Source organism: Oncorhynchus nerka, linkage group LG13 (assembly GCF_034236695.1).
Source record: "Oncorhynchus nerka isolate Pitt River linkage group LG13, Oner_Uvic_2.0, whole genome shotgun sequence".
Taxonomy (NCBI): domain Eukaryota; kingdom Metazoa; phylum Chordata; class Actinopteri; order Salmoniformes; family Salmonidae; genus Oncorhynchus; species Oncorhynchus nerka.
The window spans coordinates 99558097-99692988 of NC_088408.1; the positions used below are offsets into that span (position 1 = coordinate 99558097).

At 45.0% G+C, this 134892-nt stretch overlaps 3 protein-coding genes across 5 annotated transcripts; 1 reads left to right on the top strand and 2 right to left on the bottom strand.

Moving 5' to 3' along the window:
* Positions 1 to 7583: 7583 nt before the first annotated feature.
* Positions 7584 to 8882, top strand: LOC135574818 (uncharacterized). Its single transcript, XM_065027021.1, has one exon. The coding sequence runs from the start codon at positions 7584 to 7586 to the stop codon at positions 8880 to 8882; it is 1299 nt and encodes a 432-aa protein (XP_064883093.1).
* Positions 8883 to 52641: 43759 nt separating this feature from the next.
* ndufs4 (NADH:ubiquinone oxidoreductase subunit S4) lies at positions 52642 to 98326 on the bottom strand. The gene is made up of 5 exons (XM_029647241.2): positions 98199 to 98326; positions 88860 to 88938; positions 53434 to 53606; positions 53142 to 53215; positions 52642 to 52850 (listed from the first exon to the last, which is right to left on the bottom strand). Exons 1-5 carry the CDS (start codon positions 98279 to 98281, stop codon positions 52747 to 52749), a joined length of 513 nt encoding a protein of 170 aa, XP_029503101.1. The 5' UTR covers positions 98282 to 98326; the 3' UTR covers positions 52642 to 52746.
* Positions 98327 to 106489: 8163 nt separating this feature from the next.
* On the bottom strand, positions 106490 to 120308 carry fsta (follistatin a). 3 transcript variants are annotated; one of them, XM_029647243.2, is made up of 6 exons: positions 120098 to 120308; positions 118674 to 118865; positions 117937 to 118155; positions 117351 to 117575; positions 111384 to 111614; positions 106490 to 107673 (listed from the first exon to the last, which is right to left on the bottom strand). In XM_029647243.2, exons 1-6 carry the CDS (start codon positions 120189 to 120191, stop codon positions 107582 to 107584), a joined length of 1053 nt encoding a protein of 350 aa, XP_029503103.1. In that variant the 5' UTR covers positions 120192 to 120308; the 3' UTR covers positions 106490 to 107581. The 3 variants fall into 3 exon arrangements, with proteins under 3 accessions (XP_029503103.1, XP_029503102.1, XP_064882978.1); XM_029647242.2 differs by having other exon boundaries at positions 118656 to 118865; XM_065026906.1 differs by lacking the exon at positions 106490 to 107673 and having other exon boundaries at positions 111130 to 111614.
* Between the last annotated feature and the right edge of the window lie 14584 nt (positions 120309 to 134892).

Genomic DNA, 134892 nt, shown 5'->3' on the forward strand with positions numbered 1-134892 from the left:
AACCAGGAGGAACAGCGTTGATCAGAACCCTGATTGTGTGATCCTGGTCTATGAGCGTTGATCCCTGATTGTGTGATGCTGGTCTATGTCCTAACCAGGAGGAACAGCGTTGATCAGAACCCTGATTGTGTGATGCTGGTCTATGTCCTAACCAGGAGGAACAGCGTTGATCAGGACCCTGATTGTGTGATCTGGTCTATGTCCTAACCAGGAGGAACAGCGTTGATCAGAACCCTGATTGTGTGATGCTGGTCTATGTCCTAACCAGGAGGAACAGCGTTGACCAGAACCCTGATTGTGTGATGTTGGTCTATGTCCTAACCAGGAGGAACAGCGTTGATCAGAACCCTGATTGTGTGATCCTGGTCTATGTCCTAGCGTTGATCAGAACCCTGATTGTGTGATGTTGGTCTATGTCCTAACTAGGAGGAACAGCGTTGATCAGAACCCTGATTGTGTGATGCTGGTCTATGTCCTAACCAGGAGGAACAGCGTTGATCAGGACCCTGATTGTGTGATCTGGTCTATGTCCTAACTAGGAGGAACAGCGTTGATCAGAACCCTGATTGTGTGATGCTGGTCTATGTCCTAACCAGGAGGAACAGCGTTGATCAGAACCCTGATTGTGTGATGTTGGTCTATGTCCTAACCAGGAGGAACAGCGTTGACCAGAACCCTGCTTGTGTGATGCTGGTCTATGTCCTAACCAGGAGGAACAGCGTTGACCAGAACCCTGATTGTGTGATGCTGGTCTATGTCCTAACCAGGAGGAACAGCGTTGACCAGGACCCTGATTGTGTGATGCTGGCCTATGTCCTAACCAGGAGGAACAGCTTTGACTAGAACCCTGATTGTGTGATGCTGGTCTATGTCCTAACCAGGAGGAACAGCATTGACCAGAACCCTGATTGTGTGATGCTGGTCTATGTCCTAACCAGGAGGAACAGCGTTGATCAGAACCCTGATTGTGTGATGTTGGTCTATGTCCTAACCAGGAGGAGATCAGAACAGCGTTGAGCGTTGATCAGAACCCTGATTGTGTGATGCTGGTCTATGTCCTAACCAGGAGGAACAGCGTTGATCAGAACCCTGATTGTGTGATGCTGGTCTATGTCCTAACCAGGAGGAACAGCATTGATCAGGACCCTGATTGTGTGATCTGGTCTATGTCCTAACCAGGAGGAACAGCGTTGACCGGAACCCTGATTGTGTGATGCTGGTCTATGTCCTAACCAGGAGGAACAGCGTTGACCAGAACCCTGATTGTGTGATGCTGGTCTATGTCCTAACCAGGAGGAACAGCGTTGACCAGAACCCTGATTGTGTGATGCTGGTCTATGTCCTAACCAGGAGGAACAGCGTTGACCAGAACCCTGATTGTGTGATGCTGGTCTATGTCCTAACCAGGAGGAACAGCGTTGACCAGGACCCTGATTGTGTGATGCTGGCCTATGTCCTAACCAGGAGGAACAGCTTTGACTAGAACCCTGATTGTGTGATGCTGGTCTATGTCCTAACCAGGAGGAACAGCATTGACCAGAACCCTGATTGTGTGATGCTGGTCTATGTCCTAACCAGGAGGAACAGCGTTGATCAGAACCCTGATTGTGTGATGCTGGTCTATGTCCTAACCAGGAGGAACAGCGTTGACCAGAACCCTGCTTGTGTGATGCTGGTCTATGTCCTAACCAGGAGGGACAGCGTTGACTAGAACCCTGATTGTGTGATGCTGGTCTATGTCCTAACCAGGAGGAAAAGCATTGACCAGAACCCTGATTGTGTGATGCTGGTCTATGTCCTAACCAGGAGGAACAGCGTTGACCAGAACCCTGATTGTGTGATGCTGGTCTATGTCCTAACCAGGAGGAACAGCGTTGACCAGAACCCTGATTGTGTGATGCTGGTCTATGTCCTAACCAGGAGGAACAGCGTTGACCAGAACCCTGATTGTGTGATGCTGGTCTATGACCTAACCAGGAGGAACAGCGTTGACCAGAAACCTGATTGTGTGATCTGGTCTATGTCCTAACCAGGAGGAACAGCGTTGACCGGAACCCTGATTGTGTGATACTGGTCTATGTCCTAACCAGGAGGAACAGCGTTGGCCAGAACCCTGATTGTGTGATGCTGGTCTATGTCCTAACCAGGAGGAACAGCGTTGATCAGGACATCTCATTTGATTGAAATAGATACACTTTGATATCTCAGCTGTTTGTTTTAGCAAATACAGAAGTGATAAGGAGAGCGGACGGCTTCTCCAATCTCTTTTGCATAACTTTTACTTATACAGGTTTGTCTCACTGAGATAAACAAATCTTCTGGAAGAGAGACCTGTTCAAAATAGCAGCAGTGGGCAGGAAGTGAGGAAATCTTTGTTGTGGCTGTTGTGGATGTTTTGAAGGTTGTGGCTAGATGGTATACAGCTACAGACAGGAGTGACTTTTCATAGCAGGTTAGGACAGCATTTTAGGTAACCCTAACCTTAACCTTTTACTACAATGGGCTAAATCAGGGTCACACAGTGTTTCTTGGTAGTCTTAAAACAAATCAACTTTGAAACAAAAGTAAACACCTCACACACTTGGTAATGGGCTTAAAAATGGGTTATGGGCTTGTACCATGTCAGATATAGAGTGGACATGTAGTACATGTTGAGTTAGCATCCCAATTTGACACTTTATATACTTCACAGAAGATTGAAATATAAAAACCGTTTGACATAGGATCACAGGATTTTCGGCAGCTCTTTTGAAATAATGTAAAAAACAATTATGAAATTATGAAAAATATTAACATTCCACCCATGAGGCCACTAGAGGGTGATTTGACCATTTGACTGAAGGAAAGGGGGAGTAACCCAATTCTCCTGAACACTGTCCTAACCTTAGCCTCATTAACCCACATTCTTCTAACCTGCTGCGTAAATTCTCCTAACCTGCTGAGTAAATTCTCCTAACCTGCTGCGTAAATTCTCCTAACCTGCTGAGTAAATTTTCCTAACCTGCTGAGTAAGTTCTCCTAACCTGCTGAGTAAATTCTCCTAACCTGCTGAGTAAATTCTCCTAACCTGCTGAGTAAATTCTCCTAACCTGCTGAGTAAATTCTCCTAACCTGCTGAGTAAGTTCTCCTAACCTGCTGCGTAAATTCTCCTAACCTGCTGAGTAAGTTCTCCTAACCTGCTGAGTAAATTCTCCTAACCTGCTGAGTAAGTTCTCCTAACCTGCTGCGTAAATTCTCCTAACCTGCTGAGTAAGTTCTCCTAACCTGCTGAGTAAATTCTCCTAACCTGCTGAGTAAATTCTCCTAACCTGCTGAGTAAATTCTCCTAACCTGCTGAGTAAATTCTCCTAACTGTATACCATCCATAGCTGTATACCATCTAGTCAAAACCATGTTTGAATGGCCATGCTTTAAATAACACGTTATGTCCACAACATGGTCACAACTAAACTATAAGTTATCAGAGAATACAAGTTTCTTTTGTTGTTGCTGTTTGGCTTGTTATTTGAATCTATATCAACAACATCTGTGGTAATATTGTTCTATTCATGTCTCATCAAGGAACATTTCCCTCAGTAGATTGAGGAGAATGAGGCTGAAGCGGTAGCTATTAGGTACAGTGGGGCAAAAAAGTATTTAGTCAGCCACCAATTGTGCAGGTTCTCCCACTTAAAAAGACGGGAGAGGCCTGTAATTTTCACCATAGGTACACTTCAACTATGACAGACAAAATGAGGGGAAAAAATCCAGAAAATCACATTGTAGGATTTTAAATGAATATATTTGCAAATTATGGTGGAAAATAAGGATTTGGTCACCTACAAACAAGCAATATTTCTGGCTCTCACAGACCTGTAACTGGTAGTGGGGAGAACTTGCACAATTGGTGGCTGACTATATACTTTTTTCCCCCAACTGTAGGTATTGTCGACAGACACATCCATTTCTCTCCGATATACTGTATTTCACTGTGGAACCTTTTGTCACAATGAAAGGTGATTTATTGCATCCATGTCAGGTAATTGCCTCAATAGTAAGAGGCAGCAACAACAAAAAAACGGTCTGGTTTAGGGGGCAGATAAGGGAGCTAGCTAGCAGATTCCAGTTTCATTACGTTACAAAACACACGCGTTAAGGTTCAAAACATCCACATCAACTAATAATACAAGTTCTCGTGTCTTCAGAAGGTCCAAGCATTGCGCCTCTCCCCCCCCCCCTCCTCCTCCTCCTCCTACTCCTCCTCACCCCCCAAACACACACACACACACACACACACGCACACACACACACACACACACACACACACACACACACACACACACACACACACACACACACACACACACACACACACACACAGACATATGATACTGATAATCAAATGTTACCAACAGCCAAGCCCACGCCAACAGCCAAGCCCACGCCAAGCCCACGCCAACAGCCAAGCCCACGCCAACAATCCGCATTACTAGTTTTCCCAGAGATCAGACTGACATATTTCCTTGGGGAAGCCTGTGTTGTGGCTTTGCGGCTGCTAAGCTTATTTTTTTTTAGGCAGGACATAAGCTGTTTGAGTTGACTTTGGTTTAATGCCCCCCCCCCCATTCTGTCTTCCAGATAAAGAAATACTTCGAGCTGGAGCCTTTAGCCAAGGGGAAGCGTTGGATCCTGGAGGGCAGTACGACAAACAGCATGGTGGCCGTGAAGGAGAACTTTATCAGGCTAATCAGACTACTGGAGGACACGGACACAGGGCTACCTGCAAGGATATGATGCTAATGCTACATTAGAAACAGGGCTACCCGCAAGGGTATGATGCTAATGCTACATTAGACACAGGGCTACCCACAAGGATATGATGCTAATGCTACATTAGACACAGGGCTACCCGCAAGGATATGATGCTAATGCTACATTAGAAACAGGGCTACCCGCAAGGATATGATGCTAATGCTACATTAGCATCTTATAGCAAAGGATATCATAGCTTACAATTCTAGGGAGAGAGAACGTTTTTGTACTGTTACCCGTAATGTTCCACTTAATGTTTGAATGTCCAGTTTTCCGTTAGTTAAGGGAACATTCTATGTTAGCAAAGAAAAAACTTTTTAGCATGGTGTTAAAAGTTAGGAGAATATTCCCTTAATGTCAAGCAGAACTTATCTAGAACGTGGTTACAACGTTCTTAGAATATAGAACATTAATGTAGGGCGTTGCAAGAAGAGTGGTCTATGGGGGGGCTGCCCCCCCATCAGGGTCGAGAAGAGTGGTCTATGGGGAGGCTGCCCCCACATCAGGGTCGAGGAGAGGGGTAGGACGTTATAGGACGTTGCAAGAACATTCCCGTGTACAGTTTTCTGAGGGTTAGGAGAACATTCATGCAACGTTCCCCATGAAACTTGTCTAGAACATTTACAATCTTAAGTTCTGAGAACATGGTAATCATGTTGTTGCTAAACAACCAACCCATCTGTAAGTTGTTGCTAAACAACCAACCCATCTGTAGGTTGTTGCTAAACAACCAACCCATCTGTAGGTTGTTGCTAAACAACCAACCCATCTGTAGGTTGTTGCTAAACAACCAACCCATCTGTAGGTTGTTGCTAAACAACCAACCCATCTGTAGGTTGTTGCTAAACAACCAACCCATCTGTAGGTTGTTGCTAAACAACCAACCCATCTGTAGGTTGTTGCTAAACAACCAACCCATCTGTAGGTTGTTGCTAAACAACCAACCCATCTGTAAGTTGTTGCTAAACAACCAACCCATCTGTAGGTTGTTGCTAAACAACCAACCCATCTGTAAACAACCAAGGGTTGTTGCTAAACAACCAACCCATCTGTAGGTTGTTGCTAAACAACCAACCCATCTGTAGGTTGTTGCTAAACAACCAACCCATCTGTAGGTTGTTGCTAAACAACCAACCCATCTGTAGGTTGTTGCTAAACAACCAACCCATCTGTAGGTTGTTGCTAAACAACCAACCCATCTGTAGGTTGTTGCTAAACAACCAACCCATCTGTAAACAACCAACCCATCTGGTTGTTGCTAAACAACCAACCCATCTGTAGGTTGTTGCTAAACAACCAACCCATCTGTAGGTTGTTGCTAAACAACCAACCCATCTGTAAGTTGTTGCTAAACAACCAACCCATCTGTAGGTTGTTGCTAAACAACCAACCCATCTGTAGGTTGTTGCTAAACAACCAACCCATCTGTAGGTTGTTGCTAAACAACCAACCCATCTGTAGGTTGTTGCTAAACAACCAACCCATCTGTAGGTTGTTGCTAAACAACCAACCCATCTGTAGGTTGGTCTACTTGACATTAAGGGAATGGTCTCTTGGAAACATTCATTGCGCATCACGGGAAAATTCCTATGAAAATGTTAGTTTATGAACTGGATGAGACTCTAAAGGGAACATTCTTCTAAAGTTGTGGGAACATTTGTTGTTAGCTGGCATGGCGATAATGATACTAATATTGATGCTAATGTTAGCATGTTGAGTCAAAGGATGGTATGACGTTAATGCTAATGTTAGCTTGTTGAGTCGAAAGATAATATGATGTTAATGCTAACGTTAGCATGTTGAGTCAAAAGATGGTATGATGTTAATACTAACACTAGCATGTTGAGTCAAAGGATGGTATGATGTTAATGCTAACGTTAGCGTGTTGATTCAAAGGATGGTATGACGTTAATGCTAACGTTAGCATGTTGAGTCGAAGGATGGTATGACGTTAATGTTAGCATGTGAGTGAAAGGACAACCACAGCAAGACCTGCCAGTGTTCACAGTCACACATTAACATGGTGAAACGTCTTTGCGTTCATGTAGTTGATTTTGGAGTTGTGTTTTGTTCTCACAGACTCTTGTCTCGCCCAGTTTTGGAAGCGGGATTAAGTAAATGGAAGCAGCGCAGCACAGAACAGAAAATTCATCTGTAAGCGTTCAACAGAACAGCTACACAACACATCCTCCTTTCCAAAACAAACTCAGTTCCATTCAACCCACCAACTGATGTTGTTTGTTTTGTTCGTAATGAAGGAAACTCCTTCAACTTTCTCAGTAATGGAAGCTGTTTGTTTACCACTAATGTGTGCCATGTCAATGAAACCCCCGCGGCGCCATTCACAGCGTACGGCATTCCTCAAGTCGTCATCATGAACACACTGCAGTGACTGCAGCTCATCTGTAAATATGTTTAACATTTGGGATAATTGCTTCACCGTATGTCCACCTGAGCAGCACATATGCCTGAAATTAGCCAGAAAAGTGCCAGTTGTCAAGTGGCCTAGTTGTTCAGTACTGATAACTAACAATGTTCTGGGACTCAAGGAAATGAGGTCTGAAGCCTTCTGTTGTGTGTTAACATACTGTAGTTACAGAGAAGTGGGTAGTTAAAAACACAGCAAGACAGGTAGGCAGGCAGACAACATCCCCCTTTGAGTCTTAATGTCCCTAGGAAGGTCCCATACTAGTCTCTAGGTCTATAATGGGATATTCTTATGCAGAATAATCTGTATGGCAAGACAGAAGTACTATAGAACATGGGATGAAGGGGTTAGGGGTCGTGTGGGATGGGGTGGAATGCTAATATCAATCGCCGTCGGCAACAGCTGCGTCTGACACGGATTTGTCCTGCCTGCCAACCTAATGCCTTCCAACTGTCTGTCTGTGAAGACCCCCTGTCTAACACCCTAGGACCCCCCAACACATCTCGAACCCCCCAACACACCCCCAACACATCTCGAACCCCCCAACACACCCCCACCACATCCTGGACCCCCAACACACCCCCACCACATCCTGGACCCTCCAACACCCCCACCACATCCTGGACCCTCCAACACCCCCACCACATCCTGGACCCCCACCACATCCCGGGCCCCCAACACACCCCCACCACATCCCGGACCCCCAACACACCCTCACCACATCCTGGACCCCCAACACACCCCCACAACATCCTGGACCCCCAACACACCCCCCACCACATCCTGGACCCCACCACATCCCCACCACATCCCGGACCCCCAACACACCCCCACCGCATCCCAGACCCCCAACACACCCCCACCGCATTCCGGACCCCCAACACACCCCCACCGCATTCCGGACTCCCCAACACACCCCCACCGCATTCGGACCCCCAACACACCCCCACCGCATCCTGGACCCCTAACACACCCCCACCACATCCTGGACCCCTAACACATACCCACCACATCCTGGACCCCCACCACACCCCCACCACATCCCGGACCCCCAACACACCCCCACCCCATCCCGGACCCCCAACACACCCCCACCACATCCCGGACCCCCAACACACCCCACCACATCCCGGACCCCCAACACACCCCCACCACATCCCGGACCCCCAACACACCCCCACCACATCCCGGACCCCCAACACACCCCCACCACATCCTGGAGCCCCAACACACCCCATCACATCCTGGACCCCTAACACACCCCCACCACATCCCGGACCCCCAACACACCCCCACCACATCCCGGACCCCCAACACACCCCGACCACATCCTGGACCCCCAACACACCCCCACCACATCCTGGACCCCTAACACACCCCCACCACATCCTGGACCCCCAACACACCCTCACCACATCCTGGACCCCTAACACATCCCCACCACATCCTGGACCCCCAACACATCCCCACCACATCCTGGACCCCCAACACACCCCCACCACATCCTGGACCCCTAACACACCCCCACCACATCCTGGACCCCCAACACACCCCCACCACATCCCGGACCCCCAACACACCCCCACCACATCCCGGACCCCCAACACACCCCGACCACATCCTGGACCCCCAACACACCCCCACCACATCCTGGACCCCTAACACACCCCCACCACATCCTGGACCCCTAACACACCCTCACCACATCCTGGACCCCTAACACACCCCCACCACATCCTGGACCCCCAACACACCCTCACCACATCCTGGACCCCTAACACATCCCCACCACATCCTGGACCCCCAACACATCCCCACCACATCCTGGACCCCCAACACATCCCCACCACATCCTGGACCCCCAACACACCCCCACCACATCCTGGACCCCTAACACATCCCCACCACATCCTGGACCCCCAACACACCCCCACCACATCCTGGACCCCTAACACATCCCCACCACATCCTGGATCCCCAACACAACCCCGGAACCCCGGAACCCCGGAACCGCAACACACCCCCGGACTCCCAACACATTCTGTAAATGTCACGTTTTATAAACATTTGACAGAGATTCCTAGGGATGTTGCTCTGAAATGGCTGTAATATTATAAACACAGTGGTGTAAAGTACTTAAATATAAAAAATATAAAAATACTCTAAAGTACTCCTTAAGTAGTGTTTTTTGTTGGTATCTTTACTTTACTATTTATATTTTGGAAAACTTTTACTTCACTACATTCCTAAAGAAAAGTATGTACTTTTCAACTCTAGACATTTTCCTTGACACCCAAAAGTAACAGTTCCATTTCGAATGCTGAGCAGGACTGGAAAATGGTCCCATTCACATCAAATGGTCATCCCTACTGCTGATCTGGCAAAGTCACTCAACACAAATGCTTCATCTGTAAAGTATGTCAGAGTGTGCCCCTGGCTATCTGAAAATCGTGCCATCTGCTTTGCTTATTAATTATATATTTACATAGATATTTTACCTTTATTTAACTACGCAAGTCAGTTAAAGAACAAATTATTATTTACAATGACAGCCTAGGAACAGTGGGTTAACTGCCTTGTTCAGGGGTAGAACAACATATTTTTATCTTGTTAACTCAGGGATTCGATCTAGCAACCTTTCGGTTACAAGTCCAACGCTCTAACCACTAGGCTACGTGCCAGCCCATATATTCCTTAATATAAGGAATTTGAAATTATTTATTATTTTACTTTTGATACTTAAATATATTTTAACAATTACATTTACATTCAATACTTAAGTATATTTAAAACCAAATACTTTTAGACTTTTACTCAAGTAGTATTTTACTGGGTGACTTTAACTTTTACTTGAGTCATTTTCTTTTAAGGTATCTTTACTTTTACTCAAGTATGACAATTGGATACTTGTTCCACCACTGCAACACCAGACTCCCCATTTGCACTCTACCCAAGCCCCCTACCCATCCCATCCCAGAACCACAGTCCACTGCCAGCTCCACTCCCTATTCCAGTACTTTCTAGCTGTGGTATTTACAAGATCCCCCACCCCCTCTTCCCAGATGCAAATTTGGATCATTGTGGCACGGTCTTCATTTTTCATGCCTCGAAAGGAAACAGGAGGCCAGTTAGACAAATTTTGGGATGAAAGTATTTTTGTGTCCCACAGATTAGGTTACTTGGAAACAGTCATCCTTCTGTTTTTGTAGGCTAAGCATTAGCCAATCTATTGTATTAAAAGCACCTCTTTGTCGCACCATTCACTACTACATTGTGTGGAAATAAATATTGATCAGTCATATTTGTCTCTGTCTGCAAATCGTCGCGCTCCTATTAAGTTAGGGTACATTATTCAAAACAATAGCTCAAGGGGAGGTGCAAGTACCTGTTTTTTTGGCTTCGTGCTGTTCACTGACAGATTTGCTGCATGTTCCCGACTGTAGGTTAATGGGCTACATCCACAGATCATAGAAAGCGAATCTCATTTTAGTTCTGTGAGAGATACTGGTCTCACACGGCCACTCGTTGGTTCTGTTGGGTCTCACACGACCAGGCCAGGCGTTGGTCTCACATGACCAGGCCAGGCGTTGGTCTCACACGGCCACTCGTTGGGTCTCACAGGACCACTCGTTGGGTCTCACACGGCCACTCGTTGGGTCTCACACGGCCACTCGTTGGTTCTGTTGGGTCTCACACGACCAGGCCATGCGTTGGGTCTCACACGGCCACTCGTTGGGTCTCACACGGCCACTCGTTGGGTCTCACACGACCACTCGTTGGGTCTCACACGGCCACTCGTTGGGTCTCACACGACCAGGCCAGGCGTTGGTCTCACACGGCCACTCGTTGGTTCTGTTGGGTCTCACACGACCAGGCCAGGCGTTGGTCTCACACGGCCAGGCCAGGCGTTGGTCTCACACGACCAGGCCAGGCGTTGGTCTCACACGACCAGGCCAGGCGTTGGTCCCACACGACCAGGCCAGGCGTTGGTCTCACACGGCCAGGCCAGGCGTTGGTCTCACACGGCCAGGCCAGGCGTTGGTCTCACACGGCCAGGCCAGGCGTTGGTCTCACACGACCAGGCCAGGCGTTGGTCTCACACGACCAGGCCAGGCGTTGGTCTCACACGACCAGGCCAGGCGTTGGTCTCACACGGCCAGGCCAGGCGTTGGTCTCACACGACCAGGCCAGGCGTTGGTCTCACACGACCAGGCCAGGCGTTGGTCTCACACGACCAGGCCAGGCGTTGGTCTCACACGACCAGGCCAGGCGTTGGTCTCACACGACCAGGCCAGGCGTTGGTCTCAAACATAGGTTACAATGTTGCACAAACCATAAGTCCGGGTCGGCCCAACCCGAATCAACTCTTAGAATATCAGGCCTGGGCTGAAAATCAACTTTTTCACATTCATTTTTTTGGGGGGGTGGGGGCAGGAGAACTAACGAAGAGCCAACTCAAATTAACTTTGATTTATTTTCTTAAAATGCTTACACTGCAAAAGGTTTGATTGATTTTTCATGACAGGAGTGGTACCAGATCTGGCCAAATAGGTTCCGGAAAGAAACAGTCCAAAACAGAGAGGTGACTCCTCCTCCTCCACCTACTCTCTGTGTGGGGGCAGCCTCCCCATAGACCCCTCTCCTCGACCCTGATGTGGGGGCAGCCTCCCCATAGACCCCTCTCCTCGACCCTGATGGGGGGGCAGCCTCCCCATAGACCCCTCTCCTCGACCCTGATGGGGGGCAGCCTCCCCATAGACTACTCTCCTCGACCCTGATGGGAAGGGGGGGGCAGCCTCCCCATAGACCCCTCTCCTCGACCCTGATGGGGGGCAGCCTCCCCATAGACCCCTCTCCTCGACCCTAAAGGGGGGGCAGCCTCCCCTTAGATCCCTCTCCTCGACCCTGATGGGGGGGCAGCCTCCCCATAGAACCCTCTCCTCGACCCTGATGGGTTGGCACCCTCCCCATAGACCCCTCTCCTCGACCCTGATGGGGGGGGGGGCAGCCTCCCCATAGACCACTCTTCTCGACCCTGATGGGGGGGCAGCCTCCCCATAGACCACTCTCCTCGACCCTGATAGGGGTGCAGCCTCCCCATAGACCCCTCTCCCCGACCCTGATAGGGGGCAGCCTCCCCATAGACCCCTCTCCTCGACCCTGATGGGGGGGGGGCAGCCTCCCCATAGACCCCTCTCCTAGACCCTGATGGGGGGGCAGCCTCCCCATAGACCACTCTCCTAGACCCTGATGGGGGGGCAGCCTCCCCATAGACCACTCTCCTAGACCCTGATGGGGGGGGGGGCAGCCTCCCCATAGACCCCTCTCCTAGACCCTGATGGGGGGGCAGCCTCCCCATAGACCACTCTCCTAGACCCTGATGGGGGGGGGGGGGGCAGCCTCCCCATAGACCCCTCTCCTAGACCCTGATGGGGGGGCAGCCTCCCTATAGACCACTCTCCTAGACCCTGATGGGGGGGCAGCCTCCCCATAGACCTCTCTCCTCGACCCTGATGTTCCCGGAGGACATGCTCTCGGCGGGATTAAAGATAAACAGTGACGCACCACAAACACATCGGCAGGCCACCATATGACACCTCTCAGTTTCGACTGTTCTCTTGTTGTCCCTGAGACGGGGTGAAACCAGGAAACCAAGAGGAGAATTGGGGATAATGGGGAGGAGTTTCCTCTCTATGCATGTCAACACCCACCACCACCTTCCAACACAAACACACACACCCTTTTGTAAAACAAACACACACACACACACATACACACACACACACACACACAAACACCCCTTTTGGAAAACAAACACAACATAAACAGACCAGATAATTAGAGCTCAATTTCAGCCAAATGATTGGCCAAGCATTTCTCCACATGGCTAAGCTAAATAACACATTTAGATTGATGCCTTTGATGCTCCATTTCAGGATAATGCCAGATGGGTTCGTCCATTTTTTGCCCAGATGGGTCGGTCAATTTTTTACTTGGAATTTTTATGCAAAATTATCATTATCTGACTAATAATGGAGGCCGAAAGGAATAAAATGGGCTGTTGTGGGACTTTGGGTTGGTGTATTAGAAATGCCAGATTCTGGTCCCAGTCCACCCCTGTACTTAATATTCTATCTATCCATCCCTAGGTCCATCCCTAGCTCCACCCCTGTACTTAATATTCTATCTATCCATCCATAGCTCCATCCCTAGGTCCATCCCTAGCTCCACCCCTGTACTTAATATTCTATCTATCCATCCCTAGGTCCATCCCTAGCTCCACCCCTGTACTTAATATTCTATCTATCCATCCATAGCTCCATCCCTAGGTCCATCCCTAGCTCCACCCCTGTACTTAATATTCTATCTATCCATCCATAGCTCCATCCCTAGGTCCATCCCTAGCTCCACCCCTGTACTTAATATTCTATCTATCCATCCATAGCTCCATCCCTAGGTCCATCCCTAGCTCCACCCCTGTCCACCCCTTAATATTCTATCTATCCATCCATAGCTCCATCCCTAGGTCCATCCCTAGCTCCACCCCTGTACTTAATATTCTATCTATCCATCCCTAGATCCATCCCTAGGTCCATCCCTAGCTCCACCCCTGTACTTAATATTCTATCTATCCATCCCTAGCTCCACCCCTGTACTTAATATTCTATCTATCCATCCCTAGGTCCATCCCTAGGTCCATCCCTAGCTCCACCCCTGTACTTAATATTCTATCTATCCATCCATAGCTCCATCCCTAGGTCCATCCCTAGCTCCACCCCTGTACTTAATATTCTATCTATCCATCCATAGCTCCATCCCTAGGTCCATCCCTAGCTCCACCCCTGTACTTAATATTCTATCTATCCATCCCTAGATCCATCCCTAGGTCCATCCCTAGCTCCACCCCTGTACTTAATATTCTATCTATCCATCCCTAGATCCATCCCTAGCTCCACCCCTGTACTTAATATTCTATCTATCCATCCCTAGGTCCATCCCTAGGTCCATCCCTAGCTCCACCCCTGTACTTAATATTCTATCTATCCATCCCTAGATCCATCCCTAGGTCCATCCCTAGCTCCACCCCTGTACTTAATATTCTATCTATCCATCCATAGCTCCATCCCTAGGTCCACCCCTGTACTTAATATTCTATCTATCCATCCCTAGGTCCATCCCTAGGTCCATCCCTAGCCCCACCCCTGCTCCTAATATGGTATCTATCCATCCCTAGCTCCACCCCAAGCCCCACCCCTGTTCTTAATATTGTATCTATCCATCCCTAGCTCCACCCCTAGCTCCACCCCTGTTCTTAATATTGTATCTATCCATGCCTAGGTCCATCTAATATGGTATCTATCCATCTATCCATCCCTAGCTCCACCCCTGCTCCTAATATGGTATCTCTCCACACCTAGCTCCACCCCTAGCTCCACCCCTGTTCTTAATATTGTAAATCAAATCAAATCAAATTTTATTTGTCACATACACATGGTTAGCAGATGTTAATGCGAGTGTAGCGAAATGCTTGTGCTTCTAGTTCCGACAATGCAGTGATAACCAACAAGTAATCTAACTAACAATTCCAAAACTACCATCTTATACACAGTGTAAGGGGATAAAGAATATGTACATAAGGATATATGAATGAGTGATGGTACAGAGCAGCATACAGTAGATGGTATCAAGTACAGTATATACATATGAGATGAGTATGTAGACAAAGTAAACAAAGTGGCATAGTTAAAGTGGCTAGTGATACATGTATTACATAAGGATGCAGTCGATGATGTAGAGTACAGTATATACGTATGCATATGAGATGAATAATGTAGGGTAAGTAACATTATATAAGGTAGCATTGTTTAAAGTGGCTAGTGATATATTTACATCATTTCCCATCAATTCCCATTATTAAAGTGGCTGGAGTTGGGTCAGTGTCAATGACAGTGTGTTGGCAGCAGCCACTCAATGTTAGTGGTGGCTGTTTAACAGTCTGATGGCCTTGAGATAGAAGCTGTTTTTCAGTCTCTCGGTCCCAGCTTTGATGCACCTGTACTGACCTCGCCTTCTGGATGATAGCGGGGTGAACAGGCAGTGGTTCGGGTGGTTGATGTCCTTGATGATCTTTATGGCCTTCCTGTAACATCGGGTGGTGTAGGTGTCCTGGTAGGTAGTTTGCCCCCGGTGATGCGTTGTGCAGACCTCACTACCCTCTGGAGAGCCTTACGGTTGAGGGCGGAGCAGTTGCCGTACCAGGCGGTGATACAGCCCACCAGGATGCTCTCGATTGTGCATCTGTAGAAGTTTGTGAGTGCTTTTGGTGACAAGCCAAATTTCTTCAACCTCCTGATGTTGAAGAGGCGCTGCTGCGCCTTCTTCACGAAGCTGTCAGTGTGAGTGGACCAATTCAGTTTGTCTGTGATGTGTATGCCGAGGAACTTAAAACTTGCTACCCTCTCCACTACTGTTCCATCGATGTGGATAGGGGGGTGTTCCCTCTGCTGTTTCCTGAAGTCCACAATCATCTCCTTAGTTTTGTTGACGTTGAGTGTGAGGTTATTTTCCTGACACCACACTCCGAGGGCCCTCACCTCCTCCCTGTAGGCCGTCTCGTCGTTGTTGGTAATCAAGCCTACCACTGTTGTGTCGTCCGCAAACTTGATGATTGAGTTGGAGGCGTGCGTGGCCACGCAGTCGTGGGTGAACAGGGAGTACAGGAGAGGGCTCAGAACGCACCCTTGTGGGGCCCCCGTGTTGAGGATCAGCGGGGAGGAGATGTTGGTGCCTACCCTCACCACCTGGGGGCGGCCCGTCAGGAAGTCCAGTACCCAGTTGCACAGGGCGGGGTCGAGACCCAGGGTCTCGAGCTTGATGACGAGCTTGGAGGGTACTATGGTGTTGAATGCCGAGCTGTAGTCGATGAACAGCATTCTGACATAGGTATTCCTCTTGTCCAGGTGGGTTAGGGCAGTGTGCAGTGTGGTTGAGATTGCATCGTCTGTGGACCTATTTGGGCGGTAAGCAAATTGGAGTGGGTCTAGGGTGTCAGGTAGGGTGGAGGTGATATGGTCCTTGACTAGTCTCTCAAAGCACTTCATGATGACGGAAGTGAGTGTTACGGGGCGGTAGTCGTTTAGCTCAGTTACCTTCGCTTTCTTGGGAACAGGAACAATGGTGGCCCTCTTGAAGCATGTGGGAACAGCAGACTGGTATAGGGATTGATTGAATATGTCCGTAAACACTATCCACTATGTATCTTTGTATCTATCCATCCCTAGGTCCATCCCTAGCTCCACCCCTTTCTTAATGTTGTATCTATCCATGCCTAGGTCCATCTGATATGGTATCTATCCATCTCTCCATCCCTAGCTCCACCCCTGCTCCTAATATTGTATCTATCCATCCCTAGCTCCACCCCGGCTCCTAATATGGTATATATTCATCCTTAGCTCCACCCCTGCTCCTAATATGGTATCTCTCCATCCCTAGCTCCACCCCTGCTCCTAATATGGTATCTCTCCATCCCTAGCTCCACCCCTGCTCCTAATATTGTATCTCTCCATCCCTAGCTCCACCCCTGCTCCTAATATTGTATATATTCATCCTAGCTCCACCCCTGCTCCTAATATTGTATCTATCCATCCCTAGCTCCACCCCTGCTCCTAATATGGTATCTCTCCATCCCTAGCTCCACCCCTGCTCCTAATATGGTATCTCTCCATCCCTAGCTCCACCCCTGCTCCCAATATGGTATCTCTCCATCCCTAGCTCCACCCCTGCTCCTAATATGGTATCTCTCCATCCCTAGCTCCAGCTAATATGGTATCCTCCATCCCTAGCTCCACCCCTGCTCCTAATATTGTATCTCACCATCCCTAGCTCCACCCCTGCTCCTAAAATGGTATCTCTCCATCCCTAGCTCCACCCCTGCTCCTAATATGGTATCTCTCCATCCCTAGCTCCACCCCTGCTCCTAATATGGTATCTCTCCATCCCTAGCTCCACCCCTGCTCCCAATATGGTATCTCTCCATCCCTAGCTCCACCTCTGCTCCTAATATTGTATCTATCCATCCCTAGCTCCACCCCTGCTCCTAATATGGTATCTCTCCATCCCTAGCTCCACCCCGGCTCCTAATATGGTATCTCTCCATCCCTAGCTCCACCCCTGTTTCGGGAAGACTCTGGGGCGAGACATATTATAGACATGTTTAGAGAATACCTAAATAGAAGATCAGTGATAGATGAGAAATGAGATCTAATGACGCATTTATTTACAGTACGGTTCCCAGCTCTGTTAACTGACACACACACACACACACACACACACACACACACACACACACACACACACACACACACACACACACACACACACACACACACACACACACACACACACACACACAAAATAGAGAGATTCCATGAGCCTTGCATAAGTATCTTTCGAGGGGAGTTGTGATCGAGGTGTGAAGATAGAGCAGCACATTCTTGATTCTTCATCTTAATGAATTAGACCCTGCCAAACGATAAGGGCTAGAATTGCTTTGATGCGATGCGCCAAATGATCTTGCTAATGATTGTGTGTGTGTGTGTGTGTGTGTGTGTGTTCTTTGAGTTCTTATCTTAGTGTTTAAAACTGATTTACTTGATAAATTATACATGCAGCCATAAAGCCTTTTATAACAGCTAAATAACACATAACATTTGTTATGGTTATAGCATCTGGTATGTACTGTAGAATCTTATGTATCATGGTCATAACATTTGTTAAGGTTATAGCATCTGGTATGTACTGTAGAATCTTATGTATCATGGTCATAACATTTGTTAAGGTTATAGCATCTGGTATGTACTGTAGAATCTTATGTAGCATGGTCATAACATTTGACATACACTGTCATCCAGACTGTAATTAGCAGTCGTTACTAACAGTTGACATATGACAACAGGATGACCGTGTCTCATAACTATTTTTAAAACTACTTATGACAGATGTTTTAAGTGTTATATAGCTGTTATAAAGGCTTTATGAATACATTCATATGGACACCTAGAGTAAAGTGTTACCAGAAAATTATAGATAGACATTTTTTTTTTATTTTTTTCTGTGTGAATCATTTTTAGCTCTTTGACTGTATAATAAACATGATGGTTATTTTCCCTCCTTTGTTCCTGGACTGGGAAATCACCCCTTTAAAACATCTCAACTCTTTTGAGGATGAAAAGTTTATACAAAGTCCATGTCCGTCAACATGTCACTGACGCCTTCATCCCCCCCCCAACCTAGATTCCTGTTGTTGTTGTCTCATGTTTTGATTGAATGCCCTCTCTGTCTGTTGGTCTATTAGATTCCAGGAGACTGTCGCTCAGGGGCTTACTGTTTTGCTCTCTCTTGCCCCCCCCCCCCCCTGCAAGCTCTCTGTCTGTGATGTTGTTTCTCTTCGTCACCAACAACACCACAGTGTTGACTGACCGAGAACCTCCTCCTAAGTGGTCAACACATCAAAAACATTAAGAAGACCAACTCTCTGTTTCAACCAAACATCACTGACTCTTTTTGTTGTCCGAGGGACAGTGGGGGGGCGAGGGAGGTGTGGGGTGTGTGTGTGTGGGGGGGGGGGTGTAAGGGTTTATCTCTCGAAAATCTCCTCTCCCTATCGCCTTCCACTGCTCTATCCCACAACAACGACAACAGAACATGTCAATCAAAATGATGGCAACGCATTCTTTAAGAAGGTCAGTTAGGTTTGAATTCAAAATGGCCGGTGGTCACTTCTGCACCACTTTAATTTTACTCAAAATGTTTTTGGGGTAAAAAAATTTAAATAATGTTTTGAGCCTCTAGTTTCTAGAAACCAAAAAACAAGAAGGTTTTATTGATAATTTCCCAGCTCTTAACTCACAAATATATATTTTTATTTTATTTCCAGGAAGTACCCTGTCACCCTTGGTTGTACACAGAGAGTGAACATGAATAATGTGCATGTACTTCTCTCATGGCTCAAAGTGGAGGAGAGACTGACTTCATCACTACTTGTGAAATGTTGACAAGCTGAATATACCAAGCTGTGTTTAAACTAACTACTTGCACACAGCTCAGACACCCATGCATACCCCACAAGACATCTCTTCACAGTCTCCAAGTCCAGAACAGACTATGAGAGGGACACAGTACTACATAAAGCCATGACTACATGGAACTCTATTCCACAGTACTACATAGAGCCATGACTACATGGAACTCTATTCCACAGTACTACATAGAGCCATGACTACATGGAACTCTATTCCACAATACTACATAGAGCCATGACTACATGGAACTCTATTCCACAGTACTACATAGAGCCATGACTACATGGAACTCTATTCCACAGTACTACATAGAGCCGTGACTACATGGAACTCTATTCCACAGTACTACATAGAGCCATGACTCCATGGAACTCTATTCCACAGTACTACATAGAGCCATGACTACATGGAACTCTATTCCACAGTACTACATAGAGCCATGACTACATGGAACTCTATTCCACAGTACTACATAGAGCCATGACTACACAGAACTCTATTCCACAGTACTACATAGAGCCATGACTACACGGAACTCTATTCCACAGTACTACATAGAGCCATGACTACATGGAACTCTATTCCACAGTACTACATAGAGCCATGACTACATGGAACTCTATTCCACAGTACTACATAGAGCCATGACTACATGGAACTCTATTCCACAGTACTAAGAGCCATGACTACATGGAACTCTATTCCACAGTACTACATAGAGCCATGACTACATGGAACTCTATTCCACAGTACTACATAGAGCCATGACTACATGGAACTCTATTCCACAGTACTACATAGAGCCGTGACTACATGGAACTCTATTCCACAGTACTACCTAGAGCCGTGACTACATGGAACTCTATTCCACAGTACTACATAGAGCCGTGACTACATGGAACTCTATTCCACAGTACTACATAGAGCCATGACTACATGGAACTCTATTCCACAGTACTACATAGAGCCATGACTACATGGAACTCTATTCCACAGTACTACATAGAGCCATGACTACATGGAACTCTATTCCACAGTACTACATAGAGCCATGACTACACGGAACTCTATTCCACAGTACTACATAGAGCCATGACTACACGGAACTCTATTCCACAGTACTACATAGAGCCATGACTACACGGAACTCTATTCCACAGTACTACATAGAGCCATGACTACACGGAACTCTATTCCACAGTACTACATAGAGCCATGACTACACGGAACTCTATTCCACAGTACTACATAGAGCCATGACTACACGGAACTCTATTCCACAGTACTACATAGAGCCATGACTACATGGAACTCTATTCCACAGTACTACATAGAGCTATGACTACATGGAACTCTATTCCACAGTACTACATAGAGCCATGACTACATGGAACTCTATTCCACAGTACTACATAGAGCCATGACTACATGGAACTCTATTCCACAGTACTACATTGAGCCATGACTACATGGAACTCTATTCCACAGTACTACATAGAGCCATGACTACACGGAACTCTATTCCACAGTACTACATAGAGCCATGACTACATGGAACTCTATTCCACAGTACTACATAGAGCCATGACTACATGGAACTCTATTCCACAGTACTACATAGAGCCATGACTACATGGAACTCTATTCCACAGTACTACATAGAGCCATGACTACATGGAACTCTATTCCACAGTACTACATAGAGCCATGACTACATGGAACTCTATTCCACAGTACTACATAGAGCTATGACTACATGGAACTCTATTCCACATCAGGTAACTGATGCAAGCTGTAAAATCGTATTTATATAACAGATAAAAATGCATCTTTATGGAACAGTGGGGACTGTGAAGGGACACAAACATTGGCACAGACACACGCACATGAGAAGACATGCACTCTACACACACATACATATGGATGTTGTATTGTAGATATGTGGTAGAAGACTAGTGGCCTGAGGGAACACACTTAATGTATTGTAGATATGTGGTAGAAGACTAGTGGCCTGAGGGAACACACTTAATGTATTGTAGATATGTGGTAGAAGACTAGTGGCCTGAGGGAACACACTGTATTGGAGATATGTGGTAGAAGACTAGTGGCCTGAGGGAACACACTGTATTGGAGATATGTGGTAGAAGACTAGTGGCCTGAGGGAACACACTGTATTGTAGATATGTGGTGGAAGACTAGTGGCCTGAGGGAACACACTGTATTGTAGATATGTGGTGGAAGACTAGTGGCCTAATGTATTGTAGATATGTGGTAGAAGACTAGTGGCCTGAGGGAACACACTTAATGTATTGTAGATATGTGGTAGAAGACTAGTGGCCTGAGGGAACACACTGTATTGGAGATATGTGGTAGAAGACTAGTGGCCTGAGGGAACACACTGTATTGTAGATATGTGGTAGAAGACTTAAGAAAATTAGTTTCAAAAAATGAGTTAAGAAAATATTTACCAAATAGACTAAAGTAAAAAAAGAATAAAAAGTAGCACAATCAAATAACAATAATGAGGCTATATACAGGGGCAACCGGTACCGAGTCAGTGTGTGTGGGGGTGCAGGTTAGTTGAGGAAATTTGTAAATGTAGGTAGGGGTGAAGTGACTATGCATAGATAATAAACAACGAGTAGCAGCAGTGTAAAAACAAATGGAGGGGGGGGGGGTGTCAATGTAAATATTTCCGGTGGCCATTTGATTAATTGTTCAGCAGTCTTATGGCTTGGGGGTAGAAGCTGTTAAGGAGCCTTTTGGCAGGAAGCTTGGCCCCAGTGATGTACTGTCTCGTGCGCGTTACCTTCTGATATGGTCATTATGGCCAAACAGTTGTATTTTTGTTTCATCAGACCAGAGGACATTTCTCAAAAAGTATGATCTTTGTCCCCATGTGCAGTTGCAAACCGTAGTCTGGCTTTTTTATGGCAGTTTTGGAGAAGTGGCTTCTTCCTTGATGAGCGGCCTTTCAGGTTATGTCGATATAGGACTCGTTTAACTATGGATATACTTTTGTACCCGTTTCCTCCAGTATCTTCACAAGGTCCTTTGCTGTTGTTCTGGATTGATTTGCACTTTTCACACCAAAGTACGCTCATCTCTAGGAGACAGAACGCCTCTCCTTCCTGAGCGGTATGACGGCTACGTGGTCCCATGGTGTTTATACTTGCGTACTATTGTTTGTACAGATGAACGTGGTACCTTCAGGCGTTTGGAAATTGCCCCCAAGGATGTACCGGATTTGTGGAGGTCTACAATGTTTTTTTCTGAGGTCTTGGCTGCTTTCTTTTGATTTTCCCATGATGTCAAGCAAAGAGGCACTGAGTTTGAAGGTAGACCTTGAAATACATCCACAGGCACACCTTCAATTGACTCGAATTGTGTCAATTAGCCTATCGGAAGCTTCTAAAGCCATGACATAATTTTCTGGAATTTTCCAAGCTGTTTAAAGGCACAGTCAACTTAGTGTATGTTAACTTCTGACCCACTGGAATTGGAATATGGTGAATTATGTGAAATAATCTGTCTGTGAAGAATTCTTGAAAAAATTACTTGTCATGCACAAAGTAGATGTCCTAACCGACTTGCCAAAACTGTAGTTTGTTAACAATAAATTTGTGGAGTGGATGAAAGTGATCTATGGAGTGGTGGTATATTCTATGCGACAACCATGGGTACGCCTGACGTATCCATTATGATCACAACCAGAGGCTTTCTGTCGATTGACTCTCCAGCAGATGAACTGGCGACCACAGAGAGAGACAACGAGACATACACTCTTAAATATATAAACATAAATATGTAAATTGTCATTTATTTTCGAATGAGCGGTCGTTCATGTAAAGTATTAGCATTTTCTATGAGTGTCCCGCTCGAGCAGTCCCCACCCCTTTCCTTTGTCTACCAAGCCATCATATCGGATCTAGGAACTAGGAACTTTTTCTTTGCATCAAGTAATACTCAATGGGGCCATGTATCGTGAGATTTTGAGTGAAAACCTCCTTCTATCAGCAAGGGCATTGAAGATGAAACGTGGCTGGGTCTTTCAGCATGACAATGATCCCAAACACACTGCCCGGTCAACGAAGGAGTGGCTTCGTAGGAAGCATTTCAAGGTCCTGGACTGGCCTAGCCAGTCTCCAGATCTCAACCCCATAGAAAATCTTTGGAGGGAGTTGAAAGTCCGTGTTGCCCAGCAACAGCCTCAAAACATCACTGCTCTAGAGGAGATCTGCATGGAGGAATGGGACCAAATACCAGCAACAGTGTGTAAAAACCTTGTGAAGACTTACAGAGAAGGTTTGACCTCTGTCATTGCCAACAATATATATAACAGAGAGAAAACTTTTGTTATTGACCAAATACTTATTTTTCACCATAATTTGCAAATAAATCCATTAAAAATCCTACAATGTGATTTTCTGGATTTTTTTTCTCATTTTGTCTGTCATAGTTGAAGTGTACCTATGATAAAAATTACAGGCCTCTCTCATCTTTTTAAGTGGGAGAACTTGCACAATTGGTGGCTGACTAAATACTTTTTTGCCCCACTGTATATTTGGGAATTGAAACTCTTATGAACAAAATTCTTTCCGTGGTTCCCCCGACTTCCTAGTTAAAGTCACATGATTAGTTGAATCATATAAATACATTACACATAGAGAATTGATTTGATAAGATACAGGTCTTCACATTTAATGATAGTTAAACGACATGACAATCGCTACCTCAGCATTCTGTAGCGATAGGCCATCTCATCTGGTTTGCGCTTAGTGGGACTATAATTTGTTTTTCAACAGGACAATGACCCAACACACCTCCAGGCTGTTCAAGGGCTATTTGACCAAGAATGAGAGTGATGGAGTGCAGCTTCAGATGACATTGGCCTCCACAATCACCCAACCTCAACCCAATTGAGATGGTTGGGATGAGTTGGGCTACAGAGTGAAGGAAAAGCAGCCAACAAGTGTTTGACTGAAGGACCTTACATATGTGTTTGTGTGAGAGGAGGTCGTAATATATATACATTTTTTTAAATCACATTAAAACACTATTACTGCACACCAGTGGCAGTCAGTGCAATTTAAGATGGAGGAAAATTATATTTATTTATTTATATTAGAGCATGTTGGATAATTGTCATTCATATTCCATTACCCAGTTCAATGTAACATCTATAGGTTTAGACTACTACATGATACTAGAATATTCCCTACACCCATCATGAGGTTACTACAACCTAGCCTATGAATGAAAGTTCGACAACGTAGGTGCACACAGGTCGAGAGACAAAATTGACACACTCTTGCCTGCATCCATGTATAGCTAGCTGTTTCACATCCGTTACACATGGACAGACAGTGACATTCAATACTACACACTCTTGCCTGCATCTATGTGTAGGATTTAATCATTAGTACAACAGTTGCAAAAAAGAGTTTCTATTGGACAAATGTAAGTCTTTTAATCCACGTTTTGATCCGTTTGCTACCGTGCCATCTAGGCCGGCGGCCTTGCGAGGGTTAAAACGTTTCAAATGTCTTACGCACGTCGGCCACGGTGAAGTAGAGCCAAAAGTCCTTGGTAGCGACGGTGGCATGGTGTTATCCTCATAGCGGGCCGCGTCGGTGGCACGGTGTTATCCTCAAAGGGGGCAAAAAACGTGTTTAGCTTGTCTGGCAGCAAGACCTCGGTGTCCGAGACGGTTTTCCGATTGTTCGGGGGCATCCGGAAAAAAAGCTTGTATGGAGAAGACAATTTGAGCGCTACCATCAGTCCTGTGTCATGCCAACAGTAAAGCATCCTGAGACCATTCATGTGTGGGGTTGCTTCTCAGCCAAGGGAGTGGGCTCACTCACAATTTTACCTAAGAACACAGCCATGAATAAAGAATGATACCAACACATCCTCCAGTTTGGTGACGAACAATGCCTTTTCCAGCATGATGGAGCACCTTTCCATAAGGCAAAAGTGATAATTAAGTGGCTCGGGGAACAAAACATCGAACTTTTGGGTCCATGGCTAGGAAACTCCCCAGACCTTAATCCCATTGAGAACTTGTGGTCAATCCTCAAGAGGCGGTGGACAAACAAAAACCCACAAATTCTGACAAACTCCAAGCATTGATTATGCAAGAATGGGCTGCCATCAGTCAGGATGTGGCCCAGAAGTTAATTGACAGCATGCCAGGGCGGATTGCAGAGGTCTTGAAAAAGAAGGGTCAACACTACAAATATTGACTCTTTGCATCAACTTCATGTAATTGTCAATAAAAGCCTTTGACACTTATGAAATGCTTATAATTATACTTCACTATTCCATAGTAACATCTGACAAAAAATATCTAAAGACATTGAAGCAGCAAACTTTGTGGAAATTAATATTTGTGTCATTCTCAAAACCTTTGGCCACGACTGTACACGGCCATATTATTCTTCATGAAGCTACCCAAATCAAATCAAATCAAATCAATACCCGGGAACATATCCCAGTCCACATGATCAAAACAATCTTGAAGCGTGGATTCCGATTGGTCAGACCAATGTTGAATAGTCCTTTAGCACGGGTGGTTCCTGTTTTGAGTTTATGCCTATAGGAAGGGAGGAGCAAAATAGAGTCATGATCAGATTAGACCAGTGACACAAAATCACATTTGAATCCATTTTGAAATCAGCCTGTCTCCTCCTTTAACCAGTCTCCTCCTTTAACCAGTCCCCTCCTTTAACCAGTCTCCTCCTTTAACCAGTCTCCTCCTTTAACCAGTCTCCTTTAACCAGTCTCCTCCTTTAACCAGTCTCCTCCTTTAACCAGTCTCCTCCTTTAACCAGTCCCCTCCTTTAACCAGTCCCCTCCTTTAACCAGTCTCCTCCTTTAACCAGTCTCCTTTAACCAGTCTCCTCCTTTAACCAGTCTCCTCCTTTAACCAGTCTCCTCCTTTAACCAGTCCCCTCCTTTAACCAGTCTCCTCCTTTAACCAGTCTCCTCCTTTAACCAGTCTCCTTTAACCAGTCTCCTCCTTTAACCAGTCTCCTTTAACCAGTCTCCTCCTTTAACCAGTCCCCTCCTTTAACCAGTCCCCTCCTTTAACCAGTCTCCTTTAACCAGTCTCCTCCTTTAACCAGTCCCCTCCTTTAACCAGTCTCCTCCTTTAACCAGTCCCCTCCTTTAACCGGTCTCCTCCTTTAACCAGTCTCCTCCTTTAACCGGTCTCCTTTAACCAGTCTCCTCCTTTAACCAGTCTCCTTTAACCAGTCTCCTCCTTTAACCAGTCCCCTCCTTTAACCAGTCCCCTCCTTTAACTAGTCTCCTTTAACCAGTCTCCTCCTTTAACCAGTCTCCTCCTTTAACCAGTCCCCTCCTTTAACCAGTCTCCTCCTTTAACCGGTCTCCTTTAACCAGTCTCCCCCTTTAACCAGTCTCCTTTAACCAGTCTCCTCCTTTAACCAGTCTCCCCCTTTAACCAGTCTCCTTTAACCAGTCCCCTCCTTTAACCAGTCTCCTCCTTTAACCAGTCTCCTCCTTTAACCAGTCCCTTCCTTTAACCAGTCTCCTCCTTTAACCAGTCTCCTCCTTTAACCAGTCTCCTCCTTTAACCAGTCTCCTCCTTTAACCAGTCCCTTCCTTTAACCAGTCTCCTCCTTTAACCAGTCTCCTCCTTTAACCAGTCTCCTCCTTTAACCAGTCTCCTCCTTTAACCAGTCTCCTCCTTTAACCAGTCTCCTCCTTTAACCAGTCCCTCCTTTAACCAGTCCCCTCCTTTAACCAGTCCCCTCCTTTAACCAGTCTCCTCCTTTAACCAGTCCCCTCCTTTAACCAGTCCCCTCCTTTAACCAGTCTCCTCCTTTAACCAGTCTCCTTTAACCAGTCTCCTCCTTTAACCAGTCCCCTCCTTTAACCAGTCTCCTCCTTTAACCAGTCTCCTCATTTAACCAGTCCCCTCCTTTAAACAGTCTCCTTTAACCAGTCTCCTCCTTTAACCAGTCTCCTTTAACCAGTCTCCTCCTTTAACCAGTCCCCTCCTTTAACCAGTCCCCTCCTTTAACCAGTCCCCTCCTTTAAGCAGTCTCCTCCTTTAACCAGTCTCCTCCTTTAACCAGTCCCCTCCTTTAACCAGTCTCCTCCTTTAACCAGTCTCCTCCTTTAACCAGTCCCCTCCTTTAACCAGTCTCCTCCTTTAACCAGTCTCCTTTAACCAGTCTCCTCCTTTAACCAGTCTCCTTTAACCAGTCTCCTCCTTTAACCAGTCCCCTCCTTTAACCAGTCCCCTCCTTTAACCAGTCTCCTCCTTTAACCAGTCTCCTTTAACCAGTCTCCTCTTTTAACCAGTAATAAGACCAGTTGTGATACAAATGAAACAATGAGATTGGTGATGCCTTTATTTTAATAACAATTCTATCTTTCTCTCCGTCTCTCCAACCATAGGTAATTAATTAATTGTTTATGTGGCTGTAAATCTTTAAAATGTGCCATTAAATCTCCCTGTAAACCAGAGTAGTGTGTTGTGTTTGATGTTGCTGTGCCGGCGTGAGGCCAGAGACTCTGTAGGTGGATTAGTTCATTGAATCCAAACAGTTTACAGCGAAAAGCAACTTTGATGACGACACTATGTGGGGCAGCTTGCAGCGCTCAGAACGCAAACGTTTCGTGTGAAAAGAGAATGAGAGAAATAAGCAACTGGTTCACAGTCACCTTCTAGTAAACAAATGGGAGAGACATTTTCAGTTCAGCCATGGAACAGGGGTTTGGTTTAGAGGAAGGATGTCTGGGCCATATTTGGGCAACAGCAGGAAACGGTTATAGCTGAATATAAAAATTCTGAATCATGAGAGCGAAATCTGTCCATTTATTTTCTACCTCGACTAGAACAATGACAATTCACACCATGGTGCCATGTGACACTGAATAAAAATACACCAATGATAAATACTCAAATTAAATACAGGGTAACATTTGACATTCCACTACCTCTTATTTATTTAACCTTTATTTAACCAGGCAAGTCAGTTAAGAACAAATTCTTATTTTCAATGACGGGTTATACTGCCTGTTCAGGGGCAGAACGACAGATTTGTACCTTGTCAGCTTGGGGATTTGAACTTGCAACCTTCCGGTTACTAGTCCAACACTCTGACCACTAGGCTATCCTGCCGCCCCATGACAGCCTACCCCGACCGAACCCTAACGACGCTGGGCCAATTGTGCACCGCCCTATGGGACTCCAAATCACGGGCCGGTTGTCATACAGCCTGGAATCGAACCAGGGTCTGTAGTGACACCTCTGCACTGAGATGCAGTGCAACACCCGCGAGCTACTAGGCAACTAGTACTGCAATTACTCATTGTTTTGAAATGGCTGTTCAACTAGTTTTTAGGAATGAAGCCTCATTTACACCTGGTGCTAACATGCATTCTTGGTCCTGATCTTGTCCACATATTGACTATGCCCATATTTGGGTTTCTTATCCCTCCATTGCGTCTGTATTGTGACCAGTTTCCTGGCCCCTCTCTGTATGCTCATTATTTCATAGATTGTCTTCCAAAAATAATATGTATTTATTTTAGGACATATATTGATGTCAGAAGTCAATGGTGCCAGCTGTCAATGATTTTAGAAAGCAGGATAATGATGATTGAAATGGTTTTACGGTCTACACTTAAATCCAGATATAAATCCAGACATAATGTGCCCACCACCTAGTTTATAGGTCCTGGATGGAAAGAAGCTTGGCCCCAATGAAGTACTGGGCCATTCACATTACCCTCTGTAGCGCCTTACGGTCAGCGCCTATGTCTGAGCTGTAGTCAATGAACAGCATTCTCACATAGGTGTTCCTTTTGTCCAGGTGGGAAAGGGCAGTGCGGAGTGCAATTGAGATTGCGTCATCTGTGGATCTGCTGGGGTGGTTTGCGAATTAGAGTGGGTCTAGGGTTTCCGGGATGATGGTGTTGATGTGAGACATGACCAGCCTTTCAAAGCACTTCATGGTTACCAACGTAAGTGCTATGGGGCGGTAATCATTTAGGGAGATTACCTTCGCTTCCTTTGGCACAGGGACTATGGTGGTCTGCTTGAAACATGTAGCTATTGCAGATTTGGTCAGGGAGAAATTGAAAATTGCACTTGCCAGTTGGTCCGTGCATGCTCGGAGTACACATCCTGGTAATCCGTCTGGCCCCACGGCTTTGTAAATGTTGACTTGTTTTAAGGTCTAGCTTACATCGGACATCGAGAGTGTTATCACACAGTTGTCCAGAACAGCTGGTGCTCTCGTGCATGCTTCAGTGTTGCTTGCCTCGAAGCAAGCATAAAAGGCATTTAGCTCGTCTGGTAGGCTTGCGTCACTGGGATCTCGGTATCCCTTTGTAGTCCGTAATAGTTTTCAAGCCCTGCCACATCCGACGAGCATCAGAGCAGAGGTGTAGCCACAGCTTTCTTTCTCCCCTTGCTTTCTTCCTTCTCTCGTAGTTTTGTCTTCCAGGAACAAACAAAAAAGGTTTGAAGTACTGGAGCTGCGGTTGAGGGCAATGTATTCCAGGGTTCTTGCAAAAGTAGGGGACTGTTGTTATGTATAGGAGGACTTGCGTTTTTCCGCTGTATGGTAGCAGGGTGGAATAATTTGTTTGTGGTAGCAAGGGGGAGGTAACCACTCATGCGTTGGGGAAAGTGGAAGAAGCTTTTCAATCAATCCCTTTCATGCTGTGGACAGCCTTTTATGCTGTGGACACCCTTTCCTGCTGTGGACACACTTTCCTGCTGTGGACACCCTTTCCTGCTGTGGACACCCTTTCCTGCTGTGGACACCCTTTCCTGCTGTGCACTCAGGTCATTTGTGACTGTGTGAAATATTAAAGTGGCTGGGTGACCCTAGTTGTTCCTCAGATAGCAGATCTAGGGCGTTCCAGTCACTCCTTCGGACGCCTTTCCTTCCAGTTCTCTGCTGCCAATGACTGGAACTGGGTATTTGGGCACCAGAGTTTAGCCTGTGGTTAGGGTCTAGAATGGGCTGTTCTGCTGGCTTTCCTGGGGGAGTGGCCAGCTCTTTCATGGGTTTTTCTGTGTCGCATCTCACCTCTCTCAACTCCTCCATCAGCTTTTCTCTCATCTTCCTTTAGTGCTCTAATTTTCTCTTTCAGCCTTCTCTCTTCCTCCATCTAGTGCTATCATCTTCTCCTGCCACTGGGGCCTCCTCCTTTCATTCTTCCTCTTTGTCCCATTGGTGTTGTCTCACCAAAGTCCAGACACGTCTCTCTCCCCCTGCAGTTCTCTCAATCTAGTTGAGAGGGTGTTGTGCTGGACTATTGTCTAGTTCTAGTTGAGGGGGTGTTGTTGTGCTGGACTGTTGTCTAGTTCTAGTTGAGGTGGTGTTGTGCTGGACTGTTGTCTAGTTCTAGTTGAGGGGGTGTTGTTGTGCTGGACTGTTGTCTAGTTCTCGTTGAGTGGGTGTTGTTGTGCTGGACTGTTGTCTAGCTCTAGTTTGGGGGGGATGTTGACGTGCTGGACTGTTGTCTGTGTCTGTGCTGACTGGAGAGTGTTGACCTGCTGTTCCTACTCCACCTGCCTTACCTCCAGCTGGGTGAATTTATCCCTCATTTCAATGAGAGAGTAGTGCTCTGTGTTGGGGAAGGGGAGTCGTCACCAAGAGAGAGCTTCTCCTGCGGTGCTCTGTCTTCGATTTAGTAAAAGTCCTGTTGGAAGTTACGCTGCACCACCACTGTTCTGAATTGACAGAGGCGGTCTCAGTCTCAGGGTCCTCGTAAGGAAGCCATGGGGCAGAGGGTCTCAGTCTCAGGGTCCTCGTAAGGAAGCCATGGGGCAGAGGCTCTCAGTCTCAGGGTCCATGGGAAGCCATGGGGCGGAGGGTCTCAGTCTCAGGGTCCTCGTAAGGAAGCCATGGGGCGGAGGGTCTCAGTCTCAGGGTCCTCGTAAGGAAGCCATGGGGCGGAGGGTCTCAGTCTCAGGGTCCTCGTAAGGAAGCCATGGGGCGGAGGGTCTCAGGTTCAGGGTCCCATGGGGCAGAGGGTCTCAGTCTCAGGGTCCTCGTAAGGAAGCCATGGGGCGGAGGGTCTCAGTCTCAGGGTCCTCGTAAGGAAGCCATGGGGCAGAGGGTCTCAGTCTCAGGGTCCTCGTAAGGAAGCCATGGGGCAGAGGGTCTCAGTCTCAGGGTCCTCATAAGGAAGCCATGGGGCAGAGGGTCTCAGTCTCAGGGTCCTCTTAAGGAAGCCATGGGGCAGAGGGTCTCAGTCTCAGGGTCCTCGTAAGGAAGCCATGGGGCAGAGGGTCTCAGTCTCAGGGTCCTCGTAAGGAAGCCATGGGGCAGAGGGTCTCAGTCTCAGGGTCCTCGTAAGGAAGCCATGGGGCAGAGGGTCTCAGTCTCAGGGTCCTCGTAAGGAAGCCATGGGGCAGGGGCAGGGAGGGTCTCAGTCTCAGGGTCCTCAGGAAATGGGGCAGAGGGTCCATCTCAGGGGTAAGGGATGGGGGCTCTCAGTCTCAGGGTCAGTCTCAGGGTCCTAAGGAAGCCATGGGGCAGAGGGAGTCTCTCAGTCTCAGGGTCCAGGGTCGTAAAGGAAGCCATGGGGCAGAGGGTCTCAGTCTCAGGGTCTCAGTCTCAGGGTCCTCATAAGGAAGCCATGGGGCGGCGGGGTCTCAGTCTCAGGGTCCTCGTAGGGAAGCCATGGGGCAGAGGGTCTCAGTCAGTCTCAGGGTCCTCGTAAAGGAAGCCATGGGGCGGAGGGTCTCAGTCTCAGGGTCCTCGGGGAAGCCATGGGGCAGAGGGTCTCAGTCTCAGGGTCCTCGTAAGGAAGCCATGGGGCAGAGGGTCTCAGTCTCAGGGGAAGCCATGGGGCAGAGGGTCTCAGTCTCAGGGTCCTCGTAAGGAAGCCATGGGGCGGAGGGTCTCAGTCTCAGGGTCCTCGTAAGGAAGCCATGGGGCGGAGGGTCTCAGTCTCAGGGTCCTCGTAAGGAAGCCATGGGGCAGAGGGTCTCAGTCTCAGGGTCCTCGTAAGGAAGCCATGGGGCAGAGGGTCTCAGAGACATTCTGCATTTAGGTGGTAGAGGTTGTGATTCTCTGTTCCCATTATTGGGTTCAAGGGCTTTCACACCTCTCACTTCACACACTTAAAAGGTGGAGCTGGGAAGTCTGTCCTGTCCTAACAAGCTTTTTAGCTCTGTCGCCCTCATTTACAATTTAGTCTTCATGAAGTAAAATATCTTGACATTATTGCCTTTTACATGTTGGCTTTAAACATAGTTTCAGATTGAATATTACTCAGTTTCAGGTTGGATGGTATTTTGGTGGCAAGAATCTTTCTGGATAATTTTGTCCAAAACCCAGGTTGTAGTTTTGGAGTTTTGCTTTGGAGTGAAGGTTATGTTGTAGAGCAGGCCTGGGCAAATATTTTCACATTAGAATATGTTTTTGCCATCGCAGGCCAGAATCATATTACAGGATCATACATCATGTGTATGATTGTGTTGACAGATTTATCTACTGCAAATAATGTCCAGATATGCTACTTATTTTACGATGTCCTCAACACACTGTGTTCGTCTTGACAGGGAAACATTTTCAAACTCTTTTTTTGTCAGGGCAAAGTGTCTCTGAGTCAAATAAACATTCTTTAACGAAATCGCCCTCAGCGAATGGCTTGCTATGTTTAGCAATTTTGTGGGACAGTTCATAGCTAGCTCTCGCAATTCCGTTGTTTGCTGAATGCAGTTTGGTGAAAAGTCTTTTCTGCTTTTGTAACTGAGAAAGCAACTCTTTCAATGCACTTGTCCTCTGCCCAGAGGACATTTCCTGTATTTCTCTGCATGCTTCGTCTGGAAGCGTCGGGACAAGTTGTAGTCTTTCAAGACAGCGATGCTCTCTTTTCACACTAAGCACACAGCTTTCCCTGATACCAATAATAATAATAATCAATAAAGAAATATTTCAATGTCTTGCTGCAACATCCTACATTCCTTGCCTGTTGTAGAGGTTAGTATCCTTTATAGGTCTTTGTGAAAAAGTCTTAGTTTATCTAACTCTAAATCTATCATTTTGCAGAAAAGTTCAGGAAAAGTTAATGACCTCTCTGATCTCTCTTCTCCTCTCCCTCTGCTCCTCCTCCTCTGTTTATCTCCTCCTCCTCCTCAGGCTCTCTCCTCCTCTGTCTCTCTTCTCCTCTCCCGCTGCTCCTCCTCCTCTGTTTATCTCCTCCTCCTCCTCAGTCTCTCTCCTCCTCTGTCTCTCTCCTCCTCTGTCTCTCTCCTCCTCTGTTTATCTCCTCCTCCTCCTCAGTCTCTCTCCTCCTCTGTCTCTCTCCTCCTCTGTCTCTCTCCTCCTCTGTCTCTCTCCTCCTCTGTTTATCTCCTCCTCCTCCTCAGTCTCTCTCCTCCTCTGTCTCTCTCCTCTCTGTCTCTCTCTCCTCCTCCTGTCTCTCTCCTCCTCTGTCTCTCTCCTCCTCTGTCTCTCTCCTCCTCTGTCTCTCTCCTCCTCTGTTCATCTCTCCTCCTCCTCTGTCTCTCTCCTCCTCTGTCTCTCTCCTCCTCTGTTTATCTCCTCCTCCTCTGTTCATCTCCTCCTCCTCCTCTGTCTCTCTCCTCCTCTGTCTCTCTCCTCCTCTGTTTATCTCCTCCTCCTCCTCAGTCTCTCTCCTCCTCTGTCTCTCTCCTCCTCTGTCTCTCTCCTCCTCTGTCTCTCTCCTCCTCTGTCTCTCTCCTCCTCTGTTTATCTCCTCCTCCTCCTCAGTCTCTCTCCTCCTCTGTCTCTCTCCTCCTCTGTCTCTCTCCTCCTCTGTCTCTCTCCTCCTCTGTTTATCTCCTCCTCCTCCTCAGTCTCTCTCCTCCTCTGTCTCTCTCCTCCTCTGTCTCTCTCCTCCTCTGTCTCTCTCCTCCTCTGTTTATCTCCTCCTCCTCCTCAGTCTCTCTCCTCCTCTGTCTCTCTCCTCCTCTGTCTCTCTGGTTGATGTCTATACAGTGGTGGACAGACAGACAACCAGCCCAGCCGGCCTCTCCCAGTGTGGCTGTTTCACATACACAAGATTAAGTAGCAAAAGTGACATCCAAAACCAAATCGGGCCACCCAGGAGAGGCAGGGCCAGTGGAAGACCTGTCAGAGCCCCCCCCCCCTCCCCATTAATCTTCAAGCCTCTCCGTCCCTGCCAACTCACATCTCCTTCAAATGGGACAACCAGGCAGAGAGAAGCAAAGTTACTTTCTCTCCCTCTCCGTTTTTCTCCTTTCACAATCCGTCCCACCTATCGATGAACTCTTAGGGGGACAATTCATCGTCACGGCGACGCCCCTTGTGTGCCGAGACCAGAGCTTTAAAGAAACAACGTGATAGTTTTCTGTGTCTGTTCCGTGGCTCTGTTGGTTTAGTTTAGGGATGTGACAAATGTTTTAAAAAATCTTAATGATTTAACTGAAATTGTTTTTACAGTTTAAACCAGGGTTTCCCCAAACTCGGTCCTCGGGACACGTTTTGGTTTTTGCCCTAGCACTATGCAGTGAAATCATCAAGCTTCGATCATTTACCGCTTGCTATAGACCACCTTCTGCCCCCAGCTGTGCCCTGGACACCATATGTGAACTGACTGCCCCCCAATCTATCTTCAGAGCTCGTGCTGTTAGATGACCTAAACTGGGACATTCTTAGCACCCCAGCCATCCTTCAATCTAAGCTTGATGCCCTCAATCTCACACAAATTATCAATGAACCTACCAGGTACAACCCCAAATCAGTAAACACGGGATCTCAGCGATCACTGTCTCATTGTCTGCGTCCGTAATGGGTCTGCGGTCAAACGCTCCCAAAAACACTTTAGTGAGCATTTCTAATCGACCTGGCCCGGGTATCCTGGAAGGATATTTACTTCATCCCGTCACTATATGAATAATATTATGCTGCTGTTCATTTGAGGTTAACCCGGGGTGACATAATATAATATTATGTTTATTTAAGAACGAACACTTCTTAACAAGTCTGTCTACCATCAAGTGGCCGTGTGTTGGTGTGTTGTCACCCCTATAATAATAATATACTATACTACTGCCTGGTCATTCTTTAAAAGTAACTTACTCACCATTTTAGATAAGCATGCCCCATTCAAAAAATTTAGAACCAGGAACAGATACAGCCCTTGGTTCACTCCAGACCTGACTGCCCTCGACCAGCACAAAAACATCCTGTGGCGGACTGCAATAGCATCGAATAGCCCCCGCGATATGCAACTTTTCAGGGAAGTTAAGAACCAATATACAGTCATTTAGGAAAGCAAAGGCTAGCTTTTTCAAACAGAAATTTGCATCCTGTAGCACAAACTCCAAAAATCTCTGGGACACTAAAGTTCATGGAGAATAAGAGCACCTCCTCCCAGCTGCCCACTGCACTGAGGCTAGGAAACACTGTCACCACTGATAAATCTGCGATAATTGAGAATTTCAATAAGCATTTTCAATAAGGCTGGTCATGCTTTCCACCTGGCTACCCTAACCCCGGTCCACAGCCCTGCACCCCCCACAGCAACTTGCCCAAGCCTTCCCATTTCTCCTTCACCAAATTCCAGCAGATAGCTGATGTTCTGAAAGAGCTGCAAAATCTGGACCCTTACAAATCGGCCGGGCTAGACAATCTGGACCCTCTCTTTCTAAAATTATCTGCAGAAATTGTTGCAAGCCCTATTACTAGCCTGTTCAACCTCTCTTTCCTATCGTCTGAGATCCCCAAAGATCTCCCACTGTCATCCCCCTCTTCAAAGGGGGAGACACTCTAGACCCAAACTGCTACAGACCTATATCTATTCTACCCTGCCTTTCTAAGGTCTTTGAAAGCCAAGTTAACAAACAGATCACCAAACATTTCGAATCCCACCGTACCTTCTCCGCTATGCAACCTGGTTTCCGAGCTGGTCACGGGTGCACCTCCGCCACACTCAAGGTCCTAAATAATATCATAACCGCCATCGATAAGAGACATTACTGTGCAACTGTATTCATCAACCTGGCCAAGGCTTTCGACTATGTCAATCACCACATTCTTATCGGCAGACTCAACAGCATTGGTTTCTCAAATGACTGCCTCGCCTGGTTCACTAACTACTTTTCAGATAGAGTTCAGTGAGTCAAATCGGAGGGCCTGTTGTCCGGTCCTCTGGCGGTCTCTATGGGGGTGCCACAGGGTTCAACCTCAAGCAGATTATTTTCTCTGTATACATCAATGTCGCGCTTGCTGCTGGTGATTCTCTGATCCACCTCTACGCAGACGACACCATTCTGTATACTTCTGGCCCTTCTTTGGACACTGTGTTAACTAACCTCCAGACCAGCTTCAATGCCATTCAACACTCCTTCCGTGGCCTCCAACTGCTCTTAAACGCAAATAAAACTAAATGCATGCTCTTCAACTGATCACTGGCCACACCTGCCCGCCCGTCCAGCATTATTACTCTGGACTGTTCTGACTTAGAATATGTGGACTCCAAACTCAAAATATGTGGACTACAAATACCTAGGTGTCTGGTTAGACTGAAAACTCTCCTTCCAGACTCACATCAAACATCTACAATCCAAAGTTAAATCTATAATTGGCTTCCTATTTCGCAACAAAGCATCCTTCACTCATGCTGCCAAACATACCCTCGTAAAACTCACCCTCCTACCGATCCTTGACTTTGGCGATGTAATTTATAAACACTCTACTCAGCAAATTGGATGCAGTCAATCACAGTGCCATCTGTTTTGTCACCAAAGCCCTATATATTACCCATCACTGCGACCTGTATGCTCTCGTTGGCTGGCACACGCTTCAAACTCGTTGCCAAACCCACTGGCTACACGTTATCTGTAAGTCTTTGCTAGGTAAAGCCCCGCCTTATCTCAGCTCACTGGTCACCATAGCAGCACCCACTCGTAGCACGTGCTCCAGCAGGTATATTTCACTGGTCATCCCCAAAGCAAATTCCTCCTTCTGCCGCCTTTCTTTCCAGTTCTCTGCTGCCAATGACTGGAACGAACTGCAAAATCACTGAAGCTGGAGACTCATATCTCCCTCACTAACTTTAAGCATCAGCTGTCAGAGCAGCTCACAGATCACTTCACCTGTACATAGCCCATCTGTAAATAGCCCATTCAACTACCTCATACTGTTATTTATTTTTCTCCTTTGCACCCCAGTATCTTTACTTGCACATTCCTCTTCTGCACATCTATCACTCCAGTGTTTAATTGCTGAATTGTAATTATTTCACCACAATGGCCTATTTATTGCCTTACTTCCCTTATCTTACCTCATTTGCACACACAGTATAGAGTTTTTTTCTATTGTGTTATTGACTGTATGTTTGTTTATTCCATGTGTAACTCTGTGTTGTTGTTTGTGTCGAACTGCTTTGCTTTATCTTGGTCAGGGTCGCAGTTGTAAATGAGAACTTGTTCTCAACTGGCCTACCTGGTTAAATAAAAGGTGAAATAAAAGGTGAAATGCACTGCTGCCAACAATGGTGTGAAGATCCAGCAACAGTTTGTGTCTCACCGTGACTCTCCTTCAGATGGTGACGCCACTGTACCTCATATCACACCTCGCAAACTTTGCATTTCACCACCTTTTCAAAAGGTATTGCTATACAGTACTACGCTGCTGTCGCTTCCCTCTCTCACTTTGTCATTTTTACAACTGTTAAGGATGATGATATTCGTGGCAAATCATTTGAAAGATGCATATATCTCCTACTAACGTTACAGCATTGTTCTGTTAAATTTGTATATATTTTCCTTTAACTTTTTTGGGATAGGGGGCAGTATTCGGAAGTTTGGATGACTGAGGTGCCCAAAGTAAACTGCCTGTTACTCAGGCCCAGAAGCCAGGATATGCATATAATTGGTAGATTTGGATAGAAAACACCAACATTTCCAAAACTGTTAAAATAATGTCTGAGTATAACAGTTCTGATATGGCAGGCGAAAACCTGAGGAAAATCCATCCAGAAAGTGGGATATTTTTGATGTGTGTAGTTTTCTATTGAATGCCTGTACAGTATGTAATGGGTTAGGACCCAGATTGCAGTTCCTATGGCTTCCACTAGATGTCAACAGTCTTTAGACATTGTTTCAGGCTTGTTTTCTGAAAAATGAGGAAGAATGAGACCATTTTGTAATTGGACTGTAGAACAAACCAGAGCTGGTTTTCGCGCGTGACCGATTGCGCGCCGTTCATTGTTTTTCCTTTCTATTGAAGACGCTATTGTTCGGTTTAAATATGATCGATTATTTAGACAATAGAGAACCCTGACATGTTTCGATAAATTTTACCGGTACTATTAGGATGTATTAGTCTGCCTGTCGTGACCGCCTTTGAGCCAGTGGATTACTGAACAAAATGTGCCAACAAAACAGAGTCTTTGGGATTTAAAGATGCTGGATTAACAAGAAGTTCATCTTTAAACCGATGTATAACACTTTTTATGAATGTTTATTTCTCTATATGTGATTAAAAGTTTGAAAAAAAATGCTTTTCGGTTATTGATTTTTACGTTTTTTGTTGAAGATTCACTATGCAGAAATCGCTCCGTCATTTCCTGGTTGCTAAAATTCTAATAATATCCCTAATTTCAGTTTGTGACAAAAAAGCCAATATAGGGTAGAGAATCATTGTACCATCTAAAACGCTGTGAAATATAACATAACCCAAAATAATGTATTTTCAACTGTTTGTACAAAACCGAAAGTAAAAGACGTAAAAACCAAACTTAAGAACGGGAAGCATAGAGATCAGAGATAGACATAGACACATTCAACATAGAACAGAGCTACAGCTTCTTAGACTTGGTTTGAATGAGATTGACAGATCTATAACACATTTCTATGTGAATTTGGTCAGTTCCCCCAAAATGGACATATTGCAGCTTTAACGATCCCAACTTAGTTTAAAAACATAGTTTAAAAACTTAGTTTAAAAACATAGTTTAAAAACATAGTTTAAAAACATAGTTTAAAAACTTAGTTTAAAAACATAGTTTAAAAACATAGTTTAAAAACTTAGTTTAAAAACATAGTTTAAAAACATAGTTTAAAAAACATAGTTTAAAAACGTTACTTACTACTCCGTCCATCCCCTTCGGCTCTTATTACTTTAAGGATTACTTACTACTCCGTCCATCCCCTTCGGGTCTTATTACTTTAAGGATTACTTACTACTCCGTCCATCCCCTTCGGCTCTTATTACTTTAAGGATTACTTACTACTCCGTCCATCCCCTTCGGGTCTTATTACTTTAAGGATTACTTACTACTCCGTCCATCCCCTTCGGGTCTTATTACTTTAAGGATTACTTACTACTCCGTCCATCCCCTTCGGCTCTTAGTACTTTAAGGATTACTTACTACTCCGTCCATCCCCTTCGGGTCTTATTACTTTAAGGATTACTTACTACTCCGTCCATCCCCTTCGGGTCTTATTACTTTAAGGATTACTTACTACTCCGTCCATCCCCTTCGGCTCTTATTACTTTAAGGATTACTTACTACTCCGTCCATCCCCTTCGGCTCTTATTACTTTAAGGATTACTTACTACTCCGTCCATCCCCTTCGGCTCTTATTACTTTAAGGATTACTTACTACTCCGTCCATCCCTTCGGGTCTTATTACTTTAAGGATTACTTACTACTCCGTCCATCCCCTTCGGCTCTTAGTACTTTAAGGATTACTTACTACTCCGTCCATCCCCTTCGGGTCTTATTACTTTAAGGATTACTTACTACTCCGTCCATCCCTTCGGTCTTATTACTTTAAGGATTACTTACTACTCCGTCCATCCCCTTCGGCTCTTATTACTTTAAGGATTACTTACTACTCCGTCCATCCCCTTCGGCTCTTATTACTTTAAGGTCTTATTACTTACTACTCCGTCCATCCCCTTCGGGTCTTATTACTTTAAGGATTACTTACTACTCCGTCCATCCCCTTCGGCTCTTATTACTTTAAGGATTACTTACTACTCCGTCCATCCCCTTCGGCTCTTATTACTTTAAGGATTACTTACTACTCCGTCCATCCCCTTCGGCTCTTATTACTTTAAGGATTACTTACTACTCCGTCCATCCCCTTCGGCTCTTATTACTTTAAGGATTACTTACTACTCCGTCCATCCCCTCGGCTCTTATTACTTTAAGGATTACTTACTCCGTCCATCCCCTCTCGTCCATACTACCCGTCCATCCCCTTCGGGCTCTTATTACTTTAAGGATTACTTACTACTCCGTCCATCCCCTTCGGCTCTTATTACTTTAAGGATTACTTACTACTCCGTCCATCCCCTTCGGGTCTTATTACTTTAAGGATTACTTTACTCCGTCCATCCCCTTCGGGTCTTATTACTTTAAGGATTACTTACTACTCCGTCCATCCCCCTTCGGGTCTTATTACTTTAAGGATTACTTACTACTCCGTCCATCCCTTCGGGTCTTATTACTTTAAGGATTACTTACTACTCCGTCCATCCCCTTCGGGTCTTATTACTTTAAGGATTACTTACTACTCCGTCCATCCCCTTCGGGTCTTATTACTTTAAGGATTACTTACTACTCCGTCCATCCCCTTCGGGTCTTATTACTTTAAGGATTACTTACTACTCCGTCCATCCCCTTCGGGTCTTATTACTTTAAGGATTACTTACTACTCCGTCCATCCCCTTCGGGTCTTATTACTTTAAGGATTACTTACTACTCCGTCCATCCCCTTCGGGTCTTATTACTTTAAGGATTACTTACTACTCCGTCCATCCCTTCGGGTCTTATTACTTTAAGGATTACTTACTACTCCGTCCATCCCCTTCGGGTCTTATTACTTTAAGGATTACTTACTACTCCGTCCATCCCGGGTCTTATTACTTTAAGGATTACTTACTACTCCGTCCATCCCCTTCGGGTCTTATTACTTTAAGGATTACTTACTACTCCGTCCATCCCCTTCGGGTCTTATTACTTTAAGGATTACTTACTACTCCGTCCATCCCCTTCGGTCTTATTACTTTAAGGATTACTTACTACTCCGTCCATCCCCTTCGGGTCTTATTACTTTAAGGATTACTTACTCCGTCCATCCCTTCGGGTCTTATTACTTTAAGGATTACTTACTACTCCGTCCATCCCCTTCGGGTCTTATTACTTTAAGGATTACTTACTACTCCGTCCATCCCCTTCGGGTCTTATTACTTTAAGGATTACTTACTACTCCGTCCATCCCCTTCGGGTCTTATTACTTTAAGGATTACTTACTACTCCGTCCATCCCTTCGGGTCTTATTACTTTAAGGATTACTTACTACTCCGTCCATCCCTTCGGGTCTTATTACTTTAAGGATTACTTACTACTCCGTCCATCCCCTTCGGGTCTTATTACTTTAAGGATTACTTACTACTCCGTCCATCCCCTTCGGGTCTTATTACTTTAAGGATTACTTACTACTCCGTCCATCCCCTTCGGGTCTTATTACTTTAAGGATTACTTACTACTCCGTCCATCCCCTTCGGGTCTTATTACTTTAAGGATTACTTACTACTCCGTCCATCCCCTTCGGGTCTTATTACTTTAAGGATTACTTAAACTCCGTCCATCCCCTTCGGGTCTTATTACTTTAGGATTACTTACTACTCCGTCCATCCCCTTGGTCTTATTACTTTAAGGATTACTTACTCCATCCCTTCGGGTCTCAGTCCATCCCCTTCGGCTCTTATTACTTTAAGGATTACAAAACTCCGTCCATGAGGTCTTATTACTTTAAGGATTACTTACTCTCCGTCCATCCCCTTCGGGTCTTATTACTTTAAGGATTACTTTAAGGATTTCCGTCCATCCCCTTGGGTCTTATTACTTTAAGGATTACTTACTACTCCGTCCATCCGTCCATCCCCTCAATGGCTCTTATTACTTTAAGGATTACTTACTACTCCGTCCATCCCCTTCGGGTCTTATTACTTTAAGGATTACTTACTACTCCGTCCATCCCCTTCGGGTCTTATTACTTTAAGGATTACTTACTACTCCGTCCATCCCCTTCGGTCTTATTACTTTAAGGATTACTTACTACTCCGTCCATCCCCTTCGGTCTTATTACTTTAAGGATTACTTACTACTCCGTCCATCCTTGGTCTTATTACTTTAAGGATTACTTACTACTCCGTCCATCCCCTTCGGGTCTTATTACTTTAAGGATTACTTACTACTCCGTCCATCCCCTTCGGGTCTTATTACTTTAAGGATTACTTACTACTCCGTCCATCCCCCGGTCTTATTAAGGATTACTTACTACTCCCGTCCATCCTTCTTCGGGTCTTATTACTTTAAGGATTACTTACTACTCCGTCCATCCCCTTCGGGTCTTATTACTTTAAGGATTACTTACTACTCCGTCCATCCCCTTCGGGTCTTATTACTTTAAGGATTACTTACTACTCCGTCCATCCCCTTCGGGTCTTATTACTTTAAGGATTACTTACTACTCCGTCCATCCCCTTCGGTCTTATTACTTTAAGGATTACTTACTACTCCGTCCATCCCCTTCGGTCTTATTACTTTAAGGATTACTTACTACTCCGTCCATCCCCTTGGCTCTTATTACTTTAAGGGATTACTTTACTCCGTCCATCCCCTTCGGGTCTTATTACTTTAAGGATTACTTACTACTCCGTCCATCCCCGAGGGTCTTATTACTTTAAGGATTACTTACTACTCCGTCCATCCCCTTCGGGTCTTATTACTTTAAGGATTACTTACTACTCCGTCCATCCCTTCAGGATTCTTATTACTTTAAGGATTACTTACAGTACTCCGTCCATCCCCTTCGGGTCTTATTACTTAAGGATTACTTACTACTCCGTCCATCCCCTTCGGTCTTATTACTTTAAGGATTACTTACTACTCCGTCCATCCCCTTCGGGTCTTATTACTTTAAGGATTACTTACTACTCCGTCCATCCCCTTCGGGTCTTATTACTTTAAGGATTACTTACTACTCGTCCATCCCCTTCGGGGGATTCTTATTACTTTAAGGATTACTTACTACTCCGTCCATCCCCTTCGGCTCTTATTACTTTAAGGATTACTTACTACTCCGTCCATCCCCTTCGGGTCTTATTACTTTAAGGATTACTTACTACTCCGTCCATCCCCTTGGTCTTATTACTTTAAGGATTAGACTACTCCGTCCATCCCCTTCGGGTCTTATTACTTTAAGGATTACTTACTACTCCGTCCATCCCCTTCGGGTCTTATTACTTTAAGGATTACTTACTACTCCGTCCATCCCTTCGGGTCTTATTACTTTAAGGATTACTTACTACTCCGTCCATAGATTAAGGATTCTTAAAACTCCGTCCATTTTAGACCGGGTCTTATTACTTTAAGGATTACTTTACTCCGTCCATCCCCGTCTTATTACTTTAAGGATTACACTCCGTCATCCCCTTCGGGTCTTATTACTTTAAGGATTACTTACTACTCCGTCCATCCCCTTGGTCTTATTACTTTAAGGATTACTTACTACTCCGTCCATCCCCTTCGGGTCTTATTACTTTAAGGATTACTTTACTCCGTCCATCCCCTTCGGGTCTTATTACTTTAAGGATTACTTACTACTCCGTCCATCCCCTTCGGGTCTTATTACTTTAAGGATTACTTACTACTCCGTCCATCCCCTTCGGTCTTATTACTTTAAGGATTACTTACTACTCCGTCCATCCCCTTGACTCTTATTACTTTAAGGATTACTTACTACTCCGTCCATCCCCTTCGGCTCTTATTACTTTAAGGATTACTTACTACTCCGTCCATCCCCTTCGGGTCTTATTACTTTAAGGATTACTTACTACTCCGTCCATCCCCTTCGGGTCTTATTACTTTAAGGATTACTTACTACTCCGTCCATCCCCTTCGGGTCTTATTACTTTAAGGATTACTTACTACTCCGTCCATCCCCTTCGGGTCTTATTACTTTAAGCATTTTTAAATGTATTGAAAATGTCAATATACACAAAACGTTTTAATAAATTAAGAATAAAAGCTCCAAGACTAATTTCTACACCGTCTCAAACCAATCATAAAAAGGTTTCACAGTTGACAGTGCATGTCAGAGAAAAAAAACAAAACAAGCCATGAGGTCAAAGGAATTGTCTGTAGAGCTCCGAGGCAGGACTGTGTTGAGGCACAGATCTAGGGAAGGGGTACCAAAACATTTCGGAAGAATTTAATCCCTGAGAACACAGTGGCCTCCATCATTCCTCAATGGAAGAAGTTTGAATCACCAAGACTCTTCCTAGAGCTGGCCGCTCGGGCAAACTGAGCAATCAGGGGAGAAGGGCCTTGGTCAAGGAGGTGACCAAGAACCCGATGGTCACTCTGACAGAGCTCTAGAGTTAATCTATGGAGATAAAAGAACCTTCCAGAAGGACAACCATCTCTGCAGCACTCCACCAATCAGGCCTTTACAGTAGAGTGGCCAGACGGAAGTCACTGCTCAGTAAAAAGCACAACAGCCTGCTTGGAGTTTGCCAAAAGACACCTAAGGACCATCAGACCATGAGAAACAAGATTCTCTGGTCTGATGAAACCAAAATCAAACTCTTTGGCCTGAATGCCAAGCATCACGTTTAGAGGAAACCTGGCAACCATCCCTACGGTGAAGCATGGTGGTGGCAGCATCATGCTGTAGGGATATTTTTTCAGCGGCAGGGAGTGGGAGACTAGTCAGGATCGAGGGAAAGATGAACAGAGCGAAGCACAGAGAGATCCTTGATGAGGAGGCTCAGGACCTCAGACTGGGGGCGAAGGTTCACCTTCAAACAGGACACCGACCCTAAGCACACAGCCAAGACAAAGCAGGAGTGGCTTCAGGACAAGTCTCTGAATGTCCTTGAGTGGCCCAGCCAGAGCCCGGATATGAACCTGATCAAACATCTCTGGAGAGACCTGAAAATAGCTGCGCAGCGACACTCCCCATCCAACCTGACAGAGCTTGAGAGGATCTGCTGAGAAGAAATGGGAGAAACTCCCCAAGTACAGGTATGCCAAGCTTGTAGCGTCATACACAAGAAGACTCGAGGCTGTAATCCCTGCCAAAGGTGCTTTAACAAAGTACTGAGTAAAGGGTCTGAATACTACATAAATGTGATATTTCAGTTTAAAAAATGTTACGCATTTGCATAAATGTCTAAAAACCTGTTTTTACTTTCTCATTATGGCGTATATGTGTAGATTGATGGGGGGGGGACGACATTTAAATACATTTTAGAATAAGGCTGTAACATAACAAAATGTGGAATATGTCAAGGGGTCTGAATACCTTCAGAATGCGCTGTGTTTACCTTAAATACCTCATACCTCTCCACATTGACTTGGTACTGGTACTCCCTGTATATAGTTCCACATTGACTTGGTACTGGTACTCCCTGTATATAGCTCCACATTGACTTGGTACTGGTACTCCCTGTATATAGCTCCAGATTGACTTGGTACTGGTACTCCCTGTATATAGCTCCACATTGACTTGGTACTGGTACTCCCTGTATATAGCTTCACATTGACTTGGTACTGGTACTCCCTGTATATAGCTCTACATTGATCTGGTACTGGTACTCCCTGTATATAGCTCCACATTGATCTGGTACTCCCTGTATATAGCTCCACATTGATCTGGTACTGGTACTCCCTGTATATAGCTCCACATTGATCTGGTACTCCCTGTATATAGCTCCACATTGATCTGGTACTTCCTGTATATAGCTCTACATTGATCTGGTACTGGTACTCCCTGTATATAGCTCTACACTGATCTGGTACTGGTACTCCCTGTATATAGCTCCACATTGACTTGGTACTGGTACTCCCTGTATATAGCTCCACATTGACTTGGTACTGGTACTCCCTGTATATAGCTCCACATTGACTTGGTACTGGTACTCCCTGTATATAGCTCCACATTGACTTGGTACTGGTACTCCCTGTATATAGCTCCACATTGACTTGGTACTGGTACTCCCTGTATATAGCTCCAGATTGACTTGGTACTGGTACTCCCTGTATATAGCTCCACATTGACTTGGTACTGGTACTCCCTGTATATAGTTCCACATTGGTCTGGTACTGGTACTCCCTGTATATAGCTCCACATTGACTTGGTACTGGTACCCCCTGTATATAGCTCCACATTGACTTGGTACTGGTACTCCCTGTATATAGCTCCACATTGACTCTGGTACTGGTACTCCCTGTATATAGCTCCACATTGATCTGGTACTCCCTGTATATAGCTCCACATTGATCTGGTACTTCCTGTATATAGCTCTACATTGATCTGGTACTGGTACTCCCTGTATATAGCTCTACACTGATCTGGTACTGGTACTCCCTGTATATAGCTCCACATTGACTTGGTACTGGTACTCCCTGTATATAGCTCCACATTGACTTGGTACTGGTACTCCCTGTATATAGCTCCAGATTGACTTGGTACTGGTACTCCCTGTATATAGCTCCACATTGACTTGGTACTGGTACTCCCTGTATATAGCTCCACATTGACTTGGTACTGGTACTCCCTGTATATAGCTCCAGATTGACTTGGTACTGGTACTCCCTGTATATAGCTCCACATTGACTTGGTACTGGTACTCCTGTATATAGCTCCACATTGACTTGGTACTGGTACTCCTGTATATAGCTCCACATTGACTTGGTACTGGTACTCCTGTATATAGCTCCACATTGACTTGGTACTGGTACTCCCTGTATATAGCTCCACATTGACTTGGTACTGGTACTCCCTGTATATAGCTCCACATTGACTTGGTACTGGTACTCCCTGTATATAGCTCCACATTGATCTGGTACTGTACTCCCTGTATATAGCTCCACATTGACTCTGGTACTGGTACTCCTGTATATAGCTCACATTGATTGACTGATATAGCCTCCACATTGACTCCTACTGGTACTCCCTGTATATAGCTCCACATTGACTCTGTACTGGTACTCCCTGTATATAGCTCCACATTGACTACTGTACTCCCTGTACATTGGTACTGGTACCCCTGTATATAGCTCCACATTGACTCTGGTACTGGTACTCCCTGTATATAGCTCCACATTGACTCTGGTACTGGTACTCCCTGTATATAGCTCCACATTGACTCTGTACTGGTACTCCCTGTATATAGCTCCACATTGACTTGGTACTGGTACTCCTGTATATAGCTCCACATTGACTTGGTACTAGCTCCTGTATATAGCTCCACATTGACTTGGTACTGGTACTCCCTGTATATAGCTCCACATTGATCTGGTACTGGTACTCCCTGTATATAGCTCCACATTGACTTGGTACTGGTACTCCCTGTATATAGCTCCACATTGACTTGGTACTGGTACTCCCTGTATATAGCTCCACATTGACTTGGTACTGGTACTCCCTGTATATAGCTCCACATTGACTTGGTACTGGTACTCCCCTGTATATAGCTCCACATTGACTTGGTACTGGTACTCCTGTATATAGCTCCACATTGATGGTACTGGTACTCCCTGTATATAGCTCCACATTGACTCTGTACTGGTACTCCCTGTATATAGCTCCACATTGACTCTGGTACTGGTACTCCTGTATATAGCTCCACATTGACTCTGGTACTGGTACTCCTGTATATAGCTCTACATTGATCTGGTACTGGTACTCCCTGTATATAGCTCTACATTGATCTGGTACTGGTACTCCCTGTATATAGCTCCATATTGACTTGGTACTGGTACTCCCTGTATGTAGCTCCAGATTGACTTGGTACTGGTACTCAATGTATATAGCTCCACATTGACTTGGTACTGGTACTTCCTGTATATAGCTCCACATTGATCTGGTACTCCCTGTATATAGCTCCACATTGACTTGGTACTGGTACTTCCTGTATATAGCTCCACATTGACTTGGTACCGGTACTCCCTGTATATAGCTCCACATTGACTTGGTACTGGTACTCCCTGTATATAGCTCCACATTGACTTGGTACTGGTACTCCCTGTATATAGCTCCACATTGACTTGGTACTGGTACTCCCTGTATATAGCTCCACATTGACTTGGTACTGGTACTTCCTGTATATAGCTCCACATTGATCTGGTACTCCCTGTATATAGCTCCACATTGACTTGGTACTGGTACTTCCTGTATATAGCTCCACATTGATCTGGTACTCCCTGTATATAGCTCCACATTGACTTGGTACTGGTACTCCCTGTATATAGCTCCACATTGATCTGGTACTCCCTGTATATAGCTCCACATTGACTTGGTACTGGTACTTCCTGTATATAGCTCCACATTGATCTGGTACTCCCTGTATATAGCTCCACATTGACTTGGTACTGGTACTCCCTGTATATAGCTCCACATTGAACCGGATGCGCTGTGTATTCAACCTCATGGAAATATATTAACTTCAAGACATCAAGCATCGCTCTGCTCTACTGTCAGCTAATTTCTACAAGGTGTTGGTGATTGGTGGACTGTTTGGTATAGAGTACAGGGTATGTGGATCTGAAGGTATATATCACAATGGAGCTGTCCCAAATGGCACCCTAGTGAACTACTTTTTAGAGACCTATTCCCTATATAGCGCACGACTTTTGACTAGAGCCCTATTCCCTACATAGTGCACTACTTTAGACCAGAACCCTATTCCCTACATAGTGCACTACTTTAGACCAAAGCCCTATTCCCTACATAGTTGCCTACTTTAGACCAGAGCCCTATTCCCTATATAGTGCACTACTTTAGACCAGAGCCCTATTCCCTATATAGTGCACTACTTTAGACCAGAACCCTATTCCCTACATAGTGCACTACTTTAGACCAGAGCCCTATTCCCTACATAGTGCACTACTTTAGACCAGAGCCCTATTCCCTATATAGTGCACTACTTTAGACCAGAGCCCTATTCCCTATATAGCGCACTACATTTACATTTACATTTAAGTCATTTAGCAGACGCTCTTATCCAGAGCGACTTAAAAATTGCACTACTTTTGATTAGAGCCCTATTCCCTACATAGTGCACTACTTTAGACCAAAGCCCTATTCCCTATATAGTGCACTACTTTAGACCAGAGCCCTATTCCCTATATAGCGCACTACTTTTGATTAGAGCCCTATTCCCTACATAGTGCACTACTTTAGACCAGAGCCCTATTCCCTACATAGTGCACTACTTTAGGCCAGAGCCCTATTCCCTATATAGCACACTACTTTTGATTAGAGCCCTATTCCCTATATAGTGCACTACTTTAGGCCAGAGTCCTATTCCCTATATAGCACACTACTTTTGATTAGAGCCCTATTCCCTATATAGTGCACTACTTTAGACCAGAGCCCTATTCCCTACATAGTGCACTACTTTAGGCCAGAGTCCTATTCCCTATATAGCACACTACTTTTGATTAGAGCCCTATTCCCTACATAGTGCACTACTTTTGACAAGGGTGCAATTTGGAATGCAGACAATGCTAAGATATGGGAATTGAGGTCTAGTGAAAATACGGTGGAATCACCAGACAGTCACATGAAATAGGTCTCTATAACTGAATCAAAGTACTGTTGTTTGACCGATTACACTTGATCCAACTTTCCTTTCACCGTGACGATTGTAATTCCCAAACTAATTCCACTGAAGTCATTGATGGAAAGCGTTCAATCTTTATTGTTCCAGTTTAGTATTGACAGTACAACATTTGTGTCAACTCTGCACCAGTTCCTCCCCTCACCACCCTTAAATCTCAAAGAAGTGAGGCACATCGAAAGCAACAAATGCTGCCTGTTGTCCTCTATAAAAACACAGGCCCCATGTCTTGTGTTTGGTCAGAACATTACGCTCATATCGGAGTGGGTCGTTTGATGTTTTCGGGAGCATTGGGTTTAAATAAAGAGCGAGAGACTGAAGGATTTGCAATGCGTTAATTAGTGCTGGGTTATACCAATTAAGTGGTTTGTTGTGCGAAGAAGACGGAAGGCACAGTCACGCAGCTAGAGGCCCACTGGACAGCAACACTATTGTTTACTGAAACACAAAAGACCAACTGTAAAGAAATCCTGGTTGTTGTCATTGTACCCTTTTCACACTATCGTGCCAACGGTAGCCTACTGCAATGTGTGTGTGTTTCCTGTTTGGCCTTTTCAGCATGGTTACAGCAACTGGTGGTGGGTCCTGCAAAGCATTCAGTGTTAAAGGGGGTATTGGAGAGGTCTCAGAATTGATGAAAAATGTATGGAAACCACACTATAAATACCTAGCCACAAGAGCATTAGTGAGGTCGGGCACTGATGTTGGGCAATTAGGCCTGGCTCTCAGTCAGTGTTCCAATTCATCCCAAAGGTGTTCGATGAGGTTGAGATCAAGGGTCTGTGCAGGCCAGTCAAGTTCGTCCACACCGATCGACAAACCATTTCTGTATGGACCTCGGCTTTGTGCACGGGGGCATTGTCATGCTGAAACAGGAAAGGGCCTTCCCGAAACTGATGGCACAAAGTTGGAAGCACAGAATCATCTAGAATGTCATTGTATGCTGTAGCGTTAAGATTTCCCTTCACTGGAACTAAGGGGTCCGAACCATGAAAAACAGCCCCAGACCATTATTCCTTCTCCACCAAACTTTACAGTTGACACTATGCATTGGGACAAGTAGCGTTCTCCTGGCATCCGCTAAACCCAGATTTATTCGTCGGACTGCCAGATGGTGAAGCGTGATTCATCCCTCCAGAGAACGTGTTTCCACTGCTCAAGAGTTCAATGGCGTCGAGCCTTACACCACTCCAGCCGACGCTTGCATATGGTGATCTTAGGCTCGTGTGCGGCTGCTTCGGCCATGCAAACCCATTTCATGAAGCTCCTGGCGAACAGTAACCGTGCCGATGTTGCTTCCAGAGGCAGTTTGGAACTCGTTAGTGAGTGTTGCAACCGTGGACAACCGCGCTACATGCTTCAGCACTCGGCGGTCCCGTTCTGAGCTTGTGTGGCCTACCACTTCACGGCTGAGTCGTTGTTGCTCCTAGACGTTTCCACTTCACAATAGCAGCACTTACAGTTGGTCGGGGGCAACTCTAGCAGGGCAGAAATTTGAGTTACTGACTTATTAGAAAGGTGGCATCCTATGAAGGTGCCACATTGAAAGTCACTGAGCTCTTCAGAAGTGGACTGGCCACCCCTCATAGCCTGGTTCCTCTCTAGGTTTCTTCCTAGCTTTTGGCCTTTCTAGGGAGTTTTTCCTAGCCACCGTGCTTCTACACCTGCATTGCTTGCTGTTTGGGGTTTTAGGCTGGGTTTCTGTAAAGCACTTTGACATATCAGCTGATGTAAGAAGGGATATATAAATACCTTTGATTTGATCTTCAGTAAGGCCATTATACTGCCAATGTTTGTCTATGGAGATTGCATGGCGGTGTGCTCAATTCTATACACCCGTCAGCAACGGGTGTGGCTGAATTTGAAGGGGTGTCCACATATGTATACACACACACACACAAAGGTATCTCATTGTTCGTCCTATATAGGGCTTCATACTGTGACCTCTCCATGTCCCTCATCTATACTTTCCATAGTTTAACTTAATGGCTAATTAACAAGTCTTCCCATCTCCATCACCTGTACTCCAGACGGAACCCTATTCCAGATGAAGTGCACTATATAGGGAACAGGGAGCCGATTTGGGTACATTCTATGCTTTCCAGTTTAACTTGATGGTAAATTAACAAGACCTCCCTTCTTTATATGATGAGGATGAGTTTTCCCTGGTTGTCTAGAGAAACCTTGCTGAGGTGATGGGATGAGTTTTACCTGGTTGTCCAGAGAAACCCTACTGAGGCGATGAGTTGGATTCCTTCAGTTGATGTCTTCAAACTTGATTTAAATAGTGTATTAGTGGTCTGTTGGAGCGACGGCCCAACAGATAATGGGTATTGCCTGAACCTGGGAGACAATGTCTTATTTGAAATGGAGTGTGATGTCGATGGTTTTAAAATCCAAGATGGGACTCGTGTGTAAACATTCATTCATTCATTCATTTGGCTGTTGTTGTTGAAATGGTGACAGTTACAACACAATCCCACTACAATAGAATTGAGTCCAACTGTAATTAGTCAAAACGGGAAGTTAAACTTGGAGCTCATTAATTCCTAACAAATAGCTCTCCCCGGGCTACAAGCAATTTCAGGATTTTAGCTTTTGTTGTTGTCTTAAACTACAGCATAAAAAAAGAGGGACGAAGCAACAAACATAAAAGTACACAAACAAACGTAATACTTGCAATACTAAAAACAGGACAGAAAATCCCTTTGAACACATAAATATCCATGTATTATTTAATCAAGTAGAGTATTATGGTACAAGCAACAACAGGTGTGTGTCTTCAGACCAGGGTCAGGACAGTCCAGTTTACTTAGCAGACCTCCTAGTCCTTTTGTCCCAGGAGAAGTTGGCTCCGTACGACTTCGCTCTGGGCTTCTTCTCCATCTTCTCTGTGATGTCGTAGCTCCAACCTGAGATAATAAACAGCTCAGATGAATGAAATGAAGCCGCGGGGGCCAAGAACAGCTTGTGTATTCGTCTTGGATCAATTCCCATTTGATATTTTTTATTTTTTTTAAGTGGGAGGAATAAACACGTGTCGTCAGAAAGCTGTGTATAGACAGAACCGCACTAATCTCTATCCTGCTATGATAAACAAAACACGTGTCCTTGAGTTAAGTGTATCAGCGTCACCCTCAACCAATGACTAGCGGAGGTCGGAAAAGAGGGATGTTTGGGATTTAACAGTGTGTGATGTTTACCGTTTTTCTCTGCGAATGCGACAGCGTCATCCTTGGAGGTGAACGTAAGGTTCACGTTGGACATGGGGTCACCCCTGAAGAGAACAAATAGAAAGCCATGTGATAACATAATCATTAAAAACTAGCTTGAACGTAACAACATTTCAGTCAGATTTTCTCACAAAAAAAAAAAAAAAAAAAAATTAAACTTTTTTTTTATTTGTTAAAATCACATATCACCACCCTGTGACGTTTTTTGGGGTTAGGGTTCTGACTGGAAACAGGTATTTAATATATGTCTGTGTTGTCTTACGTGGAGGCCCATCCCATCAGAGGATTTTCCCAGCGTTCCCGGGTGTCGAAGTCAATCTTCCACTTCTTGGTTCCGTGGGCTCCTGACTGCATGGCTGTGCGGGCCGGCACAAAGATGTGCACCTTGCGGGTCTTTATGTGTTCGTCGGGAATCCCGGTCAGAGTGGAGATGTCCTGAGGGTGAGAACCACAAACACACGCATTAGTAGGGGGTGTAACGGTAAATCTTATTCATGGAAACCAATGAATACATCAAAAATACATTTTAAAAAATGCCTCAAGTAAATCTGAGCTGATAAATCATTTCATACTATTCCTGTTAACACTGGAGCCTATGCGGACGTTGTAATCAAAATTCAAATCTTAAAAATGGTTGCATTTCAAAATGTCCTTTTGTCAGGTGCAGCTGGGAGCTAGTTCTATACGATGGAGAGTGGTGGGGTTGGATAAACCAGGATTGGGGAACATTTTGCCTTCCCAACGGCAACGGACAGAGAGTTGTGGATAAAACATGTCGTCGCCGCGCTCAACCTTTACACCTGCATCAACAAAGTATACCGGACGGAAAGACGGAAACGCAAAGTAACAACACAACATCATCTCTGGTCTGCATTCAAGCAGCCCTTTGGCAGCTGATTCTGACCGGGACAAAGAAATTAACAACACAACATCATCTCTGGTCTGCATTCAAGCAGCCCTTTGGCAGCTGATTCTGACCGAGACAAAGAAATTAACAACACAACATCATCTCTGGTCTGCATTCAAGCAGCCCTTTGGCATCTGATTCTGACCGGGACAAAGAAATGACAAGAGATCGATAGGTAGGCTACGTTTACATTTTTAACAGTCATTGGTTTATAGCCGCAGATATTTCGTCCATTCTAGGTGGGTTTCAGCAACTCATGAAAAAGCCCTTAAGCAACGTTACAAACATCCCTACTGCGCCCATTTCAGCAACAAACAAAAAAAAGGTAGTTTAGACAAGGGAGCACTTAGAGATGGTCATTTTCACATTTTCATGAAATTCATAGAATTTTGGGGAATAACGTTGAGTAAAGGATGTGAAACATTTATAGCAACAGAGTGGAAAAGGGGCCATGTGTTTGGACAATGAAGACACTGCAGACCAGTACAGCCAATAAGCACCACATTAGGCCTATATGCAAATAAGTCATTTCCCTACACGGGCCCCAGACAATCTGTACAAATAGTTTTTATGGTGATCTATTTAATAGGCTATACCCTTCCATCATTCACTTTGAACTGGACTGTGTGTTTACAGGCAGTAGGGCCTGTCATCATTCACTATGAACTGGACTGTGTGTTTACAGGCAGTAGGGCCTGTCATCATTCACTATGAACTGGACTGTGTGTTTACAGGAAGTAGGGCCTGCCATCATTCACTATGAACTGGACTGTGTGTTTATAGACAGTAGGGCCTGTCATCATTCACTATGAACTGGACTGTGTGTTTACAGGAAGTAGGGCCTGCCATCATTCACTATGAACTGGACTGTGTGTTTACAGGAAGTAGGGCCTGCCATCACTCACTATGAACTGGACTGTGTGTTTACAGGAAGTAGGGCCTGCCATCATTCACTATGAACTGGACTGTGTGTTTACAGGAAGTAGGGCCTGCCACCATTCACTTTGAACTGGACTGTGTGTTTACAGGAAGTAGGGCCTGCCATCACTCTGAACTGGACTGTGTGTTTATAGACAGTAGGGCCTGTCATCATTCACTATGAACTGGACTGTGTGTTTACAGGCAGTAGGGCCTGCCATCATTCACTATGAACTGGACTGTGTGTTTACAGGCAGTAGGGCCTGCCATCACTCTGAACTGGACTGTGTGTTTATAGACAGTAGGGCCTGTCATCATTCACTATGAACTGGACTGTGTGTTTACAGGAAGTAGGGCCTGCCACCATTCACTATGAACTGGACTGTGTGTTTACAGGCAGTAGGGCCTGCCACCATTCACATTGAAAGGAAGTAGCAACAGCGTGACTTTAGATCATTAGAACACATTCACCTGAATGTATTTCTGTGAATATGTAAAACACCACGGGAGGCCTCTTACATTTGGGAACGTTTACAGTCCTATTGATCAAACCACCATGAAAAAGGTAGTCTCTCTCTCTCTCTCTGTCTGTTATGCACATCAACAAGATCAACAACTAATGTTAGCCAGAGCAAGATAATCTAACGAGGGTACATCAGATAAACCCTCTCCAACTCTTTCAGCTGGTTCTAAACAAGCTGTACATATTAGTAAAGACTAGATGACATTGAGAATAGTCTGAGGGGTGTGCAGCTTGAGGCAAAGGACAGGGCACAAGAGACAGGGCACAAGAGACAGGGCACAAGAGACAGGGCACAAGCTTTTCACAAATAGTCCATAAGTGGCATCATGCAGCCCAGATAGGTTTTGATTTAAGACAAAGGTTTGCATCATTCACAACTACACTTGTTAACTGGTAAATTCCCACCTCCCACATGGTCAGAGACGTAGCAGAGTGGAAACTGGAGAGGCCCAACATAACAATCCTGTCACAACAGACGATGGCCAAGAACACTGTGAATGATGTCACAACAGACGATGGCCAAGAACACTGTGAATGATGTCACAACAGACGATGGCCAAGAACACTGTGAATGATGTCACAACAGACGATGGCCAAGAACACTGTGAATGATGTCACAACAGACGATGGCCAAGAACACTGTGAATGATGTCACAACAGACGATGGCCAAGAACACTGTGAATGATGTCACAACAGACGATGGCCAAGAACACTGTGAATGATGTCACAACAGAAGATGGCCAAGAACACTGTGAATGATGTCACAACAGACGATGGCCAAGAACACTGTGAATGATGTCACAACAGACGATGGCCAAGAACACTGTGAATGATGTCACAACAGACGATGGCCAAGAACACTGTGAATGATGTCACAACAGACGATGGCCAAGAACACTGTGAATGATGTCACAACAGACGATGGCCAAGAACACTGTGAATGATGTCACAACAGACGATGGCCAAGAACACTGTGAATGATGTCACAACAGACGATGGCCAAGAACACTGTGAATGATGTCACAACAGACGATGGCCAAGAACACTGTGAATGATGTCACAACAGACGATGGCCAAGAACACTGTGAATGATGTCACAACAGACGATGGCCAAGAACACTGTGAATGCCCGAATATTGTAAATGGCATGTCATTTTCCCGGTGTACCGAAACCTAACAGTGACCACAAAAACCACAATACGTACCGAACGTTGGATTTAGTGATCTGTTACACCCCTACGCATTAGGGTTGTATTCATTAGTGAAAACCGTAGCAAAATGTTTCGCAAGAGAAAAACCAAACAAGCTGTATAGTCCCTCCTGGTTTCAAGTAGTTTTTTTGGTGCCTTATTAATAAGGCCTAGAATTATTTGGATATACAAGATCTGTGTGCTTGAGATAATTCAAAGTTAGGCCTACATTGTAAATAATGTAAATTAATGATTGAATATCACTTATTTTAGTTGTTATAACATTTCAAAAATGTTACCTAATACAGTTTTCAAAAACTTTGACCAACACTTGACTTTATGACCGACTAGTTTGTGACAACTGAAAAAGAATGTGGATGTAAAAAATATTTAAATTTTTTAAAAATCAAGAGATGTAATTCCTATTTGTTTACATATTACAGAGTCCATGACATGCACATTATATAACAATATTCAACTAATTAAGTGGCTTCATTTCCCCATGTGTGTGTTTTTCTCCCCTTTCCCAGACGGTGATTTAAAGAGCTGGCCCCTTGGCTGCTAACTGTCGTCAGGATCCTGCCCTGGGGAGTTCCTTTGAAAATATTCTGTCAAGTGGACCCATAACCAGGTTTCCAGCCAACCTTTTTTTATGGGAGTAAAGAACGTATTAAAAAAAAAAAAAAAAAAATGTAATGAGGAGGCCTGATGGAAACAGAAAACTTCTCCGTCAACTTTCCAAATGTCGACAAAACAAAAATACTCTCGACAAGGTGGGATCTTTTGGTTTCTGTAAAAAAAAAAAAAGTATTTATACAGGAAAATGGAAGGTGGAAAGTGATAATAAATATTGATTATAATAACCATTATATCGAAGTAAACTTTGGAGTCACATGAAATGTTTTGCGGTTCTCCCTCCACGACTCATGAAACCATGCAGTTTATGAGGCTACAGATGAAATAAGTTATGAACTTCAGGGTGGTGAAAGTGCAATGTGGATGAGCTTGATTCTCCTTTCCAATAAATATTGACTGTTTTTATTCGGTTGACATGATCAATGCCATTTGACAAATACAACCAATGTTGCTGTCCTGTCTATGATAATCTCATCATTAAGTAGGCTATACTATAGTGAAAACGGTTGGCTAGAGTGCAAGTGCCAATACAACAGAGCGAACAAAACATTAAGAACAACTTCCTAATATTGAGTTTCACCCTCAGAACAGACTCAATTCGTCGGGGACATGGACTCTACAAGATGTCGAAAGCGTTCCACAGGGATGCTGGCCCATGTTGACTCCAATGCTTCCCACAGTTGTGTCTAGTTGGCTGGATGTCCTTTCTGTGGTGGACCATTCTTGATACACATGGGAAACTGTTGAGTGTGAAAAACCCAGCAGCGTTGCAGTTCTTGACACAACCTGGTGCGCCTGGAACCTACTACCATACCCGGTTCAAAGGGAATTCAATCTGCTGTCTTGCCTATTCACCCTCTGAATGGCTCACAGACACAATCCAGGTTTCAAAGGCTTAAAAAGTCCTTCTTCAACCGGTCTCCTCCTCTTCATCTACACTGATTGAAGTGGATTTAACAAGTGACATCAACAAGGATCATAGTTTTCACCTGGATTCACCTGGTCAGTGTCATGGAAAGAAAAGGTGTATTTAATGTTTTCTACACTCTGTGTATAACAAACATTTCTGTGACAAAACCATCGGTAGAGTTGAAAATGCAATGGAAACCCAATGAACTTTAAATGTTTTATTTGGTACATGGGAATTTAACCGCAAAAGGTATTTTTATGTGATTTACATAAAACACAGCTTTTTATGAACAAGTCGGTTTGATGGAAACACGTCTCTGGTGGAAAAATGCACATTTTGTTTATATGCAGATGTTAGAATATTTGCATGAAAATCTGTTGCCTAGCTACTGAACCCCTAGCTACTGAACCCCTAGCTACTGAACCCCTTAGCTACTGAACCCCTTAGCTACTGAACCCCTTAGCTACTGAACCCCTTAGCTACTGAACCCCTTAGCTACTGAACCCCTAGCTACTGAACCCCTAGCTACTGAACCCCTAGCTACTGAACCCCTAGCTACTGAACCCCTAGCTACTGAACCCCTAGCTACTGAAACCTAGCTATTGGTGGAGATTGAATGGGTCACTGCAGTTCCTTACCGATAAACATGAACGTGTTTAAGTAATGAGATGGGGGGAAGAGAGATGGAGGGGGGAGCAAGAGAGATGGGGGGAGGGGAAAGAGAGATATGGGGGGAGAAGAGAGATGGGGGAGAAGAGAGATGGGGGGAAGAGAGATGGGGAGAAGAGAGATGGGGGAGAAGAGAGATGGGGGAGAAGAGAGATGGGGGGGAGAAGAGAGACGGGGGGAGAAGAGAGACGGGGGGAGAAGAGAGGGGGGGGGAGAGAAAAGAGAGATGAGGGGGGGAGCAAGAGAGATGGGGGAAGAGAGGGGGGAAGAGAGATGGGGGGGAAGAGAGATGGGGGGGAAGAGAGAGATGGGGGGGAAGAGAGATGGGGGGGGAAGAGAGATGGGGGGAAAGAGAGATGGGGGGAAAGAGAGATGGGGGAAAGAGAGGGGGGAAAGAGAGATGGGGGAGAAGAGAGATGGGGGAGAAGAGAGATGGGGGGGAAAAGAGAGATGAGATGGGGGGAAAAAGAGATGAGGGGGAAGAGAGATGGGGGGGAAGAATGGGGGGAAGAGAGATGAGGGGGGAAGAGAGATGGGGGGGAAAGAGAGATGGGGGAAAGAGAGATGGGGGAAGAGAGATGGGGGGGAAAGAGAGATGGGGGGAAAGAGAGATGGGGGAAAGAGAGATGGGGGGGAAGAGAGATGGGGGAAAGAGAGATGGGGGGAAGAGAGATGGGGGGAAGAGAGATGGGGGGGAGATGGGGGAGAGATGGGGGGAAGAGAGATGGGGGGAAGAGAGATGGGGGAAGAGAGATGAGGGGGGGAGATGGGGGAAAAGAGAGAGATGGGGGAAAAGAGAGATGGGGGAAGAGAGATGGGGGAAGAGAGATGGGGGAAGAGAGATGGGGGGAATGGGGGAAGAGAGATGGGGGGGGAAGAGAGATGGGGGGGAGGGGAAAGAGAGATGGGGAGGGGAAAGAGAGATGGGGAGGGGAAAGAGAGATGGGGGGGAAAGAGAGATGGGGGGGAGAAGAGAGATGGGGAGGGGAAAGAGAGAAGAGAGATGGGGGGGGAGAAGAGAGATGGGGGGGAGAGATGGGGGGGAAGAGAGATGGGGGAAGAGAGATGGGGGGGAAGAGAGAGGGGGAGGAGAAGAGAGATGGGGGGAGAAGAGAGATGGGGAGAAAGAGAGATGGGGGAAAGAGAGATGGGGGAAAGAGAGATGGGGGAAAGAGAGATGGGGGGAGAAAGAGAGATGGGGGGAAAGAGAGATGGGGGAAAGAGGGGGGAAAGAGAGATGGGGGAAAGAGAGATGGGGGGAAGAGAGATGGGGGGAAAGAGAGATGGGGGAGAAGAGAGATGGGGGAAAGAGAGATGGGGGAGAAGAGAGATGGGGGAGAAGAGAGATGGGGGGAAAGAGAGATGGGGGGAGAAGAGAGATGGGGGAGAAGAGAGATGGGGGAGAAGAGAGGGAGGGGGAGAAGAGAGATGGGGGGAGAAGAGAGATGGGGGGAGAAGAGAGATGGGGGAAAGAGAGATGGGGGGGGGAAAGAAAGATGGGGAGGCAAGAGAGATGGGGGAGGCAAGAGAGATGGGGGAGGCAAGAGAGATGGGGGGAGGCAAGAGAGATGGGGGTGGAAAGAGAGATGGGGGAAAAAGATGGGGGGGGTGGAAAGATGAGGGGGGAAAAAGAGAGATGGGGGTGGAAAGAGAGATGGGGGGTGGAAAGAGAGATGGGGGAGGGGAAGAGAGATGGGGGGAAAGAGAGATGGGGGGGAAAGAGAGATGGGGGAAAGAGAGATGGGGGGGAGAGAGATGGGTACAAATAATTACATCATACAGTCAAGTCAATTCCCTAAAATTGGCAACCAGAGCTCATATTCAAATCTTTAAAAAGTCCCAAACGATCATTCTGATTCCCATGTAAAATTGCCTGACTAAAATAAATCACCAATAATATTTTTGGAGAATATTAAGAAACCTGGATGCAGTGAGCAGTGTTGCAGTAAAATCTTAAAGCTAATTTGGTGATTTTCTGTGACTTCGTCATTGATGAAGTTTGGTCATATAAAGTTACTGGTCCCCTCCCCCATGTAAAAAAAACTGAAAAATAAAAATTCCTAACTATTTTATGACATTTGTTTCATTAGTCCATTGTTGGACATAGTCCCAAAATGTTTTCCTTGGCAGAAATCAAGTTTTGTCCAACAATGGACTAATGAAACAAATGTCATAAAATAGTTTGGAATTTTTTATATATATATATATATAAAATAAAATAAATAAAACATGGGGGAGGGGACCAGTATCTTTATGACCAAACTTCATCAATGACGAAGTAACAGTCATTTTTCATACTTTGATCTGGTTTAATCCAAATATCATCACATTTCCTGAAGAAAAAAGAAAAACATGATTTTGACTATTCATGACATTTAATAAAGTTTGATGTTTTGAAGTAATGGGTATTTATTATTATTTTTTCTTCCATATTTTTTTTTTTCTTCCATATTCTTTGGCAGAGTTTTTCCCCCCACCACTCAACTCTTATGGTCGGCAGAGTTTTTCCCCCACCACTCAACTCTTATGGTCGGCAGAGTTTTTTTCCCCCACCACTCAACTCTTATGGTTGGTCGCGACGTCAGACACCCCAACTAGTGGGTCACAAAGCAGAACGTTTTGAGGACCTGCGGACTAGGATACTCCCTCCGGGAGACAGAGTTAAACTGTGTGACTGGATGAGTCCTTCCTGTATTTTCCATTGGGAGATTAGGCTAGGTGAGCAAGCCGACAAAACACTTTAGTCTTGGCTGCAGACTGGAAATAACTAGTTTTTTTTTTAAAGTTAACTACTTGCGAAAAATGAATCACTTAAAAAAAAAAACTGGCATCCGTCATATATTTCAGACCTGAACAGCATGAAGCCCAAATATGTCACTATTAAAAACACACTTTGAACTCTTGTTGAGAAACTCTGAAATGCTTGGCAACAAATGTTATGTTAGAATGATGATCCTATCAGGAACACAGCCAATGGGCATGGCTCAAGTTACGAAAACATCCATTTCTTATTCAACAAGAAATAGTAGATCCGTTTCAATCAGTTTTCAGATAAATAAAAATTATGTTCATTTGAAAATGGAACATAATACCCCAGAGGTGAACAAACTTATCAAAAATCTGCAAATAGCAGTTGCATGTTGCTTAGCTCAAAAATTTATCAAATAAATACAAATTTAAATAGATAACTTAGCCTAGTCAATAAACCTTGACCTAAATGGAACAAAGACCTTGAGCACCACTAGCCTGGTCCCTGGTGGTGCAGGAGAAAAAAAGGAAGGAAACCCCAACCTTTGGCTATATAATATATGCATATTCCTGGTTCAACTGAAGCCCATTCAGAGCCCTATAGAGAACCTGGTCCAATTCTTCTGGGAATTAGCAAACAAGCAATGGGGAAGTCGGCTACCAAACCCAGACCAACCTCCCAGCACACCAGGCCACAGCCACCCAGGACTGGAGGGCGTTCCCCTTTCAATACATGGATTTCACACATTTTGATGGCCATTACAACTTCAAAAGAATGACATTTTCATCATTGTCTGTCATCTGCCAGTTGATTTGTATAAAAGGCGGTCTTTTGGCACAAACTCCACACAAAAGCCAGCAGCAGAGCTATGCTAACTGGCCCGCCCGCACAGGGCCAAATGGCCCGCCCGCACAGGGCCAAATGGCCCGCCCGCACAGGGCCAAATGGCCCGCCCGCACAGGGCCAACTGGCCCGCCCGCACAGGGCCAACTGGCCCGCCCGCACAGGACCAACTGGCCCGCCCGCACAGGACCAACTGGGCCAAAGACTATCAATTATATTGACAAGATATTCAAGTAACCGCTCTAACAACAGAGTACATGTCCTGAAGGATGGAAGGCAGGTGAGATCAGGTTGGACCAATGAACAACTGGTACAACTAAGGACAAACACACACACACACACAGACACACAAATCTTTGAAAAAAAACTGTACATATAGTTGAGTGAAGACTGATCAATTACAGGGCGACGACTCCTAAATGGTACACTACACTCTTTATAGTGCACTACTTTTGACCAGGGATAAAGGGGACTAGGGTGCCATTTTGGACACAACCTTAGGCTGTGGTTGGACAGGAACACTGGGCGGTTGTTCTGTGGTCTCTTTGTGGAGAAAGGAAAGAGCCCTGGTCCCACATGGTGTTCATATTTAAAAGTTGAGTGGAGACATCAATTACAACTGTGGTTGGACCCTGGGGGGGGGGTGTATTCATTACGGAAAACTTTTTTGTTTTGTTTTACCAAGCAGAAGGAAACAGGGAGGAACCTCAGTTTGGAGAAAATGGTTTGTAGCCCAAATGATTACAGTCCAGGACACTGACAGTGGTTGTTCTATGGTCTTGTTGTGGCCCAAGAGGATGAGAGAGGAATGAGTAGTGTTCCTGGTCCATCCGACAAAACACCACCCTCAGAGATGAGCATGACGATCTGTCTCCCAGACATGTATACGAGACTTGCAACTTTCACAAAATTCCATGGATTTCCAGGAATCGCAGTTGGAAGATTCTCACATTTCCTTGCAATTCCAGGAATGTCTTTGAGTAGCCCAGCCAATGTGATATTTCAGTTATTTTCTTCTTCTGAAAACCTGTTGTCACTGTCATTATGGGGTATTGTGTGTAGATTGATGAGGGGGGGAACTATTTCAATCCATTTTAGTAATTATTTTACCTTTATTTAACTAGGCAAGTCAGTTATGAACAAATTCTTATTTTCAATGACTGCCTATGAACAGTGGGTTAACTGCCTTGTTCAGGGGCAGAACAACATATTTTTACCTTGTCAGCTCAGGGATTCGATCTAGCAACCTTCCGGTTACAAGTCCAACGCTCTAACCACTAGGCTACCTGCCACCAAGGACAGTATAAGGCTGAATAAAGTAACAAAATGTGAAAAAAAAGTCAAGGGGTTGGAATAAGTGCTGGGCGATACAGCCAAAATATCATATCAAGGTATAAAAAAGAAGACTATTTTATGTTTTTAAATAATAACATCTCTAAATTTGCTTTATACGAAGTGCATTACCTCAGGGTGGCAACACATACAGGTGAAGTCTGAAGTTTACACTAGTAATACATACTTAGGTCGGAGTCATAAAAACTTTTTTTTCAACCACTCCACAAATTTCTTGTTAACAAACTATAGTTTTGGCAAGTCGGTTAGGAGATCTACTTTGTGCATGACACAAGTCATTTTTCCAACAATTGTTTACAGACAGATTATTTCACTGTATCACAATTCCAGTGGGTCAGAAGTGTACATACACTAAGTTGACTGTGCCTTTAAACTGCTTGGAAAATTCCTTCTGATAGGCTAATTCACATCATTAGAGTCAATTGGAGGTGTACTTGTGGATGTATTTCAAGGCCTACCTTCAAACTCGGTGCCTCTTTGCTTGACATCATGGGAAAATCAAAAGAAATCAGCCAAGACCTCAGAAAAAAAGTCTGAGTTCATCCTTGGGAGCAATTTCCAAACGCCTGAAGGTACCACGTTCATCTGTACAAACAATAGTATGCGAGTATAAACACCATGGGACCACGCAGCCTCCATACGGCTCAGGAAGGAGATGCGTTCTGTCTCCTAGAGATGAAAGTACTTTGGTGCAAAAAGTGCAAATCAATCCCAGAACAGCAAAGGACCTTGTGAAGATGCTGGAGGAAATAGGTACAAAATAATCTATATCCACAGTAAAACGAGTCCTATATCGACATAACTTGAAAAGGACGCTCAGCAAGGAAGAAGCCACTGCTCCAAAACCCCCATAAAAAAGCCAGACTACGGTTTGCAACTGCACATGGTGACAAAGATCGTACTTTTTGGTGAAATGTCCTCTGGTCTGATGAAACAAAAATAGAACTGTTTGGCCATAATGAACATGCAACTCCCCTCCAAGTCTCCGACCACTACCTTGTATCCTTTTCCCTCTCGCTCTCATCCAACACTTCCCACACTGCCCCTACTCGGATGGTATCGCGCCGTCCCAACCTTCGCTCTCTCTCCCCCGCTACTCTCTCCTCTTCCATCCTATCATCTCTTCCCTCTGCTCAAACCTTCTCCAACCTATCTCCTGATTCTGCCTCCTCAACCCTCCTCTCCTCCCTTTCTGCATCCTTTGACTCTCTATGTCCCCTATCCTCCAGGCCGGCTCGGTCCTCCCCTCCCGCTCCGTGGCTCGACGACTCATTGCGAGCTCACAGAACAGGGCTCCGGGCAGCCGAGCGGAAATGGAGGAAAACTCGCCTCCCTGCGGACCTGGCATCCTTTCACTCCCTCCTCTCTACATTTTCCTCTTCTGTCTCTGCTGCTAAAGCCACTTTCTACCACTCTAAATTCCAAGCATCTGCCTCTAACCCTAGGAAGCTCTTTGCCACCTTCTCCTCCCTCCTGAATCCTCCTCCCCCCTCCCTCTCTGCAGATGACTTCGTCAACCATTTTGAAAAGAAGGTCGACGACATCCGGTCCTCGTTTGCTAAGTCAAACGACACCGCTGGTTCTGCTCACACTGCCCTACCCTGTGCTCTGACCTCTTTCTCCCCTCTCTCTCCAGATGAAATCTCGCGTCTTGTGACGGCCGGCCGCCCAACAACCTGCCCGCTTGACCCTATCCCCTCCTCTCTTCTCCAGACCATTTCCGGAGACCTTCTCCCTTACCTCACCTCGCTCATCAACTCATCCCTGACCGCTGGCTATGTCCCTTCCGTCTTCAAGAGAGCGAGAGTTGCACCCCTTCTGAAAAAACCTAAACTCGATCCCTCCGATGTCAACAACTACAGACCAGTATCCCTTCTTTCTTTTCTCTCCAAAACCCTTGAACGTGCTGTCCTTGGCCAGCTCTCCCGCTATCTCTCTCAGAATGACCTTCTTGATCCAAATCAGTCAGGTTTCAAGACTAGTCATTCAACTGAGACTGCTCTTCTCTGTATCACGGAGGCGCTCCGCACTGCTAAAGCTAACTCTCTCTCCTCTGCTCTCATCCTTCTAGACCTATCGGCTGCCTTCGATACTGTGAACCATCAGATCCTCCTCTCCACCCTCTCCGAGTTGGGCATCTCCGGCGCGGCCCACGCTTGGATTGCGTCCTACCTGACAGGTCGCTCCTACCAGGTGGCGTGGCGAGAATCCGTCTCCTCACCACGTGCTCTCACCACTGGTGTCCCCAGGGCTCTGTTCTAGGCCCTCTCCTATTCTCGCTATACACCAAGTCACTTGGCTCTGTCATAACCTCACATGGTCTCTCCTATCATTGCTATGCAGACGACACACAATTAATCTTCTCCTTTCCCCCTTCTGATGACCAGGTGGCGAATCGCATCTCTGCATGTCTGGCAGACATATCAGTGTGGATGACGGATCACCACCTCAAGCTGAACCTCGGCAAGACGGAGCTGCTCTTCCTCCCGGGGAAGGACTGCCCGTTCCATGATCTCGCCATCACGGTTGACAACTCCATTGTGTCCTCCTCCCAGAGCGCTAAGAACCTTGGCGTGATCCTGGACAACACCCTGTCGTTCTCAACTAACATCAAGGCGGTGGCCCGTTCCTGTAGGTTCATGCTCTACAATATCCGCAGAGTACGACCCTGCCTCACACAGGAAGCGGCGCAGGTCCTAATCCAGGCACTTGTCATCTCCCGTCTGGATTACTGCAACTCGCTGTTGGCTGGGCTCCTGCCTGTGCCATTAAACCCCTACAACTCATCCAGAACGCCGCAGCCCGTCTGGTGTTCAACCTTCCCAAGTTCTCTCACGTCACCCCGCTCCTCCGCTTTCTCCACTGGCTTCCAGTTGAAGCTCGCATCCGCTACAAGACCATGGTGCTTGCCTACGGAGCTGTGAGGGGAACGGCACCTCAGTACCTCCAGGCTCTGATCAGGCCCTACACCCAAACAAGGGCACTGCGTTCATCCACCTCTGGCCTGCTCGCCTCCCTACCACTGAGGAAGTACAGTTCCCGCTCAGCCCAGTCAAAACTGTTCGCTGCTCTGGCCCCCCAATGGTGGAACAAACTCCCTCACGACGCCAGGACAGCGGAGTCAATCACCACCTTCCGGAGACACCTGAAACCCCACCTCTTTAAGGAATACCTAGGATAGGATAAAGTAATCCCTCTCAACCCCCCTTAAAAGATTTAGATGCACTACTGTCCCACTGGATGTCATAAGGTGAATGCACCAATTTGTAAGTCGCTCTGGATAAGAGCGTCTGCTAAATGACTTAAATGTAAATGTTATGTTTGGAGGAAAAAGAGTTATGCTTGCAAGCCAAAGAACACCATCCCAACTGTGAAGCACGGGGGTGGCAGCATCATGTTGTGGGGGTGCTTTGCTGCAGTAGGGACTGGTGCACTTCACAAAATAGATGGCACCATGAGGGAGGAAAATTATGTGGATTTATTGAAGCAACATCTCAAGACATCGGTCAGGAAGTTAAAGCTTGGTCGCAAATGGGTCTTCCATCAAGCAATCAAATATATTTATAAAGCTTCTTACATCAGCTGATATCTCAAAGTGCTGTACAGAAACCCAGCCTAAAACCCCAAACAGCAAGCAATGTAGGTGTAGAAGCTAGGAAGCTAGGAAAAACTCCCTAGAAAGGCCAGAACCTAGGAAGAAACCTAGAGAGGTACCAGGCTATAAGGGGTGGCCAGTCCTCTTCTGGCTGTGCCAGGTGGAGATTGTAACAGAACATGGCCAAGATGTTCAAATGACCAACATAATTCCAAAGTTGTGGCAAAATGGTTTAAGGAAAACAAAGTCAAGGTATTGGAGTGGCCATCAAAAAGCCTTGACTTCACTCCTATAAAATGTGTGGGCAGAACAAAAAAAACTGTGTGCGAGCAAGGAGGCCTACAAACCTGACTCAGTTACACCAGCTCTGTCAGGAGGCCTACAAACCTGACTCAGTTACACCAGCTCTGTCAGGAGGAATGGGCCAAAATTCACCCAAGTTAAACAATTTAAAAGCAATGTTACCAAATACTAACTGAGTGTACGTAAACTTCTGACCCACTGGGAATGTGATGAAAGATTAAATAAATCATTCCCTCTACTATTATTCTGACATTTCACATTCTTAAAATAAAGTGGTGATCCTAACTGACCTAAGACAGGCAATTTTTACGAGGATTAAATGTCAGGAATTGTGAAAAACTAAATTTAAATGTTTTTGGCTAAGGTGTAAACTTCCGACTTCAAATGTACATGAAGTAATTTCAAGTGGGTCTTTCTCCATTCTGATTGGTTTATACTGTTCACTTCCACCTTTATTTAACCAGGTAGGCAAGTTGAGAACACCTTTATTTAACCAGCTAGGCCAGTTGAGAGCACCTTTATTTAACCAGTTAGGCCAGTTGAGAGCACCTTTATTTAACCAGCTAGGCCAGTTGAGAACACCTTTATTTAACCAGCTAGGCCAGTTGAGAACACCTTTATTTAACCAGCTAGGCCAGTTGAGAACACCTTTATTTAACCAGCTAGGCCAGTTGAGAACACCTTTATTTAACCAGCTAGGCCAGTTGAGAACACCTTTATTTAACCAGCTAGGCCAGTTGAGAACACCTTTATTTAACCAGCTAGGCCAGTTGAGAACACCTTTATTTAACCAGTTAGGCCAGTTGAGAACACCTTTATTTAACCAGTTAGGCCAGTTGAGAACAAGTTCTCATTTACAACTGCGACCCTGACCAAGATAAAGCAAAGCAGTTCGACACAAACACAGAGTTACACATGGAATAAACAAACGTATAATCAATAACACACAAAAAAGTACAGTGTGTGCAAATGTTGAAGAGTAGGGAGATAAGACAATAAATAGGCCATAGAGGCGAAATAATTACAACTTAGCATTACCACAAGTGACAGATGTGCAGATGATGTGCAAGTAGAGATACTGGGGTGCAAAAGAGCAAGAGGATAAGTAACAATAAGGGGATAAGGTAGTTGGGTGTGCTATTTACAGATTGGCTGTGTACAGGTACAGTGATCGGTAAGCTGCACTAACAGCAGATGCTTGAAGGTAGAGAGGGAGATAAGACTCCAGCTTCAGTGATTTTTTTGCAATATAATGATAATAATATAATGATTATTCTAATTCTATAGTTAGAATATGATAGTGGGCACATTGAATAGTGTTGTTTGACATACACAAATTAAAATGCCAGAGAGGAGTTACTGTGATTGGTTCCTAAAACAAACACTTAGGGCAGGAACCAAAGTGTTGATACTTGTTTCCTAGGGGACCCTATAATCTTTCGCTACATTGTCTGTTTTCTCTTAGCTACTTCATGTCGCTAACATATTAATGCTTCTTGTATTCCTCTTTGATTTAGAAGGTACTGTTGCAGAGAACATGCTGATTTAGGTCTACAGTCGTGGCCAACATTTTTGAGAATGACAAATATGAAATCTTACAAAGTCTGCTGCCTCAGTTTGTATTATGGTAATTTGCATATACTCCAGAATGTTATGAAGAGTGATCAGATGAATTGCAATTAATTGCAAAGTCCCTCTTTGCCATGCAAATGAACTGAATCCCCCCCAAAACATTTCCACTGCATTCAGCCCTGCCACAAAAGGACCAGCTGACATCATGTCAGTGATTCTCTCGTTAACACAGGTGTGAGTATTGATGAGGACAAGGCTGGAGATCACTCTGTCATGCTGATTGAGTTCGAATAACAGACTGGAAGCTTCAAAATGAGGGTGGTGCTTGGAATCATTGTCCTTCCTCTGTCAACCATGGTTACCTGCAAGGAAACACATGCCGCCATCATTGCTTTGCACAAAAAGGGCTTCATAGGCAAGGATATTGCTGCCAGTAAGATTGCACCTAAATCAACCGTTTATCGGATCATCAAGAACTTCAAGGAGAGTGGTTCAATTGTTGTGAAGGCTTCAAGGCGCCCAAGAAAATCCAGCGAGCGCCAGGGCCATCTCCTAAAGTTGATTCAGCTGCAGGATCGGGGCACCACCAGTACAGAGCTTGCTCAGGAATGGCAGCAGGCAGGTGTGAGTGGATCTGCACGCACAGTGAGGCAAAGACTTTTGGAGGATGGCCTGGTGTCAAGAAGGGCAGCAAAGAAGCCACTTCTCTCCAGGAAAAACATCAGGGACAGACTGATATTCTGCAAAAGGTACAGGGATTGGACTGCTGAGGACTGGGGTGAAGTCCTTTTCTCTGATGAATCCCCTTTCAGATTGTTTGGGGCATCCGGAAAAAAGCTTGTCCGGAGAAGACAAGGTGAACGCTACCATCAGTCCTGTGTCATGCCAACAGTAAAGCATCCTGAGACCATTCATGTGTGGGGTTGCTTCTCAGCCAAGGGAGTGGGCTCACTCACAATTTTGCCTAAGAACACAGCCACGAATAAAGAACGGTACCAACACAACCTTCGAGAGCAACTTCTCCCAACCATCCAGGAACAGTTTGGTGACGAACAGTGCCTTTTCCAGCATGATGGAGCACCTTTCCATAAGGCAAAAGTGATAACTAAGTGGCTCGGGGAACAAAATATCGATATTTTGGGTTAATGGCCAGGAAACTCCCCAGACCTTGACCCCATTGAGAGCTTGTGGTCAATCCTCAAGAGGTGGATGGACAAACAAAACCCCACAAATTCTGACAAACTCCAAGCATTGATTATGCAAGAATGGGCTGCCATCAGTCAGGATGTGGCCCAGAAGTTAATTGACAGCATGCCAGGGCGGATTGCAGAGGTCTTGAAAAAGAAGGGTCAACTTCATGTAATTGTAAATAAAAGTCTTTGACACTTATGAAATGCTTGTAACTATACTTCAGTATTCCTTAGTAACATCTGACAAAAATATCTAGAGACACTGAAGCAACAAACTTTGTGGAAATTAATATGTGTCATTCTCAAAACTTTTGGCAACGACAGTACACCGGTATTATCAGGCTGTATAACTAATTATGTTTGCTCCGACTCAATACATTTATAAACTAGCTACCTAGCGATTAGCATTACCGGCTTACAAGATTATTGGCCCAACTTACTAAGTAAAGACAAACTAGCTGTTTGCAGATGTAAGAAACACAAACTAATCGTGTTATTATTGAACGCTACTGGATTCATATAAAGAAGCAAAGTGATAACAGCATTGTTGTCATCAACATTGTTACATGGCTCATTGAGTGACAGGGGGCGGGGGGCTAGGGCTGTGTGGAAAGCGAGGTGGAGAGAGAGCGAGAGAGAGCTCAGAGAGATGACTCAAGTAGCGAAGTAACCTATAAAGTAACCTACAGGCTCTCACCTAACAGAGTTTCCACCATACCTGACACGGATCAATGCAATACACTCACCAGAAAACCTTTTTGTAACATAATCAGTTCTACCATGGTGAAGATCAGACTTCTGTTGCTGTTAGCCAACTAACTGGAGAAAAGCAACATGTCTGCTGCTTACCTCTGCCATGTGCATTTGCATCATTCTGATTGGTCGAGAGTCAAGATTATTTTTGGACTATCCATACATCCGACAATCTTTAAATAATATAGGAACAGTAAAATAATTGACCATGCTCATCCCCACTACTCCATCCTGCTAGCCCCCCACCCCCACCCCCAGAAATCCCTACCTGCTTATTCCCCTACAGTGTTCCCCATCCCCAACAGGGATCTTCCAGTAGCCCCAACAGGGATCCTCCAGTAGCCCCAACAGGGATCCTCCAGTAGCCCCAACAGGGATCCTCCAGTAGCCCCAACAGGGATCCTCCAGTAGCCCCAACAGGGATCCTCCAGTAGCCCCAACAGGGATCCTCCAGTAGCCCCAACAGGGATCCTCCAGTAGCCCCAACAGGGATCCTCCAGTAGCCCCAACAGGGATCCTCCAGTAGCCCCAACAGGGATCCTCCAGTAGCCCCAACAGCATTTCCAAACCCTGGTACTCCAGCAGCCCCAACAGGGATCCTCCAGTAGCCCCAACAGGGATCCTCCAGTAGCCCCAACAGCATTTCAAAACCCTGGTACTCCAGCAGCCCCAACAGGGGTCCTCCAGTAGCCCCAACAGGGATCCTCCAGTAGCCCCAACAGGGATCCTCCAGTAGCCCCAACAGGGATCCTCCAGTAGCCCCAACAGGGATCCTCCAGCAGCCCCAACAGCATTTCCAAACCCTGGTACTCCAGCAGCCCCAACAGGGATCCTCCAGCAGCCCCAACAGTACACGTTGTTGTTGTTAAGGTATCCCTGGACCAACACATCTCATTCAACACATTGAGGGCTTGATGATTAGTTGACAAGCTGAATCAGGTGTGCTTGTCCAGGGTTGTTTGTACTGTTGGAAGGTACTGGAGGACCAGGGTTGGGGGTACTGGAGGACCAGGGTTGGGGGTACTGGAGGACCAGGGTTGGGGGTACTGGAGGACCAGGGTTGGGGGTACTGGAGGACCAGGGTTGGGGAAACAGTGGCCTAGGCCAAGCATACACTCCTAATGTTATGCTTTTGCAGTAAGGGTGTATGGGTTGAATGAAGGACTACCTTTAAAAAAATAAAATAAAAAGTTGTCCTCTTCCTGGTCCAAGTCCATTATCTAGGAAACCTAATATTACCTTCCATTCTCAGGTTCCAATGACAATATCATCTGAAAAGCTTTCAGGACATGGTCTGAATGACTGACTGATGAGGAAAACATGAAAAGTAACAAGTAGAAACTAAAGACCTCTTCTCCACAGCATGCACATTCACTTACTGGAGAGAAGAACAAAAAACTATTATAGCGAATCACTTTCAGGCATAACGCTCAATAGTCTTAAATAATTGCGCCTCCCCCATATAGACTGATCCTCAGTGACGAGGAAACCAGTATCTTTAAACTTAAAAGAAAACATATATATACTATAGCATGCAGGAAGCTGGTCTATATAACAGAGTCTTCAAGGTGGCTGATAGCAGGATGTTTTGGCTGGGGGGGCTGGTTTGTCAGGCTGCAGACCCGGTGACAAACGTACTGACTGAGAGGCCCATGGACATGATACACTATCCCTATAGCTCCACGTGTGTACGCCCAGACCAGACTCCCTATGCCAAATCACTACTACCACAACTCAGCAGCTCCAAGGAGGTCAGCAGGTCAGCCAAAACAAGGCCGATCACAGTGAACCGCCTTGGGCTGGGAGGAGAAATATATGTCCCCCTTAACCTCCAGAGGGAGGGTCCAAACCAGGCCCCCTCCCCAGTGTCTGGACCTGGGCAGCTGGCCTCACTTTTCACCCTGGCGGGTAGGGTTCAGCTTTGAAGTGTAAAAGAGGAGTCTCGTGCTAATTATGGACTGGATGTAGATGGCGTCCGTCACTAATAGCAACAAAGACTGTGCGCTTGCGTGTGTGGTTTTAGAGGGCGGGAGGGCGAGGAGCAGCCGGTGCTACGGGTTGTCTTAGTTCTCCGGTTACCAGACCGACAGTGTCCGTTCCACATCCTATTGGCCAAGACATCATATACAATAATTCATCATTTGGTGGGTGATAATCTTTGTCCTGTTATATAAATAAAAGTGGGTATTCGGTGTTGATTTGGAAATGGGATATGTAAAAATAAGAAAACACAACTCCCCCTGAGACGCCCTGGGAGAGTGGGGTCACGCCCTGGGAGAGTGGGGTCACGCCCTGGGAGAGTGGGGTCACGCCCTGGGAGAGTGGGGTCACGCCCTGGGAGAGTGGGGTCACGCCCTGGGAGAGTGGGGTCACGCCCTGGGAGAGTGGGGTCACAGCCACGGTCAGCCATCATCAACGACAACCTTGGAACAATTAGGGTTAAGTACCTTGTTCAAGGGCACGTCGACAGATCTCAACCTTGTCGGCTCAGTGGTTGTCGAAACCAACAACCTTTCTTTCGGTTACTGGCCCAGCTACCTGCAGCCCCCGGAAATCATGACAGGCTTTGTTTATATGTGCCTCTCTACGACAGTTACTACGAGAGTTACTATTACTACGACAGTTACTACGACAGTTACTATTACTACGACAGTTACTAAGATACAGATCTTCTTAAACCCCCTAAAGGTAGACTGAAAACACCCGCTGGCCATTTAGGGGAAACATGCCAAAACAACACTCATTGTCACTTCATTATATTGTTAGGACTCAGCTGAAGTAAGTCCACAACGTCTAGCTAGTCAAGTATTACATCCTGAAGGAGAAGAAAAAAAACATTTGTTTAATTTAAAAATTAAATTGGGTCATGTGGAATGGACCGATTTTTACAAACATACTTTTTTTTAAAGGTCCAAAATCACAGAACCAAAAGAAAACCTGCAAAGACAGGAGACAACAGACAGCCTGGCTATGTGACTAGCGCTACCGCAGACAAGGGGTGACTAGCGCTACCGCAGACAAGGGGTGACTAGCGCTACCGCAGACAAGGGGTGACTAGCGCTACCGCAGACAAGGGGTGACTAGCACTACCGCAGACAAGGGGTGACTAGCGCTACCGCAGACAGGGGGTGACTAGCGCTACCACAGACAAGGGGTGACTAGCGCTACCACAGACAGGGGGTGACTAGCGCTACCGCAGACAAGGGGTGAATAGCGCTACCATAGACAAGGGGTGACTAGCGCTACCGCAGACAAGGGGTGACTAGCGCTACCGCAGACAAGGGGTGACTAGCGCTACCGCAGACAAGGGGTGACTAGCGCTACCGCAGACAAGGGTGACTAGCGCTACCGCAGACAAGGGGTGACTAGCGCTACCGCAGACAAGGGGTGACTAGCGCTACCGCAGACAAGGGGTGACTAGCGCTACCGCAGACAAGGGGTGACTAGCGCTACCGCAGACAAGGGGTGACTAGCGCTACCGCAGACAAGGGGTGACTAGCGCTACCGCAGACAAGGGGTGACTAGCGCTACCGCAGACAAGGGGTGACTAGCGCTACCGCAGACAAGGGTGACTAGCGCTACCGCAGACAAGGGGTGACTAGCGCTACCGCAGACAAGGGGTGACTAGCGCTACCACAGACAAGGGGTGACTAGCGCTACCGCAGACAAGGGGTGACTAGCGCTACCGCAGACAAGGGGTGACTAGCGCTACCACAGACAAGGGGTGACTAGCGCTACCACAGACAAGGGGTGACTAGCGCTACCGCAGACAAGGGGTGACTAGCGCTACCGCAGACAAGGGGTGACTAGCGCTACCGCAGACAAGGGGTGACTAGCGCTACCACAGACAAGGGGTGACTAGCGCTACCTCAGACAAGGGGTTGGGGAGATTTCCTGTTTTCCACAGATCAGACCGTATGCTCCAGCGAGCCACGGCCTGTCATTTCCTCCAACCCTTCACAGCTCAGACAACACTCCTCTCTCTGTGTAGAAAGTGTGTTAACTAAATGAAATCCTTATTTAGTGGAGCATACATAAACCTCTTGTCCCAGGGCCCCATCAAAGAGGCCTCTCCTCTGACCTGCTAGGCTACTCTACACACCAGCCGGTAGATTCCCACACACACTACAAGGAGGCAACCAGACAAAACAGACACTTGATATGTCTAGAGAGCGAGCGAGAGCGAGAGAGGGGAGAATCAATGCAATATGCTCCAGTGCATGTCATCCTACCCCAGAGCGAGGCAGGCTAGGCAGGCCCTGGCCGGCTTAGAGAATTCAAACCCTGATCTTAACTCATCACTCTAAAAAATACCCTGGACAGGACAGTGTTCCTCTGGTAGTCACGCTTCTATGTCCACATTGTCAGTCACACAGACAGAGACACACAGGCAGAGAGAGACACACAGGCAGAGAGAGACACACAGGCAGAGAGAGACACACAGGCAGAGAGAGACACACAGGCGGAGAGAGACACACAGGCGGAGAGAGACACACAGGCAGAGAGAGACACACAGGCAGAGAGAGACACACAGGCAGAGAGAGACACACAGGCAGAGAGAGACACAGGCAGAGAGACACACAGGCAGGCAGAGAGACACAGGCAGAGAGACACAGGCAGAGAGACACAGGCAGAGAGACACAGGCAGAGAGACACAGGCAGAGAGACACAGGCAGAGAGACACAGGCAGAGAGACACAGACAGACAGAGATAGCGAAGACCGTTGTGTCAGAGTATTCATAACTGCAGAGAGGCTTCAGAGCTCAGACTCATCCACTTCATTAACCTGTTGGTGTTAGGGGGCAGTATTTTCATTTTTGGAAAAAAAACGTTCCTGTTTTAAACGGGATATTTTGTCAGGAAAAGATGCTATAATATGCATATAATTGACAGCTTTGGATAGAAAACACTAACGTTTCCAAAACTGTAAAGATATTGTCTGTGAGTATAACAGAACTGATGTTGCAGGCGAAAGCCTGAGAAAAATCCAATCCGGAAGTGCCCCAGGTTTTGAAAGCGCTGCGTTCCAATGACTCCCTATTCAGCTGTGAATGTACCATCAACGAGCTTACGCTTTCTACGTATTCCCCAAGGTGTCTACAGCATTGTGACGTAGTTTTACGCATTTCTATTGAAGAATAGCCATAGGCAGCCACATTGCGTAAGTGGTCACATGGTGGCTCCGAGAGAGATTCTCGTGTAAAATACAGAGGTAGCCATTACTCCAATCGGTCCGAGTGAAAAACTAATTGTCCCGACTGATATATTATCGAATAGATATTAGGAAAACACCTTGAGGATGGATTCTAAACAACGTTTGCCATGTTTCTGTCGATATTATGGAGCTAATTTGGAATATTTTTCAGCGTTGTGGTGACCGCAATTTCCGGGCGATTTCTCAGCCAAACGTGAAGAACAAACGGAGCTATTTCGCCTACAAAAATTATCTTTTGGGAAAAATTGAACTTTGGCTGTCTACCTGGGAGTCTCGTGAGTGAAAACATCCGAAGTTCATCAAAGGTAAACGATTTAATTCGATTGCTTTTCTGATTTCCGTGACAAGTTTGCCTGCTGCTAGCAAGGCATAATGCTATGCTATCGATAAACTTACACAAATGCTTGTCTAGCGTTGGCTGTAAAGCATATTTTTAAAATCTGAGATGACAGGGTGATTAACAAAAGGCTAAGCTGTGTTCCAATATATTTCACTTGTGATTTTCATGAATAGGAATATTTTCTAGGAAGATTTATGTCCGTTGCGTTATGCTAATTAGTGTCAGATGATGACAGGCCCGTTCACGGGATGGGGTGTCACTAGAGGTTTTATGTTCTGAGATATGGCTGGACATTTTCATCTTCTTAACATGCTAGTATAACCATATCACTTGGTAAATGGTTAGGGCAATAAAGCCCACCTTCTTATGGACACTGCCGAGTGGACATTGCGGACACTGCTGAGTGGACATTGCTAAGTGGACATTGCGGACACTGCTGAGTGGACATTGCGGACACTGCTAAGTGGACATTGCGGACACTGCTGAGTGGACACTGCTAAGTGGACATTGCGGACACTGCTGAGTGGACACTGCTAAGTGGACATTGCGGACACTGCTGAGTGGACACATGCGGACACTGCTGAGTGGACATGCGGACACTGCTGAGTGGACATTGCGGACACTGCTGAGTGGACACTGCTGAGTGGATATTGCGGACACTGCTGAGTGGACATTGCTAAGTGGACATTGCGGACACTGCTGAGTGGACATTGCGGACACTGCTGAGTGGACACTGCTAAGTGGACATTGCGGACACTGCTGAGTGGACACTGCTAAGTGGACATTGCGGACACTGCTGAGTGGACATATGCGGACACTGCTGAGTGGACATATGCGGACACTGCTGAGTGGACATGCGGACACTGCTGAGTGGACATTTCTAAAAGAGGTAGGTTTTGAGCCATAAATCAAATTTTAAAAAATAAAGTTGTGAGCAGAGCAGCAGCAGAGGATGCAGACTAGAGATGCTCTGCTCAGTTCAGACTGACATTTTACTCCTCCTGTCTAGAGGTCGACCGATTAATCGGAATGGCCGATTAATTAGGGCTGATTTCAAGTTCTCATAACAAGGCTGACTACCTGTTATGTGAGTGCAGCAAGGAGCCAAGGTAAGTTGTTAGCTAGCATTAAACTTATCTTATAAAAAAAACTATCAATCTTAACATAATCACCAGTTTTAACTACACATGGTTGATGATATTACAAATTTAACTAGCTTGTCCTGCGTCGCATATAAATCGATGCTGTGCCTGTTAATGTTTGAATCACAGCCTACCTTGCCAAACGGGTGATTTAACGAGCGCTTTCTCAAAAAAAAAGCACTGTGTACCTAGCCATAAACATCAATGCCTTTCTTAAAATAAAATTGCGTATATATTTTTCAACCTGCATATTTAGTTCATATTGCCTGCTAACATGAATTTCTTTTAGCTAGGGAAATTGTGTCACTTCTCTTGCGTTCTGTGCAACAGAGTCAGGGTATACGCAGCAGTTTGGGCCACCTGGCTCGTTGAGAACTGTGTGAAGACCATTTCTTCCTAACAAAGACAGACAACTTCGCCAAACGGGGGGATGATTCAACAAAAGAGCATTTGCGGAAAAAAGCACAATCTCTGTACAAATGTACGTAACCCTAAAACATCAATGCCTTTCTTAAAATCAATACACAGAAGTATTATTTTTTTATTAGACCTGCATATGTAGTTCAAAGAAATTCATTTTAGCAGGCAATATAAACTAGGGAATTGTGTCACTTCTCTTGCGTTCAGTGTAAGCAGAGTCAGGGTATATATGCAGCAGTTTGGGCCGCCTGGCTCGTTGCTAACTAATTTGCCAGAATTTTACGTAATTATGACATAACATTGAAGGTTGTGCAAAGTAACAGCAATATTTAGAGACTTATGGATGCCACCCGTTAGATAAAATACGGAACGGTTCCGTATTTCACTGAAAGAATAAAGTTTTGATTTCTAAATGTCGTAGTAGTATGAGAGGTGTTGTTTTACAGGCTCACCAATCGTAATACGGCACACCTGGAGCAAATTAGGGTTAAGTGCCTTGCTCAAGGGCACAGCTGACAATTTAACCTTGGTCGACTCAGCTATTCGAACCAGTAACGTTTCAGTTACCGGCCCAACACTAACCACTGCCGCCTCACCTGCTGTCTACGTAAATAATAAATCATCATCATCATCATCAAAATATTTTGGACAATGTTAGAAAGGGGAAAAAATATATATTAGCTCTAGTGTCTCTCCATAAATATGTGGCAAAGGCACTTCAAAGATAACCGGATGAAATAATGATAAAATGTCACCAAACAGACAGGACACTAGTCACGGCTGCCAACTGATGCCAAACAAACCAGCTGGAACTGAAGGACCATGTCCTAAATACCTAGTCAATGTTACATCCTCCACTCCTCTCCCACAATCCTCTCCTCCCATAAAACCATAGTTTACTTCAGAAGACTAGATCAAAGCTTCACAAGCGCTTTAAGGTTATTGGTTTGTCTTTATGTGAACGGAGAAGGGAGGAAGGTGCTAGCTCGCTAACAGAGATAGAAAAAGAGAGCGAGAGAGAGATCAAGCAGAGTGCTTCTGCCTCTCCTTTACGCCTAGCTGAGCTGACCAGGCCTGTGTCTGTAAGCTACTAGCTGGTTGAGTAGAGGGGGCTGCAGGGCCAGTCAGCCTGCTTGTAGAGAGAGCAGACATTTCATGTCAAGCTGTGTATCAGTGGCCAGCCCGTCAGCCGGGTCCTGGAGTACCACAGCATGCTAAATCAAACAGTAATTACTAACAAAAGTGGGTCGGCGGAGGGCAGAGCAAGAGAAAGGAAGGGCGGGGGAGAGCAGGGGGGGGGGGGAGCAGGGGAGGGAAGGGGGCAGGATGGTAATTCTCCCTCCCTCTGCCTAACAGGATTTTTGATTTAAAAAATAAATAAAAAACAGAACCGGTTTGAGTTTTGTTATTTTGAACTTGACCTTCTATAACGGTATTTCAATGGTTTGGTTTGTTAAAACGTGATACGCCACCCGGGGAGTATAGATCACTTCTTATAGGTTGAATTTGCTACTCGAGTTCTTTCTGTCCCTCTCCTGCTACATGCCTCTAATCACACCAAGCCCCACGGGCCCTGTCCACTGAAGGAGAGAGCAATGACTCCATTTCCTTCACCGCTCACCTCTTCGTGGTCAGATGGATGCAACAACGTTGGTGAGATGATGGCTCTGCTCTGGCGTTCTAGAATGTAATGTAACATCTAGTTAGGGTCACCTGGAAACAACGACAAACTTTTGGTTCCTACCGTGTAAATAATTCTTCCCTGGTTTATTAATTCGTTGTCATGTTAAACAACGTATTCAAAGTGCTATCCACTATATTCCAACTATAGAGTTAATATAATGGAAATGTAATGATTATTCTAACCGTTCAATTAACTAGTAGTATAGTCTCCTGTCTGTCTGACTAGTCCCAGTATAGTCTCCTGTCTGTCTGTCTGTCTGTCTAGTCCCAGTATAGTCTCCTGTCTGTCTGACTAGTCCCAGTATAGTCAGTCTCCTGTCTGTCTGATCAGTCCCAGTATAGTCTCCTGTCTGTCTGACTAGTCCCAGTATAGTCTCCTGTCTGTCTGACTAGTCCCAGTATAGTCTCCTGTCTGTCTGACTAGTCCCAGTATAGTCTCCTGTCTGTCTGACTAGTCCCAGTATAGTCTCCTGCCTGTCTGACTAGTCCCAGTATAGTCTCCTGCCTGTCTGACTAGTCCCAGTATAGTCTCCTGCCTGTCTGACTAGTCCCAGTATAGTCTCCTGCCTGTCTGACTAGTCCCAGTATAGTCTCCTGTCTGTCTGACTAGTCCCAGTATAGTCTCCTGTCTGTCTGACTAGTCCCAGTATAGTCTCCTGTCTGTCTGACTAGTCCCAGTATAGTCAGTCTCCTGTCTGTCTGACTAGTCCCAGTATAGTCAGTCTCCTGTCTGTCTGATCAGTCCCAGTATAGTCTCCTGTCTGTCTGTCTGTCTGTCTGACTAGTCCCAGTATAGTCTCCTGTCTGTCTGTCTGTCTGTCTGACTAGTCCCAGTATAGTCTCCTGTCTGTCTGTCTGACTAGTCCCAGTATAGTTTCCTGTCTGTCTGTCTGTCTGACTAGTCCCAATATAGTCTCCTGTCTGTCTGTCTGACTAGTCCCAGTATAGTCAGTCTCCTGTCTGTCTGTCTGACTAGTCCCAGTATAGTCAGTCTCTGTCTGTCTGACTAGTCCCAGTATAGTCTCCTGTCTGTCTGACTAGTCCCATTATAGTCTCCTGTCTGTCTGACTAGTCCCAGTATAGTCTCCTGTCTGTCTGACTAGTCCCAGTAAGGCCTCCTGTCTGTCTGACTAGTCCCAGTATAGTCAGTTTCCTGTCTGTCTGATCAGTCCCAGTATAGTCTCCTGTCTGTCTGACTAGTCCCAGTATAGTCAGTCTCCTGTCTGTCTGTCTCTGTCTAACCAGTCCCAGTATAGTCAGTCTCCTGTCTGTCTGTCTGTCTCTGTCTAACCAGTCCCAGTATAGTCAGTCTCCTGTCTGTCTGTCTCTGTCTAACCCAGGGGTGTCAAACTCAAATACCCAGTGGGCCAAAATGTAAAACCTGAACAAAGTCACGGGCCAACATTGAACAAATTAACCTTTTAATATGGACCCAAACAAGTTTTGCTTTAACATTGAATATGGAACAAGCATCGCTTATTACCATACAATATATAATTTAATAGTGGAAACATGCAAAATCGAATTTCAAATGAAAAAACACAATGGCATTCATTTATTAAATAAATAAAATTTAAATAAAAATTGTATGCCTCTTTTCTATTTGCAGCCTTCTGATTTAAATACCAAAATAAACTTTTCCCACTGGCTAATAATTTTACAAATAAAATGATAATAAATCAATCAACCATTCAAGCCCATGCCTTGTAGCAAGAAAAAGTGCATAAAGAAAACGTTAATTATTGCACACTGGTCTAATCTGATGTGCCCAAGCCAGATACCTGGCATCTCTTCTTGGATGCTAGTTCATCAATGTCTGGGCTCAAGCTCTGAGCTGAAGAAATCCTCAGTATCGAGCGAAGATGTTCATCAGTCAGACGTCTCCTGTGAGTTGTTTTGGTCATCTTCATCGAGGAGAAAAGTTGCTCGCATAGATAAGTGCTGCCGAACATGGAGAGCATCTGAGCAGCTTGGGTGCGGAGCTGAGGCATTGTGTCAGGGATGAACCGTGGAAACTGTGCGGCGCCCACAGCATCATACTTTGACTTCAGCGTGTCGTTGCACTGGAGTTCAATCAGCTCCATTTGGATGTTGGTTGGTGCATTTCCCACATCAACTGCGAAGGGATTACTAAGCAGTTCAAACTTGCATTTCTGGGCATCGAAGTCGGCAAATCGCCGGCTAAACTCAGCAGCGAGAACAATGAGTTTTTCAGCAAACTGTGCGCATGGGAACACGGCGGTAGAGATCTGCACTTTTATGGATTGGCAGCAGGGAAAATGGCAAGGGTTTCCTTGCAGCATCTGATTCTCCCACAGGCACAGTTTAGTTTTGAAGGCCCTCACTGCAGCGTACATGTCTGTGATGATGCGCCCCCGCCCCTGAAGCTGCAGGTTCAGCGCATCGAGATGGCTCGAGATGTCACAGAGAAAGGCCAGCTCACACAGGAACTTTTGCTCCCGGAGCTCTGCTGTATCCTTCCCTTTGGTTTCCAGGAATTGACATATTTCCTCACGCAGCTCGAAACATCTGTTCAGTACTTTTCCTCTGCTTAGCCATCTCACCTCTGTGTGATACGGCACGTCTGCGTATTCGAACCACACTCCTCCAGAAAAGATTTAAACTGGCGGTGATTTAGACCTTTGGCTCTTATAAAGTTAACTACCTGTGTTACTGTGGTCATAACATGTTCCATCTTTAGGGCTTTGGCACACAGTGCTTCCTGATGTATGATGCAGTGGTAAACAGTTAGCTCACCTGCACAGTTCTCTTCCCGCATCTTTTCCCGAACCATGCCCACCAGTCCACTCTTTTTACCGCACATCGCTGGCGCACCATCTGTCGTTAATCCAACGAGTTTATCCCACGGCAGCTTTATTTCAGTTACACATTTGGAAACCTCCTCAAAGATTTCCTTTCCTGTGGTTGTGCCATGCATTGATTTGAATCCTAATAGTTCCTCCGTAACACACAGATTTGAGTCCACTCCACGGATGAAGACTGACAGCTGAGCAGTATCAGATGCGTCGCAGCTCTCATCCACAGCGAGGGAGAACGCAACAAAATCTTTTCCCTTTTCCATCAGCTGGTCATACAGATTGGTGGCAAGATCACATGTGCGATCAGCTACTGTGTTCCTGCTCAGGCTCACGTTTGAAAATGCTTGTTTTTCTCTGGGCATACGAGGTCACAAACCTTCATCATGCACTTTTTCATGAACTCTCCCTCATTAAAGGGCCGGGCTGATTTTGCGATCTCTGCTGCCACTATATAACTAGCCTTTACAGCAGCCTCGCTTTGTGATGTGGCTTTTTTAAACATATTCTGTTGTGAAACCAAACTTCTTTTCATCTCCTCTACTTTCTGGCTCCTTTGAGTCATGTCCAGGTCCTTGTATTTGTCATGGTGTTTCGTTTCATAGTGTCGTCTAATGTTGTACTCCTTACTTACAGCCACGTTGACTCCACAAACAAGACAAACAGGTTTGTCTTTTACATATGTAAACAGATATTCTGCCTCCCACTTGTCCAGAAAGCTCCTGTTTTCTGCCTTTCTTTTCGCCATTTTTGGGAAGGGTTAGCTCGCTGACAGTTGTAGCGTCTATGTTGCTATGACTACTGTCACAGAGGAGAGAGCGTTTCTGGGCCCTGTCCTGATTGGCGCGCGAAAACAGCAGAGCATTATGGGATTCGTAGTATTAGTGGTGAATGCGCTGTATAATACCGGCGGGCCAGCTCTAGTAGTAATTTGGTATTGTCTCGCGGGCCAAATATAATTACCCCGCGGGTCAAAGGGCCAGAGTTTGACACCCATGGTCTAACCAGTCCCAGTATAGTCAGTCTCCTGTCTGTCTGTCTCTGTCTAACCAGTCCCAGTATAGTCAGTCTCCTGTCTGTCTATCTGTCTCTGTCTAACCAGTCCCAGTATAGTCAGTTTCTGTCTGTCTGTCTGTCTCTGTCTAACCAGTCCCAGTATAGTCAGTCTCCTGTCTGTCTGTCTGTCTGTCTGTCTAACCAGTCCCAGTATAGTCAGTCTCCTGTCTGTCTGTCTGTCTCTGTCTAACCAGTCCCAGTATAGTCAGTCTCCTGTCTGTCTGTCTGTCTCTGTCTAACCAGTCCCAGTATAGTCAGTCTCCTGTCTGTCTGTCTGTCTGTCTCGGTCTAACCAGTCCCAGTATAGTCAGTCTCCTGTCTGTCCATCTGTCTGTCTCTGTCTAACCAGTCCCAGTATAGTCAGTCTCCTGTCTGTCTGTCTGTCTGTCTCTGTCTAACCAGTCCCAGTATAGTCAGTCTCCTGTCTGTCTGTCTGTCTAACCAGTCCCAGTATAGCGTATAGCCGCCTGTCTGTCTGGGAGGTGTGTACTTCACCTCTGCTAGGCAACTGGCAAATAGTGTTCTCTCAGCGGCAAAAGATCAAAATGACAATCTTTAAATAACTAGGTAAGATACTGAAGTCCGAGTGGAACCTTCCTCTCTTTTCTTCCTGCAACAACTCGGCAGAACAGTCTTTGTTTTGGCGGCAGTCTAGTTTTTCCAACGAGACCTCCACTGACACGACTGCCGCCAAAACAAAGACTGTTCTGCCGAGTTGTTGCAGGAAGAAAAGAGAGGAAGGTTCCACTCGGACTTCAGTATCTTACCTAGTTATTTAAAGATTGTCATTTTGATCTTTTGCCGCTTTGGCAACTAGGTGTGTGTTTGGTAACCTATTTGCGCCTCTCCCTGTAGGCTTTACAGACACTCCACACCCCTTGGCTGCAACCCTTATAAAGTTATTGTACCCTGAGAGCACAACCCATGTGGTTGTTCCTGGTCTCTGGCTCAGGAAGTGCTGATCTGCGTTTAACACCGCAGAGTTCATCTCAGCCAATGCTGACCTTCAGTCCCTAGACTTTTTGGCCCTGATGGGAGACATGGATCACCCCAGAGAACACTGTTACTCCAGCTGCTCTTTCTTAATCCGACGACGTGTTCTCTCATAGTCCGAGATCATCTGGTCGTCGTCGGGGTGGTGGCACAGGGCTAATCATTTCTCCTAACTGGAGATTGTCTTTTCTCCCTCTCTCGCATGTCCATCTCCTGATTTGAATTCCATGCTGTCCCTTGTCCACTCAAGCTTAACAGTGTTGTCATCTATCACCCACGTCGGAGAGTTCCTCAATGAGCTTGACACCTTGATAAACTCATTTCCTGACGATGGCTCACTGCTCTTCGTACTTGGCGACTTCAACCTCCCGACGTCTGCCTTCGATTCACTTCTTTCCAGCTCTCGCGGTCGCGTCCTTGCCTCTTAACCTCACCGTTTCCTAATCCCCTCCAACTCACAAGGCAATACGCTTGACCTCGTCTTTACTGTAACCGAACTTGTTCTTAACGGACTTGCCTAGTTAAATAAAGGTTCAATAAATCAAAATAAAACCTCTCTCTCCAGATGAAATCCTGTGACTAGTGAGGTCTGGCTGCCTGACAACCTGCCCACTCTACCCAGTCCCCTCCTCCAGACCATCTCTGGAGACTTTTCTTTTCAAAACACTTGAGCATGCAGTCTCTCTTTCAGGACGATCTTGACCCTAACCAGTTAGGTTCCAAAAACTTGTCACTGAACGGAGACTGCTCTTCTCTGTGTCACATAAGTCTCTCTGCTCTGCCAAAGCTGACTCTCTCTCCTCTGTTCATGTTCCTAGATCCATCTGCTGCCTTCAGACACCGTGAACCATCAGATCCTCCTCTCCACCCTCTCAGGGCTGGGTGTCTCAGGCTCTATCAGATCCTCCTCTCCACCCTCTCAGGGCTGGGTGTCTCAGGCTCTATCAGATCCTCCTCTCCACCCCTCAGGGCTGGGTGTCTCTCCATCCTCCTCTCCACCCTCTCAGGGCTGGGTGTCTCAGGCTCTATCAGATCAGGCCTCAGATCCTCCTCCTCCCCTCTCAGGGCTGGGTGTCTCAGGCTCTATCAGATCCTCCTCTCCACCCTCTCAGGGCTGGGTGTCTCAGGCTCTATCAGATCCTCCTCTCCACCCTCTCAGGGCTGGGTGTCTCAGGCTCTATCAGATCCTCCTCTCCACCCTCTCAGGGCTGGGTGTCTCAGGCTCTATCAGATCCTCCTCTCCACCATCTCAGGGCTGGGCGTCTCAGGCTCTGCACACTCCTGGATTGCATCCTACCTGACAGGCCGCTCCTACCAGGTGATGTGGAGAGGATCTGTGTCTGCACCACGTACTCTCACTACTGGTGTCCCTCAGGGTTCAGTTCTAGGCCCTGTCCTCTTCTCTCTATAGACCAAGTCACTGGTCATATCCTCACATGGTCTCTCCTATCACTGCTATGAGGATGGACCTCTCCTCTCTATAGACCAAGTCACTCAGCTCGGTCATATCCTCACATGGTCTCTCCTATCACACTGCTATGAGGATGGACCTCTCCTCTCTATAGACCAAGTCACTCAGCTCGGTCATATCCTCACATGGTCTCTCCTATCACTGCTATGTGGATGGACCTCAACTACGTTTCACCTTACTTCAATCTGACAATCAAGTGGCGACATGCATCTCTGCGTTCCTGGCAGATATCTCAACTTGGATGTCGGTAAACCACCTCAAGCTCAACCTCGACAAGACGGAGCTGCTCTTCCTCCCGGGGGAAGGCCTGCCCACTCAAAGACCTCTCCGTCACGGTTGACAACTCCAGTGTCGCCCTCCGACAGTGCAAAGGACCTTGGCGTGACCCTGGACGACAACCCAAACCGAGACCCTGGACAACAACCCAAACCGAGACCCTGGACAACACCCCAAAACCGAGACCCTGGACAACAACCCCAAAACCGAGACCCTGGACAACAACCCCAAAACCGAGACCCTGGACAACAACCCCAAACCGAGACCCTGGAAAACAACCCCAAACCGAGACCCTGGACAACAACCCCAAACCGAGACCCTGGACAACAACCCCAAACCGAGACCCTGGACAACAACCCCAAAACCGAGACCCTGGACAACAACCCCAAACCGAGACCCTGGACAACAACCCCAAACCGAGACCCTGGACAACAACCCCAAACCGAGACCCTGGACAACAACCCCAAAACCGAGACCCTGGACAACAACCCCAAAACCGAGACCCTGGACAACAACCCCAAAACCGAGACCCTGGACAACAACCCCAAAACCGAGCACTCCGTTCTGCCACCTTAGGTCTCTTGGCCATCCCACCCTTACGGGAAGGCAGCTCCCACTCAGCACAGTTAAAGCGCTTCTCTGTCCTGGCACTCCAATGGTGGAACCAGCTTCTCCCTGAAGCTAGGAGAGCAGAGTCCCTGCCCATCTTCCTGGAAGCACCTGAAACCCTACCTCTTCAAAGTGTTTCTTAAATAATACCCTTCTTTACCTTGACACCCCCACTCAAAAGATATTTAAAAACCATCTTTCCTGAACAAACACTTGCACCCGCCCCCCACCTTTCTAGCTATGACTTTGCTGATAAGCTACTTTATTGAGGAAGTGTCTTTGCCTGTGATGTGGTTGTCCCACCTAGTTATCTTAAGACGAATGAACTGACTGCAAGTCACTCTGCATAAGAGCGTCTTCTAAATGACTGTTAACATTTTCATGTCTGATTGGCCAGTCCCATTATATCCTCCTGTCCTCTCTCTGGTCAGTCTGACTGAGCATTAAAATGGTCAATCTGCAGTTTCTACAACAATTTATTGACTTATAAAATGAATGAAATCTACAAAATGATTCTTAAAAGAATATAACTTCAACAAATGCATCATGATCTTAGTTCAACTGTCGCATCACTACCCAAAATATAAGCTTGTTTTATTCCAATGTTTGTAAACAAATTAAATGTAAACAAACATTCTATAGCCTCAAAACATGGTTGAAACTATAATGTTGATATCATGATGGTCAGTCCTTGCATCCACAGCTCTATGAATTTGAGAGTGGTTACATTTCTCCAGCCTCATCCCTCTCGCTTTTTAAAATGTGAAACTGTTGGGGGGAAAACATTTTTATTCGCGGATTGCCCCTTTAAGCTTCTCTCTCCACCAACAATGAAAAATCTCTGTGGCCCACAATGCTGAAGCACCGTCATCTGCGTGAGAATGAATGCAAGTGGCTGAATGAGTCCCCCGTTCATTCTTTGGTCCCCTTTTCTCTTCACCGTGTCTCCTGCTGTGAGGACTGAGGAGAGAGACAGACAGACGGAGAGACTGCTTCTCTAAATGGGACCCAATTCCTTATAGAATGCCACTACATTTGACCAGGCGGCCCATTTGGAACAAGGTACCATTTGGATGTAGCCGGGCCCTGTGCCGGTCAAAGGCTTTCTCCGTCTGTGCCAGGGTGGCCAGCTCAGGGTCTGGCAGCCAGCCTTGGTACAGTATGTTCAAAGCCTGAGGCTTATCAATGTTTATGTTTATACAACGGATGAGAATGACGACTGTGAAGACCTTGGATTTCTAGAAACATGAAATTAGCCTTTGACTTGAGAGCTCTGTGTGATCTAATGTGTTGGGGGAGACAACCTTCTGGGGGGAGAAAAATGATATTTCTAATCTGTTGGATGACATTTACAATTATATTTATAAAACAACTTATCTGTTCCATTCATGGGTGGAACAAGGCTAACACACAACTGATGTCGTGAGACGAGGATGGCGTGACACATGCAGGTGGGAGACACCGTGAGAGCAGAGTTGGACGCCGTCACACCAGAGATACTGTCATGTGACAGACACGTTGAGCAGGAAGTGTGTGTGTGTAGCCTATTACTCACCAGCTTCTCGTCCACGGTGATCAGTTGTGTCTCTTGTCCTGCTTTCTCTGCCAGCCTACATCCCGACAGGCTCACCGACCTGCAATGGCAACGCAGGAAGTTAGAAGACTGTTCAAGGCAAATAATCACTCACACACAACATTACGCAAACAAGTGAGGAACTTCCATGACAATTAACTGTCTTGGAGGACTCAGCGGAGGAGAAGAAAGGAGGGAAGGAAACAGTGAAAGGAGACAGACGGGGGGGGGGTGGATTCTTTTCCTTCCCCATTAGTTCTGTCTGGTGAGTTTCTGGCTCCTGCTTGCCTGTTAACCAGACGGACCTGCTGGGTTCAACCCATATTTGACATATTTCAAAACACAGCATTTGCCCCAAGCCTGCCTGGAATGCCAAAATGTGAGGGGTTTGGGCTGTTCAAATTATTCAATTGGTTCCGTCGCACCATCAATCAAGCCCAGCAAAAGTATCTGAACAATGTCAAATAACCTTTGAACCCAGGTCTGCTGATGAGTTGACGACAGACCACACTTTGTCGGCTCACCGTCCAACTGTCCCCGGCTCACCGCCACTGAGGGCCTAAGGAAGGACTGGGATGGCTCTGTGTGGAGTAGTGAACATGCTGGCTTGTCATGAAACAACCAGGAAGCCTAGCCAGCCAACAATGTCCTGGTCAAACCATGGCGACTGAGTCAGTGGGGCAAGAACTGGGGCGGTTCTGTGAGAAGTGAACAACGTGGCCTACTGGCTATTAGCTTGTCACAAAAACAGCCCAGTGGCCAGCCAGGGACTAGAGCAAGCCAGGGAGGTAGATTGCCCGTCTGTGTTAGTCCATGGAAGACCAGCCCGTTGATAGCCTGGTTAAATAAGACTATTGAATGAGTCATATTCATTGGTGCACACTGTAGCAAAAATGTTTTGTTTACGAAAAGAAAGGAAAAAAAAGTTTATTGGACAAAGTCGGGTAGGTCCCTTGCCCTTTCAGCCCGTTTACTTCCTAGTGAATAAGACCCAGCTGAATTGGCAGGGAACGCTCCCAAAATCCGGGGACAACGTACAGGCTATAGGCTACGGATGACCAATCAGATGTACAGGCTACGGACGACCAATCAGATGTACAGGCTATAGGCTACGGACGACCAATCAGATGTACAGGCTATAGGCTACGGACGACCAATCAGATGTACAGGCTATAGGCTACGGACGACCAATTTAAAAGGTTCAGTAAAAGGTCAGGGTTACGGTTTTTTTTAATCAGATTTTAAAGTAGAGAAAATGTAGATATAGGCCGGGATGTAAAACTTTGTGGCTGTGGTAACTAGTGACGACAGCTCTAAACGTCATTTACAGGCATGAATCACGCATCCAGGTCGAGGCTCGCTATCAGCAGGAACATGGAGCACTCCGTGCTATCAGCAGGAACATGGAGCACTCCGTGCTATCAGCAGGAACATGGAGCACGCCGTGCTATCAGCAGGAACATGGACCACTCCGTGCTATCAGCAGGAACATGGACCACTCCGTGCTATCAGCAGGAACATGGACCACTCCGTGCTATCAGCAGGAACATGGACCACTCCGTGCTATCAGCAGGAACATGGACCACTCCGTGCTATCAGCAGGAACATGGACCACTCCGTGCTATCAGCAGGAACATGGACCACTCCGTGCTATCAGCAGGAACATGGACCACTCCGTGCTATCAGCAGGAACATGGACCACTCCGTGCTATCAGCAGGAACATGGACCACTCCGTGCTATCAGCAGGAACATGGACCACTCCGTGCTATCAGCAGGAACATGGACCACTCCGTGCTATCAGCAGGAACATGGACCACTCCGTGCTATCAGCAGGAACATGGACCACTCCGTGCTATCAGCAGGAACATGGACCACTCCGTGCTATCAGCAGGAACATGGACCACTCCGTGCTATCAGCAGGAACATGGACCACTCCGTGCTATCAGCAGGAACATGGACCACCCTCCGTGCTATCAGCAGGAACATGGACCACTCCGTGCTATCAGCAGGAACATGGACCACTCAGCAGGAACCGTGCTATCAGCAGGAACATGGACCACTCCGTGCTATCAGCAGGAACATGGTTTCCGTGCTTCAGCAGGAACATGGACCACTCGTGCTATCAGCAGGAACATGGAGTCCTTTCAGGCGGCCCCAGTGTATCAGCAGGAACATGGGTTATTGTAAACAAGAACATGGACCATCTCAGCAGGAACATGCCTAGTTAAATTAATAACATAATAATAAATTAATAAATAATAATAAATTAATACAAATGATACAATTGTTTCCTTCACATTATCCAAGCTGTATCACAACCTAGACGTGATTACAACAGTCCATACAACACCCAGTACAACTGGGTTTACGGTTATTGTACAAGAATTTCCATACAACACCTAGTTAAATTAATAAATAATAATAAATTAATAAATAATAATAAATTAATACAAATGATACAAATTCAAGAGTTAATACTACACTCATAAGAAGAAGCCCTACAACACCCATACAACACCCATACAACACCCATACAACATCCATACAACATCCATACAACATCCATACAACATCCATACAACATCCATACAACACCCATACAACATCCATACAACATCCATACAACATCCATACAACACCCATACAACACCCATACAACACCCAGTAAATTCCATGTCAACATCCATACAACACCCATGGACAACATCCAGGGTTACAACATCCAGTGGAGACCAACAGATACAACACCCATACAACATCCAGGGTTAGGCAACAGCCAGTGGACAACATCCATACAACACCCATAGCCAGTGGAGACCCATACAACATGAGCCAGTAGAGACATTCACTCCTGGCAGGTAAGGCCCTGGGTCAGTGGAGACCAATTAGAGGGTTAGGCAGGAGGCCCTGGGCCAGTGGAGACCAATTACAGGGTTAGGCAGGAGGCCCTGGGCCAGTGGAGACCAATTACAGGGTTAGGCAGGAGGCCCTGAGCCAGTGGAGACCAATTATAGGGTTAGGCAGGAGGCCCTGAGCCAGTGGAGACCAATTACAGGGTTAGGCAGGAGGCCCTGAGCCAGTGGAGACCAATTACAGGGTTAGGCAGGAGGCCAAGCCAGTGGAGACCAATTAGAGGGCAAGGCAGGAGGCCCTGAGCCAGTAGAGACCAATTAGAGGGCTAGGCAGGAGGCCCTGAGCCAGTAGAGACCAATTAGAGGGCTAGGCAGGAGGCCCTGAGCCAGTGGTAGGTCAGGGGTGAGAGCTCTCTTTCAAGCACACTCCCTACCTCTATCCATCTCTCTCCAGGTGCTACAGAGAGTGACTGGTCCAAGGACCTCTAGAGCCTTCTGACCCACTACCTGCGATCTCTCCAGAGCAGAGAAGTAAGCTGCACTCATAATAGTATAGTTGACGCACTGGGTTAACCTCCTCCTCCACTGGGTTAACCTCCTCCTCCACTGGGTTAACCTCCTCCTCCACTGGGTTAACCTCCTCCTCCACTGGGTTAACCTCCTCCTCCACTGGGTTAACCTCCTCCTCCACTGGGTTAACCTCCTCCTCCACTGGGTTAACCTCCTACTGGGTAAACCTCCTCCTCCACTGGGTAAACCTCCTCCTCCACTGGGTAAACCTCCTCCTCCACTGGGTAAACCTCCTCCTCCACTGGGTAACCTCCTCCTCCACTGGGTAAACCTCCTCCTCCACTGGGTAAACCTCCTTCACTATGGCAGTCTGCTTGTGTGATGTCAGCATATTATCCAGGGCCAATGGTTAGACAGGATTTACTGTACTCACTCCATCTCATGCTCAATTCTCCCTGGTCTGTCTGCATTGCTGCTTTTCTAGTGATTTAACTCCATTTGAATCACCACCAAAAACACAAAGAAGAATTATCCTAGTCAGTCAGTAACTTGTTAACCAAAAACTGTTTTCCCATCTACATAACATTGCAAAAAAAATCTGATGAAACTTTGTCCTAAAACAAATGCTGAAAAATTCATCCATGTTTTTGGCCACTTCTAGGTTAGACTACTGCAATGTTCTACTCTCCAACTACCCGGATAAAGCACTAAATAAACTTCAGTTAGTGCTAAACACGGCTGCTAGATTCTTGGACTTAGAACCTCCCCCCAAAAATGTGATCATATTACTCCAGTGCTAGCCTCCCTACACTGGCTTCCTGTTAAGGCTAGGGCTGATTTCAAGGTTTTACTGCTAACCTACAAAGCATTACATGGGCTTGCTCCTACCCATCTTTCCGATGTGGCCCTGCCGTACATACCTACACGTACGCCTCGGTCACCAGACGCAGGCCTCCTTACCGTCCCTAGAATTTCTAAGCTTTCTCCTATAGAGCTCATTTTTATGAAATGGTCTGCCTATCCATGTGAGAGATGCAGACTCGGTCTTGATCTTTAAGTCTTTACTGAAGACTCATCTCTTCAGTAGGTCCTATAATTGAGTGTAGTCTGGTCGAGGGGTGTGAAGGTGAACGGAAAGGCTCTGGAGCAACAAACCGCCCTTGCTGTCTCTGCCTGGCCGGTTCCCCTCTCTCCACTGGGATTCTCTGCCTCTAACCCTATTACAGGGGCTGAGTTACCGCCAATGTCTTCAGTAGTTGTTTTTTTAACCTTGATTTAACTAGGCAAGTCGGTTAAGAACAAATTCTTATTTTCAATGATGGCCTAGGAACAGTGGGTTAACTGCCTGTTCAGGGGCATAATTGACAGATATATACCTTGTCAGCTCAGGGATTCGAACTTCAACATGTTATTACTCCAACCACGTGAAAGTCCTTAGGTGTGTTTGAATACTAACTACACTAACATACGATTTGCGACAGAAATGGAATATGTAGTATACAAGCAGTGGACACTATTTCCGTACTTTTAGGGCCCATAATGCAATTCTTCCCGAATTGTGGGCATGGCTTCACTAAATTTTCAGATTTGAAGAAAATATGCAGCCGAAGTCTAATACAAAATCGTTGCTTTAACTAATTATGACAAATGTTAAAATGTTGAGGAATGTAATAAAGTAATGACTTTTCAGATAACATGTAACTTATGTTGGCTGACAATTTGTTAGCTACGCTGTCCTTACGAATCGCATATCATAACAGCAGTATGTACCGGTATGTTAGCTAGCTACCTAACGTTAGTTGGCTACTGATACATCGAACTTGCCAGTATATTAACTATATGCTATCTAACGACACAAAGTGTATTGAATTGATATTTCAAGTCATTCTTAGCGGCATAGTCGTAATGCATTCGTAATTTCGCTCTGGCTATCTACACCGATTTCAGAGCACTCTCATCTGAGTGTGCCAGAGAGCAGAATAACTAATGAATTTATGAGCGCTCAACACCCGTTGAATATGGCCGGTGTCAGTAAATGTAAATTTACAATACACCTTAAACAAATACATTTAAACTCAGTTTCACAATTCCTGACATTTAATCCGAGTAGAAATTCCCTGGCCTTAGGATCACCACTTTATTTTAAGAATGTGAAATGTCCGAATAATAGTAGAGAGAATGATTCATTTCAGCTTTTATTTCTTTCATCATAATCCCAGTGGGTCAGATTAGAATTTTGTAGCATTGCCTTTAAATTGTTTAACTTGGGGCAAATGTTTCAGGAAGCCTTCCACAACCTTCCCACAATAAATTGAGTGAATATTAGTCCATTCCTCCTAAATAAATCAGGTGTGTAGGCCTCCTTGCATGCACACGCTTTTTCAGTTCTGTCCACACATTTTCAAAGGGATTGAGGTTAGGGTTTTGTGATGGCCACTCCAATACATAGACTTTGTTGTCCTTTTTGCCACAACTTTGGAAGTATGCTAGGGGTCATTGTCCATTTAGAAGACCCATTTGCGACCAAGCTTTAACTTCCTGACTGATGTCTTGAGATGTTGCTTTAATATAACCACATCATTTTCCTCCCTCATGATGCCATCGATTTCGTGAAGTGGACCAGTCCCTCCTGCAGCAAAGCACCCCCACAACATGATGCTGCCGGTTGGTCTTCAGCTTGCAAATGGATCTTCAGCTTGCAAGCCTCCCCCTTTTTCCTCCAAACATAATGATGGTCATTATGGCCAAACAGTTCCCTTTTCGTTTCATCAGACCAGAGGACATTTCTCCAAAAAGTACTATCTTTGTTCCCATGTGCAGTTGCAAACCGTAGTCTGGCTTTTTTAATGGCGGTTTTGGAGCAGTGGCTTCTTCCTTGCCGAGCGGCCTTTCAGGTTATGTTGATATAGGACTCGTTTTACTGTGGATTTGGATACTTTTGTACCCGTTTCCTCCAGCATCTTCACAAGGTTCTTTGCTGTTGTTCTGGGATTGATTTGCACTTTTCGCACCAAAGTACGTTTACCTCTAGGAGACAGAACGCGTCTCCTTCCTGAGCAGTATGACGACTGCATGGTCCCATGGTGTTTATACCTGCGTGCTATTGTTTGTACAGATGAACTTGGTACCTTCAGGTATTTGAAAATTGCTCCAATGGATGAACCAGACTTGTGAAGGTCTACAATTTCTTTTTCTGAAGTCTTGGCTGATTTCTTTTGATTTTCCCATGAAGCTAAGTGGCACTAATTTTGAAGGTAGGCCTTGAAATACATTCACAGGTACACCTCCAATTAAGTCAAATGATGTCAATTAGTCTATCAGATGCCTCTAAAGCCAAGATATCATTTTCTGGAATTTTCCAAGCTGTTCAAAAGGCACAGTCAACTTAGTGTATGTAAACTTCTGACCCACTGGAATTGTGATACAGAGTTATAAGTGAAATAATCTGTTTGTAAACAATTATTGGAAAAAGTATTTGTGTCATGCACAAAGTAGATGTCCTAACAGACTTGCTCACAACAAGCAACCTCTGACAAAATTCTACGTCTATTCAAGGTGAAAATGATGAATCAGACATCTTATCGATAGCAACAGAATCATCTGGCCAAGTGCATAAAGTTCCCTCAACAGCTCATGGTCCTCCTGGAATCAAGTTTTTTGAATCAATGGAGGAACATAGTCAGAAATGCTGATGAATGTCTTGCTCGAGCTGTGTATGCAACTGGTTCCCCTCTGATGCTCACAGGCAATGTGTAATGGAAGAGATTTCTGAATGTTCTTCGCCCAGCATTCACCCCTCCAACCAGACATGCTTTCTCTACTCATTTGCTGGATGCAGAATTCAGAGCTCAAGTGAAGGTCCAGCAAATCATAGAGAAAACAGACTGTATTGCAATCATCTCTGATGGGTGGTTGAATGTTCGTGGGCAAGGAATAATTAACTACATCTCCGCCCCTCAACCAGTAGTCTACAAGAGCACAGACACAAAGGACAACAGACACAACGGTCTCTACATTGCAGATGAGCTGAAGGCAGTCATCAATGACCTTGGACCACAGAAGGTATTTGCACTGGTGACAGACAATGCTGTGAACATGAAGGCTGCTTGGTTTTAAAGTGGGAGGAGTCCTACCGTCACATCACACCCATTGGCTGTACTGCTCATGCATTGAATCTGCTCCTCAAGGACATCATGGCACTGAAAACATTTCCCCAACTCTACAAGAGAGCCAAGGAAATGGTTAGGTATGTGAAGGGTCATCAAGTTATAGCAGCAATCTACCTCACCAAGCAAAGTGAGAAGAATAAGAGCACCACATTAAAGCTGCCCAGCAACACCCGTTGGGGTGGTGTTGTCATCATGTTTGACAGTCTCCTGGAGGGGAAGGAGTCTCTCAAGACATGGCCATATCTCAGTCTGCCAATATGGACAGCAACATCAAGAGGATCCTCTAGGATGATGTATTTTGGGAGAGAGCGGTAAGCAGCCTGAAACCTATAGCAGTAGCCAGTGGACAGATTGAAGGAGACATTGCCATCCAGTCTGATGTTCAGACTCTGCTTGCAGATGTAAGAGAATAAATCTGTACTGCCCTGCCCACTTCACTGTTGCTCCTGCAGAACTGCAGTTCTGAAATACATCAAAAACCATGAAGACTTCTGCCTGAAGCCCAAACACACCGCAGCGGACATGTTGGACCCCAAGTATGCTGGCAAGAGCATCCTGTCTGGTGTAGAGATCAACAAGGCCTATGGTGTCATCGCTACCGTGTCTCATAAATTTGAGGCTTTTTGAGCCTGACAACGAGCCATCCTCAACAAGGTTGGAAAGTGACAGTGAAGATGAGGCCTCAGAGTCTGATGTTCAAGAGGTGGACATAGAGGTGGTCAGAGTGAGGTCAGAGTGAGATGTTCTCTCATTTGTGTCTGGAAGTAGCTAGTAAGTTAGCTTGGGTGCTTGACTGTCGTTGTGAAGTCAGAACGGCGATAGCGAAACGCTCTCTGAATTTACCAATGGACCATCTTGACAATTTACAAACACCCAGAACGCACTCTGGCACTCCAGATTGAATTGACAAACCCACAAAGTCAAAATGTCTAGATATTAATTTATATTAATATATTAATTAACAGGCGGTTGCATAGCAACAGCATCCACTTCCAGTGGACAGGCAAAGTGACTAAAATGAACTAATAGTAGAAAGTATGTAGCATACAGTATGTTATTATGGGTATTCGAACGCAGCTCTTGTAATTACTTCCGGTAAAAATAAATAAAGTAGGAGCTCTATATATAAAGAGGCCCGAGTTCCCGACTTGGATAACCATTCAAAGCTATTTTTTCCCAGTCGGAACTCGTTTTTATTTTGAGTTCCCAGTTGTCTTGAACCCATTGAAGTAATAAGTTGAAGATTTCCGAGTTCAAGTTGTTTCTGAACGCAGCATTGATATCTAACGAGTGACATTGATTTTTGACGGACTGCACAGCTCGGTGTGAGACTTACCTTATTCTGCGTATGAATTTAGCCAGCCGACGACGACATGACATCGCATACAAGCATGATCGCGGATTTTTTTTTTTAATAGTTGAAGCAATTTCTGCCCATCTTCATACTGTACTGTACTGTCTTTGCTGCTAACTAGCTAGTTAACACATTTAAAGGACACACGCTGCTAGCTAACGTTAACACTAGCGAACTAGCTATGACTTACTTACACTGCCTTTCACAAAAACCAATACAACCATCCATACTCATTATCACCTAGAAATATCCCAAGAACACATCGTGAAACGTAACTTTTGTGTTGTTGATTGTGCTAAGCTAAATAGCTAGCTAGCTAGCTAAAGTAAACCAATGACACAGGCATAAACTAGCTAACAATGTCATGACGGATAAGAGGTTAGAAACTCGTTGTGCGACAGAAATATGACTATAGCAAAATAAAAACATAATTACCTGAAAGGATTCAGGATTACTTTAGTGGCTGTATTTAGCAGGGAACACCGTCCCAAACCTAGAAGTGACATTGAGGACGCCATGATTCTGTCAACAGCTAATATGTACGGAGTACGGGAAGGTTCAAAACTAAACAAAAAGAGCTGCTGCTGGGCTTCTTCTTCTAAGTTTTATTGGCGAATCGCAACCAACAGACAGCTATTATATCTACTATATAATATATAATATCTACTATATAATATCCTTTAACTCCTGTGCATACAGCCCCACCTATTGTCCTGGAGATTGTCCTGTGCCCTAAAAGTGCCTAGATGAACGGGCCGGCTCTAACCATCACTCTTATGCATAGATTAACGTCAAACTCAGGAATAAACACACCTTGCTCCTGTCTTCCCATTCATGGGATCATTTGAACCGTCTGTTTACACTGCAAGACAAGAATACAACTGAATACTAATATCTTGATCCACTATTGTTTCTACATTATCTTCTTCACACAACTCTTTGTTTTCTTCTATCAGGCTAAGACCAACATGAGGGTCTTGTATAAAACTACAGTGGCACATTTCCTATTACCACAGATGGCCCTATAACAACATCTCTGAGTCCATATTCATCAACGTTTCATTCAAACTCTCGCCCAAAACACTTATTTTCATATCGTTTACATTCCCAACAGTCTTCCAGTAGTGTCAGTGTAGGATGATCTATAGTACAACCCTTCAGTGTTTCACAGTATGCCAGGGCCAGTATGCCAGGGCCAGTATGCCAGGGCCAGTATGCCAAGGCCAGTATGCCAGGGCCAGTATGCCAGGGCCAGTATGCCAAGGCCAGTATGCCAGGGCCAGTATGCCAGGGCCAGTATGCCAAGGCCAGTATGCCAGGGCCAGTATGCCAGGGCCAGTATGCCAGGGCTTAACTCGTCTAAGGGATAGTGGCATTTCCCCAGTATACACTTATAAAGCCTCTACCGGTGTAGTTTTAAATGCGTCATCGCACATCCTGAGTGACCTTGCTTGCATCCTATCAAAGGCGCAACAGCAATGTAAAAGCTGCAGAACCAATTTAATTAAAAAGCACCTATAAACTACGGATCTATCTCATCAAAGTAAGATCAAATATTCAGTAAAGATTGCCTATCTGCCCCCCCCCCAATCATGACCAATTATTGTCCTCATAAGATGTAATACTTTCTTACATGCAGTCTCAATAAATGTAATATGTCTCCAGCTTTTCATCAAACCATAGGCCCCAAAATACTCATAATTCTGTTACCCTTTCCAGTCGTTCTCCATTTAATTGAACACTGACATATTCCTTAAACTTTTTGTTAGTGAACAACATATGGCAATATTTAACTAAAGATAACTTGAAACCCCGTGATAAGGACCATTCCTCTACTGCTACAACAGCACCTTGCATTTCCTTCGATGACATAAGGAATATTCCTTCCCCTTTTCCAAATGGCACCTTCATCGGCATATAACTCCGCCCCCTATACCCTGTCCGATATCCCCGAAGATATCGTCACTCATCAACGTGAATAAGATAGGACTAATAGCACTACCCTGTGGAGTTCCATTTTCCACCTCGTATTCTCTTGATAACTCCAATCCCACCCTTACCTGGAAGGTTTGGTCAAACATAAAATCCACAATCCAATCAGTAGACCTTCTTGTCACATTGTATGGCAATTTTGCACATGCTTTTTCAATAACAAAATATACTTTTAACATCACTTCCTTCATTGCCAAAGCTCTGGTCACCTCAGCATTACAGGTGCAGCTGGTTGAGTGAATGCCAAGATTGTCCAAAGCTGTCATCAAGGCAAAAGGTGGCTAATTTGAAGAATCTAAAATATATTCTGATTTGTTTAACAAGTTTTTGGTTACTACATGATTCCATATGTGTTATTTCATAGTTTTGATGTCTTCGCTATTATTCTACAATGTAGAAAATAGTCAAAATTAAAAAATTAACTAGAATTAGCAGCTGTGTCCAAACTTTTGACTGGTACTGTATGTTGGTACATGAATGGGAAATGATCACTACCTATCGTGGATTATATTTTCACATCCCACTCACATATACCAGCAATGGAGGAGGACAGTAATGTAAGATCTAAACATGACGATATACTTCTAGTCACATTTACCCGTGTCCCCTAACCGTCATTTATACAAACTAGTCCCCTCCGCTCCATAAAGTCTCCAGCCACATTGGTATCTGTGGTATTGCTGCCCCACAGGCTGTTATGTGCATTCATATGTCAAATCAAATCACATTTTATTTGTCACATACACATGGGTTAGCAGATGTTAACGCGAGTGTAGCGAAATGCTTGTGCTTCTAGTTCCGACCATGCAGTAATATCTAACAAGTAATCTAACCTAACAATTTCACAACAACTACCTTATACACACAAGTGTAAAGGGATAAAGAATATGTACATATAGATATATGAATGAGCGATGGCCGAACGGCGTAGGCAAGATGCAGTAGATGGTATAGAGTACAGTATATACATATGAGATGAGTAATGTAGGGTATGTAAACATTATATAAAGTGGCATTGTTAAAAGTGGCTAGTGATAAATTGGATGTAATAAATGTTTCCATTATTAAAGTGGCTGGAGTTGAGTCAGTATGTTGGCAGCAGTCACTCAGTGTTAGGGATGGCTGTTTAACAGTCTGATGGCCTTGAGATAGAAGCTGTTTTTCAGTCTCTCGGTCCACACTATATCTCCTTATCACCTGAACTGGATTGTAACGCTCGTCGGAAGAAGTGGACCAAGGTGCAGCGTGTTCATGATTCTTTATTTAATCCAAACAAAACAACTTCACGTTCTGAAGGTTACTCAAAGCTAAAAATGTAATAAAATAAAATAAAATAAAAACATCCCACAACATAAGGTAGCAAAACATGCTGCCTAAGTATGATTCCCAATCAGAGACAACGATAGACAGCTACATAGAAACACAAAACATAGAAATAAAGAACATAGAATGCCCACCCAAATCACACCCTGACCAAACCAAAATATAGACATAAAAAGCCTCTCTAAGGTCAGGGCGTGACATGGATTTTGCAACGATGTCTAATTCAGATACAGAGATGGGCTTACAAGGACTATAGTAATCAAACAATGTGATATTCCCTCCCCCCCCTTCTCTACAAATCTCCACTGCCACACATTCATGTTCTTTGAAATCATGAATCTCTCTATGTGCTACACCTTCTTTGATAAATATAGCACACCCATCACCCCGAACACTCCCTTCTATCACTTCACACAGAGATAAACCCAGGTATAATATAATCCATCTGAGGTTTAAACCATGTTTCTTGTATACACGCCACGTTCGGTAAGGAACACCACAATACTATTTATTATCCTGATCGTCATTTGAATTCTGGTTCAGCATCCGGTGTTTGTATATCTGATCAATTTAATGGTATTTTAAAGGACCCCCCCAAAAATGTGCTTTTCTTTCAAAGACAAGGACATTTCTAAGTGACCCCAAACCCGTTCAAAATTTTAGAAATGTCCTTGTTTTTTGAAAGAAAAGCAACTTTTTTAAACATCAAATTGATCAGAAATACAGATTCATGGTAATTTTACATTCCCTTGTATGGGAGTTTACCTTTCTTTTGTAAATGTTTTACCCCCCTCCCCTCCCCACACACACCTTTTAAGTGTAGTTCACCATAAAACTCAAAAAAAGAAGAAGAAAGTACAAAAGGTTTTGCATGCTGAAGCAAAGAGATTGATAGAGGAAGATGGATACAGGGTGAGGGATCCTCTTGAGGATTCCTGTGAGTAGGCAGAGACCAGAGAGAGTGATAGAGGAAGATGGATACAGGGTGAGGGATCATGTTGAGGATTCCTGTGAGTAGGCAGAGACCAGAGAGAGTGATAGGCAGAGGAAGATGGATGGATACAGGGTGAGGGATCATGTTGAGGATTCCTGTGAGTAGGCAGAGACCAGAGAGAGTGATAGAGGAAGATGGATACAGGGTGAGGGATCCTCTTGAGGATTCCTGTGAGTAGGCAGAGACCAGAGAGAGTGATAGAGGAAGATGGATACAGGGTGAGGGATCATGTTGAGGATTCCTGTGAGTAGGCAGAGACCAGAGAGAGTGATAGGGAGAATATGTTCTTCAGTAAGGTGAGCTTTTTAGCGTTTATAGCCATGGTTGTCAATTATACTGAAGAAATGGATTAGAATTAAAAAGAAAATAGAGGTTGAGATGGAAGTGGCAGAGAAGTACTTGTGATTGAGGGGATTTACTGCAGAACAGTTGCAGGTGGTAGTTTTCTGTCCTCTCAGACCGATGGTCTGCAGTAGACAGGGTTACATAGGGGACAAGGTGGTGTTGAGTGGTAGTTTTCTGTCCTCTCAGACCGATGGTCTGCAGTAGATAGGGTTACATAGGGGAGAATGTAGGTAGGCCGTGAATGGCCTCACACACCAGTACAGTAGGTGGCGGTGTATACGCCTAAAAGTTGGACATGAGCCGCCAAAACAAATCCTAAAGAAGAAGAAGACGGCGACGACGACTAGGAAGCCAATTCATCGTCGGTGGTGGTCGAAAAGTGGGAACAAGCTGTTTGTTTGTTGCACAACTGTACTGTGATGGGGGTCGGCATGACGGACAATGTCACATTCCCGGGGATATGTCTAAACGGAGAGGATGTGTGCCTCCTCCAGTGGAAATTACAATGGAAGAAGTTCACTCAGTTATCCTGTTAGAGAGTATGTGCCGCCTCCACTTCGGTGCTTTAGGTGCCAACGGATGAGGCATGTTGCTAATGTGTCCAAAGGTAAAATGAGATGTGCAAAGTGTGGTGGGGATCAACGAGAAATGTGTGCTAATGTAACCGTGACGGAGAACATTAGTGCAGCATATGCAGGATGTGAAGTACAACAGAAAGCCATGGGAGCGCAGAGGTATATATATATATATTTTTTTTTACAAACAATGTATCCTATGTTGAGGCTGTTCAGGAAGTGAATAACAAAGCTAGTGCTCAAAATGCTCCAGATACAACAGCTAATGGCCGCTCCGAGGAGACCAGTGGAACCTCAGCCGAATGCTAATGTGATATGCTCGATTACAGAGAAAACAATGGTAGTAGATTGTGTAGACTTCTTGGCCTTGAAGTGTAAGGCAATCAATATGACTGCTCCACATAAGAGCAGAACTGCACAAATAAAATAAGTAGTGAAGGCAGCCTGAGGCATTCTGGGGATTTCTGAAGTTACGGTAAGTAAGTAGTACACAGCGCTGTACAAGATCTTTAGTTTCTGGGCAATTTCTCACATGGAATAGCTTTCATTTCTCAGAACAAGAATAGACTGACGAGTTTCAGAAGAAAGTTCTATGTTTCTGGCCATTTTGAGCCTGTATTCGAACCCACAAATGCTGATGCTCCAGATACTTAAATTGTCTAAAAAAGTGTCGTTTTATTGCTTCTTTAATCAGTACAACAGTTTTCAGCTGTGCTAACATAATTTCAAAAGGGTTTTCAAATGATTTATTAGCCTTTTAAAATGATAAACTTGGATTAGCTAACGCAATGTGCCATTGGAACACAGGAGTGATGGTTGCTGATAATGGGCCTCTGTACGCCAATGTAGATGTTCCATAAAAAAATCTGCTGTTTCCAGCAACAATAGTCATTTACAACATTAACAATGTCTACACTGTATTTCTGATAAATTTGATGTTATGTTAATGGACAAAAAAATTGCTTTTCTTTCAAAAACAAGGACATTTCTAAGTGACCCCAAACTATTGATTATATACTATATATATATATATACACACACAGATTAAGTCAGAAGATTACATACACCTTAGCCAAATTCATTTAAACTCAGTTTTTCACAATTCCGGACATTTAATTCTGGTAAAACTTCCCTGTCTTAGGTCAGTTAGGATCACCACTTTATTTTAAGAATCTGAAATGTCAGAATAATAGTAGAGATAATTATTTATTTCAGCTTTTATTTCTTTGTCACATTCCCAGTGGGTCAGAAGTTTACATACTCTCAATATTTGGTAGCATTGTCTTTAAATTGTGTGACTTGAGTCAAACGTTTGGGATAGCCTTCCACAAGCTTCCCACAATAAGTTGAGTGCATTTTGTCCCATTCCTCCTAACAGAGCTGGTGTAACTGAGTCAGGTTTGTAGGCCTCCTTGTTCGCACATGCTTTTTCTGTTCTGCCCACACATTTTCCACGGGATTGAGATCAGGGCTTTATGATAACTATTACCATACCTTGACTTTGTTGTCCTTAAGCCATTTTGCCACAACTTCGGAAGTATGCTTGTGGTCATTGTTCATTTGGAAGACCCATTTGCTGCCAAGCTTTAACTTCCTGAACGATGTCTTGACTTCCTGAACGATGTCTTGACTTCCTGAACGATGTTGCTTCAATATATCCGAATAATTTTTCTTCCTCATGAAGCCATCTATTTTGTGAAGTGCACCAGTCCCTCCTGCAGCAAAGCACCCCCACAACATGATGCTGCCACTGGCTAGGACCAATCCCATGATTCAGCTGGCTTCACCCCGGTTGGGATGGCTAGGATCAACCCCATGAGCTGGCTTGGCTAGGATCAATCCCATGCTGGCTAGGAGCTGGCTAGGATCAACCCCATGATTCAGCTGGCAGGACCATGATTTCATCTGGCTGGCTAGGATCAACACCATGAGCTGGCTAGGACCAACCCCATGATTCAGCTGGCTAGGATCAACCCCATGATTCATCTGGCTAGGACAAACCCCATGATTCAGCTGGCTAGGACCAACCCCATGATTCATCTGGCTAGGACAAACCCCATGATTCATCTGGCTAGGACCAACCCCATGATTCATCTGGCTAGGATCAACCCCATGATTCAGCTGGCTAGGATCAACCCATGATTCATCTGGCTAGGACCAACCCCATGATTCAGCTGGCTAGGACCAACCCCATGATTCATCTGGCTAGGATCAACCCCATGATTCATCTGGCTAGGACCAACCCCATGATTCAGCTGGCTAGGACCAACCCCATGATTCATCTGGCTAGGATCAACCTCTTACAGACACACCTCTTAGTATAATATAAACAACAAAGTGTCTGTTTGATCTAGGCACATGTATCAGATTAGGTAGGATTGCTGATCTAGGATCAGTCCATACGATCGTATTAGCTATGATTTAACATTATAGACTGATCTCAGATCACCACTCCTACTTGAGATCATTCTGCCTTAAATAGCATTACTGTACCAATAAACAACAGACAATACTCTGGAATCAGCTGTTGTTACTCAATACTTCTATGGGGACACATTTCATAGGGCTTGTAGTTAATGGGGAACGGCACCTCAGTACCTCCAGGCTCTGATCAGGCCCTACACCCAAACAAGGGCACTGCGTTCATCCACCTCTGGCCTGCTCGCCTCCCTACCACTGAGGAAGTACAGTTCCCGCTCAGCCCAGTCAAAACTGTTCGCTGCTCTGGCCCCCCAATGGTGGAACAAACTCCCTCACGACGCCAGGACAGCGGAGTCAATCACCACCTTCCGGAGACACCTGAAACCCCACCTCTTTAAGGAATACCTAGGATAGGATAAAGTAATCCTTCTCCCCCTCCCCCCCTTAAAAGACCTAGATGCACTATTGTAAAGTGGCTGTTCCACTGGATGTCATAAGGTGAAAGCACCAATTTGTAAGTCGCTCTGGATAAGAGCGTCTGCTAAATGACTTAAATGTAAATGTAATGTAATTTCTTAAAGGCCCAAGATATAGATTAATGTATACTGCATATCACAGTGTTGAATTCTTTGGTGAAATACTTTTTTTGGTGTTTTGGTGTCAGTGATTTTGAAAATATCTAATACGTTTGTATATCAAAGACAGTGAGATTTCAGTCTCCTTTACGAGTCAGAAACAACAAACATGTAAAGGAAACAAAAACGTTTTTATATGGTTTTACTCTTCATATCTGTACAAATACCATCAGACTTTCTGTACATATGACATTTACATAAAAAAATAAAAATAAAAAAGAACTATATACTTATAACAGAATTTTGTATTTCTCTTGTGATTTGTTAAAAATGAAAATGCATTCTGAGAAGAACAAGGGCAGTATGAGAAAAGCAAAGTGATGAGGTTTAATACAGTGTATGTGTATAGCATTTTAGTCAGGTGAGCTACATGGAGCACAACATTGGCAGCACACAAATGTTCATGGCACATCTTGTGACAAAAATCAAGTGTTGCCCCCCCCCCCCCCACAAAAAAAACATATCTGTTCTTAACATGTAAAATTAAAAAATACTGCTACTGGGTGATGTCTGGGTTAGACAGACATCTCCATTGGGGAAACACATTGTAGGGGAGGGAGTAACTAAGGCGGCATTCATAACCAAGTGGGAATTCAATTCCATTTCAATTCCATTCAATTCAGGAAGTACACTGAAATTCCAATTCTCTTCAATGAGGAACATTTTTTAAATTTGGGTTTACTTCCTGAAAACGCATTGGAATTCAAATAGATTTGACCCTAACAACTGTCCCTTTAGCGAGTTATAATAATGGGTTAAACAAAAACAAAAAAGCAGAAACATTTCTGTACATAAATGATTGACAGGTCAGATTTCCCCCCATAAATAAACACACAGTAGGCTAAAGCATTGATGCATTGATGTGTGAATGAGAAACATCTGTGATAGAGATATCTAACACTTTGAACATAGGTAGGTTAGTACAGCACAGGGAGTCATGAGAGTCCACTACAGCTTACAGAATGGAGACGGATACTTCACTCAATAAATAACACTGCTTCTCTTTGGAGAAATATATTTTTCTTCATTATATATAAAAAATAAAAAAGGAAGGAAGGAAGGAAGGGAGGGAAAAAATAAACAGGACAACAACACCAATAGAAACTAGTGGTAACAATAACCTGGTACACAGTAATCCTGAACATTGTAAATGTATAAATTATTTTAAAAAATAACACAAAACACAGTATAAATAAAACATCTAGCAGAACTGAACAATATGTATAAATAAGCATATACATATGTACTGTACAGTATGGACAACATGAGACCTGGCCCTAGGACTGTTCCCTTCGTGGAGACCAGGCAGGTAGATAAGACAGCCTATCCAACCAATAAGGAGAGCATGTGGATATGATAGACAGCTTATCCAACCAATAAGGAGAGCATGTGGATATGATAGACAGCTTATCCAACCAATAAGGAGAGCATGTGGATATGATAGACAACTTATCCAACCAATAATGAGAGCATGCGGATATGATAGACAGCCTATCCATCCAATAAGGAGGTCATGTGGATATGATAGACAGTCTATCCATCCAATAAGGGGGACAGATGGATGTGAACCATGTAGTCCTGATCTTCTTGCTCCTCCTCCTCTTCTTCACGGTCTCCTGTTATGGCTAGATGGGAGAATATATGACAGCCGGTGTATGAATAAAGAGCATGACAGCAACGCAGCAGAACAATATTCAGTGAAGGTTCTCAAAGCCCCCCCCACTCCCTGCACAAAGCCACAGGAAAGCGTGGTGGTGTTGGCATGTTTCAGGGACGAGACGGGACTTGGCGTGTGTGTGTGGGGGGGGGGGGGTATTCAATGCCTTTCTCTTCTTTATTTAAAAAAAAAGTCTCCTTTTGTCTCAGACACAGTACAGTGGCTGCCATTGGGCGGAGTGTTTCTCTGGGGGCACAGCAGTTTGACCTATGACCTATCGAGCAGGACATGAGCCAGGCCAACCACACAGCTTTGATTTTTGGAAATGTAGAAGGCAAGAGGAACAACAATACAAAACGAGCAGTACCTCATCAAATCCAAAAGGGATTTGTTTTTATATATACATATATCCTTAATGACAACATTCATTACATTCAGCACACACAGCAGTAAGTACAGATAGATGGATAGAACACATGTTAATTTTCTACAAGAAGAAAGTGACTGAGGAGAAATAAGATAACATTTTTCTGCAAGCTGCTACTTCTGCTTATAGGGTAAATGCTTCTTTCATGAGGTGATCATGGCAAAGGTCCTTTAAAAGAAGTTGTAATCTACATGTACCTTAATAAGGCACATTTACATTAAAGTAGTCAGTCGAACATCATATAATCATGTAGTGTAGTGGAGGAAATGTAGTCAGTCGAACATCATATAATCATGTAGTGTAGTGGAAGAAATGTAGTCAGTCGAACATCATATAATCATGTAGTGTAGTGGAAGAAATGTAGTCAGTCGAACATCATATAATCATGTAGTGTAGTGGAAGAAATGTAGTCAGTCGAACATCATATAATCATGTAGTGTAGTGGAAGAAATGTAGTCAGTCGAACATCATATAATCATGTAGTGTAGTGGAAGAAATGTACATCATATAATCATGTAGTGTAGTGGAAGAAATGTAGTCAGTCGAACATCATATAATCATGTAGTGTAGTGGAAGAAATGTAGTCAGTCGAACATTATATAATCATGTAGTTTAGTGGAAGAAATGTAGTCAGTTGAACATCATATAATCATGTAGTGTAGTGGAAGAAATGTAGTCAGTTGGAACATCATATAATCATGTAGTGTAGTGGAAGAAATGTAGTCAGTCGAACATCATATAATCATGTAGTTTAGTGGAAGAAATGTAGTCAGTTGAACATCATATAATCATGTAGTGTAGTGGAAGAAATGTAGTCAGTTGGAACATCATATATAATCATGTAGTGTAGTGGAAGATATCCAGATTTATTCATCAGGATGAAAATGAAATGATTTCATCAGACATTCTTTGACATATAGCGACTTAGAATTGAACTTCTATCATTTCTTTGAGGCTATTTTGGGACAATTTGAAGGCAGGTATAGCCCCAGTTTAGTGAGCAGGTAGAATCTTGGTAGAAATAGGTAGTCTATGTGTTGAGGTTCAATTTAAATAATTTTAGATAAATCGGCACCAATTTTACAATCACCTTATGCACTTATATGAATGTATGCAACTGGTGTGTGTTTTCATTCTGACTCTATATTACATGTTATAGCAGAGCGGTGTGTGTTTTCATTCTGACTCTATATTACATGTTATAGCAGAGTGGTGTGTGTTTTCATTCTGTGCAGAGCGGTGTGTGTTTTCATTCTGACTCTATATTACATGTTATAGCAGAGTGGTGTGTGTTTTCATTCTGACTCTATATTACATGTTATAGCAGAGTGGTGTGTGTTTTCATTCTGACTCTATATTACATGTTATAGCAGAGTGGTGTGTGTTTTCATTCTGACTCTATATTACATGTTATAGCAGAGTGGTGGGAGTTTTCATTCTGACTCTATATTACATGGTGTGTGTTTTCATTCTGACTCTATATTACATGTTATAGCAGAGCGGTGTGTGTTTTCATTCTGACTCTATATTACATGTTATAGCAGAGTGGTGTGTGTTTTCATTCTGACTCTATATTACATGTTATAGCAGAGTGGTGTGTGTTTTCATTCTGACTCTATATTACATGTCAGCAGAGTGTTATACCATTACAGACCTAGTCTATTTTGAATTGATTGATTACACCCCAAAAGAAAAAACATAATGCATTATTAACATAAAATTAGCAATGTGACCATGGAATGTCGAAGCCGTACAGATATTACCATTATCTGTCTAGATGAAAAATACAATTAAAACTATGACAAAAAAAAACAAAACAAAAAAAAACTGCACGGAAGTGAGATTATGACCACAAACTAGATGTTAAATACTGAACATTTCACTGTTCTAATTGTAAAAGTTAGTCTCTTGTTATTTTCATGGAGTTAGCATCTCAACCCCCCCCCCCCCCCCAAAAAAAAGAGTAAGTTCTCTTTTGAACTGTCCTTAACCTGTTGATATATACAGTGGGGAGAACAAGTATTTGATGCACTGCCGATTTTGCAGGTTTTTCTACTTACAAAGCATGTAGAGGTCTGTCATTTTTTATCATAGGTACACTTCAACTGTGAGAGACGGAATCTAAAACAAAAATCCAGAAAATCACATTGTATGATTTTTAAGTAATTAATTTGCATTTCATTGCATGACATAAGTATTTGATCACCTACCAACCAGTAAGAATTCCGGCTCTCACAGACCTGTTAGTTTTTCTTTAAGAAGCTCTCCAGTTCTCCACTCATTACCTGTATTAACTGCACCTGTTTGAACTCGTTACCTGTATAAAAGACACCTGTCCACACACTCAATCAAACAGACTCCAACCTCTCCACAATGGCCAAGACCGTATTGAGGGGAGGATGGATGGGGCCATGTATCGCGAGATCTTGGCCAACAACCTCCTTCCCTCAGTAAGAGCATTGAAGATGGGTCGTGGCTGTGTCTTCCAGCATGACAATGACCCGAAACACACAACTAAGGAGTGGCTTCGTAAGAAGCATCTCAAGTTCCTGGAGTGACCTAGCCAGTCTCCAGACCTGAACCCAATAGAAAATCTTTGGAGGGAGCTGAAAGTTCGTATTGCCCAGCGACAGCCCCGAAACCTGAATGATCTGGACAAGGCCTATATGGAGGAGTGGGCCAAAATCCCTGCTGCAGTATGTGCAAACCTGGTCAAGAACTACAGGAAACGTATGATCTCTGTAATTGCAAACAAAGGTTTCTGTACTAAATATTAAGTTATGCTTTTCTGATGTATCAAATACTTATGTCATGCAATAAAATGCAAATTAATTACTTAAAAATCATACAATGTGATTTTCTGGATTTTTGTGTACCTATGTGTACCATAGTGTACCCTATGATAAAAAATTACAGACCTCTACATGCTTTGTAAGTAGGAAAACCTGCAAAATCGGCAGTGTATCAAATACTTGTTCTCCCCACTGTAGATATATATTTTTAAAAACTTTTACGTTTGTTTTTGCAGATGTTTTTTTTTGTTTTTGTTAGAGAAGCCAGCAACACAGACAACATCATGCAAGTTCTCCCATTCTCAAGTCCTTTCAGATGCGTTAAGCTGTGCTGAGCTGTGCCGGGTGGGTGGGGGGTGGTGTAGGAGTTTGCAGGGGCGGGGGCTCAAGACGAGACGAGGGAGGTATTTATTGTTGGGAAAGATCATGGAATTGTCTTTTGCTGTGGTGATTACTTACAGTTGCAAGATCCTGAATGCTTAACCTCCAGGAGCGTTCCCAGAGAGCAGGCAGTCTGCTTCATAACACACTCCGAGGGGTAGGTGGTGTTGTCGCTGGCGCACACCGCCCCGTCCATCCGGCTCTCTGGACACGCCTCCTCACAGAGGGAGCAACGGCCTCGGCTCATCCTGGCGTCCCACAGACACTTCTTCCCCACACTGCAGTGAATGTCCTCGCACGACTTGGCCTCTGGAGCCAGAGAGAGGAGAGGAGAAGAAAGACAGAACTTATCAGACCGACGCCTCGTTGGTGCTGCTTGACATATCACCATGTAACCGTAGTGGGTCGTAGTGAGTCATATAACCATGTAATCATAGTGGGTCGTATTGAGTCATATCACCATGTAACCGTAGTGAGTCGTGGTGAGTCATTTCACCATGTAACCATAGTGGGTCGTATTGAGTCATATCACCATGTAACCGTAGTGGGTTGTGGTGAGTCATTTCACCATGTAACCATAGTGGGTCGTATTGAGTCATATCACCATGTAACCGTAGTGAGTCATAGTGAGCCATGTCCTATGTTAGGTCATCTATGGTGCTGCTTGGCACATCACCATGTAACCGTAGTGGGTCGTATTGAGTCATATAAATATGTAACCGTAGTGGGTCGTATTGAGTCATATAACCATGTAACCGTAGTGGGTCGTATTGAGTCATATAACCATGTAACCGTAGTGGGTCGTGGTGAGTCATATCACCATGTAACCGTAGTGGGTCGTATTGAGTCATATAACCATGTAACCGTAGTGGGTCGTGGTGAGTCATATCACCATGTAACCGTAGTGGGTCGTGAATCATTTCACCATGTAACCATAGTGGGTCGTATTGAGTCATATAACCATGTAACCGTAGTGGGTCGTGGTGAGTCATATAACCATGTAACCGTAGTGGGTCGTATTGAGTCATATAACCATGTAACCGTAGTGGGTCGTGGTGAGTCATATCACCATGTAACCGTAGTGGGTCGTATTGAGTCATATAACCATGTAACCGTAGTGGGTCGTGGTGAGTCATATCACCATGTAACCGTAGTGGGTCGTGGTGAATCATTTCACCATGTAACCATAGTGGGTCGTATTGAGTCATATAACCATGGAACCGTAGTGGGTCGTGGTGAGTCATATAACCATGTAACCGTAGTGGGTCGTATTGAGTCATATAACCATGTAACCGTAGTGGGTCGTGGTGAGTCATATCACCATGTAACCGTAGTGGGTCGTGGTGAATCATTTCACCATGTAACCATAGTGGGTTGTATTGAGTCATATAACCATGTAACCGTAGTGGGTCGTGGTGAGTCATATCTCCATGTAACCATAGTGGGTCGTGGTGAATCATATCAACATGTAACCGTAGTGGGTCGTGGTGAATCATTTCACCATGTAACCATAGTGGGTCGTATTGAGTCATATAACCATGTAACCGTAGTGGGTCGTATTGAGTCATATAACCATGTAACCGTAGTGGGTCGTGGTGAGTCATATCACCATGTAACCGTAGTGGGTCGTGGTGAGTCATATCACCATGTAACCGTAGTGGGTCGTGGTGAATCATTTCACCATGTAACCATAGTGGGTCGTATTGAGTCATATAACCATGTAACCGTAGTGGGTCGTGGTGAGTCATATCTCCATGTAACCATAGTGGGTCGTGGTGAGTCATATCTCCATGTAACCATAGTGGGTCGTGGTGAATCATTTCACCATGTAACCATAGTGGGTCGTATTGAGTCATATCTCCATGTAACCATAGTGGGTCGTATTGAATCATATCAACATGAAACCGTAGTGGGTCGAAGTGAGTCATGTCCTATGTTAGTTCATGTGTGGTCAAGTATCATTGTAGTGGGGAGGAAAAACGTCCTCAGCTGTGTTGTGGGTAATGTTGCCAACTTCAGGAAACAATCAGACGTCCATCATATCCTAAACAGTAACAAGTACAAAGTAGTCCCAGGTACACTGAACATCCACAGTTTCAATGGCTCTGCTTGGAGAACCTCCATGTATGTGGAATGTTGGCAGAGTGGACTAAAAACAACTCAAATGTTGGCAAAGAGAATCAGCCTACGAGGTACAGGCCATAGAAATAGAATGTTTAGAACGAATACCCATGAGTTTACCAGTCAGATTGCCAGGGTTAGGGGCTCTAAATCCCTTCTATAGATTACATTTCTATGGTAAAGCCTACATTCAGACTATATTGTAAGTACTGTACAGCATGGTTAAGAACTGAAATCATTTTTCCCAATTATTTCCTTCGGAACAGAACCACTATTTTCTTCCCATTCTGTTCCACTGTTCCGACCAGCATAATACAATTCTGGTTCGAACAAAATAAAAGTACAGGATTAAATTGTTCCTTTCAGTTCCTTTTTTTAACCTGTGATATATATATATATATATTTATTTTACATTTAGCTCCAGAGCGGGCAAGCTAGTTGTTGACATGTGTGATGGACAAGTGTAAGGCGCGAGATGCGACAGAAATGTTAAGGGTTGGGAGATAGCGAGAGAGGATGCAGGAGGAGGATTGAATCCCTGGGCAGTGGTGGTACAACAGGTTGGGAGATAGCGAGAGAGGATGCAGGAGGAGGCTTGAAGCCCTGGGCAGTGGTGGTACAACAGGTTGGGAGATAGCGAGAGGGTGCAGGAGGAGGCTTTAAGCCCTGGGGAGTGGGGGGAGTGGTGGTACAACAGGTTGGGAGATAGAGAGAGAGGGTGCAGGAGGAGGCTTAAGCCCTGGGGAGTGGGGGGAGTGGTGGTACAACAGGTTGGGAGATAGAGAGAGAGGGTGCAGGAGGAGGCTTGAAGCCCTGGGCAGTGGTGGTACAACAGGTTGGGAGATAGAGAGAGAGGGTGCAGGAGGAGGCTTGAAGCCCTGGGGAGTGGTGGTACAACAGGTTGGGAGATAGCGAGAGAGGGTGCAGGAGGAGGCTTGAAGCCCTGGGGAGTGGTGGTACAACAGGTTGGGAGATAGCGAGAGAGGATGCAGGAGGAGGCTTGAATCCCTGGGCAGTGGTGGTACAACAGGTTGGGAGATAGAGAGAGGGTGCAGGAGGAGGCTTGAAGCCCTGGGGAGTGGTGGTACAACAGGTTGGGAGATAGAGAGAGAGGGTGCAGGAGGAGGCTTGAAGCCCTGGGGAGTGGTGGTACAACAGGTTGGGAGATAGCGAGAGAGGGTGCAGGAGGAGGCTTGAAGCCCTGGGGAGTGGTGGTACAACAGGTTGGGAGATAGCGAGAGAGGATGCAGGAGGAGGCTTGAATCCCTGGGCAGTGGTGGTACAACAGGTTGGGAGATAGAGAGAGGGTGCAGGAGGAGGCTTGAAGCCCTGGGGAGTGGGGGGAGTGGTGGTACAACAGGTTGGGAGAGAGGGTGCAGGAGGGCCCTGGGGAGTGGTGGTACAACAGGTTGGGAGATAGAGGAGGGTGCAGGAGGGGCTTGAAGCCCTGGGGAGTGGTGGTACAACAGGTTGGGAGATAGAGAGAGAGGGTGCAGGAGGAGGCTTGAAGCCCTGGGGAGTACAACAGGGTGTATTCAGGTTGGGAGATAGAGAGAGAGGGTGCAGGAGGAGGCTTGAAGCCCTGGGGAGTGGTGGTACAACAGGTTGGGAGATAGAGAGAGAGGGTGCAGGAGGAGGCTTGAAGCCCTGGGGAGTGGTGGTACAACAGGTTGGGAGATAGAGAGAGGGTGCAGGAGGAGGCTTGAAGCCCTGGGGAGTGGTGGTACAACAGGTTGGGAGATAGAGAGAGAGGGTGCAGGAGGAGGCTTGAAGCCCTGGGGAGTGGTAAGACAACAGGTTGGGAGATAGAGAGAGGGTGCAGGAGGAGGCTTGAAGCCCTGGGGAGTGGTGGTAAACAGGTTGGGAGATAGCAGAGAGAGGGTGCAGGAGGAGGCTTTGCTAGTCTGGGGATTGGTTTACAACAGGTTGGGAGATAAAATGAATAAGCTCAGTGGTAGATAGGTGCTTCTTTCAGGAGAGAGGCTTGAGCTCTGGGGAGTGGTGGTACAACAGGTTGGGAGATAGAGAGAGAGGGTGCAGGAGGAGGCTTGAAGCTCTGGGGAGTGGTGGTACAACAGGTTGGGAGATAGAGAGAGAGAGGGTGCAGGAGGAGGCTTGAAGCCCTGGGGAGTGGTGGTACAACAGGTTCAAAAGTTGGTGTATGTCTTTTCTGGGGCCTGGAGTTTTTTTTCTGATCTCATGATCTGGTCAGGTAAAACTCTGGGCCATGACAGGGTCCAATATTAACTTGATGCCAGACGTGGTGCTGTTTTTTAAATGCATTGGGGTCATGCAGAGACTATAGGTTGACAGGCTTTCTATCTGTATTCAGCTATAAGCTACATTTGGTTAATATGATGTGTATTAAAAAAGCCGTTTCATAAAATGTAACAATGTAACTAATTTTAATGTTGTAAAATAGGACCCTGCCCCTTTAAGACAATTGCGTTCCAAAAGCGATATGGACCTGGCTACAGTAAGTTAGTCAAGACTAATGATAAAGAGTAATTTGTAGCTTTCAATTAGCAGACTAGCAACAGTAGCCAGCGTATTGCTAGTCTGTTCACTTATTGGTTTACTTTTGTAAATCTCTTTCCCTAAAATGAATAAGCTCAGTGAGTAGATAGGTGGATGCTTCTTTCAGCTCTGGACAGCTCGAGAAGTTGTGATTCGTTGGAGCCGTAGTGGATGAACAGCCAATCATATTGCTTAAATAGCGCAACTTTTCTTGAGTTTAGTCATCAACGGGAAGTAAGTGTTGGAACTGGAACGAGACCGGTTCTATTTTAAAAAAACACGTTTTTGGTTCTGTTCCCTGAACCGGTCCCAACCCCTGGTGTACAGTGTGAGAGTGTCAAGGAGGGACCACAGTACGTAGGCCATGTCCAGAAATAACCCCTAGCCCCTTCCGTTAGAAACTTGTGGATCTCTTATGCTGCATTTACACAGGCAGCCCAATTCTGATATTTTGCCCAATTATTGGCAAAAAGATCTGATCTGATCGGTCAAAAGACCAATTAGTGGTGAAATATCTGAATTTGGCTGCCTGTGTAAATGCAGACTAAGCTGACTAAGCCCAATTATATACTGTTGCTTCAAAAGCTTAGGCCTACTGACTGATGCATTTCCCCTTGGTGTGCTACTCCTATGGATGTTCCCAGGAGACACTACTGACTGATGCATTTCCCCTTGGTGTGCTACTCCTATGGATGTTCCCAGGAGACACTACTGACTGATGCATTTCCCTGGTATGCTACTCCTATGGATGTCTACCAGAGATTTCCCTGGTACTACTCCTATGGACTGATGCATTTCCCCTGGTGTGCTACTCCTATGGATGTTTCCAGGAGACACTACTTACTGATGCATTTCCCCTGGTATGCTACTCCTATGGATGTTTCCAGGAGACACTACTGACTGATGCATTTCCCCTGGTATGCTACTCCTATGGATGTTTCCAGGAGACACTACTGATGCATTTCCCCTGGTATGCTACTCCTATGGATGTTCCCAGAAGACACTACTTACTGATGCATTTCCCCTTGGTGTGCTACTCCTATGCGTGTTCCCAGGAGACACTACTGATGCATTTCCCCTTGGTGTGCTACTCCTATGGATGTTCCCAGAAGACACTACTTACTGATGCACTTCCCCTGGTATGCTACTCCTATGGATGTTCCCAGAAGACACTACTTACTGATGCATTTCCCCTGGTATGCTACTCCTATGGATGTTCCCAGGAGACACTACTTACTGATGCATTTCCCTGGTATGCTACTCCTATGGATGTTCCCAGGAGACACTACTTACTGATGCATTTCCCCTGGTATGCTACTCCTATGGATGTTCCCAGGAGACACTACTTACTGATGCATTTCCCCTGGTATGCTACTCCTATGGATGTTCCCAGGAGACACTACTTACTGATGCATTTCCCCTGGTATGCTACTCCTATGGATGTTCCCAGGAGACATGTCGCCCTCCTCAGATGACAGGCGCTGGCGTAGATAATGCCGTCGTTGCCACACAGGAACTGCTGCGGTGACGTCTGTTCAGGGCAGATCCGATTACAGGTCACACAGTACGCGTTATTTGTCTGGTCCACGACGCACGTGGAGCTTCCCGGGCACAAGACGTCCCGGCAGGTCTCTGTCAGAACGAAAGGGAGGCAAATTAACATGGTGATTCATATCAGTAGAGTAACAAGCCAACCAGATGTGCCTTAATTAAACACCTGTGAATCGACCATTACTCACTGTGATCAAATAAAATGCAATCAGACTGAATCCCATTGGTTGCCTTTAGACAGGCATCCCCATTGGCTGCCTTTAGACAGGCTGCCCAATTCTGATCTTTGTTTCACTAATTGGTCTTTTGACCAATTAGATCTGATGTGATTGGTCAAAAGACTAATTATAATGGGAAAAGTTTCCAAAGAATTGGATATGAATAAGTAGCTGACGTTATTATTTTTTTAATGCATTTGGGTCTGCCTGCCCGGTGGACTTACTCTTGCATTTGCCCTGGTACTGCACATCCAGGTCCAGATGGACTTTACATTTGGACTTGAGCAACGCGCACTCGTCTTTGTATGTCTTTCCATCCGAGCCGCAGACAGGTCCTTTCCAGGTGACTTCGGAGCAGTCTGGAGCACAGACGCAGCGCGGCTTACTTCTCCGGTTCATCTTGCAGCTCTTTCCGGGTCCACAGTCCACGTTGTCACACGTTTCTGGAGTTTGAAGAGATATCAAGTTTATTAAATGATATGAAACACAACTATGGAGAATAAACAATGTTTAGACGCAACGAGGTCAATAAACTTTAAACGTGTCGACAAATTAGTCTAATTGAGTTTCCACTTAAATATAAATGAAGTTGTAACATTGTTTTATACACAAGTCACAACTGTTGCTACCAGACTCTATGATTTCTAAACACACCTCCGTTTAAACAATTTCCACCAATCCCCCTTCCCCAAAACACGTGTAAATATTGGACTATAAATTGTGCCTTCATGTATTATACTAATGCTAAAATGTGTATTATAATTTATGAGACATGTACTTCATGTTCCCTATTCTTAAATTGTATTAGTTCTTATTGTTGTTGCATTGTGGAAAAGGAACCTGAAAGAAAGCATTTTGTTAGACGGTGTATACTGTATAATGTGTATCCCATACATACATTTTGTTAGACGTGTAAACTGTATAACGTGTATCCCATACATACGACTAATAAAACTTGAACCTTTGCAGGGTATGCAGTTAGGGGCTCCGCCGTTAAAGATCATCCACCGGAACAAGGTGCTGTTGGGTACATCCTCCTCGGTCCATGACGTCCCCAGCCTCCCGCTTCGACAACACTCCTCTCGGCTCATCCCCGGCACGTAGAGCACCTGACACCTCCCGTTCTTCCCTTGCTGTAACCAGCAGTTGCCAGCTGGAAACAAACATGAAAACGTCCCAGTCGTATTAAAGTCTGAAGCCAAGGCGCTGAGTTACTGACCCAGACACAACACGTGTCTGGGTCAGGTTTTTTTTTTTTTCCATCGTAATGAAAATATTTTAACACTTGGTAATCCCGTCACCAATGTTCAATACTGAGAGCCGGTATGATAAAAATGTATACAAAGTACCGAGTTATTCATGTTCAAAATGCAGACAGTGGAGCAATCTAGTTATATTGCCTATCCATTCTGTGTCCGATTATAACAGTCCAGAACAACTGTAGCATATTCTTGACATTCTTGAATGTTGATGCTCGAACTATACGCATGGTTGTGTAAAATCTGTTCCAAATATATTTTAGCAATTCGCATTCGTGGACGCAGATCACACCGAGACCTGTTATAGCAGCATTTTACGAATAGCTACCAAAACAACACGTTGCCCAAAGACACATATGGACACCAACCAATACGACTAATTTGTAACTTTTTTTTAAAGGGTGCATTTAAAACGGTTTATATTGTTGACGTTAATTTCAACGGCAGAAAATTAAGGGACATTTTGTCATTATGTAATTTATGAGCATCATTATCAGCAAACTGTATTCAAATCATTATCAATGTCACAATAATAAAGGTGGTACCGATCTCCATATGACAAATAGATCGGAAATGGGTTGGTTGCAACGCACATAAACAACATTCTATGGGTCAAATAATATGTGCTCACAAATTTCAAGCATTTTTCTCTGCCATGCACCGTCTCCAACTCTATCTCAGTTTGAGTTAACTGTGTATACAGCCACACCACACTGATGCGTCCCATCATATTGACCGTAGCGGACTGGTGATATGGCAATCCGTGAAACTAACAAAAATGTCCAAGTATTACAGACTTGGAGAGCAAGTGGGAAAGAAATCCATCTAAAAATGCCATTCCATGTGCCTTGATCGTGTGGGCTAGAAAAAACTTGCAGTAACATCGCGTTTAAACGACCCTAATGGCACCTGTTTAGTACAGTCAATCTGATCGTGAGCAATTTCAAACCAAATGGAAAGAATGTAGAACTCTCTTTGAAACGTTCGCAACACTGGAAATTCTGACACCGTTACAATTCACATCAAGACGCAGACGGAATAGGATACACTTTGCAGTAAAAGTTTTTTTTGTTGAGGGGTGGAGGGGGGGAATCGAAAAGATTTGGAAAATATAATAATAATGTACCTTGTACTTTTTGATCTTCCATGAAATGACAGAGCCATATCAATAATATAATCATCCCTGGCTGGAGACGGAGTTTCTGTAGCATCCTGAGCATGGTGCTGGAGACGAAGTGAAGTGAACAAGGTATCGGGTATTGACACTAGCAGCTAAGCGAACAGAGTAAATCTGTTTAAAAGGTGGCAGTGAGTGCTGAATGAATGTCAGTCTGAGAATGCAGCGTCTCTTTTTAAATCTATAAGGGGTCTCGGGTCGTCTATCTGTGGTAGGCGGTCTTCTGGTCCGTGGGGGAGGGGAGAGGGAGAGAGGGATGTCCCCCCCCCCCCCACCCAAAAAATATTTCCAGCCTAATCAGGTGACATCTATAGTCGCAATTTTCTCTGTCTGACCAAAAATAGTGTCATAAAAGTACACTTGATGGCAGATTACTTGTTTTTTGTCGTGTTCTAAGTCAATAATATATATATATATATATATATATATATATATATATTTAACAATAGAGGAGCAACAAGACACAGCAATAATAAGAAGACTAGCAGGACCAGCATCTACCAGCTGTTAATGTATATGACCTGGTTTTTTCAGTGTGACCTCAATTAATTAAATACATTCAATTTCATCCCTACTTTGATGGCAAAATAAAAGTATATATTACGGCAACCATAAACTATTTATACTAGGCCTACTGAAACTAGCACTACTAACACCAACAGGTTTAATTATAATATTAATAACACCTACTGTAATTATAATGTTAAAGAATTGCCACGCTAATATTAATATAACCTATATGTAACCTATCAATACTTAATCTACATAAAACAGGCAAAATGCATATCAAGTCTACGGGCCGCAATTCCCCAACTTCAGATGACTCGGTTACCATGGATATTGTTTCTCCCGACAACTGCAGATAAACGTGTTAATCTTTTAACTAGTCTATTGGAATGACCTGACCATGCTGCCTACCAATAATACATTTCAGAGTACATACAGGAAGGGATGATAATATTAGATGAGGCAGTTGTTTTGAGTTTCTCTGTCAGGTCAAGCTGATAAATTATAACTAACCCTGTTTCTGAATAGTCTTCAGTGTGACGGAGAGTAATTACATTAAATACTATCTATGTAGGCTAGACTAGGCTAGAACATCAGCTATCGTCCATGGAACACGGAAAACCTCTTCTGCAGCCTGTTGGTTATACAACTGGCTTGTCAAGACAAGTGCACCGAGGGATGTTTGTAACGACGCTAATTATGTAACGACTCTATGTTGTAGCCAGTAAGTCTTTTTCCGAAAACCACCGACAAAAACAACGCTTTTTCCCGAAAACCACCGACAAAACAACGATTTTTCCCGAAAACTACCGAATAATTACGCTTTTTTCCGAAAACCACCGATAAATAACGCAATAAAGCAACCCCCCCCCCTCTTGAAATATAGCCTATTCTCCCTCGTCTCCAAACACGCGTCAAGCGTTGACATGGATCCCGAATATTAGGACTGTCAGGCAAAACACTAATTTACAGATAAAAACCCCCACATTTAAACTAATACAAATATAAAATAAATAATTAGAAAAACGTGACTAGTTCACTCAGGGACAATAATATGTTTAATCATTATGCACACGGTTTAACATGTATTAATTTCGTAATTTGAATACATCTATGGTATTTAAATTATTGGAATACTTGACATTGACTCATCGAAATGCATTTTTCAGCAAATCATATTGACTTTGCCTATACAGTAAGCAGTAAATATTTTCGATTCAGGTAGGCCTACATTGAAGTATTCAATAACATAACCCACTGGGCAAGTCATCGTTGTTACCATGTCATTTCAACCAAAAAAGTGATGACGTTGAATCAACGTGGAAACCTGATTGGACGTAGGGATGCTGTCTTTTTTTCACCCAACTTTGAACCTAAATCCAATGTCATGGTGAAATATTTTGTTAATATGATGTTGAATTCACATTCACAAAACTCAACCAAATAAATCGTAACTTCTGAACTTGACATATGTGCCCAGTGGGATGTTTTCAAGCTGGTGAAGAAATCAGAATTGCATTAATTTACCAAAAATAACAGAATCAAATTATGTTAAAATCTGTTGAGATAAAGTAGACTACAAGACCAGGGTTTGAGTTAAATTACATCCACATATCCTTTTCAAAACACAAAATCAGCTACTTTTGGCTAATGTGCTTTTGACAACACAAACTTATTTTCACAATAAATTTTTTAATTTATTAGCCGGGTTCACTAAACTACTTAAGATACACGTTGAGGAAGCATAACAAAAGGGAAGCCTTCTGCACACATTGAGTTTGTGTAATGGGGATGGTTTGACTATCCAGTAGCAACATATGGTGTGGTATTGTTTTGTTACATGTTGCCTATAGCGATGATGTTCCCAATACAATGCTGACATCTGCTGTTAAAACAGCATCATCACCATCAAGCACTAAAGTCCTTTTTAGTCAGTCCTACAGACTAGTTGTATGTAAATTGTGCTTGTGTATTGCATGAATTTCTGATGATATTTTTTGAGAATATTTTTGTAATTATACTAAAAGGTATATTTTCAACTGTGAGTTGATTTGTGTTATAATTTGAGCCGCCACACAAACGTAACCCAAATAGCCAGCAGGAAATGATTGTATAGAAATAAGTATCTCATAATGAGATCTCTGTCATGTTTAATTTCAAGAAATAAACTAATAAAAATAAATGAAACAAATCTTACAATAACATTTCCCTGTGGAATAAATCATGATTTCTTCTGTTCAGAAACGGTTTATTGTTCCCAAGTAAGAGCGGCAGGGTAGCCTAGTGGTTAGAGCGTTGGACTAGTGACCGGAAGGTTGCAAGTTCAAACCACTGAGCTGACAAGGTACAAATCTTGTTGTTCTGCCCCAGGCAGTTTAATCCACTGTTCCTTATTGAAAATAAGAATTTGTTCTTAACTGACTTGCCTGGTAAAATAAAAATAAAATAAAAAGAGTGTTACAGCATTTCATGGTTTAATCAAATAAACCCCATTGCATAGTACAGTGCTTAACTGCTGCTGTACAATCCCAGAGAGCACATATCAATCAAAACATTCTCTCAACTGGCTGTCAGCAGTTTAGTCCAGGACTATCGGCTTAATCTTTGTCTGGTGAAGCAAATAGTCCTGCAAATGGGCACATCCACATGTCATTGTGATAAACATGTCATTTTCTTTTGTGTGAAATGGACAAGGACGAGCTGTTCCCTGTGTCATCTGTCTTTGTTCGTCTGTCTGTCCATCTCATGACCTGTTTTCTGAGGTGCCTGGCTGGTTCGTCTCATGACCTGTTGTCCTGAGGTGCCTGGCTGGTTCGTCTCATGACCTGTTTTCCTGAGGTGCCTGGCTGGTTCGTCTCATGACCTGTTGTCCTGAGGTGCCTGGCTGGTTCGTCTCATGACCTGTTGTCCTGAGGTGCCTGGCTGGTTCGTCTCATGGCCTGTTGTCCTGAGGTGCCTGGCTGGTTCGTCTCATGGCCTGTTGTCCTGAGGTGCCTGGCTGGTTCGTCTCATGACCTGTTGTCCTGAGGTGCCTGGCTGGTTCGTCTCATGGCCTGTTGTCCTGAGGTGCCTGGCTGGTTCGTCTCATGACCTGTTGTCCTGAGGTGCCTGGCTGGTTCGTCTCATGGCCTGTTGTCCTGAGGTGCCTGGCTGGTAATTTAGCTTGCAGTTGCTAGCTAATTTGTCACGGGATATAAATGTTGAGTTGTTATTTTACCTGAAATGCACACCGTCCTCTACTCAGACAATTAATCCACACATAAAACGGTCAACCGAATAATTTCTAGTCATCTCTCCTCCTTTCAGGCTTTTTCTTCTCTGGACTTTATATGGCGATTAGCATCTAACTTTCATGGTATTACCACGACGACCGACCGACCTCGGTTCATTTTTCAATCACCCACGTGGGTATAACCAATGAGGAGATGGCACGTTGGGTACCTGCTTCTATAAACCAATGAAGAGATGAGAGAGGCAGGACTTGCATCGCGTTCAGCGTCATAAATAGAACTGACTTCTATTGCTTGGCAACGCAGATGCTCGTTGGCGCGCGCGAGCGGTGTGGGTGCAACGATTGAATGACATGTATGTGTATTATGCAAAGCATGAGCAAGTGAGCGGTGTGGTCAGCATGTGAGACAGTTGGAGCAGATCTCCGATCTCACTGTCCACGATCACTCCCACAGGTGCATCTAATGTCTCCCCTGGCTTACTGACTGTTACAACAGACATCTACAGTCCTGTCTCCCCTGGCTTACTGACTGTTACAACAGACATCTGCTGTTTTCCTTGGCTTACTGACTGTTACAACAGACATCTACAGTACTGTCTCCCCTGGCTTACTGACTGTTACAACAGACATCTACAGTACTGTCTCCCCTATCTTACTGACTGTTACAACATACATCTACAGTACTGTCTCCCCTGGCTTACTGACTGTTACAACAGACATCTACAGTACTGTCTCCCCTGGCTTACTGACTGTTACAACAGACATCTACAGTACTGTCTCCCCTGTCTTACTGACTGTTACAACAGACATCTACAGTACTGTCTCCCCTGTCTTACTGACTGTTACAACAGACATCTACAGTACTTTCTCCCCTGGCTTACTGACTGTTACAACAGACATCTACAGTACTGTCTCCCCTGTCTTACTGACTGTTACAACAGACATCTACAGTACTGTCTCCCCTGTCTTACTGACTGTTACAACAGACATCTACAGTACTGTCTCCCCTGTCTTACTGACTGTTACAACAGACATCTACAGTACTGTCTCTCCTGTCTTACTGACTGTTACAACAGACATCTACAGTACTGTCTCCCCTGGCTTACTGACTGTTACAACAGACATCTGCTGTCTCCCCTGGCTTACTGACTGTTACAACAGACATCTACAGTACTGTCTCCCATGTCTTACTGACTGTTACAACAGACATCTACAGTACTGTCTCCCCTGGCTTACTGACTGTCACAACAGACAACAGACGTCTGCTGTTTTCCTTGGCTTACTGACTGTTACAACAGACATCTACAGTACTGTCTCCCCTGTCTTACTGACTGTTACAACAGACATCTACAGTACTGTCTCCCATGTCTTACTGACTGTTACAACAGACATCTACAGTACTGTCTCCCCTGGCTTACTGACTGTTACAACAGACATCTACAGTACTGTCTCCCCTGGCTTACTGACTGTTACAACATACATCTACAGTACTGTCTCCCCTGGCTTACTGACTGTCACAACAGACAACAGACATCTGCTGTTTTCCATGGCTTACTGACTGTTACAACAGACATCTACAGTACTGTCTCCCCTGGCTTACTGACTGTTACAACAGACATCTACAGTACTGTCTCCCCTGGCTTACTGACTGTTACAACAGACATCTGCTGTCTCCCCTGGCTTACTGACTGTTACAACAGACATCTACAGTACTGTCTGTCTTACCTGACATCTTACTGACTGACTGTTACAACAGACATCACAACAGACAACAGACATCTACAGTACTGTCTCCCTGTGACTGTTACAACAGACATCTGCTGTCTTACTGACTGTTACAACAGACATCTACAGTACTGTCTCCCTGGCTTACTGACTGTTACAACAGACATCTACAGTACTGTCTCCCCTGGCTTACTGACTGTTACAACAGACATCTACAGTACTGTCTCCCCTGGCTTACTGACTGTTACAACAGACATCTACAGTACTGTCTCCTCTGTCTTACTGACTGTTACAACAGACATCTACAGTACTGTCTCCCCTGTCTTACTGACTGTTACAACAGACAACAGACATCTACAAAATAAGTTACAAATAGCAGGAGCCATTCTTGTATGTCACAGAACCGACGCCAACATGACCTCTTTGCCTGACAAATAGTTCTCCTCATCAGGGCCTGTTGATACTGAATCAGACTGACAGATAGTTCTCCTCATCAGGGCCTGTTTATACTGAATCAGACTGACAGATAGTTCTCCTCACCAGGGCCTGGGCCTGTTTATACTGAATCAGACTGACTGATAGTTCTCCTCATGAGGGCCTGTTTATACTGAATCAGACTGAGGGATAGTTCTCCTCACCAGGGCCTGGGCCTGTTTATACTGAATCAGACTGACAGATAGTTCTCCTCACCAGGGCTTGGGCCTGTTTAAATCGAATCAGACTAACAGATAGTTCTCCTCACCAGGGCCTGGGCCTGTTTATACTGAATCAGACTGACTGATAGTTCTCCTCACCAGGGCCTGGGCCTGTTTATACTGAATCAGACTGATGGATAGTTCTCCTCCTCAGGGCCTGGGCCTGTTTAAACTGAATCAGACTGAGGGATAGTTCTCCTCACCAGGGCCTGGGCCTGCTAAAACTGAATCAGACTGAGGGATAGTTCTCCTCACCAGGGCCTGGGCCTACTTAAACTGAATCAGATTTGGGAAGTTCTGCATCCTTTTCAGTACTCTAAATGCCCTGTTCCTACTCTTCCCCTCTGCCCCACACTCCTGCGTCCACCATGGGACTTCTTGCCTCCTCCTCCTCCTCCTCCTCCTCCTCCTCCTCCTCCTCCTCCCTGAACTCTTAGGCATCGCCTCAGTAGCTGCCCCCACTAAATGCTGTTCTCACCCAGTTATTCATACTGTCCACATCCCCTCTCATATCCACCCGAGACATCACCAGCTCACTCAGCTCCTGAAACACTTTGCCTTTCCAAACACCCACCTGCCTACTCCATCCACTGACACCTCCTCATCCCTCCGGCCTACTGTGCATACTATGGGGTAATGACTACGTGCTACTGGCATTAGAGTGTGTTGTGGGCCTTCAAATCCCCATACCACATTACCTTACTTATATCCTGGTCCTTCCACCAACCCCAGCACTTCCAGGTCCAATATCTGACAGGGATTATAGTAATTCACTACCACTATTACCCCTCCTCTCAAACACACCTCCGCCACCACATATTCCTGTTCAATACCTCTGCCCAGCATCCTGTAGGATAGTCCTTGGTTTATGAAGGTGGCACATCCCCACCTCCCCCTGCATCTCTCACTAAGAACCACTACATATCCCTGTGTGATAAACTCCATAGTCAGTTTGAGACATGTTTCCAGCACACAAATCACATCAGGCTTAGCTGGCATATATCTACAATGAACTGCTTTGAACTCTTTGAGCTTATTAGTCAACTGGCTTTAAGTATTACCACCATAACTAAGATCCAGTAATACATGACTCCAGCCTTTGCTGATTGAGGTAACACAAGCAATATGGCGTCAATAGAGATGGCAGCTTTGTTTCTAGTCCTTAGGAAACTGTGCAGTTTTTTTGTTTGTTTTGTATGTATTATTTATTCTATTGTTAGACCAGAAAACCTTAAGTGGTATTACATATATACTCAGCAAAAAAAGAAATGTCTATTTTTCAAGACCTTATATTTCAAAGATAATTCGTAAAAATCCAAAATAACTTCACAGATCTTCACTGTAAAGGGTTTAAACACTGTTTCCCATGCTTGTTCAATGAACTATAAACAATTAATGAACGTGCACCAATGGAAGGGTCGTTAAGACACTAACAGCTTACAGACAGTAGGCAATTAAGGTCACAGTTATGAAAACTTAGAACACTAAAGAGGCCTTTCTACTGACTCTGAAAAGACCAAAAGAAAGATGCCCAGGGTCCCTGTTGATCTGAATGAACGTGCCTTAGGCATGCTGCAAGGAGGCATGAGGACCGCAGATGTGGCCAGGGCAATATATTGCAATGTCTGTACACTAAAGCAGCGCTACAGGGAGACAGGACGGACAGCTGATCATCCTCGCAGTGGCAGACCACTTGTAACAACAACTGCACAGGACCGGTATATCTGAACATCATACCTGCAGGACAGGTACAGGATGGCAACAACAACTGCCCAAGTTACACCAGGAATGCACAATCCCTCCATCAGTGCTCAGACTGTATGCAATAGGCTGAGAGAAGCTGGACTGAGGGCTTGTAGGCCTGTTGTAAGGCAGGTCCTCACCAGACATCACCGGTGTGACGACCCTCCCACTCTGTCTGCTGTATTCTCTCTGTTATTTCCTTATTAGGATGCTGGTGGGCGGAGTTGGGAGGGTCGTCAGCTACATGGGAAACACCTGGGCCCGGTGTCTCCCAGGATAAATACACCACTTCCCCATTCATGGAGGAGACTCTCTCCATGCAGACACCCTCTGTAGATTGTGTTGTGGTTCTTGGTGGCCGTTTGTTTGTTTGCTTTGGCACCTTTCATCACCCTGCATTATCACATTCATGCATGCAAAACACTCACTTACACTACTGATTACTGATTACACACACCATTGTATATTATATTTATTTGCTTTAGTTAATAAATATATATCTTTCTACTCCTTATCTCCACGTTGTCTCCCTTTGTTACGGGCTTTGAGCCGGTTCGTGACAACCGGCAACAACGTCTCCTATGGGCACAAACCCACCGTCGCTGGAACAGAGAGGACTGGAAAAAAAGTGCTCTTCACTGACGAGTCGTGGTTTTGTCTCACCAGGGGTGATGGTCGGATTCGCGTTTATCATCGAAGGAATGAGCGTTACACTGAGGCCTGTACTCTGGAGTCGGATCGATTTGGAGGTGGAGGGTCCATCGTGGTCTGGGGCGGTGTGTCACAGCATCATTGGACTGAGCTTGTTGTCATTGCAGGCAATCTCAACGCTGTGCATAACATCTCTGTCCCGAGATGGCATAGCAGTTCAGATGTCTTTTGTCCTCGTCTTGTCGTGTCGTGTATATATATATATTTACAACTTTTTTTCACATACATTTTATTTTTATTTTCCATCAACTCATCTTCAATACACTCTCCTGCAACCTGCCTCACCAATTGATATGTATAAATACGTATTATTTACCTCAAATCTGCAATCAAATCTGCAATCCTCCAAGAAGCTAGCCAGAAGCTAGCCAGAAACTCCAAGAAGCTAGCCAGAAGCTAGCCAGGAGCTAGCCAGAAGCTAATCAGAAGCTAGTTAGCTTCTTTACTGGCAACTCGTTCGTATTCAGCTAACCACGGTTTGTGGTCATCAGCTATCCTTTAACTCGAAAATCTATCGCCAGTTTTGTACGGCGCAGCGCGGCTCGGAACGGAACATACCGGACCGATTTTTTCTCTCCATGTCCCTGGATTTCAACTGTTGTCTGGACATTCACTCCCGGATCTCACAGCTAGCTGGCTGCTATCCGTGTGTCTATCTGCTTTCGTCGATTCCGGAGCAAACATCAATTACTCCGGAGCTAGCCAGCTCCGTCAACCACTCCTGAGCTCCGTCAATCACTCCTGGGCTGCAGTCACCTATCCGGACCCGTTTTACTGCCTACACGGAGCCCCTCCGGGCCTTCACAACTGGACTGCCGACGTTATCTACCCGAAGGAGATCCGGCTGGCTCCTCCGTCGCGACGTTACCTGAATGCCCATCTGCGGCCTGCTAACCGTTAGCTGTCTTACCGGATGCTCTCAGAATAGACAATCGGACAATTTATTTATTTTTTTTATTACTATGTTTCTTCTTGGGCCTCTATAACTATATCTATTGTTTTTATTTTTTGTTGTTGTGTGATTTGGACTAATCCCCTCTACAACACGGAACTCCACTAATCTACTGACGGAACGCAAGAGGTGGCTAACAACAGACCTCCATCCTATGCTAGCTTGCTACCGATGTCCTGGCTAGCTGTCTAAATCGCCGTGACCCCCAAACCAACCTCTCCACTCCCTGGACCCTTTTGATCACTCGACTAAGGATGCCTCTCCTTAATGTCAATATGTCTTGTCCATTGCTGTTCTGGTTAGTGTTTATTGGCTTATTTCACTGTAGAGCCTCTAGTCCTGCTCACTATACCTTATCCAACTTATTAGTTCCACCACCCACACATGCAATGACATCTCTTGGTTTCAATGATGTTTCTAGAGACAATATCTCTCTCTTCATCACTCAATACCTAGGTTTACCTCCACTGTACTCACATCCTACCATACCTTTGTCTGTACATTATACCTTGATGCTATTTTATCGCCCCCAGAAACCTCCTTTTACTCTCTGTTCCAGACGTTCTAGACGACCAATTCTTATTGCTTTTAGCCGTACCCTTATTCTTCTCCTCCTATGTTCCTCTGGCGATGTAGAGGTGAATCCAGGCCCTGCAGTGCCTAGCTCCACTCCTATTCCCCAGGCGCTCTCTTTTGATGACTTCTGTAACCGTAATAGCCTTGGTTTCATGCATGTTAACATTAGAAGCCTCCTCCCTAAGTTTGTTCTTTTCACTGCTTTAGCACACTCTGCCAACCCGGATGTTCTAGCTGTGTCTGAATCCTGGCTTAGGAAGACCACCAAAAATTCAGAAATTTTAATTCCAAACTACAACATTTTCAGACAAGATAGAACTGCCAAAGGGGGTGGTGTTGCAATCTACTGCAAAGATAGCCTGCAGAGTTCTGTCCTACTATCCAGGTCTGTACCCAAACAATTTGAACTTCTACTTTTAAAAATCCACCTCTCTAAAAACAAGTCTCTCACCGTTGCCGCCTGCTATAGACCACCCTCTGCTCCCAGCTGTGCTCTGGACACCATATGTGAACTGATTGCCCCCATCTATCTTCAGAGCTCGTGCTGCTAGGCGACCCTAAACTGGAACATGCTTAACACCCCAGCCATCCTACAATCTAAACTTGATGCCCTCAATCTCACACAAATTATCAATGAACCTACCAGGTACCCCCAAAGCCTTAAACACGGGCACCCTCATAGATATCATCCTAACCAACTTCCCCTCTAAATACACCTCTGCTGTCTTCAACCAAGATCTCAGCGATCACTGCCTCATTGCCTGCATCCGTAATGGGTCAGCGGTCAAACGACCTCCACTCATCACTGTAAAACGCTCCCTGAAACACTTCAGCGAGCAGGCCTTTCTAATCGACCTGGCCGGGGTGTCCTGGAAGGATATTGATCTCATCCCGTCAGTAGAGGATGCCTGGATATTTTTAAAAATGCCTTCCTAACAATGTTAAATAAACATGCCCCATTCAAGAAAATTAGAACCAGGAACAGATATAGCCCTTGGTTCTCCCCAGACCTGACTGCCCTTAACCAACACAAAAACATCCTATGGCGTTCTGCATTAGCATCGAACAGCCCCGTGATATGCAGCTGTTCAGGAAGCTAGAAACCGTTATACACAGGCAGTTAGAAAAGCCAAGGCTAGCTTTTTCAAGCAGAAATTTGCTTCCTGCAACACTAACTCTAAAAAGTTCTGGGACACTGTAAAGTCCATGGAGAATAAGAACACCTCCTCCCAGCTGCCCACTGCACTGAAGATAGGAAACACTGTCACCACTGATAAATCCACCATAATTGAGAATTTCAATAAGCATTTTTCTACGGCTGGCCATGCTTTCCACCTGGCAACTCCTACCCCGGTCAACAGCACTGCACCCCCAACAGCAACTCGCCCAAGCCTTCCCCATTTCTCCTTCTCCCAAATCCATTCAGCTGAAGTTCTGAAAGAGCTGAAAAATCTGGACCCCTACAAATCAGCCGGGCTAGACAATCTGGACCCTTTCTTTCTAAAATTATCTGCCGAAATTGTTGCCACCCCTATTACTAGCCTGTTCAACCTCTCTTTCGTGTCATCTGAGATTCCCAAAGATTGGAAAGCAGCTGCGGTCATCCCCCTCTTCAAAGGGGGGGACACTCTTGACCCAAACTGCTACAGACCTATATCTATCCTACCATGCCTTTCTAAGGTCTTCGAAAGCCAAGTCAACAAACAGATTACCGACCATTTCAAATCTCACCATACCTTCTCTGCTATGCAATCTGGTTTCAGAGCTGGTCATGGGTGCACCTCAGCCACGCTCAAGGTCCTAAACGATATCTTAACCGCCATCGATAGGAAACATTACTGTGCAGCCGTATTCATGGATCTGGCCAAGGCTTTCGACTCTGTCAACCACCACATCCTCATCGGCAGACTCGACAGCCTTGGTTTCTCAAATGATTGCCTCGCCTGGTTCACCAACTACTTCTCTGATAGAGTTCAGTGTGTCAAATCGGAGGGTCTGCTGTCCGGACCTCTGGCAGTCTCTATGGGGGTGCCACAGGGTTAAATTCTTGGACCGACTCTCTTCTCTGTATACATCAATGAGGTCGCTCTTGCTGCTGGTGAGTCTCTGATCCACCTCTACGCAGACGACACCATTCTGTATACTTCCAGCCCTTCTTTGGACACTGTGTTAACAACCCTCCAGGCAAGCTTCAATGCCATACAACTCTCCTTCCGTGGCCTCCAATTGCTCTTAAATACAAGTAAAACTAAATGCATGCTCTTCAACCGATCGCTACCTGCACCTACCCGCCTGTCCAACATCACTACTCTGGACGGCTCTGACTTAGAATACGTGGACAACTACAAATACTTAGGTGTCTGGTTAGACTGTAAACTCTCCTTCCAGACCCATATCAAACATCTCCAATCCAAAGTTAAATCTAGAATTGGCTTCCTATTTCGCAACAAAGCATCCTTCACTCATGCTGCCAAACATACCCTTGTAAAATTGACCATCCTACCAATCCTCGACTTTGGCGATGTCATTTACAAAATAGCCTCCAATACCCTACTCAACAAATTGGATGCAGTCTATCACAGTGCTATCCGTTTTGCCACCAAAGCCCCATATACTACCCACCATTGCGACCTGTACGCTCGTTGGCTGGCCCTCGCTTCATACTCGTCGCCAAACCCACTGGCTCCATGTCATCTACAAGACCCTGCTAGGTAAAGTCCCCCTTATCTCAGCTCGCTGGTCACCATAGCATCTCCCACCTGTAGCACACGCTCCAGCAGGTATATCTCTCTAGTCACCCCCAAAACCAATTCTTTCTTTGGCCGCCTCTCCTTCCAGTCTCTGCTGCCAATGACTGGAACGAACTACAAAAATCTCTTAAATTGGAAACACTTATCTCCCTCACTAGCTTTAAGCACCAACTGTCAGAGCATCTTACAGATTACTGCACCTGTACATAGCCCCCCTATAATTTAGCCCAAACAACTACCTTTTTCCCAACTGTATTTAATTTATTTATTTATTTTGCTCCTTTGCACCCCATTATTTTTATTTCTATTTTGCACATTCTTCCATTGCAAAACTACCATTCCAGTGTTTTACTTGCTATATTGTATTTACTTTGCCACCATGGCCTTTTTTGCCTTTACCTCCCTTCTCACCTAATTTGCTCACATTGTATATAGACTTGTTTTTTTTTTATTTTTTTTACTGTATTATTGACTGTATGTTTGTTTTACTCCATGTGTAACTCTGTGTCGTTGTATGTGTCGAACTGCTTTGCTTTATCTTGGCCAGGTCGCAATTGTAAATGAGAACTTGTTCTCAACTTGCTTACCTGGTTAAATAAAGGTGAAATAAAATAAAATAAAAAAAGGGACGACTTCCTCCTCCTTCATGTAGTACTCTTCTTGCAGGCTCATTCTGACATGACCCTCCAGCATGACAATGCCACCAGCCATACTGCTCATTCTGTGCATGATTTCCTGCAAGACAGGAATGTCAGTGTTCTGCCATGGCCAGTGAAGAGCCCGGATCTCAATCCCAGCACGTCTGGGACCTGTTGGATCGGAGGGTGAGGGCCAGGGCCATTTCTCCAGAAATGTCCGGGAACTTGCAGGTGCCTTGGTGGAAGAGTGGGGTAACATCTCACAGCAAGATCTGGCAAATCTGATGCAAAGGAGGAAATGCACTGCAGTACTTAATGCAGCTGGTGGCCACACCAGATACTGACTGTTACTTTTGATTTTGACCCCCCCTTTGTTCAGGGACACATTATTCCATTTCTGTTAGTCACATGTCTGTGGAACTTGTTTAGTTTATGTCTCAGTTGTTGAATCTTGTTATGTTCATACAAATATTTACACATGTTAAGTTTGCTGAAAATAAATGCAGTTGACAGTGAGAGGACATTTCTTTTTCTGCTGAATTTAGCTGGGCAGAACTATTTGATATCAGCTCTAACTTCCGCGATGCATACAAGGCCCTCCCTCTCCTTTTGGAAAATTTGACCATGACTCCATCTTGTTGCTCCCTTCCTATTGGCAGATACTAAATCAGGAAGCGACCATGCTTATGTCTATCCTACGCTGGTCTGACCAATCCGATTCCACGCTTCAAGATTTCTTCGATCACGTGGACTGGGATATGTTCCGGGTAGCCTCAGGCAATAACATTGACATTTATGCTGACTCAGTGAGCGAGTTTATAAGTGTATAGGAGATTTTGTACCCACTGTGACTATTAAAACGTTCCTTAACCAGAAACCGAGGATTGATGGCAACATTTGCGCAAAACTGAGAACACGTACTACTGCACTTAATCATGGCAAGGTGACTGGAAACATTGCCGAATACAAACAGTGTAGCTATTCCCTCCACAAGGCAATCAAACAAGCAAAGCATCAGTATAGAGACAAAAGTTCAAACAAGAGACGTGTGGACTACAGACAATCACGGATTACAAAAAGAAAACCAGCACTTTGAGGACAATACAGTGCCACCGAGCATGCGCAGACCAGCTGGCTGGTGTGTTTATGGACATATTCAATCATTCCTATCCCAGTCTGCTGTCCCCACATGCTTCAAGATGGTCACCATTGTTC

What these genes read in the sequence shown, in the direction of transcription:
- LOC135574818 (XM_065027021.1), top strand. Translation starts at nt 7,584, where the DNA reads ATGGGGTGGAATGCTAATATCAATCGCCGTCGGCAACAGCTGCGTCTG.
- ndufs4 (XM_029647241.2), bottom strand. Translation starts at nt 98,281, where the DNA reads ATGGCGTCCTCAATGTCACTTCTAGGTTTGGGACGGTGTTCCCTGCTA. An exon ending in GTAATCCTGAATCCTTTCAG is followed by an intron (nt 88,939 to 98,198) that starts GTAATTATGTTT and finishes TTGCCATTGCAG; the next exon opens with GTCGGTGAGCCTGTCGGGAT. An exon ending in CGCATTCGCAGAGAAAAACG is followed by an intron (nt 52,851 to 53,141) that starts GTAAACATCACA and finishes TTATTATCTCAG; the next exon opens with GTTGGAGCTACGACATCACA.
- fsta (XM_029647242.2), bottom strand. Translation starts at nt 120,191, where the DNA reads ATGCTCAGGATGCTACAGAAACTCCGTCTCCAGCCAGGGATGATTATA. An exon ending in AGGTTCAAGTTTTATTAGTC is followed by an intron (nt 118,156 to 118,655) that starts GTATGTATGGGA and finishes TTCAAACTCCAG; the next exon opens with AAACGTGTGACAACGTGGAC. An exon ending in GCATTCAGGATCTTGCAACT is followed by an intron (nt 107,674 to 111,383) that starts GTAAGTAATCAC and finishes TCTCCCATCTAG; the next exon opens with CCATAACAGGAGACCGTGAA.